The 120,243-nt window shown below is 42.4% G+C and overlaps 1 protein-coding gene across 2 annotated transcripts; it reads left to right on the forward strand.

The window, feature by feature from the left end:
* The first annotated feature begins 26,026 nt into the window (after positions 1-26,026).
* On the forward strand, positions 26,027-88,335 carry SPTLC1 (serine palmitoyltransferase long chain base subunit 1). 2 transcript variants are annotated; one of them, XM_003938196.3, is made up of 15 exons: positions 26,027-26,135; positions 28,877-28,984; positions 29,711-29,805; positions 44,820-44,913; positions 45,717-45,789; positions 53,132-53,264; positions 60,817-60,946; positions 67,393-67,482; positions 69,647-69,754; positions 72,286-72,381; positions 72,723-72,819; positions 73,888-73,942; positions 81,704-81,821; positions 85,307-85,380; positions 86,929-88,335. In XM_003938196.3, the coding sequence occupies exons 1-15, from the start codon at positions 26,079-26,081 to the stop codon at positions 87,020-87,022; spliced, it is 1,422 nt and encodes a 473-aa protein (XP_003938245.1). In that variant the 5' UTR covers positions 26,027-26,078; the 3' UTR covers positions 87,023-88,335. The 2 variants fall into 2 exon arrangements, with proteins under 2 accessions (XP_003938245.1, XP_003938246.1); XM_003938197.4 differs by having other exon boundaries at positions 86,961-88,335.
* Positions 88,336-120,243: the final 31,908 nt, after the last annotated feature.

Here is a 120,243-nt window from a genome sequence, read left to right on the forward strand (position 1 = left end):
CCGCCTCGGCCACCCAAAGTGCTGGGATTACAGGCTTGAGCCACCGAGCCAGGCTGTAAATATTTCTTTTTTTTTTTTTCCCCACCCCCACCTCCAGGCTGTAAATATTTCTTATCAGATTTAAGGTTTGTGTTGTTGGTGAAGAGGGAGACCCAGGCATCTCAGATCAACTTCCCTTTTTCATTCCTAAGACTATAAACTTCCCCTTTTCATTCCTAAGACTGTAAACCAAAGCCCTTTTCATATGTAATTCCTAAGACTGTAAACTGAGACCCTTTTCATATGTAATTCCTAAGACTGCAAACTGAGACCCTTTTCATATGTAATTCCTAAGACTGTAAACTGAGACCCTTTTTATATGTAATTCTTAAGACTGTAAACTGAGACCCTTTTCATATGTAATTCCTAAGACTGTAAACTGAGACCCTTTTCACATGTAATTCCTAAGACTGTAAACTGAGACCCTTTTCATATGTAATTCCTAAGACTGTAGACTGAGACCCTTTTCATATGTAATTCCTAAGACTGTAGACTGAGACCCTTTTCATATGTAATTCCTAAGACTGTAAACTGAGACCCTTTTCATATGTTAAGCCATAAACCTAAGATTCTTCCCCGTGTAACATCTAAAGCATAAACCTATTTGAAGAAGGAACCTTCCTTTGTTAGGCGAGCTTGGATATTAGGCAAATATGCCACCTGGCTTCCAGCCGAATAAACTCTTTCCTCCAATATTCAGTGTCCGAGAAATCTGTTTCCTGCAGCTGCTCCTGCAACATTGGTATTGCTGGGTACAACGAGGCATGTCCAACCCCCACTTCCTGTCATGGCCTGAACAGGTTAGTCTTTCATATTAAAATTCTAGAGTGCCCTGGCTGAGGAGGAAGTCCATTCAGATGGTTGCAGGGCCTTCAAATTTCACTTTTGGTTACACACTCACGGCTGTTGACTCCCTTTCCCAGCTCTGTTTCCCTCCCTCCATTGCATACTGTATGTTGTGCATATTCACCTTTGTGCATTTGTGTCCTAGAATGTCAGCTCCTGGAGGGCAGGAGATTTGACGAGGCCTGGTGAGTCTTCGGGCCCATATCAGGGACGCCAGCCAAGGTCCCTCAGGAGTCAGGCTCTCAGTGGGAAGGGGAACTGGAAAAGGGACACACCATTTCCTGGACACAAGCCCCCTCCAGCAGGAAGGCGGGAGGCATAGGAGAACAAAGGCTGCCTTGGCAGAGGTGAGAGGAAGAGGGACTTCAGGGATGTCAGGGAACAGCCAGTGGCTCCCTCTAGGAGAACTGGACAGCTTCGCCAAGGGCCCGGCAACAATGGGAAATAATGTTCTCCCAACCAAGATGTAAATAAACAAAGGCTCCCTAGGGCCCAGGCAAAGGCTGGCGGTGTCCTCACACAGACACACCCAGGCTCACACCTAACCTGGTGTGTGGTCACTTTGGCAGCTCAGCCTCCCCTTCCTCACTGCTCCCTGGAGAGCTCTGCCTACCCATGTAAGCACTTTCTCCTCCGGGTCTCCTCTCTGCCCCTCACTAGCTGAGGAGCAAAACCATCTCCCCAGCAGGTGATGGCCTGCCAGGTGTATGTGGCTTGGACCACCCGCATGGTGAGTCATATGGCAGCCCCCACACTTTCATGCTGTATGATGGATGTCCAAGGATCTTTGGCCCAGGTCAGGTGTGGTGGCTCGTACCTGTAACCCCAGAACTTTGAGAGGCCGAGGTGGGTGAATCACCTGAGGTCAGGAGTTCAAGGCACCTGTAGTCCCAGCTACTTGGGAGGCTGAGGCAGGAGAATTGCTTGAACCCAGGAGGTGGAGGTTGCAGTGAGCTCAGATCGCGCCGCTGCACTCCAGCCTGGTGCCTGGTGACAGAGCAAGACTCTGTCTCAAAAAACAAGAAGAAGAATAATAAGCAGGAGCAGGAGCAGGAGCAGGAGCAGGAATGGCAAATAAGTGCCTGAAAAGATGCTTAATATCAGCAGATCACTAGGGAAATACGTTTCGAACCATACGTATCGAAACCGCAATGGGATAGCACCTCACTCCCACTGGTACAGTGATTTTTAAAATGGAAGTTGCAAGTACCGTTGAGAATGTGGAGAAATTGGAATGCTTGTGCCTTGTTGGTGGCAATGTAAAATGGTACAGCTGCTATATATATATATATTAAAAAAAAAACACATGGTGATTCTGCAAAAAAACAAACAAAATTGTCAGAGAGAATTACCGTAGGACCCAGCAATTCCACTTACTTACAGGATGTCTAAGTACATCCTTGAAAGAAGTGAAAGCAGAGGCTCGAGCAGATACTTGTATAGCCGTTTTCACAACAGCATTCAAAATAGTCAAAGGGGTAGAAACAACCAGCATATACCAACGGATAAATGGATAAAGAAAATGTGCTACATTCATACAATGGAACAGTATTCAGCCACAAGTGGAATGAATTTCTGATACAACATGGCTGAACCTTGAAAACACTATGCTAAAATGTAACAATCGCTTTTCCCGAACCTGTCTGCTGTCTGCCCTGAGCCCACCGCAGCCCCACACAGCATGGAGCTCCCTGGAGAGCTGTGAGGCGCCAGCAGATCTTTCTCATCTCTCCATGCAAGTGTGCACGCACACACACACACACACACACACACACACACACACTCCATCTGGGCCCTCTTCCCTGAATTTACCCCTCGGCCACACTCATCCATGATTCCACATCGTTGTGTCTCTGGGGGCTTCTCTTTGGAGCGTATTTTCCACGACTGGCAAACATCTGCTCCTTCAAGACACAGCCCACTGTCACCCTCTCTGCGCCATCTTCTGAGTCCTCCAGATGGCACGCTGCCCCTCCCAGGCTCTGGAGTACATCAGAGTTAGCTGCTGAAGTCTGTTCCATCTGCAACATGAACCCCTGAGGGCCGGTCTGTGTCCTGCTGCCCCCAGAAAAGGCTGGTGGGCAGGGAGCTGGGATCTGGAGTCATATGGACCAGGGTTCAGATCTCCACTCACTGCAACTTTCACCTCCTAGGTTCAAGCAATTCTCCTGCCTCAGCCTCCCCAGTAGCTGGGAGCACAGGCATTCGCCACTAAGTCCTGCTAATTTTTGTATTTTCAGTAGAGACAGGGTTTCTCCATGTTAGTCAGGCTGGTCTCGAACTCCCATCCTCAGGTGATCCACCTGCCTCAGCTTCCTAAAGTGCTGGAATTATGGACTTGAGCCACCGCATCCAGCCAGATTAATGTTTTTAAATCAAATTCCTGGTCAGGCTCAGTGACTCACGCCTGTAGTGCCAGCACTTTGGGAGGCTGAGATGGGCAGATCACCAGGTCAGGAGATCGAGACCATCTGGGCTAACATGGTGAAACCCCGTCTCTACTAAAAATACAAAAAAACCTAGCCAGGCGTGGTGGCATGCACCTGCAGTCCCAGCTACTTGGGAGGCTGAGGCAGGAGAGTCATTTGATCCCAGGAAGTGGCGGTGGCAGTGAGGTGAGATTGTGCCATTGCACCCTAGCCTGGGAGACAGAGTCAGACTCCGTCTCAAAAAAAAAAAAAAAAAAAATTCCTTGAGTTTGGCTTGTTATATCTGCAAATACTGTTCTGTCACCTTTTCTTTCTCTGCTCCTCTGAGATTTTCATGATATTTATGGGGCTACACTTCACACTGTCTCACGGGGACAGGATGTCATGCTGCTTTTATTTTCTCTTCAATCTTGTTTTCTCTTTGGTTTCAGATTAAACAAGTTTTATTGATCTATCCTTAAGTTTGCTCTTTGTTTATTCCACCTTCTTCATTCTGCCTTCATGCTGTCTTAGTCCTTTTGGTGTTGCCGCCACAGAACCTGAAGCTAGGTAATTGATCAACAGAAAGGGTTATTTGGCTTACCTCCGGCGGCTGGAAACTCACCTCATGGGAGGAAATAGAAGGGCAAGCAGGCATGTGCAGAGACCAAAGACAGGAAGGAAAACCCATTCCCAAGGTAACGAATCCAGTCCTGCAAGAGAGGACACCGTTCCTCGGATGGCAGTAATCTATTCATTCTGTCCCCATGACCCAAATATCTCCCGCTAGGCCCCATCTGCCAACACTGCCACACTAGGAATTGCGATGAGAGTCTTGGTGGGTACCGCCCACATCCAAACTACAGTAGATTCCTTTAGAACCCTTTAGAAAATGCTTCATTTCAGTTATTGTACTTTTCAGTTCCTGAATCGGAATTTTCTATTTGTTTTTTTCATAACCTCCATCTTTACTGGGGTTTTTTGCTGATTCATTGCTGTAATCCACTCTTTTGGTTATTTAAATATGAGTTTCTTTAGCTTTTTGAACTTATTTGTAATAGCTGCTTTGCTTTGAAGCCTCTGTCTGGTGAATCCAATATCTGGGGACAATCAGACACAATTTCTATTGCATTTTTTTTTTTTTCCTGAGGATGGGTCCTTGTACGTCTTGTAATGTTTTATTGAATACTTGACATTTGAGACAATGTATTGAAGCAACTCTGGATTCCAATTCCCTTTTGCGTACTATTGTTTTTGTTTGGTTTATGAACTCTGTCTCCTCAGCAACGTGTGGCTGCTTTCTCCTTATTTTTGTGTTGAAGCCCTGCTTCCTAGGTTTCGCCACGGTGACTTCACACATCAGCTTTCAGCTGGAGGTTAGTCAGACTACGCTCACAGCCAATTAGGCTTCTACAATGTGCTGATGGATCTGCAATTTGGCAAAGGAGCACCTGCTAACCACAGGCTGCGTTCAAGTCTACACTAGCTTGTAGATTCTACCAGGATCTCTTGCATCTTCTCTGCATATATTCACTTGGCCAGAGATGCATGAGTGGCTTCAGCTTAATCCAATCTTTGTCACACATGTGCTCATCTTCGGCTCAATGCGGCATATGTGAGAGTTTATCAAGCCCCTATTGCTTGATAAACTTCTGCCAGCCCCCTCTGGCAGAAGGGAGCTCCCAGCTCCCAGCCCCCAGAGATGCCTGTTCCTCTCCAGCTGATAGGACCAGCCTGCTGGCAGGGACAAGTGCCTGCCTCAAGGGAGGGATGTGTTATGGCTGCCTTACCCACCTTCCCCCACCCCTCCAATGTCAAAGGGGCCAATTAGCAATTAGAGGAGGCAGGGTGGTGGAGGAGCCAGGCTGTGCATTGGCAGCTTGAGAGAGCGGGGGAGCTGGCATGGGTCCAGCCTCACACAGCTGGTTTCCCCACCCCCTCCAACCGCGAACAGCAGCTTGGTAGCCCCAAGAGATTGCCTGCCAACCTCAGAGGCTGTAAGAGGAGGGGTTTGGGGTGCCAGAGCTTATCTTAATTGGGGCATTCACAGCCTTTAGGCTGGGGTTCCTGGATTCAAGCCTCTGTTTCATTTACTTGCTGTGTGACCTTGAGCAAGGGACTTGACCTCTCTGTGCCAGTTCCTTCTGCTGTCAAAATACAGTGAATAGTGTTTCCTCATCAGGCTAGGTGACTTTAGAGGGATTATAGCTAAAGTGCTGTCATCCAAGTGCAGTGCCTCACTCCTGATATCTCAGCACTTTGGGAGGCCGAGGCAGGAGGTTTGCTTGAGGCCAGGAGTTCGAGACCAGCTTGGCCAACACAGCAAGATCCCATCTCTACAAAAAAATTCTAAAATTAGCCAGGCATGGTGGCATGCACCCATAGTCCCAGTTACTTGAGAGGCTGAGGTGGGAGGATCACTTGAGCCCAGGATTTGTTGACTGCAGTGAGCTATGATCATGCCACTGCACTCCAGCCTGGGTGACACAGAGAAACCCTGTCTCCAGAAAACCCCACAGCAACAACAAAGCAGTGCTTAGCACAGGGCCTGGACATAGTAAGTGCTCAAGTAACCTAAGTGTTACCTTCTCTGAGCTGAGGTGAGAAAGGGCTTTGTTCAAAGCTGGTCCTGGCTGTGTCCTGGGTAGGGGACCCTCGCCAAGAGACTTAGGTGCTTTGAGCCTCAGTTTCCCCATCTGTAAAATGGCATGGCTCAGATTCCACACTCAAACAAAAAAACAGCCAAACAGGAGGCCCAGGACAAAGATGGCGGAGCTCATGATGACAAGTCCAAGCTGGCAGTTTTCCACAATGACCCAACCAGACAGGGACCATAAGCCGCATTTTTCTTTCTTTCTTTCTTTCTTTCTTTTTTTTTTTTTTTTTTTTTGCATTTCAGGTTTTAGGGTACATGTGAAGAAATGCAAGATTGTTGCATAGGTACACACATGGCAGTGTGATTTGCTGCCTTCCTCCCCATCACCTATATCTGGCATTTCTCCCCATGCTATCTTTCCATCTTTCCTTTCTTTTCATTCTTTTCTTTCTTTTAATCTCTTTTTTTTTTTTTTTTTGACACGGAGTCTCACTCTGCCCCCCAGGCTGGAGTGTAGTGGTGTGATCTCAGCTCATTGGAACTTATGCCTCCCAGGTTCAAGCAATTCTCTTGCCTCAGGCTTCCGAGTAGCTAGGACTACTCACATGCCACCATACCTGGCTAATTTTTTGTATTTTAGTAGAGACGGGTTTTCATCATGTTGCCCAGGCTGGTCTCGAACTCCTGAGCAAAGGCAATCTGCCGGCCTCAGCCTCCCAAAGTGCTGGGATTACACAGCCACCTGCCCCCAGCCTTTTTTTTTTTTTTTTTTTTTGAGAGGGAGTTTTGCTCTTTTCACTCAATCTGGGTGCAATGGTGCAATGGTGTGATCTCGGCTTACTACAACCTACGCCTCCTGGGTTCAAGCTATTCTCCTGCCTCAGCCTCCAGGGTAGCTGGGATTACAGCCATGCACCATACACCTGGCTAAGTTTGTATTTTTAGTAGAGATGAAGTTTCTCTGTTTGGTCAGGCTGGCCTCGAACTCCAACCTCAGGTAATCTGCCCACCTCAGTCTCCCAAAGTGCTGGGATTACAGGCGTGAGCCACCTCGCCCAGCCTCCTCCAGGGTTTCGATTACCCCATCATCCCGCTCTCCAGGACCCCTTAGGGCTTTTCCCTATGGAAGTCAGCGATCCCCCCTCCCCTCTGCAGCCCAGAAAGGACACTAAGACAAACAATAACTTATTTATTTTCTAGGCCAGGGGAGGGCTTTGGGATACAATTCTGGGCCCAAGGAGTCAAAAGGGGGCTGAGGGTCACTGTCAGGGGGTCTGCATGAATACAGGGTACAGCAGAGCCAGATACCGGCAGGGGGCCTGAACCAGCTCCGGCACTCTGGGGAAGGGCCCACTGTGTTGGCCCAGCACCACCTGGTTCTCTGGGGTCTTCAAGAACTTCAAGTGCAGGAACCCCTGGCTGCTCCTGGGGGATGAGGGAGAAAGAGCCTCCTGAGCACCCTAGACCACCACCCAGAAAGCCACCCCCCCCCAAAGCCACCTCCCACAGTGCCCAGGGCCTAGTGTTCCTGTGTCACTAAAATCCGGTAAATAGCAGTGCGGTGACTGGTATAGTTGCTTATACCTGTAATCCCAGTGATTTCGGAGGCTGAGGCTGTAGGATCATTCCAGGCCAGGAGTTCGAGACTGGCCTGGGCAACAGAGTGAGACCCCCCATCTCCACAGAAAAACATTTAAAAATTAGGCAGGTGTATTGGCTCATGCCTGTAATCCTAGCACTTTAGGGGCCAAAGCAGCCAGATCACTTGAAGTCAGGAGTTTGAGGCCAGCCTGGCCAACACAGTGAACTCTCATCTTTGCTAAAATATAAAAATTAGGCCAGGTGTGGTGGCTCACACCTATAATCCCAGGACTATTGGAGGCCAAGGCAGGTGGATCACGAGGTCAGGATATCAAGACCATCCTGGCCAACATGATGAAACCACGTTTCTACTAAAATACAAAAAATTAGCCAGGCTTGGTGGCATGTGCCTGTAGTCCCACCTATTTGGGAGGCTGAGGCAGGAGAATTGCTTGAAACCGGGTGTCAAAGGTTGCAGTAAGCCAAGATCACACCACTGTACTCCAGCTGGGTGACAGAGCAAGAAAAACAAATTAGCTGGGCGTGTGGGTGTTTGCCTGTAATCCCAGCTACTCAGGAGGCTGAGATGGGAGAATTGCTTGAACCTGGGAGACAATGGTTGCAGTGAGCTCAGACTGAGCCACTGCCCTCCAGCCTGAGCAGCCGAGCAAAACTCTGCCTTCCTCCCCATCACCTATATCTGGCATTTCTCCCCATGCTATCTTTTCTTCTTTCCTTTCTTTTCATTCTTTCTTTTCTCTCTCTCTTTTTCTTTTAATCTCTTTTTTTTTTTTTTTTGACATGGAGTCTCACTCTGTCTCCCAGGCTGGAGTGTAGTGGTGTAAAAATTTTTTTTTTTAATTAGCCAGGGCCAGGCACGGTGGCTCATACCTCTAGTCACAACACTTTGGGAAGCTGAGGTGGATAAAGTGCTTGAGCCTAGGAGATTGAGACCAGCATGGACTATATAGCAGAACCCTGTCTCTACATAAAATGCAAAAATTAGCCAGGTGTGGTGGTACACATCTGTAATCTGAGCTACTTGTGAGGCTGAGGCAGGAGGATTGCTTGAGCCTGGGAGGCGGAGGCTGCAGTGAGCCATAATTGCGCCACTACACTCCAGCCTAGGTGACCCCATCTCAAAAAATAAAAATAAGGCCAGGTGCCGTGGCTCATGCCTGTAATCCCAGCACTTTAGGAGGTTGAGGAAGGTGGATCACCTGAGGTTAGGAGTTCAAGACCAGCCTGGCCAACATGGTGAAACCCTGTCTCCACTAACAATACAACAATTAGCCGGGCGCGGTGGTGGGCACCTGTGGTCCCAGGTACTCGGGAGGCTGAGCTATAAGAATTCCTTGAACCTGGGAGGCAAAGCCTGCAGTGAACCGATATGGTGCCACTGAACCCCACCTGGGTGACGGAGCGAGACTCCATCTCAAAAAAAAAAAAAAAAAGTAATAATAAGAGGCCAGGTGTGGTGATCCATACCTGCCTATAATTCCAGCACTTTGGGAGGCCGAGATAGGTGGATCTCTTGAGGCCAGGAGTTTGAGACCAGCCTGGCCAACATGGCAAAACCCCATCTCTACTAAAGATACAAAGACTAGCCAGTCTCAATGGGAAGCACCTATTGTCCTCCGTCACCCAGGTTCAAGCAATTCTCCGAAGTAGCAAGGATTACAGGTATGCACCACTACGCCTGACTAATTTTTGTATTTTTAGGAGAGAAGGGGTTTCACCATGTTGGCCAGGCTGATCTTCCACTCCTCATCTGAAGTGAACTGCCCACCTTGGCTTCCCAAAGTGCTGGGATTACAGGTGGGAGCCACTGTGCCCAGACCCAATCTTGTGCTTTTAGATCTTGCCCTCAGACACCAAGCAAAATCTTAGGAGTGGTTTATAATTAGACAGACTTAGAATATTAGGGACAGAAATGCATACAAACAGGGTCTCAACCTAAAATGCTTACAGGCACACCCTAAAATGTTGGCTTCAGATGGACACAAATTGATATACCTCCATTTTTGGACCAGGAGAGTCCAAAGGAATCTTGTGCACCTAGTTCCTCATCTTACCCAAGTCCTGCACCTCCTCTGTGGCTTCCACTCTATCTTCATGTACACGTCCAGTGATGGGGAGCTCATTCTCAGTGGCAACCAGCTAATGGCCTCCCTGGAAGCCCCACCCCTGCTCCTAGAAGTCCCACCCACTGGCTTGGAAGCCCTTCCCATTGGCTGCTGGAGCTACACCCTCCCACTCCTTCTGAATTAATCCAAAAGGGTGACGCAAGCAATCCAGTGACCCTTTGTCCCTGTGAGGCTGAGGTCTGAGAGGCAGAAGAATTGCTTAAACCTGGGAGGCAGAGGTTGCAGTGAGCCAAGATCGTGCCACTGCTCTCCAGCCTGAGCGACAAAGTGAGACTCCCATCTCAAAAATAAAAAACAAAACAAATACACTCTGGGGTCCGTTGGGTCCATGCACAGCTGGTGCATGGGCTTGTGTTGTCTGGGCAAATGAAGAAGGAAAATTCCCTTGAATTTTTCAAGAGGAGCCTGGTTATTGGCTGCACCTGACATTGATCGTCACAGCCTCCTTGGCAACTTCAATCACTTTCACAAGAGCAGTGCTACATCTTGTGTCTCATCCACCTGTCCCTTTCTTTTCTTTTCTTTTTTTCTTTTTTTTTTCTTTTTTTTGAGACGGAGTTTCGCTCTTGTTACCCAGGCTGGAGTGCAATGGCGCGATCTCGGCTCACCGCAACCTCCGCCTCCTGGGTTCAGGCAATTCTCCTGCCTCAGCCTCCTGAGTAGCTGGGATTACAGGCACACACCACCATGCCCAGCTAATTTTTTGTATTTTTAGTAGAGACGGGGTTTCACCTTGTTGACCAGGATGGTCTCGATCTCTCGACCTCGTGATCCACCCGTCTCGGCCTCCCAAAGTGCTGGGATTACAGGCTTGAGCCACCATGCCCGGCCCCTTTCTTTTCTTTTCTTTTCTTTTCTTTTCTTTTCTTTTTTTTTTTGATATGGAGTCTCACTCTGTCACTCAGGCTAGAGTGCAGTGGCATGATCTCAAGTCACTGCAACCTCCACCTCCTGGGTTCAAGCGATTCTCCTGTTTCAGCCTCCCGAGTAACAGGGATTAGTCCACACTACTTTTTTTTTGGATTTTAGTAGATATGGGGTGGAGTGCCACCACGTCCAGCTAATTTTTTTGTGTTTTTAGTAGAATCGGGGTTTCACCACGTTGACCAGGCTAGTCTTGAACTCTTGATCTCAGGTGATCCGCCAGCCTCGGCCTCCGAAAGTGCTGGGATTACAGGAATGAGCCACCACACCTGGTCCCTTTCTTAATGCTTTTCTTTAATGTGCTTATGAAGGGGTCTGCAGTTGAAAGCAAGATATCACAGAAAGAGAAGCACCAGAGCTTGTGCTGAAAATCTGAAATCTGGAAAGAGAATAAGCGCATATGGTGAGCCTGTGCCCCATGGAGAGGCTGAGGCAGGAGGATCGTTTGATCCCAGGAGTTCAGGGGTACAATGAGCTATAATCGTGCCACACTGCACTTCAGCCTGGGAAATGGGGCAAGACCCTGTCTCAAAAAAAAAAAAAAAAAAAAAAAAGAAGGGGCCAGGTACAGTGGCTCACACCTGTCATCCTGATACTTTGAGAGGCCGAGGCAGGTGCATCACCTGAGGCAGGAGTTTGGGACAAACCTGGCCAACATGGAGAAACTCTGTCTCTACTAAAAATATAAAAATCATCCGGTGTGGTGGCAGGAGCCTGTAGTCCCAGCTACTTGGGAGGGAGGCAGAGGTTGCAGTGGGTTGAGATTATGCCACTGTACTCCAGCCTAGGTGACAAGAGCTAGACTGTGTAAAAAAAAAAAGAAAGAAAAGGAAGGAAGGAAGGAGAGAGGAGAAAGGAAAGAAAGAATGAATGAAAGAAAAAGAAGGAAGGAAGTCAGGAAGGAAGTCAGGAAGGCAGAGGGAAAGGGACCCCATCTGATTCTGTTTTGTGTCTAGCTGGGTGTCTGGCACACAGCAGGCTCTGGCACCCAGTAAAGATTAGTTGAAGAAGTGAAATAAGTGGATGAATGAATTGAAGTTCCCCCAGTTCCTCTAATCCAGAGGGGGAAAAAAAAACTTTTGCGTGATATATTGGCTTCTACAAATACATTCAACGGGGGTCTTCCACCTTCAGCTTCCCTACTCACGGCTGTTTCTCCAGGGGCAGGGCTGCGTCCACTCGCTCTGCAGGCTGGGGGCTTCTGGGTGGGGGTATCCGGAGCTCGTTGGCTGAGCCTGCAGTCCTCTCCCACTCTGGACTGTCAAACTGCACTGGAAGGGGGATTTAGAGGAAAGAATGAAGTCTAGCCTCCCTTTTTGGGGTGGAACAGGGGCAAGGCAATGGAATCTCAGTAGGAAGGTGGGGCCACCTAGGGGCAACCTATCAGAGCCAAGGGGCTGGGCTTAAGGCAGGGGCTGGATCTTGCACTTGATGAATCAGCTGGCGCCACCTAGACCAGTAATCTGGCTCAATCAGTTCTGAGATCCCACCCAGGAACAGAAGACAGCAAGAAAATCTCACTTCAACCCCTATGATGCCATGTCCAACTTGATCAATCAGCACTCTCCGCTTTCCTAGCCTCTAACCGTCAAATTATCTTTAAAAACTTAGGCCAGGCACAGTGGCTCACCCCTGTAATAACAGCACTGGGAGGCTAAGGCAGGCAGCTAGGCTGGTCTCGAACCCCTGACCCCCTCCTACGCTGGCTTCGAGACCAGCCTAGCCGGCATAGTGAAACCCTGACTCTACTAAAAATACAAAAATTAGCCGGGCATGGTAGCACATGCCTGTAATCTCAGCTACTCTTGAGGCTGAGGCAGGAGAATCACTTGAACCTGGGAGGCAGAGGTTGCAGTGAGCCAAGATCACAACATTACACGGCAGCCCAGGCAGCAGTGCAAGTCTCCGTCTCAAAAAAAAAAAAAAGAAAAGAAACAACTTAGAGTCCCAAATGCTCAGAAAATCTGATATGAATAATGATAAAACTCCAGTCTTCTGCAAAAATAAAGTAAAAATACAGGTAAATTTATTCTAATAAAGTATATTGTTACAAAGGCTTTTTGAGTTTATGTATAATAGCAGAACAATATTACAAGATAGAACCTTCAAAAACGACTTCATTGCAACGCTCAGTCCCTAAGGAAAAGAGAAACATGTGGAAAAATCAAATGCTTTCTTTTTTTTTTTCTTTTCTTTTCTTTTTTTTTTTGAGACGGAGTTTCGCTCTTTTTACCCAGGCTGGAGTGCAATGGTGCAATCTCGGCTCACTGCAACCTCCGCCTCCTGGGTTCAAACAATTCTCCTGCCTCAGCCTCCTGAGTAGCTGGGATTACAGGCACGCACCACCATGCCCAGCTAATTTTTTGTATTTTTAGTAGAGACGGGGTTTCACCATGTTGACCATGGTCTTGATCTCTTGACCTCGTGATCCACCCGCCTCGGCCTCCCAAAGTGCCGGGATCACAGGCGTGAGCCACCGCGCCCGGCTCAAATGCTTTCTTAATGGCACAGAGGTTATTGTTTTCTTCTCTAATTACAACAGCAAAATCTAGATATCTGTGTATATATACATGCATATGTGTTTTTTAAATTTTATATAGCATGTCATTCTCTATTTTATACAAATTTTATATAGAATGCATTTACAAGACGTGAATTGGAAAATATTAAGCATTAGTAAAGAAAATAATGAATAACTCCTACTGGAATAACTTAGAATTATTGTTTTTATATTTGTCGACAGCTCTAGAACTTTAATATGGACATAGATATAAGTGCCCACCTCCTTAGAATTCCATTTTGATTGTTCTTTTTGTTGTATTTTTTAAATTTTTGTTTGTTTTGAGATGGAGTCTTGCTCTGTCGCCAAGGCTGGAGAGTAGTGGCACAATCTCGGCTCACTGCAACTTCCGCCTCCCGAGTTCAAGTGATTCTCCTGCCTTAGCCTCCTGAGTAGCTGGGATTACAGGCAGCTGCCACCATGCCCAGCTAATTTTTTATTTATTTACTTTTTTAGTAGAGACAATGTTTCACCATGTTGGCCAGGCTGGTGATTTCCCAGTTTGAAAGGTAAAGGTTTCAGCCAGACCAATACATACTTTGCGCTGTCACATTGCCATCTGGTGGCTAAATGTCTTTCTTACACAGTAACCCAAAATAACCATTATATGAAAGATCTTTTTAAAAACTCATGATAACCATTAAAATGATTAGAAATATACAGTTCAGGGCTGGCGCAGTGGCTCAAGCCTGTAATCCCAGCCCTTTGGGAGGCCAAGGCGGGTGGATCAGGAGGTCAGGAGATCGAGACCATCTTGGTCAACAAGGTGAAACCCCGTCTCTACTAAAAATACAAAAATTAGCTGGGCATGGTGGCGCGTGCCTGTAGTCCTAGCTACTTGGGAGGCTGAGGTAGGAGAATGGCTTGAACTCAGGAGGCAGAGGTTGCGGTGAGCGGAGATCGTGCCATTGCACTCCAGCCTGGGTAACAAGAGCGAAACTCCGTCTCAAAAAAAAAAAAAAAGAAAGAAAGGAAAGAAAAGAAATATACAGTTCATAAGCAAAGGCACAACACTATGATATTTACTTGTTTATCACATGTCAAATACATTTAAATATTTTGTGATGTATGAATCTTTACATTCCTGAACCATCTATAAATTTCCATTTCCTAAGGTTAAATTCAGACAGGGTTTTAAAAGACTTTTAACTAGCTAACAAAGAAAAATGTGCAATTTTCGTTTAAGCTGGGGACCAGCTTTCCCAAGACTCAGGGGAGGTCATATGTGTGTTTGTGTTTTAATATGATTTTTCTGTGTATAAAAGTGATATATGTTCATCTTAGAAAATTTAGAAATGACAGAGTTTGATTTTTCTTCTTCCAAATCCTTTGGGAGGATTTCCGGTATTGATGGCAGTGAGGAAGGAATAATTTCAGGACACTGGCTTTCCTCTTCCATAAGACTCCAGCTGGGCAAATGGAACTGGAGGGCCTCAGGCCTATGGCTCCAAAGTACCCTCCTCCCAGGCCCGTACCTGGCTCTGGATAATAAATCCCACTGCAGAACGGAAGAGGCTGCTTCCACATCAGCCAATGGGCCCAGACTCCAGAAACCTGGATCTGTGCAGTACTCAGAAAGGAAAGTACCGAGCACCCAGACCAGAGCTGGCCAAAAGGTCAAATGGGATTGATTCATTCATTCAACAAATATTCACTGAACTCCCGCCAAATGCCAGGCACCGTGTTCAGGATATAGATGACAGGTAATCCCTGCCCTCAGCAGGCTGGGGTGGAGAGCTGTCTTCACAAGTGACTTCATGACAATCACATCCCATCGGAGATAAAGTGAACACTTCTAACAAACCAAAAAGAACAAGAAAAAGAAATGTACACTCCCCGTTTCTTTGTCCAAAGTGGTAAAACTGAGTGATTTATGACCTTCCTATTTGTATGTCTGAGTGCCACAAAGCGTGGCAATTACCCCACACGCCTTTACTCATTCCAGACTAACAGTGCTGAAAACACCATACAGTGGAGATTTTCTCCATGCGTGCTCAGACCTGACTGCTCCATACCCACGGGCGCGTTTGTCTTCTCCAAGTTGAAAGAGGTGGCGCCATCACCAGTATTTTTCTTGGAAGGGCAGGAAGTAAAAATATGGCTAACACTCAAGAAAATATTGTTTATATACATGATAATGAATTAATCTTTTTTTTTTTTTGAGACAGTCTCACTCTGTCACCCAGGTTGGAGTGCAGTGGCGCAATCACAGCTCACTGCGTCCTTGACCTCTGAGATTCAGGCCATCTTCCCCACTCAGTCTCCCGAGTCACTGGGACTACAGGTGCACCATGCCTGGTTACATTTTTTATTTTTTGTAGGGGTGGGGCTCACTGTGTTGCCCAGGCTGCATCTTTATTCTTTTATCCCATCCTCTACCAAGGTCATGTTACTGTAGCAGAAGTGAAATACCACAGACTCGTGTGCCTCAATAGGCAGGGGCTGCCAGGGCTCTTTGTATGGCTGAGCATTTCAAAGCCACCTTGGAAGCTGTTCCACAGGTGACCTCAGGGTCCCTGAGACTGGCTCTTGGAGGTGATCCAGCAGGGTTCTGGTAGCTGAGCTAAACTTTGAGAATGTTTAAATTTTTGCTTTTTTCCCCAAATACACTAGCTAGAAATTGACATCTAATATGATCAAGTAGAAATGATATCTAGGCTGAGTGTAGTGGCTCATACCTTCAATCCCAGTGCTTTGGGAGGCCAACGCAGGAGGCTTGCCTAAGGCCAGGAGTTTGAGACCACCCTTTTTGACGTGACCTTGTTTCAATAAAAAATTTAAAAATTAGCCAGACATGGTGGTACACACACCTCTAGTCCCAGCTACTTGGGAGGCTGAGGCAGGAGGATTGCTTGAGGCCAGGAGTTCAAGGCTACAGTGAGCTATGATCACACCACTGCTCTTCAGAGAGCTATGATTGCATCACCAAGAGAAAGACCCTGTCTCTTAAAAAAAATTAAAATAAGGTCAGTGCGGTGGCTCATGTCTGTAATCCCAGCCCTTTGGGAGGCAGAGGCAGGCAGATCATGCGGTCAGGAGATCGAGATGATCCTGGCTAACATGGTGAAACCCCGTCTCTACTAAAAATACAAAAAATTAGCCAGGCATGGTGGCACATGCCTTTAGTTCCAGCTACTCAGGAGTCTGAGGCAGGAGAATCTCTTAAACCTGGGAGGCAAAGATTGCAGTGAGCCAAGATCACACCACTGCACTTTCCAGCCTGAACAACGGAGCGAGACTGAGTCTCAAAAAAAAAAAAAAAAAAAAAAAACTAAAATAAAAAAAAGATAGCTAAGAAATATGGTTATTTGAGAAAACAGAAGACAAATTTAAAGTAAATATAACCAATATGCCTGGGAAGGAGTACTCCAAGGTGAGGTCTTCATGCCTTTTCTGGCTAAAATGTCACCTGGTCACTAGACTATTTACTTTATATTTCTATTCCCAATCTTTCCTCTGAACTGCAGATCCAAGAATCCAGCTGCCTGTGGAACTTCTCCGTTTGGATATGTAACATCCACTCCCAAACTTGATCCTCGTTTAATCTCCGTACCTTCGAAAATGGTCATTCCATTCACTCAGGGTTCAGGCTAAAGACCTGGGGGCATCCTCGATCCCCCTTTTGCTTTCGTCCTACAACAGCCGATCCTGTCTTCCACTGATGTCTCAGGAATGACGACTTCTCGCCTCACCGTCACCACCACTTGGGCCTACGTCAGGACTATTGCAGTTGCTTCACTCACGCTCTCCTCAAAGCATTTGCATTTGGTCTTCTCTCTTAGATCGCTCTTCCACCAAACGTTCCTAAGTTTCATTCCCTTACTTTAAAAATAATTCTGTTCCCACAATATCTCTGTTTAGAAACCTTCCCTGTCCACTCTCTGCAAGTCTTTATCTTCCTACACACTTTTGTTTCTTCATAGAACTACACGACGTTAACTTAAATACTTAGTTCTTTATCTGTTTATTGTCAACTACCCACTAGAATGTAAGTTCCCAGGAAGTCAAACATGGTTTTATGCATTTCTAAGTCTCCAGTGGCTAAGAGAGTAAGTTCACAATATAAGTGAATGAATGAATGAATGGATGACGTGAAATTAAAGCTGAAATGAAAGTCGAAGTGTCTGCTCCGATGGGGTAAATAGACACAACTAAAGACACAATCAGTGTACTAGAATATTAACATCAGAAATCTTGCCAAAATAAAACATAAAAGGACAAAAATTAAAAATGGTGGAAAAAGTTAATTTATGTAAAAGATAAATATATACCTATATTTAAAGAAAAGGGGATTTTTTTATTGTTATAAAATATAAATACATATAAAGTTTACATTTTTATCATTCTTAAGTGCACAAGTCAGTGGCATTAAGCATCTTTTCATGTGCTTTTTGGCCATCTGTATATCTTCTTTGGAGAAATGTCTATTCAAGTCTTTTGCCCATTTTTGAACTGAGTTGTTTGTTGCTGCTGTTGTTAAGTTGTAGGAGTTGTTTTTGAATATTCTGGATGTTAAGTCCTTATTATGTATAGGATTTGTGAATATTTTCTTCCAGAAACAGGAGGTTTTTTTTTTTTTTAAAGAAATAGCAGGCCGGGCGCGGTGGCTCAAGCCTGTAATCCCAGCACTTTGGGAGGCCGAGGCGGGTGGATCACGAGGTCGAGAGATCGAGACCATCCTGGTCAACATGGTGAAACCCCGTCTCTACTAAAAATACAAAAAACTAGCTGGGCGTGGTGGCGTGTGCCTGTAATCCCAGTTACTTAGGAGACTGAGGCAGGAGAATTGCCTGAACCCAGGAGGCGGAGGTTGTGGTGAGCCGAGATCGCGCCATTGCACTCCAGTCTGGGTAACAAGAGCGAAACTCCGTCTCAAAAAAAAAAAAAAAAAAAAAAAAAAGAAATAACATAAATAATAAGGAAATCGCAAAAAAAAAAAAAAAAACAGAAAAACAAAACTTGAAAAAACTGTTATAGAACTGAAGACACATTTCTTCAGCTTGAATAAAACCAAGTAACCAGCAGAATAAATGAAAAATATTTATCTTTACTACAATAATACCTATGTGTATACTATATATACATAGATAGGTACATGCTATATTGTTACATGCACTTAAAATTTTATACACACGTATAAATAGATCATATCCTCTGACAATATGATTTTTTTCATTAGCACAGTGTCTTTGAGATGTATCCTTATTGATGCATGTAAATGTGGGTAAAAATAAGGTGGATGTATACTTCCCAAATTCTAGAAAATTTTCAAGGTAAATTGGTCAACAGGTCAATCTAACAAAAGGAGGTACAGAACTACAAACGTCACATAAACCAAACTCCAAGATGCAAACATAGACTGGGACAAAGAGAATCACTTAATTATAATAAAAGAAACAATCTTTTGGGGGAAAAGCTGAGATGAAACATACAGCATTTGAAGAAACACCAACATGAGAAATCAAACGTCAAAACACACACACAGGGCCGGGCACAGTGGCTCACACCTGTAATCCTGGCATGAGGAGGGAGCCCGAGGTGGGTGGATCACTTGAGGTCAAGAGTTTGAGACCAGCCTGGCCAACATGAAACCCCATCTCTGCTAAAAATACAAAAATTAGCTCAGCATGGTGGCACACTCCTGTAATCCCAGCTACTGGGGAGGTTGAGGCATGACAACCACTTGAACCCAGGAGGTGGAGGTTGCAGTGAGATGAGATCACACCACTGCACACTGCACTCCAGCCTGGGCGACAGAGTGAGACTCCATCAAAAAAAAAAAAAAAGCACACACAACTCCTTTTTTCAGCAGCCTGAGATAGGTGAAAGCAGCTCACTATTCACTTGACCCAGAACACCCCACAAAAGTATGCAAATCCAGTGGTTCAAATCTTTGTATTCACTTTAGGAACATCCAAGAAACTGCCCAGGCCATCAGGGTATACATGTACAAAAAGCCACCATGTACATGAAAGATGTCACCTTACAGAAGCAATGTGTGCCTCTCCACCATTATCAGGGTGGAGTTAGTCAGTGTGTCCAGGCTATATAGTGTGGCTGGACAGAGGGTTGATGGCCTAAAAAGAGAGCTGAATGTTTGCTGCACATGCTGAACAGTGCAGAGAGTCCTGCTAAACGCAAGGGTTTAGCTGCAGATTCTCTGGTCATCGAGCTTATCCTGGGGAACAAAACCCCCTGAGATGTGCCGCCCAATGTACTTGCAGAGCTCGTGGTGAGGTTACCCCACACATGAGTGTCCCTTGAACAGATCCTTACTGAAAGAGAAAAATTGTTCCCAAACCAGAAGAGGCATTTGCAAGGAATAAAAACAGATCTCAGAAGAGACTGAAGAAACAGAAACTTATGGCAAGGGAAGAAATTCAGCATGAAATAAATGCAAATAGAAGTTAAAAATATATGTATACTGGCCGGGCGCGGTGGCTCAAGCCTGTAATCCCAGCACTTTGGGAGGTCGAGGCGGGTGGATCACGAGGTTGAGAGATCGAGACCATCCTGGTCAACATGGTGAAACCCCGTCTCTACTAAAAATACAAAAAATTAGCTGGACGTGGTGGCGCGTGCCTGTAATCCCAGCTACTCAGGAGGCTGAGGCAGGAGAATTGCCTGAACCCAGGAGGCGGAGGTTGCGGTGAGCCGAGATCGCGCCATTGCACTCCAGCCTGGATAACAAGAGCGAAACTCTGTCTCAAAAAAAAAAAAAAAAAAAAAAAAAATGTATACTCAGATATTACCGAGTAGCTGCAGAAGATTAACACCTGAATGAGAACTAATACTCCTGAAAACAGTTAATAAATCGAATGCTTGGAAACACTGAGATAAGTATAATTGCATCCTCAGAGGACCACGTGAAGTTGTTTTACATGCGTTAAGTTCAGTTTTTCTCCACCCAGTTTTGCTACTGCCCCTCCAATCAGGTCATCATCTCCACCCCTCCACCAAAACTGCTCTCATTGAGGTCATCAGCGATGCCCACATTGCTAAAGCTATGGGCACTTCTCTGTCTACCTCTTGCCCTTTTAGCACTGCTCGACCAGATGGCCACTCCATTGTCCCAGAGTCCTCTCCTGGTTTTCCTCAGACCTTCCCGACATTCCCTGGGGCTCAGGCTTGAGCCTATTCCCTCTCCATTCCTTCCTTAGGTGATCTCAGCTACAGTCTTTCAGTTCACACTGTAACCCAGTGCAGGCCTGGCTGCTCATAGCTTGCACAGCCATTAACAAGGATGAAGTATAGGGGTAGGAAAGTGACTGTATGCAACCTAACGGTGGGAAAGTAGCCAGTTTGCACCTCCAGAAACCTCCTCACACTTTAGATTGGGGAGAGGGGCTTCAAAGCAGGACGTTGGAAAGGGAGGCATGCTGGAGCGGTGCTGAGTGCAAAGTCTGCAGGTCCTGTTGCAGTGGTAGCAGGAGCTGTGGTCCACCTGGGACCCCAGCTGGTATCATCTCAACGTCTCAGGTGTCGCTGGTGGGAATGCACAATGATGCAGCCATTCTGGAAAGGAGTTTGGACATTTTTTTTTTTTTTTTTTTGAGACGGGGTTTCGCTCTTGTTACCCAGGCTGGAGTGCAATGGCACGATCTCGGCTCACTGCAACCTCCGCCTCCTGGGTTCAAGCAATTCTCCTGCCTCAGCCTCCTGAGTAGCTGGGACTACAGGCACACGCCACCATGCCCAGCTAATTTTTGTATTTTTAGTAGAGACGGGGTTTCACCATGTTGACCAGGATGGTCTCGATCTCTTGACCTCGTGATCCACCCGCCTCGGCCTCCCAAAGTGCTGGGATTACAGGCTTGAGCCACCGCGCCCGGCCGAGTTTGGACATTTTTAATAAAACTACCCTGTGACCCACCAATGGCAATCCTGGACGAGTCTTCCAGAAACAATGAAAATTGACGTTCACACAAAAATCTGTACACAAATGTTTATAGCAACTTTTATTCATGAGAGCCTGAGACTGCAAACCACCCATGTGAATAGCTAAACAAACTGTGGTGCACTCATACTATGGAATACCACATAGCTGTCAAAAGCAACAGAGTATTATTCCATGAAACCTCCTGGATGAATCTCTAGGGAATTTTATTCAATGAAGAAAAGTTAATCCCAAAAGGTCTCCTATTGTGTGATTCTATTTACGTAACATTCTAGAAACTCAAAATTATAGAAATGAAGAAGAGGTTAGTGAGTGACAGGGCCCAGGGAATAAGGGCCGGGAGAGGCAGGGAACTGGGTGTAGTGGTAAAAAGACAACATGAGAGAGCCCTGTGGTAAACAAACGATTCTGTGTCTCAACTGTGTCAACGTCAATGTCAATATCCTGGCTGTGATAGTGTATGATAGTTTTGCAGGATGTTAACATCGGGGAAAACTGGATAACGATGACATTGATGATAAAGAGTCCATGAGCTTTTCTGAATTATTTCTTACAACTGCATAGGAATCTACAAATATCTCAGAATAAATATTTTTTAAAGCCATAGTCTATTGGTATGGGTACAAACAAATAGATGAATGGGATCAAATAGAGACTCCACATATAAACCCTATTAGGTTTGTTTCCCCACAAGCAGACCACAAAACAAAGATTTGTGTAAAAGTAATTTATTAGTGAGCATTGCCAAGAAAAAAATGGTAAAAGGAAGGGGAGTTGGGATGAGGAAGGGAAGGTGACTGGAGTGAGTTGAATTGTGGATCTCAAAAAGGTATGTCTATGTCCTAATCTCCATGTGATGGTTAGTTTTAGGTGTCAACTTGACTGGGCTAAGGGATGCTCACATTATTTCCGGGTGTGTCTGTAAGGGCGTTTCCAGAAGAGATTAGCATTTGCATTCATAGACTAAATAAAGCAGACAGCCTTCACCAATGTGGGTGGGTATGATTCAATCTACAGGAAGCTTGAGTAGAACAAAAAAGCAGAGCAAGGTTAAATTTTACTCTATGTAAGCTGGGGCATCCATGTTCTCCTGCCCCTGGACCTTGCTGCTCCTGGTTCTTAAACCTTTGGACAAGGACTGAATTACACTGCTAATGTTCCTGGTTCTCCAATTTGCAGATGGCAGATTGTGGGACTTCTCAACTTCCATAATCATGTGAGCCAATTATTATAATAAATCTCCTCTTATGTAGAGATCTATGTATGTTCTGTTTATCCTGCTTCCCTGGAGAACCCTACTATACCCCAGAATGTGTCAATGTGACCTTATTTGGAGAAAGGGTCCTAACAGATATAATGAAGGATCTCAAGATGAGATCATCCTGAAGTACCCAGGTGGGCCCTAAATTTAGAGAGAAGTGACTTTATAAGAGACACAGAGGGGAGACACATACAGGAAGAGAAGGCCATGAAAAGATTAAGGTAGAAATTGCAGTGATTCTGCCACAAGCCAAGAATTCCTGGAGCCACCAGGACCTGGAAAGGGGAATCAAGATTCTTTCCTCGAGCCTTCAGAAAGAGTGTGGCTCTGTCAACACCATGAAGTTGGACTTCTGATCTCTAGACTTTTGAGAAAAAAATTTTGTCTGTTTTAAGCCATCTAGTGTGTGGCAATTTGTTATGGCAGCACTAGAAAACTAATACAGATTTTGGGTACCAGGAAGTGGGTGCCGCTGTAACAAATACCTCAAATTGTGGAAGTAACTTTGGAACTGAGTCATAAATAGAGGTTGGGTGGTTTTTGAGGTACTTGAGAGAAAAACTATAGACTTTCTTGAAGATTCTTAGTGGAGTTAACGGATTTTAAAGGCAATTCTGATGAGGGGACATAAGGAAGTGAAGAGCATGGTAGAGAATTCTTCCACCATCTTAGAAATGTATACCTCAGCCGGGCGCGGTGGCTCAAGCCTGTAATCCCAGCACTTTGGGAGGCCGAGGCGGGTGGATCACGAGGTCGAGAGATCGAGCCCATTCTGGTCAACATGGTGAAACCCCGTCTCTACTAAAAAAAAAATACAAAAAATTAGCTGGGCATGGTGGCACGTGCCTGTAATCCCAGCTACTCAGGAGGCTGAGGCAGGAGAATTGCCTGAACCCAGGAGGCAGAGGTTGCGGTGAGCTGAGATCGCGCCATTGCACTCCAGCCTGGGTAACAAGAGTGAAACTCCGTCTCAAAAAAAAAAAAAAAAAAAAAAAAGAAATGTATACCTCATCATGAACAGAACATTAGTAGAACTATGGATGTTAAAGTTGGTTTGAGTTGAAGGCTAAGAAGGAAATGAGGGACGTGTTATTGGGAACCGAAGGCAAAGTGACCCTTGTGACACAGTAGCAAAGACCTTGGATGAATTGTGTCCTCTAGTTAGGTGGACAGCAGAATTTCTAGGCAATGATATTTAGCTGAGAAGATTTCTAAGCAAAGTGTTGAAGGTGTGGCCTGGTTTCTTCACGTTGTTTGTAATAAAACACAAAAGGAAAGAAGAAAACTGAGGAAGGAGCTGTCAAGCAAAAAGAAACAACACTTGTTGACTGGGAGTTTCAGATTACAAAAGGTGCTAAAACTGGGAAATTCACTGTTGGGAAAGTGTATCCTGGAGAAAGGGCCAAGGGTATGCCTAGATGATATGGTGCTGAAGAGATCTGCTATATAACTGATAGATCCCTCAATTATCTCACAGATCCAGGGATAGATCCAGTGTTATCCCGGAAAGATCTGTGGGGGTTCTTTTATCTAATGGCATGAATCCTTATGACATACATGGGAGCCTCAAAAGTTCTTGAGAAGGTTGTATCAGAAGAAACACTGTCAGCTTGGCCTGAAAAGACTGAGACAGGACAAAGTGAAAGAGAGGCTGTCAGATATGCCTCTTCCTCAGGCAAGAAGAGGACTGACAGAATCACTCAGGTGTTAGCATGCACGGCCTTTCAAGAAAAAGGAAGAATAACTATAAGGACAGAGTCATGGGTACAGGGGGTAGAGGCTGAAGGTTCAAGAGCAGAGACCTACCAAGCTGCCATGAGCAAAGGGGCTTGTGAAGCCATGGGCCCGAAAGACACAGCTTCAAGCCACGGAAGACTATTGGCAGACCTTGAAACCAAATAAATTTGCCTTGTTGGATTTCTGACTTGCTTGAGACAGATGACACTTTGATTCCTTCTACTTTGTCCCCTTTGCAGTGAAATTGTCTATCATATATATGGCCCGCCTTTGTGTTTTGGAAGCAGATGTCTTGTTTTCTAGTCTCATGAGTTAAGAGATGCAGAGGAATTTTGCCCTTACATAGTTCATACCCATAAGCTCACCTATACTTGATTGTTAGATTATTTACGTGTTAATGTGTGGGACTCTTTGAACTAATTCTTACGGTACTTGGATGAGAGTTAAGACCTTTGGAGATGTTGAGATGGAATGAATGTATTTTGCATATGAGGCCGGTGTGAATTTGGAAGGCCAGAGGTCAGATACTATAGTAGATTAAATGGTGGACCCCAAAAGACATGTCAATATTCGAATCAGGGATTAGAACCTGGGAACATGGCCTATTTGGAAAAAGGTTCTTTGCAGATGTAACTAAGTTAAGTCTCTTGCTGGAAAAGGCAAAAAACTCTCCTCCCCAGAGCCTTCGGAGGAATATAGCCCTGTCAACATCTTAATTCTGTACATCTGACCTTCAGAAATGTGAGAGAATAAATCCCTGTGTTTCAAGGCACCCAGTTTGTAATCATGTGTTACAGCAGCCCTAGGAAACTGTTGCAGAGGACAAGAAAAGTGCAAAATCAAGCAAACCCATGGTGTATTCCTTCCAGTGGTCTACTGCTGCATAGCAATCCCAAAACAGTGGCTTAGAACAATAACAATCGTTTGTTTTGCTGACACATTTGGTTGTCAACTGGGCTTAGCTAGGCATACCTCACTCAGGGTCTCTCAGTGGTGGTAACCGGATGGCTGCTGGAACTAGGGCCACCTTGAAGGTGTCATCCCTCACATGTCTGGTACCTGGTCTAGTAAGACTCAAACAGCCAAGGGCTGGGGCAGCTGGGGACCCTTAGTCATCTCTTCCCCATTCTGTGTGGTTCCCAGATGATCTTTCTATATGGCAGCTGCATTCTCTTATAGAAGCTGCCACAACGATATGCCCAGCCTTATGTTATTAAAAGTAAAGGTATTGGTCGGGAGCGGTGGCTCACGCTTGTAATCCCAGCACTTTGGGAGGCTGAGGTGGGCAGATCACGAGGTCAGAAGATCGAGACCATCCTGAATAACATGATAAAACCCTGTCTCTACTAAACATACTACAAAAAAAAAAAAAAAAAAAAAAAAAAAAAATTAGCCGGGCATGCCTAGTCCCAGCTACTGGGGAGGCTGAAGCAGGAGAATCCCTTGAACCTGGGAGGCGGAGGTTGCAGTGAACTGAGATCGCGCCACTGCATTACAGCCTGGGTAAGAGGGCAAGACTCCATCTCAAAAAAAAAAAAAAAAAAAAAAAGAAAGAAAAAAGTAAGAAAGAAAATAATAATAATAATACAAATACAAAATTAGCCAGGCGATGTGTCACATGCCTGTAATACCAGCTACTCGGGAGGCTGAGGCAGGAGAACAGCTTGAACCTGGGAGGCAGCAGAGGTTGCGGTGAGCGGAGATCGCGCCATTGCACTCCAGCCTGAGCAACAAGAGCGAAACTCCATCTTAAAAAAAAAAAAAAAAAAAAAAAGTAAACGTACTGCAGTCATTTTAACACACTGCACCCAGCTGACAGCCAAGGGCAAGGGTCTACTACCTCCATCCCGAATCCAGCAGGGGGCGTAATGGACATAAGGTAAACAATTCCTGGAGAAACTTTCCTGCATCCCACCCGACCCCGCCCAACCTCCTGTCAATCAGTGCGCAAGTGCGAAGAGGCGGTGCCCAGCGCTCCACCGCCCCGCCCTCCGCAGAGGCGAAGACGTCATTGAGCAGCGACGCGCACTTTTAGGACGCGTTGGTGACCCGCCTTCCGGAAGGAATCCCCAGCGGCTAACTATGGCTACCGCCACGGAGCAGTGGGTGCTGGTGGAGATGGTACAGGCGCTCTACGAGGTGGGTTCTGCGCTATGAGCGGCCCGCGACCACACCTGGGCCTGGGGAGGCTAGGATGGCGTATGTGAATTTATGGCCTGAGACCTCAGCGGGACTGGCTCGGTCAGGCTTGCTGGAAGGAGTGCCGGAATCTTCCAGTCCCAGGAGCTGAGTATAGGGAGGAACGGGCCGGGCTGAGACCGAGGGTCTCGGTTTGAGTTCTTATGCTCCAGGTCCCCTCGAGGCTCGGGAAAGGAACACATGTAAGAGGACGCAGGAGGCAGGTCTACAAAAACCAGTTAGACGTTCGGTAAAACGGTGTGGTGAAAATGAGTGGAAAACCTTCCTCTGGGAAGGTCCTAAGGAAGTCAGTTCCTTGGAACTATGAACAGTTAATTGGGGAATAGAATTGTAATAAATTGGAGTTTGTTTTTGTCGAAAAGGAACCAATTTATTTAGGATTTGTAAATAAATTGCCATTCTTCCATGAGCATCAGTTTTCTGTCTTACAAAGATACAATTATTTTAGTAGATTTTTATTTTTATTTATTAATATATTGAGATGGAGTTTCACTCTTGTTGTCCAAGCTAGAGTACAATGGCGCAATCTCAGCTCACCCCAACCTCCGCCTCCCGGGTTCAAGCGATTCCTGCCTCAGTCTACCGAGTAGCTGGGATTAGAGACATGTGCCACCACGCCTGGCTAATTTTGTATTTTTAGTACAGATAGGGTTTCTTCATGTTGGTCAGATTGGTCTCAAACTCCTGACCTCAGGTGATCCGCTCGCCTCGGCCTCCCAAATTGCTGGGATTACAGGTGTTAGTCACCGAGCCCTGCCGTAAATTTTTAAAGAAAGAACAGTTGAGTTTTTTTTGAAAGGCTAGATATTTCAGATACATAAGATAACATGAAACCAGAATGTCAGTCTCAGTGTTCATTCATTTATGAGATTCCCCGCGCTGCCCCTCAGAGCTCTCCGAATCTTCTCTGAGCTATTCATTAGGAACTTACTATTTTTTTTTTTTTAGACAGGGTTTCACTCTGTTGCCCAGGGTGGAGTGCAGTGTCGGAATCAGCTCACTTCTTCCTTGACCTGCCAGACTCAAGCGATCCTCCCACCTCAGACTCCCCAGTAGTTGGGACTACATACCAGCACACCCAGTTAATTTTTTTTTTTTTTTTTTTTTTTTTTTTTTTTTTTTAAAGAGATGGAGGTCTTACTATGTTGCCCAGGCCGGTCTTGAACTCCTGGCCTCAAGCAGTCCTCCTGCTTCAGCTTCCCCAAATGCTGGAATTACAGGCATAAGCCACCATGCCCAGCTGGAACTGAATTTTTAAAACTTAAATAGCCACATGTAACTAGTGACCGTCCATGTTGGACCACACAGATCTAGATGCTGGGGATAGTGCAGTGAACAAACAGGCAAAAGTCCCTGTGCTTATAGAGCTTACATTTATTTCAAGTGAATTTCACGTACTTTTGATGATTTAATATCACCAAAACTTAATATAACTGTCTATTGGCAGGGGTAATGGTGGTGTTTCCATTGCAAGACATATTGGGAATTTTATCTTGAAACATAGCAGAGGGAGCAGATGTGGCTCTCTCTTATCCTCATATATTAAGTGATGTCCAGTATTAGGTTAGACTGACCTAAAATGAACCACTAAAATTGAATGATCCTTTTTTATATATGATATTTTTAAGAAATGGATTTTCTGTTAAATGTTGTTCCCTTTTTGAAGACTGAAGTAGTGTAACTTCATATTTCAAAATTGTCCAGCGGGGAGACTTGGGAGAACTCCTGTATGTAACATTTCCTGGGGAGGAAAAGAAGTGGTGTTTGTGATTTTTATTAATTCACTGGTTAGATAGTTTCTCGCCGGGCACGGTGGCTCAAGCCTGTAATCCCAGCACTTTGGGAGGCCGAGGCGGGTGGATCACAAGGTCAAGAGATCGAGACCATCTTGGTCAACATGGTGAAACCCCGTCTCTACTAAAAATACAAAAAAAATAGCTGGGCATGGTGGTGCGTGCCTGTAATCCCAGCTACTCAGGAGGCTGAGGCAGGAGAATTGCCTGAACCCAGGAGGCGGAGGTTGCGGTGAGCCGAGATCGCGCCATTGCATTCCAGCCTGGGTAACAAGAGCGAAACTCCGTCTCAAAAAAAAAAAGATAGTTTCTCAACTTTTCTTAGGGTGATTTCTTTGTGGAGTGAGCTCTAACTAGTATCTTGGGCAGATGTTTGCCTGCTAGAATCCATTGAGAAAACTAAAAGCGTATTTTGATTTATTCATGAATGAATTGTATTCAGGGGGATCAGCAAATTTTAAAACTCATCCTAAAGAGAAACTTCTTACTCCCAATTCTTATGCACATTGAATGTAGAATTTGAGTAGTCTTTTGTGGTGCCCTGCAAAAAGAAATAAGCACTGAAATTAAATAATCTGATAGTTGATGTTGTTTTAAATATTGAGATTCTGTGTTATATTTTATTTTTTCAGTTTTTTAGTTTTAATTTTTATTCCCAAAGAAGTTTTAAAAGCCAAAAATATTAGGGGTTTTTCATGTGAAGGAGAAATTACCTGCCATTAGAAATGGGGAAAGGAATAAATAGAAATTAAGGGAGCTTTGAAAGTAAGTAGTAAGAATTAATAGGCTAAAAGTCATGAGGGGCAGTATATGCAGGTGTGGTAAATTTTATGTGCATATTTTAGAAGTGTATGTTTCATTTCTTACTTGTTTTTTACTCACTCTTAGGCTCCTGCTTACCATCTTATTTTGGAAGGGATTCTAATACTCTGGATAATCAGACTTCTTTTCTCTAAGACTTACAAATTACAAGAACGATCTGATCTTACAGTCAAGGTAAGAAATTAAATCTCTGTTTCATTATTGGGTATGGGATTATAGTTGCTTTGTCTTTCCAGAAAGGATTTGTGGTGGCACAATTATGTGTGTTAAAACATTTTCTGTAATGTAAGGAAATCAAGGGGACTGAAATATCAGGGTAGGCAAAATATGGGAAAATCTAGAAATAAAGTCAGTACCCAAATGCAGAACATACTATGGTCTTGGATACTTTGCTAGGAGTAAACAGCAGTCTTGGAAATAGATGGTTAGAGGGAAGCATGAACAGCTACTGGAATTTGAATGTTGATATGAGGGTTGTGTGAGTTGCTGCAGAATAGTACAACTATTTCTGAAGTGTGAGAGAAAGTTTCCCCTGTGGTCTTCTTAAAGGTGAGTCAGAGTAGAAAAGAATTCTACTCACACCTACCTCAGATCAAATTTTGATGTGTTGTGTATGGTAAAGGAAAAAAAATCCAGAGCATAGAAGTAAAATTTTCATGAATTGTCAAGTCATCCACAAAACTACTTGGAAAAGAGCCTCTAGCGAGTGATAAGAAAAGAGGTGAGGGTGGTGCCAAAGACTCACAAGTGATTCTGTTTTTATTCTAGCCACAACTAGACATGATATTTCTAGCAGTGTATTCACTGCGACTTTTCCATTACAACAGACATTTAGATATTGCTGAAGTTGATGTAAAGTGACTGGCGCTGCACTATATTTTAACTCTTTTTCTCCCGTAGGAAAAGGAAGAACTGATTGAAGAGTGGCAACCAGAACCTCTTGTTCCTCCTGTCCCGAAAGACCATCCCGCCCTCAACTACAACATCGTTTCAGGGTAAATTGATTTTGCTACTTGAAGTACTTACTTGTATTGGGTTTCTTGTAGTAACCTGCTGTATATAGTGCTTTATATATAGTATTCTTCTTTTATTTGAAACAAAACGTTTAGAAATTCCTGGGAGTAACAGCTTTAGCTCCTGATTTTAAATTTATTCTAGGGATGATAGAGGAATTTTTTAAAGTCTCCAATTTAAGCATTAATGTTTGCCCTTTTTTCCAAAAAAAAAATATATATATATATATATGAGAGAGAGAGAGAAAATAAATATATATGTATAAATATATATATTTTAAAACTAATGCACGTGTTAATATTTCAAATGGGCCGGGCTTGTTGGCTCAAGCCTGTAATCCCAGCACTTTGGGAGGCTGAGGCGGGTGGATCACGAGGTCAAGAGATCGAGACCATCCTGGTCAACATGGTGAAACCCCATCTCTACTAAAAATACAAAAAATTAGCTGGGCATGGTGGCGCGTGCCTGTAATTCCAGCTACTCAGGAGGCTGAGGCAGGAGAATTGCCTGAACTCAGGAGGCGGAGGTTGCGGTGAGCTGAGATGGCGCCATTGCACTCCAGCCTGGGTAACAAGAGCGAAACTCCGTCTCAAAAAAAAAAAAAAATTTCAAATGGTCAAACACTTGAAAAGCAACAGACTCCTTTTTACTCAGCTGGTGGTTTTCTGATTTTCAATCTGTTGCAGGTTACCTTCATAATTCTAGATACTGTAGTATGCTTAACTCCTATTTTCTGATTCATCAACTATAAATAACACCTGTTGACCCATGCAGTATAAATTACGGAGCTTCCACTCACTTGCACCTCTTCCCTCCTTGCTTTCAGTGTCTCATCTATTTTTTACTTTTTATTCTCTTGGCTATCTTTGCTATATTGTATGTATTTTCATTAAGAAATATTTTAAGAATACAGAAAATTGATATTAGACACCTATATTGCCACCACCCAGAATTAATAGGCATTAACATTTTGCTATTTTCAAACTTATTTTTACAGATAGATACAATATTGCGAATACATCTTAAGAAATCCCTTCTCATCCATCACTTACTCTTGCTTCTCATACACATAACCAACTGTCTTGAAGTTGGTGATGATTGTCTATCCTTTGCTTATGTTTATACTTTTACCATATATGCCTGTTGCTGTGAAAATATTCAGTTTTTATTTTTATTTTATTTATTTATTTATTTTTATTTATTTATTTTTTTTTTGAGACGGAGTTTCGCTCTTGTTACCCAGGCTGGAGTGCAATGACGCGATCTCGGCTCACTGCAACCTCCGCCTCCTGAGTTCAAGCAATTCTCTTGCCTCAGCCTCCTGAGTAGCTGGGATTACAGGCACGCACCACCATGCCCAGCTAATTTTTTGTATTTTTAGTAGAGACGGGGTTTCACCATGTTGACCAGGATGGTCTCGATCTCTCGACCTCATGATCCACCCGCCTCGGCCTCCCAAAGTGCTGGGATTACAGGCTTGAGCCACCGCGCCCAGCTATTTATTTTTTATTTTAAAATGTGATGCAAGATATTTTCCTGAGTATATTCTTAATTTTGATCTTATCAAAGAGGAGCTTTTATTCTTCACTTCTGTATATCTCTTTAGTCTTATAAAAGTTTTACATATTCTGAAATCAAACTTAACAGTCTTCTATAGTTTGGTCTGTTGAGGTCTTAGGGACTCCTTTCCTACCCTAAAGGTCTAATATGATTGTTTTCCATATGATGATCAGTTGTCCCAACATTATAGTTGAATAATCCAGTGTTTACCTACTGCTTGAAAATCTCCCTTCTTTCCTTCTTTGGTATGCCAAATTCCCTTCTAAAGGATCTGTTTCTGGCTTTTATTTTTATTGTTGGGATATATATGTATCTCCATGTACCAGAGACTCATTCATATTAATACCACAGCTTTTTTTTTTTTTTGAGACGGAGTTTCGCTCTTGTTACCCAGGCTGGAGTGCAATGGCGCGATCTCGGCTCACCGCAACCTCCACCTCCTGGGTTCAGGCAATTCTCCTGCCTCAGCCTCCTGAGTAGCTGGGATTACAGGCACGTGCCACCATGCCCAGCTAATTTTTTTGTATTTTTAGTAGAGACGGCGTTTCACCATGTTGACCAGGATGGTCTCAGTCTCTTGACCTCGTGATCCACCCGCCTCGGCCTCCCAAAGTGCTGGGATTGTAGACTTGAGCCACCGCGCCCGGCTATACTGTTTGTTTTATCAGTTTTTATTAATCCGTTAGATAGTTCCTCAATATCTGGTGATTGTTAACATCCCTTCTTTTTTTCCAGTATGCAGAATATTTTTATTGTAATCAAGAACATTACGTAGATTATTTGCAGAAACTATAAGAAAATTGAAGTGTGTTTTGTCGATAGTGATACATTGAGTGTTACTTTCCTTCAACTTAGGCAATATCTGTTTACATCCAGTACTGGGTTGACACAAGAGTAAGTGAATTTACTTAGGTTTTTTTCCCTTTAAATAGCAGCCTTGTTGATATATAATCTATGCACTATAAAATCCACCATTTTGAAGTGTAAGGTTTTTTCCTTTAAACAGCAGCCTTATTGATATATAATCTGTACACCATAAAATCCACGAATTTGAAGTGTAAAATTAAGTGGTTTTTAGTATATTCCCAGAGTTACGCAACCATCACCACCATCTAATTCCAGAACATTTTTATCACCCCGAAAGGAATCCCAAAGCCAGTAGCAGTCACTTCCCATTCCTTCCTCTGCCCAGGCCTTAGCAGCCACATATCTACTTTTTTTTATGGATTTGCATATTCTGGACATTTCACATTAAAAGGAATAAACAGCACTTAGCCTTTGTTTCTGGCTTCTTTCACTTACCATAATATTTTCAGAGCTCATCCACACTGTAGCATGTATCCATACTTCATTTTATCACCAAATAATATTCCAGTATATGGATATACACATTCTGTTTATACGTTAATCAGTTGATGCATAATTGGGTTTTCCCCCCCAAGAGTATATGAAAAAATAAAATATATATGAATAAAAGTGCTATGAAATAATGTATACACATTTTTATGTGGACATACGTTTTAGTTTTTCTTGGATATATACCTAGAAGTAGAATTGCTGGGTTATACGATAACTCTATGTTTAACATTTGAGGAATCCCCAAACAGTTTTCCAAAGTAGTTGCATCATTTTGTATTCCTATTAGCTACATATGAGGTTTACAATTTCTTCACATCCTCAGCAACACTTATTATTTTCTATTTTATTATAGGCATCCTAGTAGGTGGGAAGTGAGATCTTGCTTTAATTTGCATTTCCCAAATAACTAATGCTGTTCAACATGTTTTCGTCTGCTCATTGGCCATTTATATATTTTCTTTGGCGAAATGTCTACTTTAATCACTTGGCTGTTTTAAATTGTGGGTTCTTTTTATCATTAAGATTGTAAAAGTTCTTTATATATTTTGAATAGTCATCCCTTGACAGATACATGATTTGCAGATTTTTTTTTTTCATTCTGTGGGGCTTTATTTTACTTCTCTGATAGTGATCTTTGAAATTCAGAAGTTTTTTATTTTAATGAAGTCCAACTTATGTATTTTTCCTTTTGTTTGTGTTTTTTTTTTTTTTTGTCATTTGTAAAATCTTTGGCTTAATCTAAGGTTATGAAGGTTTACTTCTTGCTGTCTTCTAACAGTTTATAGTTTTTGCCCTTATGTTTAGTCTGTAATTAATTTTGAGTTAATTTTTGGGTATGATGTGAGGCAGAGGCCTATATTCATCTTTCTTGCAGGTGGATGTCAAGTTGTCCTAGCAGCATTTGTTGAAAAGACTGTTTCACTTCTGAGTTGTCATGTTGAAAATCAGTTGACCATAAATGTAAGGATGGTCTATCTATTTTCAAGAATGACAAACTAAAATGCCCATTGAAAGCCCTGTAAAAATGGGCTTGGCTTTTTCTTTAGCTCTATTGAGGTATAATTGCGAAATAAAAGTTATAAATATTCAAGGTGTATAATGTGATGATTTTATATATATATAATATATATATTATATATTATATATATTTTATATATATTATATATATTATATATTATATATATTTATTTTATATATTTATTTTATATATATTATATATATTTTATATATTATATATATTTTATATATATTATATATATTATATATTTTATATATATATTTTTTTGAGATGGAGTTTCGCTCTTGTTACCCATACTGGAGTGCAATGGCGCGATCTCGGCTCACTGCAACCTCCGCCTCCTGGGTTCAGGCAATTCTCCTGCCTCAGCCTCCTGAGTAGCTGGGATTACAGGCACGTGCCACCATGCCCAGCTAATTTTTTGTATTTTTAGTAGAGACAGGGTTTTACCAGGTTGACCAGGATGGTCTCCATCTCTTGACCTCGCGATCCACCCGCCTCGGCCTCCCAAAGTGCTGGGATTACAGGCTTGAGCCACCGCGCCTGGCTATATTATATATTTTACACACACACACACACACACACACACACACACACACTCATTGTGAAATAATGTCCACAATCAAGTTAATTAATATACCCATCACCACGTTTAGTTACCATTTGTGTGTTAGACGAATGAGGATGGAGTGGGCTCTCACACTAGAAAAATCAGACAGGGACCTGTTCATTTATTTGAGGGGACCCCAAACTTAGTATATATAGTTTTTATTCTCTAGGCTTTGTGTTTCCCAGGAGAGGAGTTCTCTAGTCTGTTACTTTGCAGGTAGAAAGCTTCTTTCCACCATTTGGGAGCTGAGTTGAAGGCAGAAGGCCCAGGGTCTTACCATTATTATGTAACTGACACTTAATTTTTGTCTTTAGAATGGCACCCCTGCCTTCACTCGTTCTTAGGACTTCCAGTTTATACACAGCCTTTCCGGAGAGCACATCTCTAGTTTTTCTTCAGGGTGGAGGAGGGGAGTGACTGCCTGTTATTTAGACACTCAGCCAGTCCTTCTGTTGTCAGCCTTTCCCATTTTCCCATGTTTAAAGGAAGCTGGTTTCCCAGTTAGGGAGCATGTTTCAGGCATTGCTGCTCAGCATTTCACTGCCAGCCTAAGCTTGGCTTTCTCTCTGATCTCTTTGACTTACCAGATACAACTTGTCCATATGCTTTCCAGTTTCCAACATTTGGTCACCTCTTCTCTTTGTTCTGGTCTGGGTAGATTTAGACTTTTTAACTTTCTAGGCATTTTGCATGTGCTTTCTGAATGTGTTTTCAGAAGAGATGAAGAGTTGAAGTGGTTTTAATGTTAGCTGATATTAAATGGTATGAAGAAATATCAAAGCAGGGTCAGTAAAGAGAGGTGGAGTTGCTGTACGTATTTCTTGTTCATTTCTTTTGACTGCTACATATTCTGTTGTGTATGGCCACCAAATTTTGCTTCTGCATTTTCCTCATGATAGACACTTAACCCACCCCCCATTTCCCACTGCTACAAAGAATCCTGTGTCTAATATTCCCTAATGAACCTTAATATTCCATTGAATTTCTCTGGGGTTATAGAACCAGGAATGGGATACCGGTATATGCCTACCTAATTTTCCTGTAGGACTTTGCTATGTCATGTACGGTCCCCTGAGTTAGTATATGGGAATTCAAGTTTTCCCTACATCTCTGTTTAGCCATACTGTTTTCTTTGGGTTTTTCTTATTATTTGAGCCTTTGAGCATTATTTCATCTACTTTTTAGCTGCCGGAGTTTTTCACTTATGTGAATGCCTCTTCAAATCTTTTACTTGTTTTTCTACTTAATTCCCAGCCTTTCTTTTGATTAGCAAAGGTTCTGTATACCCCGTAGATTTTAATCCTTAGTTTTTGTCTTAGTACCCTGTTACATTGATTCTAAGACACATACTGTTTTTTCCTAGTTTAAAATCTCTGAAGTGGGGATGAATCTTAAAGCTGCCCAGAGTCACTGATGAGTCATTGTCAGCCAGGAAGGTAGTTTGTGACATGGTTGTCACTGCCTATGTGTCAGTGAACCTGGTGGTGGCGGGCTTACTGTCAGCACTCCAGTTGAGGTGTATACCCTACTGGTCAACATGGCAACTAATGGCCAGAGAAATGGCCAGACCTGCAGAGCAGAGGCTCACTGAGGCTGTGATGACAAAGGCTTTGAAGATCTCTTTGTTAGACTTCTTGTTGCCTTGGGTAGTATCTGCTTACTTTCTAGAAATGTGATTAGATTAGAGAGATGATAAAACTATTTGATTAGTTCAATGGAAAAGTTCCAGCATCAGAACTTGAGACTGGGTGACAGTTAACATGTCAGATAATCTCAGAAATGATAGGGGAGCTGCTCATACGAAATGCCAAGATACTGCCTAGAGCAAGGAGAATACGGTGTGAAAACCTGGGGAATCAGTGACCTAAAGGAGAGGGACAAAACTTGGCTAAAGAAGTTACAGGACTATCTTGACTGATTTATCTTGCATTTTCCTTTTCATAAGTACAAACATAGTGTAACAGAAATCTATGTCTAAGAAGGTGTAATAGACCTTTTCATTAAGCATAAACTAAAAAGCTGTACATGACAAGAAAATATTACTGTATTGTAATTGACACAGTTTCTCTTCCTTAGTGATAGATAAAATACAATTGATGACATCTTAGATTCAGTGAAATACAAAAAACCTCTTCTCTATCACCCATCTGTTAACTTTGTCTTTGGTATCTTTCGTTGAACCAAATTTCTTAACTTTGACTTGGTCAAATGCATCCATCTTGGCCTTATGGTATGTGTGGTTGGAGACTTGGTTAAGAAATCATTTCCTACCCTGAGGTGCCAAAGACTTTCTTCCACATTTGGTTATCTTTTCTAAAATAACTTTAGGTTTTTACTATATCTGGAATTCACTGTGTACCTGGCTGTTCAACTTTACCCATAGAGAAAAATTCGTGTGAATCCTAGTGGTTTGTGGGGTAACTGCTGTCATTTTCCAGATATTCATATGTACACAGTTCTATTGAGTTCTAGATGCTTTCATTGGTCTCTGCCTGTTTGCTCCAGTACTAAACCTCTTGTTAACAGGGGTTTGTAATATTTGCTTTCTTCTGGTGAAGCACCACCTCTCTATTTCTAAATTCAGTTAGCCATTCCTGAACTTGTATCTGCCTATGTAATTATTGAAGTTTATAGAGCTCTGTTAGAAATCCTGGTGTAATTTTAATTGTGATTGTATTGAGTTTATAGTTTATTTTGGCAAAATGTAGTATCTTTAAAATATTGAGCCATCCCTTCATCTGACCATTGTATATCTTATCATTTATTACTGTCTTTATATTTTTCTTGATATTTTAAATACTTTGTATTTTGTTACCTCTATTAGTATTGAATCCAATAGTTTGATTTCATTTTTTATGTAAGATGATTGTATCACCTGCAGATAAAAATGTGACTCTTCAGACGTGTATGTGTGCATGCACACACACACTTGTTTGTTTATACACATTTTTGGACTTAGTTTTACTGGTATGGCCTTCAGTAATATGCTGAATAGTAAAAAGATACCAAGCATCCTTGTTTTGTTCATATTCTTAAAAGTAATGTCTCTGTTGTTTCCCAGTAAATATCTGTTGGTTTTAGGTATTATAGTTTTATCAATTTGAGACCATTCCCCTCTGATTTGAGTTTTATAAATAGATGTTGAACTTTACCAAATGTCATTTCTGCATCTAAGATCATTGCATGACTTTTCTTTGTCATGTTGTATTTTGTGAAATTCTTGCTTGTTATTTAACTTCTTTTTTTTTTTTTTTTTTTTGAGACGGAGTTTCGCTCTTGTTACCCAGGCTGGAGTGCAATGGCACGATCTCGGCTCACCGCAACCTCCGCCTCCTGGGTTCAGGCAATTCTCCTGCCTCAGCCTCCTGAGTAGCTGGAATTACAGGCACGTGCCACCATGCCCAGCTAATTTTTTTGTATTTTTAGTAGAGACGGGGTTTCACCATGTTGACCAGGATGGTCTCGATCTCTTGACCTCGTGATCCACCCGCCTCAGCCTCCCAAAGTGCTGGGATTACAGGCTTGAGCCACCGCGCCCGGCCTATTTAACTTCTATTAATATGTTTCTTAGGTGTACTCTTCCTTTTCTGACTTAGCTGAACACTTAATTTACATTTTTTTTTTTTGAGACGGAGTTTCGCTCTTGTTACCCAGGATGGAGTGCAATGGCACGATCTTGGCTCACTGCAACCTCCACCTCCTGGGTTCAGGCAATTCTCCTGCCTCAGCCTCCTGAGTAGCTGGGATTATAGGCACGTGCCACCATGCCCAGCTAATTTTTTTGTATTTTTAGTAGAGACGGGGTTTCACCATGTTGACCAGGATGGTCTCGATCTCTTGACCTCGTGATCCACCCGCCTCGGCCTCCCAAAGTGCTGGGATTACAGGCTTGAGCCACCGAGCCCGACCTTAATTTACATTTTTAATGTTTTCTAGTACTGATTCACAATCTCTTTCCAAAACCCTGAGTGTAATTCAGAATTCAGGCTTTAAAAAAGGTTTTGAAAGATAATGAAGTACATATTTCTTATTACAGGACCACTCTCATGCGGTCTGGGCAGGATCCCCAGAATAGTTTCATTCCATAGAATAAATACAGTACTAAAGAGTTTCATATCTGTTTAGGACAGCTTTTGCTACTGAATGAACTTGCTGCAAACTTTCAAAATTGTGTGTGAGGGATAATGAACTTTTCTGTGTTTAAGCCTATAAATTCCCTGCTAAGCACTATTCCACCTGTAGACTATACTTGTTTGTTTTGTTTGTTTTTTTGAGATGGAGTCTCGCCCTGTCACCAGGCTGGAGTGCAGTGGTGAGATCTCAGCTCACTGCAAACTCTGCCCCTGGGTTTAAGCGATTCTCCAGCTTCAGCCTCCCAAGTAGCTGGGACTACAGGTTTGCACCGTCACACTCAGCCAATTTTTTTTTTTTTTGTTTTTTTTTTTTTAGTAGAGTTAGGGTTTCTCATGTTGGCTAGGATGGTCTCGATCTCCTGACCTTGTAATTCACCTGCCTCAGCCTCCCAAAGTGCTGGGATTACAGGCGTGAGCCACCGCACCCAGCCTATAGGCTATACTTCTTATGTGTGTTATTCAGACCTAAATATTTTCTAATTTTCATTTTAGTTTTTTCCTTTGACTAAAGCATAATGTTTTCCTTGAGTTTTCTTCTTCTCAGCAATTTATAATCTATTGCTGTGTAATTAGAAAACATGTTCTGGATGATAGCTTTTCTGAACGATTCTTCTGCTCTTGTCGACACTTGCTTTATGTCTTATTTATTGTAAATTTTGCAAATGTTCCATGGCTTTATCACAGAAATTTATATTATATGTTTCTTGTATTCAAGGTGTCTTGTGTTCATTACATCAAGCATTTTAATTATTATTCAGTTAGTTGATGGTCTTAGCCATATCTGTCTGATATATAAATGAATGCGAAAGAGACAGTAGATAACAGTTTTACCCACCATGTGGATTCATTCTTTTCTGTTTTATTTTTAAATTGTTTAAGTTTGAAGGTATGTTAGTAGGTATATGTGGGTTCAGCATTTTTACATCTATGTTCCTTATTTCCAACGATAAATGTGTTTTACCTTAAAGTTCCTTTGTCTGATAGCAGTGTAGCTACACCAGCTTTCATTTAGTTGTTATTTGATTGATAGACTCTGTTTTCAGTTTTACTGTCATTATGTGTAGTTGTTTCTTTTGTACATAATTGAATTTTAAAAATAATCCTAGTATTTTTTAACTGAGGTGTTTAGTCTGTTTACGTTTATTTCGATTACTAAGTCATTTGTGTAATAAACAGTAATATCTGCTGAAATATGAGGTGATTCACAATTTTCCCAGTAACATTTAAAACAGTTTTTTGGCCAATTTGAATATGTAAACTTAAAGGGATATAAGAAATAGGCAAAAATAATGTTATTTGATTTATTAGTTTAATTGCACATATATATTTAAAATGTCATTGTGCAAATAATAAATTCAAAAATACTGCTCTTTACTCCATGCAGTAGTTTTATTCTAATTCTTTATAGGCATCTTGGAGACCATATTTATCATTAGAAGCATTGAACAATTTATGTTTGCAGTCTGTCAGTTTCACTTCTGTCTGATACATAACTTTTTGAATCTGTGTATGTTGCTATCCCTCAAAATTTTACCCAAGTCTCACTCAGTATTTGTGATTCTACACTTGACCCCTTATAGGGTTGCTTTTTGTTACCGTCTTTAAAAGGTGTGCTTACTGGTTGTGTAGAGCTTCATTTTGAAATCCCACTCCTAGGAATATGTATTATGTATGGGAAATCTGTACAATATCTGTGTCAAGTTATTTTACCTTTTTTTTTTTTTAAAAAAAATGATTCCTTCAAAACATCGAAATGTAGCATTGTTAGAGATCATTTTTGTAATTATTTATTAGTGGGTACAGCTGTATATCTTAGGAAACCCAAACTTACATGGCTTAAGCAACGTAGAAGTTTATTTGTCTTCACAAGTGTGCAGCGAGGTACTGCCACAGATGATCAGGGACCCAGGTTACCATCCTGGTGCTCTGCCCTTGAGGTGTGTGACTTCCATTCATAAGTCACCTTAAGGGAGGATGGCAGGCAGATGGACAGAAAAGAGGCTCCTTCTGGCCCAGTCAGCTTGGTGGAGGCAACGTTGGCCACACCTGGTTTCAGGAGCAGCTGACAGATCCAGTCTTTTGTTCCAGGGCAGTGTAAAACAGGAGACTACATGTTGGGTTGGCAACTGTTGGTGCCTTGCACTAACAGTGGAGTGTAATTACAGAAGTGCCCAGTGATAGGAGAGACTGAAACGTCAGCTGCATGGTACTCTCTGTTACCTCAAGGGTTATAACTAGGAAAAAATGTGTTGTAGATGCTATTTCTTTTAACATTTTTTCTAAATACCAGGTTTTTACCTTTTTTTTTGAGACAGAGTCTTACTGGAGTGCAGTGGTGTAATCTCACTGCAGTGTTTACCTCCCAGGCTCAAGTGATCCTTCCACCTCAGCTTCCCAAGTAGTTGGAACTACAGGGCTATGCTACCGTGTCTGACTAACTTTTCTACTTTTTTTGTAGAGATGGGGTTTCACCATGTTGCCCAAGCTAGCCTCAGGTGATCCGCCCACCTCAGCCTCCTGAAGTGCTGTGATTACAGGCCACTACTCCTGGCCTTATATTTTTCAATTTTTTTTCTTTGCATTTTTTCTGCTTGATGAGGTTTTCTTGATTAGACTTCCCTTATTCTTTTCTTCCCCTCGTGCTTAACATAAGTATTTCCTGTCCCCGCCCCGTCTTTTTTTTTTTTTTTTGAGACAGTCTCACTCTATTGCCCAGGCTGGAGTGCAGTGGCATCATCTCGGCTCACTGCAGCATCCGTCTCCTAGGTTCAAGCAATTCTCCTGCCTCCAGAGTAGCTGGGGTTATAGGCATGCACCACCACGCCTGGCTAGTATTTTTTGTATTTTTAGTAGAGACATGGTTTCACCATGTTGGCCAGGCTGGCTCCAGACCTCAAGTGATCCACCCGCCTTGGCCTCCCAAAGTGATGGGATTACAGGTGTGAGCCACTGAGCCCCAAATGTGAATTAATCTTCCTCTGCTCCATACTTAGCAGTACAGGGACTTACTAGACTCCTTCTACTTAAGTCGTTCCTCATCCCACGCCCCGTTTCTTGATGTCCTGGTCTGATAGTTGACTTCTACTTATTTTATACCCTCCAGGATTATTATTTTTAAGAATCACCTTCTTTACCTATTTACCAGTTTCTTATTGCTGATCTTTAGGTATTTATTTTTTTATCCACACAGCTTCTTTGGGCTTAAAACTACTCTTTCTAAACTATATTCGCTATTAGCTCGTTATGTGGAGATTCAGAGAAGGTAATCTGTATCTCCTAATGAGAAATGTTCTTATTTTACCTCCTTGGATGACAGTCAGTGGATAACAAGTTCTAAGTGGATAGTTATTTTCCCTGTAGCCCTTGGAGAATTTCTGCATCATGGCCTGGCCTCTGTTCTAGGGAGACTAGTGTCAGTCTAATTGTCATTCATCTTACGTTTTTTTCAACTGGCTTTCACAATTCTTTTTATCTGTAAAATTCTACAGTTTTACTGTCATGCATCTTGTAATTAATTCATATTTATCCTCCTTGGGATTCATTTTTGTACTTCAGTCTGTGAATTCCTGTCTTCTATGAATTCTGGGAATTGTTTTAGCTGTTATCTGTTCAAACGTCGTCTCTCACTTTTTTCCTCCAGTTTTTCCCTGTAGAACTAACGTTCAGTGTACTTGTGACCTTATATCCTCCATGTTCAGTATGTACTCTTTCATATTTTTATATCTCTTGTTAATCTCAGCTCTGTTTTTCATTTTTCTGTTGTGTCTGATGGGGTATTTAATGTATCTTTTGGATTTCTAATTTTATTGGCTCTTAGATTTTATTTCTGGAACTTATGTTTGACTATTTAGCATGTCCTTGGTTTTGTTTGTTTTTGAGGCAGAATTTTGCTCTTGTTGTCCAGGCTGGAGTGCAATGGTGCAATCTTGACTCACTGCAACTTCTGCCTCCTGGGTCAAGCAATTCTGCTTCAGCTTCCAGAGTAGCTGGAGTTACAGGCATGCAGCATCATGCCCAGCTAATTTTTTTGTATTGTTAGTAGAAATGAGGTTTCACTATGTTGTCAGGCTGGTCTTGAACTCCTGACCTCAGGTAATCTGCCTGTCTTGTCCTCCCAAAGTGCTGGGTTTACAGGCATGAGCCACTGCACCCGGCCCAGCCTGTCCTTTTCTCAGTAGCTTTTTAACCTTTCCTTATATTTATACTTTTGGTCTTCAGCACTTCCTAGAGTCCAGCATCTTTGTATTCTTGTGCGGTGGCCCTTCTGTATGATTCTCCTGCTGACTCTTACTCGTGGTCAGGTTGTGGTTTTTGACTGGTAAAGTTGTTTTCTCTCTTTTGAATTCTCTCAGGTCTTGACTGTGGAGATGACTTTCTGGTTGGTTTTACTTGCTTCTGCAGCATACCCTGTAAGATTTTAGGTTCCAGAATTCCTGTATCAAGTGCCTGTTATGACTTACTCCTGCTAGCCTGCATGGGGCACAGGTCTGAGACTTCTATATCTCAGTGGAAACTTATTTCCCTGAGAAGTAGGTTCTCTCTCTGCTTTAGTGTTGAAGAAACTGAGGATCACGGAGGTCAGTGATGTCCCTAAGCTTCTGGAGTCATCAGTAGCTGTAATGCAGGCAGGATCTGTCTGACAGACTCTACAACCCATGTTCTTTTCACGGAGTCTTCTTGCCTTTTGTATGAGTTAGTCAGCTTTCATAAATTTACTTCAAGTTGTCATTCTTTTCTTTTCCTGGTTTCCCAGCATGTGTTTTCTCATGGATGACTAATGCTGTTAAAAGGTATCGATGAGAATAGTGTTTCTCCATCTTTTCTGGCTGCAGTGCATTTTGTAGAGCAACCCCGTGCGTGGACCAATACAGATTCATAGTTCCTTCATTCACCTTGTGCCGTGGTTCTGATACTTTCCTTTCTTTTACTGTTTCCTCTGGTTAAAATAGGCTGATTTGTGACTAACTTGGTCTCCCAGCTTTTTAACAGTTTGCAACCCATAATTTGAGCCCATGATTTTGAAGCGTGTCTCATGGCTGGAGTATAGATCAGCAGAGGACTTAACACAAGTATGCTGAGGAGCACATTCCCCTGTCCCAGCTGGGCTCACATTTGGCTCCGGTGTAGCTGCCACCCACATTCTCCCCACTCCGCAGGAGTGTGAGGATTCCTCTTTTTTTTTTTTTTTTTTTTTTTTTTTTGAGACGGAGTTTCGCTCTTGTTACCCAGGCTGGAGTGCAATGGCGCGATCTCGGCTCACCGCAACCTCCGCCTCCTGGGCTCAGGCAATTCTCCTGCCTCAGCCTCCTGAGTAGCTGGGATTACAGGCACACGCCACCATGCCCAGCTAATTTTTTGTATCTTTAGTAGAGACGGGGTTTCACCATGTTGACCAGGATGGTCTCGATCTCTCGACCTCGTGATCCACCCGCCTCGGCCTCCCAAAGTGCTGGGATTACAGGCTTGAGCCACCGCGCCCGGCCCGAGGATTCCTCTTAAACAGCATTCCAGCATTAACTTTAGACGTTGGGAATATATCCCACTTATTCTTTAGTGGCTTCCTGTAGATGGCATTTCTTTTTAAGTCACTTAACTGTACAAGATCATAACTCACTCTGCCTGTTCTTACCTTTGATCTTATTTAATATTTTCTTCCTCTTTAGTTTATTCCAGATTTTTCTGAGATACTTTATTTAGCAACTTCATTCTTAGGCAAGTTTTAAAACCAAAGCATTTAAGATTTGCCATTCATTCACCTTGGAATTCGAACTTATTTTTCTTTTTTCTTTTAGTAGTACAGATAGTTTATTAAAAATAAAATTTGTGGGCCGGGCGCGGTGGCTCAAGCCTGTAATCCCAGCACTATGGGAGGCCGAGGCGGGTGGATCACAAGGTCAAGAGATCGAGACCATCCTGGTCAACATGGTGAAACCCCGTCTCTACTAAAAATACAAAACATTAGCTGGGCATGGTGGTGCATGCCTGTAATCCCAGCAACTCAGGAGGCTGAGGCAGGAGAATTGCCTGAACCCAGGAGGCGGAGGTTGCAGTGAGCCGAGATCACGCCATTGCACTCCAGCCTGGGTAACAAGAGCGAAACTCCATCTCAAAAAAAATAAAATAAAATAAAATTTGTGGAAAAATATTTTAGTGTACCATGCTCTGATACTACTTTTTAAAGACAAGAAATCAAAGACCAATATGCATATAGGGTAGGATGACAACACCATGTTGTTGTGCCTGCCACCAAGGTAATATGATAGCATGTAACATGAATGTGTAATTGACATGTACCAATCTTTTTCTCTTCCCTAGCCCTCCAAGCCACAAAATTGTGGTGAATGGAAAAGAATGTATAAACTTTGCCTCATTTAATTTTCTTGGATTGTTGGATAATCCTAGGGTTAAGGTGAGTAGCACATAATGCTGAAGTGGACAGATAACATTATGATTTAAGAAAGTGGACATAAAAGACAAATGCAGGCCAGGTGTGGTGGATCACTTGAGGTCAGGTGTTCAAGACCAGCCTAGCCAACATGGTGAAACCCCATCTCTACCAAAAATTACAAAAACTAGCTGGGCATGGTGGTACACACCTGTAGTCCCGGCTACTGGGGAGGCTGAGGTGGGAGAATCTCTTGAACCTGGGAGGCAGAGGTTACAGTGAGCCAAGATGGTGCCACTGCACTCTAGCCTGGGCAACAGAGCAAGACTCTGTCTCAAAAAAAAAAAAAAAAAAAAAAATCAGAGTATTGGAAAGGGCTCTGCAAGTTTTTCCCATTACTTTTTGTCTGACAGAGTTGTGAGCTGGACCTAGACAGAGGGAGACAAGAGTGTCTTTTGAGGCTCAGTGTTGAGCAACAACCACAGATCTGAACAGGCCAGACCTGGGGAATAGTTGGAGAAGGGTTTAGGAAATTGCTGTCTCTCCTATTGGGTTTGTGGGCCAACAAGCATTTTCCAAGAAAGACTTAGGCCCTCAAATGCAGAAAAGTTAACCAGTTTTGAGAATCAGGCTAATATAACTTTTCCATATTTTAAATCATACCTCTGTCTTTACATCTGTCTTGTCTTTATATTCTGTTAGAGTTGTCATAGTTCTAACAACACAGTAGAGGAAGAAGGAACTACGTGGGTTAAAGAATAGGAAATGTTCGTTTTGAACTCCTAAAAGATAAATGATTAAAGTGTAATTCTTTAACTTCAATCAAGGCAGCAGCTTTAGCATCTCTAAAGAAGTATGGCGTGGGGACTTGTGGACCCAGAGGATTTTATGGCACATTTGGTAAGTTTCTGTTGTGTGTGTGTGTGTTTTTTTTTTCAAACGACTGCTTTCAATAGTTAAGATTCTATTTTAGGCCCAGCACAGTGGCTCACACCTACAATCTCAGCACTTTGGGAGGCCGAGGCGGGCAGATCACCTGAGGTCAGGAGTTGAAAACCAGCTTGGCCAACATGGTGAAACCCTGCCTCTACTAAAAGTATAAAAATTAGCCAGGCATGATGGCAGATGCCTGAAATCCCAGCTACTTGGGAGGCTAAGGCAGGAGAATGGCTTGAACTCTGAAGGCAGAGGTTGTAGTGAGCCAAGATTGCGCCACTGCACTCCAGCCTGGGCGGCAGAGTGAGACACCATCTCAGGGGAAAAAAAAAATTAATTAATTAATTAATTAATTAAAAATTGTTCAAAGGAATTTATTGCTGAAAATAACATTTTGGCTTACAAAATGTCGAAATGTGGGGAAGGTAAAACAAGGGAAATATCTTTTGACTTCCATCCTCATTTCCATTTCTGAATCTTTCTGCTTTAACAGTTAAGTTTTTTACTTTTGTTTTTTTTTTTTATGTAAGGGAGCACCTTACTTTACTCCTTAGTTGGTTTGGTGGTTACATTAGTTGTCTTGGAAACAAGTCATGAGAATAAGTGTCCAAGAATCCTACAGCTGGAAGAGATCTTTAAAATTAGAAACTGGCCTGGGTTAGTGCCTCACGCCTGTAATCCCAGCATTTTGGGAGGCCGAGAAGGGAGGATTGCTTGAGCCTAGGCATTTGAGACTAGCCTGGGCAACACAGTGAGACCCCGTGTTTACAAAAAGATTAAAAAATTAGCTGGACACTAGCATGCACCTATAATCCCAGCTACAAAGGAGGCTGAGGCAAGAGGATCACTTGATCCCTGGAGGCTGAGGCTGCAGTGAGCCATGGTCACACCACTGCAGTTCAGCCTGGATGACAGAGTGAGACCATCTGAAAAAAAAAAAAAAGGAAGAATAGAAACCTAGTATCCTGATTCCCATTCTTGATGGCAAGTTCAAAGAAATGAGCTCATATCAGATTCTGTCATTTTCCTCTAGTCTAATGCAAATGGTTTGTTTGCTTGGTTTTTAATTGGTAGGGAATTATTTTCTTGCCAGGTAAACTAAAAGAGTTATGTTTTATGGGGTTGTTGACTGTAATCTGATAAAGGCTTTCTTTCTGTGACTGTTTGCTGAGGTAAAGGAATTGTTTTCTTAAAAGCCTATCTTTCTAATGGGTTTTACTGACATGCGTGACTTGGCGCCTGCTTGAGTCTTGATCTGAAAGACAGGTGAGAGACTTATTGCCAAGTCCAATGTGATAGTTTCAAATCTTCGAGACAAGTTTTCTCAAAGCTGTGAAATACATTGTTAAAATAGCCCAGTCACCTTTCCTTTTGGATCACCTGCATAATAGCGTGCTAGATGCTTCCAAACATGAGGTCTTTAGATTAGTGGGTTTTAAATTAATTTTCTTGATTGGGTAATTCAATGCGTAATAGAAACTTCAAAAAGTATACAGAGATAGACATGGGAAATCTCCTAACCTCAGGTTCTGTTTTCCCCACTGCCATCCTACCCCTTTAAAAAGACAAGCTACTATCAGTAGTTTCTTGTTAATTCTTCCAGAGACCTTTTTCCCCCGCGCATATGTGAACCACTTCCGCACATGTATTTTTCCCCCATTCTTAGAAAAACGCTAGCGTACCATACACATTGTTTTGTACTTTGCTGTTGACGTGAGTGTTTTAAATTTAAACTGGATTTGATCTTTCTGATGTTTAAATGGGCTGCCAGCGGCAGTATGATGAAGGCAATTGTGGGTTTGATCCTCTGAAAGCCGCATTATTAGTCACTGAGTCAGCTTTATCCTAAGGTGAAGGTTCAGACAGACTGTGGCTTCTGGACAAAGGTTGCAAGATAATTTGCAGTGGGATTGTTTTCAAACAAGACACCAAATCTACAACTTAAAGTAATGTGTAGTGTTTTCTGAGTGCATTGTCCTTCAGATAACCAGGGTTTTATTCATTCTTAACAGTTGCCCATCTTTACTTGTCATCTTTTTTCCTTTCTTTAAATATATATATAGCCCATATTTTTACTTTTTTGATTTCTGACAGGATTTTTTTCTATGTCCTTTTTCATTCTGGAAGCAATAACTTGAATTATTATAGTTTTATTAAAATACCTTGAAATTTTAGCATTAGATACAATCAGAGAAGCTACTTGAAGTCATCTAAGGCTAAATTTTATATCTAAAATACCCTATATAATTAAATTATTCTCAGTGTGAAGGGGATGTTTGCCTTTTGCACCAAACAATAATGCAGACATGAAGCCCTGTTTCTCTTGTTTGCAGTTGCTTATGTATTATTGAAGAGTTTAATTCGAGGTATACAATCACTTTCCCTGGACTCCCACATGATTGCTTTTAATATTGTCTTCCCCGACCCCCAAAGTATCACATTCTAGTTTCAAAACACCCCTTGTAGCTTTCTTCTCAACTGTTGAAATAGTGAATGTGAATCACTTGTAAGAGTGTTTCTTTATTAAACATTCTCTCTTGTTTACGATTTCATGGTGACATTTATGTTAAATGACTAATTCAGAAAAAGTAAATGGATCAATGATTGAGTTAAGATTCATCTAGTTTTTTAAGGCTAAACAGTCCCCTACCTCCTAGAGGCCTGACAGGTAGAAAACGAAACAAGTTATTAGAACAGTTTCCTTAGGACTGTGGACTAGGTTTTTCCCACCCACTGATGCATGTTTTAGAACTGAGCCATTGGTTTTATTGAGTTATGGAGCCTTCCTTTCCTCTAAGGCCAGTGGGACCCCAGGGTACTTAGGATATTGTCTGTTGGTGAACTTTTTGTTTGTTTCTTTCTTTCTTTTGTTTTTAGTACGTTTAGGTCTTATTCACCTGTGAGTTATTTTTGGTCTGTTTTGCATATGTAATGACTCATTGTCTTAAACTAGGTCACAAACAATTGGGTGGCAAGGTTTCATTATGAAAGATAATAGCATTTATTTGTGTTCCAGAGCCAGTCTAAACAGTTGTTCAGTTCAGTAGTTTATAAAAATATTTGGCTTCTTTGTTTTAGAACAGTCAACTGATCCATGACTACCTGTTCCAGTAAGAAGAACATTTCGTCATAAAATTCCTAGATCTGCCACTTCTTACTAGTCATGGGATCATGGTTTTCTCAGGTGTAGGTAGGAACAGTCATTGCTTGTACAGCTTTAGAACAATTTGGTAAGGATCACATAAGATACTGCATGTGAAAACATGAAAAACATTTGGCCCTATATGTTTTAGTGAGTACCTAAGGGCTATCATTTATACTCTTAAGAAGAAAACTTGTCCATGTCTCTAGGGATTTTTTTTTTTTTTTTTTTTTGAGACAGAGTTTCGCTCTTGTTACCCAGGCTGGAGTGCAATGGCGCGATCTCGGCTCACCACAACCTCCGCCTCCTAGGTTCAGGCAATTCTCCTGCCTCAGCCTCCTGAGTAGCTGGGATTACAGGCAAGCGCCACCATGCCCAGCTACTTTTTTGTGTTTTTAGTAGAGACGGGGTTTCACCATGTTGACCAGGATGGTCTCGATCTCTCGACCTCGTGATCCACCCGCCTCGGCCTCCCAAAGTGCTGGGATTACAGGCTTGAGCCACCGCGCCCGGCCCTGGGATTTTTTTTTTTTAAGGACAGTATGTATGCAAAAATATGAAGGCCTTAAGAGAAAACATAGTTTGTTTCTAAACTGTCCTGAACTCAGGTATTTTATGGTGTTTTCTCTGGAACACAACCAGGAAGGCCATAATCTCTCCTCCTCGTGAGAAGCTGAACAAGTGGCTCTTATTAGAAGATAGTCTTAACTATTCAGAATTCAGCTTAATTAGAAGACTGCCTAAAGTATGACCAGGCTTTTACTTTTAAAATAAAACCTTTTATTCTACAAATGTTGATATAAATTAAACAAACTCTTAAATAGCATATTGCTTGTTCCAGGCAGTGTTCTAAGTGTCTTATCAGCATTTAACTCATGCGGTCTTCCTATTAACCCTTGAGGAAGGTAGGACTGTTACCCCTGTTTGACAGAGGAAGGCACCAAAGCTGCCCAGGGCTGAACCCCCAGGCCTACCTACAGTCTGAACTCTGTGATGTCCGAGGTAGTGAGGCCTCCTGTCCCTGAGGCTCTGGTGAGGGAGCCAGACAGGCAGATAAACAAGTGCAAGAAAGTGCTGAGGGCTGTGAGGTGTGCTAAGGGCTGTGAGGTGTGCGGAGGCATTCTAGGATGCTCCCACTTCTTTGCCGTGTTTATTGCTAACAGTGAATTGGAGTACATAGTGCTTTAGTTTTATTCCATGCAAGTCTACATTTCCAGTTAGCGAAATGGATCATACACACAGTAGATATGGACATCAAAAGTCGAAGAAAAGTGAGTGCCCATGTAGTATTCCTGCTTGCTGCCTCCCGCTCCCTAGGACTGAGGGTTTCTTCATCGCACAAAGACTCATCAAGAGAAACAAGTTCTGCAGTTATCCATATTTACCTGTCACAAAACCTGTTTTGCAAGGCTGACATCAGCTAAAACCCAGCGTCTCTTGATAGAAGTAAAAGACTTGTCTTTTTGAGCTTTCAAGACTATGCTAGAACCAATAAGTCATTGATTTATTATTGAGAGACTACTCTTCGCACTTTATGGCAACTGTATATAAACAGTTATGAGTATACCTAATGATGGGAAAGATTTGTAACATGCTAATTTTCATCAACTAGGTAACACATTCTAAAGTCCTGAAACAGGGTCACACACAGTTTTGCAGTCTCATTATCATCAACAAAAAGAGTCATTTAGAGCTGAGAAGTCTACAGAATGACTTAAAATTCCTTTTGTGTTTAGCAAAAATAGTTTGTATACATAGCATGTTTTCTTTTTGAAATGGAGATACCAAATGAAAGTAAACCACTGTGGCCTGGGTTGTCCTTCTGGCTGAATTGTGAAGGTTTGCGGCAGATATTTTCAATTAGAAACACCATTATAATTTGAAGGAGGCCTCCTACCTGGGAATGTGAGAAGTGGCAAAGTGATGGCGCTCAGAGAATGGTAATGAGGATGAGAAGGAAGACGTACCCGAGAGTAACCCATGCTCGGCTCCTTGGCTGCTTGGCTGCTTTCCTCTTTCTTGCTAGATTTTGCCTGAAACCTGTTCTGATAGCATCTCTCCTTGAGGGTGGCTGTTACACAAGGGATCACAACCTTGAATTTCATGTGATTGTAATGTCGGAGATCTGAGACTTGAAGATCAACTGGGACATGTTCTTCTAAACTCTGTGTGTTGTCGTAAAGTCCCACATTTAATATTGGTATAGTGAAAAGTGTCCATTTTGTAAAATAACTATAACTAATTGGTTAATGGAAATCAAATGGTATTGACTGTGTTTATATATATATATATATATATATATATATATTTTTTTTTTTTTTTTTGAGACGGAGTTTCGCTCCTGTTACCCAGGCTGGAGTGCAATGGCGCGATCTCGGCTCACCACAACCTCCGCCTCCTGGGTTCAGGCAATTCTCCTGCCTCAGCCTCCTGAGTAGCTGGGATTACAGGCACGTGCCACCATGCCCAGCGAATTTTTTGTATTTTTAGTAGAGACGGGGTTTCACTATGTTGACCAGGATGGTCTCGATCTCTCGACCTCGTGATCCACCCGCCTCGGCCTCCCAAAGTGCTGGGATTACAGGCTTGAGCCACCGCGCCCGGCCGTGTTTATATGTATTTTAATGTACAAATAAGAAGCATGCCTCATATTTTATCACTATTTGATAGGAATGGAATTAATGTTTTAACAGTTCTGTAATGTTCTTTAGGAAGTCTGTAAATAAACTGCCTCCTGCCGCCAGGCCGTCAGCTCTCTATACTGCCCCTAGCTCAGGATTGCCCAGACCGCCTGCCGTTGCCCATGCTTGGGTTCTCATCAGTAGATGCACCACGGCTCCCTCATCCTGGGTCTCAAACTCCAACTGTGTAGCCTTTGATTTCCCTCCTTTCTCACATAGCTCTCTAAAGCTGGAGGGCCTGGCCGCTTCTAGCTCTCCCCACACAGGGCCTGTTGTGAAACTCTGTTATCTAGTCCTCCAGGCTTGGGTCCTGCCATAGTTAAAAGAGCTAAAGGAATTTTAAAAAATTCCTTTCCCTGCTTGATAATGTCTCATTTTAAGACCACTTAAGTTTTAAGATGCTAAGCTAGCCAGTGGCCTCTTTATTTTAAGCGTCACTGGTCCTCCACCCCAGGGTGTGAAGCTTCTGGATTCAGTCTGAGAGGTGAAAGGCTGTAACAAGGAACCATGATTTAAGAGGAAAATAAAACATGTCCGTCTAATAATTATAATGTATCCTCATTATGTCAACATTCTCTTTACGGTGCTTCTCTAAAACGACTACATTTCCTTTTGTACTGTAAGTTTGAAATCTTCATTGCACTTATAAGAAATTCAGAGCCGGGCGCGGTGGCTCAAGCCTGTAATCCCAGCACTTTGGGAGGCTGAGGCGGGTGGATCACGAGGTCGAGAGATCGAGACCATCCTGGTCAACATGGTGAAACCCCGTCTCTACTAAAAATACAAAAAATTAGCTGGGCATAGTGGCGCCTGCCTGTAATCCCAGCTACTCAGGAGGCTGAGGCAGGAGAATTGCCTGAGCCCAGGAGGCGGAGGTTGCGGTGAGCCGAGATCGCGCCATTGCACTCCAGCCTGGGTAACAAGAGTGAAACTCCGTCTCAAAAAAAAAAAAAAAAAAAAGAAATTCAGACAGAAACCCAGCCCCAGAAAATGATGAGAGGTGCCACTACTAAGTGCTGACACAGATTGTTAGAGAAGTGGTCACTGGAGTGCTAGTAAGTGTCACTGTCTTGACGCAAAGTATACAGGGTTCTTTTTGCTGAAATGCAAACAGACATTAGTAAGTTAACATCAGACACTGGTGAGGCCTCAGTGGTTTTGGTTGAGGACAGTTAAAGCAGGGAAACTTGGTAGGCCTTGAAGTCTTACAGTAGAGTGATATCAAAGCATAACTCAAAGTTGGAGCTGCCCCAGTAGCACATTTTGCAGATAGATGAGTAGCTGATTTAGTTCATGTATTTTAGAAGTAGTGTGGGCCTAGAATTATTTTTATAGATCTTATATAATTTATCATTTAAAAACAATTCCATTTTGGCCATCAGGTGAAAGTATTGATAATTATACCGCTTGTGTTCTTTTATTCTTTAGTAGCGAGAAAGAATTATAAGACAATTTAACCATTTTACTTTTTTAACTGAAATAGATGTTCATTTGGATTTGGAAGACCGCCTGGCAAAATTTATGAAGGCAGAAGAAGCCATTATATACTCGTATGGATTTGCCACCATAGCCAGTGCTATTCCTGCTTACTCTAAGAGAGGGGACATTGTATTTGTGTAAGTAACCTTTACCTAGTTTTCTAATAGCAGTTTCTTTGAAATAATACTGATTGTCTTAGAGAAATACTTCAATAGAAGTTATCTATATAAAATAATATTGTTTTTTGTTGTTTTTCAAGAAGTAGTCACCTCACCAAAAGTTTCAAAATTTGTGAAACCTTCACTTAGAAGATGCTTAAAGGTGTCTGTAGTCATTTATCTGCCGTGATAATTATTTATCAATGTCCAGATGAGGACAGCTGTCTGCCTTTGTGTAGCTCTGGGGCTGTATGGTATCCTAGTCCGTGATCACTTAGACCGCCTGGCAAAGTCTCTCCATGTCTCATCACTCACTCACCCCGTCTCCTGTTCTCAGCTGGTCTTGCTTCCTGGCTTATTAAGATAGAGGACCCATAGCTTAGACACTTCCTTGACTACCTGCAAGTGGATCTTCACACTCGCATGTGTGTTGTGAATGCCTGTTACTGTGGTTTACTGTGAAGGGCAAGGACAGAGGGCAGCCAAGCAAGGGCTGGCAGGGCTCAGGCTGCTGATTAAACAGGCAGAAGCTTCTGCTGCACCAAGCCAAACCCCTGTCGTCCTTGGAGTGGGCTAGAATTTGGGTCTCAAATTTACTTTTATTTCCTTGTTTCCAACACCATAGCCAGAGTAATCTTTTAAAAATGTAAATCCTATCGTGTCACACTTCATTTAATACAATATGGAGCTTCTGTTCCTAAAATGAAGATGCAAGTCCTTTATATGATCTTGTGAGCTCTGTACCACTTTTCAGGCTCATTTTGTACCATTTTCCCCGAGGTGTTTAAGCTATAGCCTTGCCAGTCTTGTACGCTAGTGTCCCCTCACTTCAAGGTCCTTGCAAATGCTCATAACTGACTAGACACTGTTGCTCCTCTCCTCTCCTCTGTAATTCCTTCTCATCCTACACATAGGTCACCTCTGCAGGGAAGGCTTCCCACACCTCTCAGCAGGTCAAGACTTGCCCTGCTGCATGTGGACAAAATCTTACAGCCAGAGAGAATTTATTATCCTTGTTTATCCTATTATCTCACAGTAGCACCCAAACTGCCTGTCAAGGTCATCCTGCTTCTCAAGCCTCCCTCCCTTGCACAGACACACACACACACACACACACACACACACACACACACACACTCTGCCCTACTCACTTGCTTCGTACTTACTATACTTTTGTAGAACTTGTAACAGTTTGTAATTTTATATCTGTGTAGTTATTTGCTTCTGTTTCTTGCTGGAGGCCCATTACTTAGAATGGTATATATCGCTTAGTAATGGTCAATAAACACTAGTTCAGTAAATGAATGAAAGGAAGCCGGAGCTCACAGTAGGGGTCCAGGTGCCTGTATGGTAGAGCCTGGCCTCCCTGGAACCCTGCACTGGCCTCTTACTTACCACTCACTGTTGGAACTCTTGCTTGTGCAGCAGCAGAACTTACTATCACACTTACTGCAGAACTGACTCTACCTGGGGTTTCTGGGGGTACATGTGACCCATTCCTCACCATAGCCCTGCAACAGGCTGGGAGCACTACAGCGAATGTCCTGGGTCTAAGTTATATACTAAGATGACCATAAAAATGAACATTTTTATTAATTTCTGGCACATAGTTTAAAAAATAATCTGAAAAGACTCATCACAAACTGGAGTGCCATCGACTTAAAGTGTTTCTAGGTTTTTAGTAAAAGCAGAGTGAGAGACAGCTGTAGTGTCATTCACTGTCACTTTAAACACAAGCACCCCACTATAAATTCTTTTTGAGTTTACGTCCAGAAAAAGTATATGGTTACTGGTGAACTCGTATGCTTCATTTCATAAATACTACATTGTCTTTTAACTGTTAGGAAATATAGACTAAATTCACTTCCATGTATTATGCCCAGTGTCTTAAAACTTTAGTTTCCAGTAAGTTGCTGACCTGTTTAGTGTGCTACATAATTTTAAATATTATATTCTACCTGAAATGTGTCTGAGTGTAGGAGTACTAGAGGTAAACGTGGAGTTTGGTAAATTGGTTTTGATAAATTTGTCAGGCATAGACACTGTCTACTGCTTCATTTCCTTCCTTTCAGTAAACAGTGTTAGTCCTTTGTGCTTTGCTAATAGTGGGTCTCAGTACAGTGGTCGTTCATGGACTTAAGTCTGTCCTATCACTCCGCTAAGTCTCTGTTCATGTTACTTGACAGATCTTTTTAAAATTAAACTTTTTTTTTTTTTTTTTTTTTTTTTTTGAGACGGAGTTTCACTCTTGTTACCCAGGCTGGAGTGCAATGGCGCAATCTCGGCTCACCGCAACCTCCGCCTCCTGGGCTCAGGCAATTCTCCTGCCTCAGCCTCCTGAGTAGCTGGGATTACAGGCACGCGCCACCATGCCCAGCTAATTTTTTGCACTTTTAGTAGAGACGGGGTTTCACCATGTTGACCAGGATGGTCTCGATCTCTCGACCTCGTGATCCACCCGCCTCGGCCTCCCAAAGTGCTGGGATTACAGGCTTGAGCCACCGCGCCCGGCCTTAAAATTAAACTTTTTACGTTCAGATAATTGTAGATTCAAAAGCACTTGAAAGAAATAATACAGAAATCCTGTGTACTTTTTACTAAGTCTCTTTTAGTGGGGACCTCTTGCAAGACAAACAGTTTAAAGGCCAGGATACTGACTTCATAATTGTCAGGGTACAGAACATTTCTGTCACCACAAGGATCCTTCATGTTGCTACATCCACATTCCTCCCACCTGCCCACTCCTGCCTACTCCTTAACCCCTGGCAACCACTAATCTGTTCTCTATTTCTATAATTTTGTCATTCTAGGAGTATTATATAGGTGGAGTCATCCAGTAGGCAACACTTTGGGGTTGGCTTTTTCATTCAGTGTAATTCTCTGATGATTTATCCAAGTTGTTGCTTGTATCCAGAGTTGGTTCCTTTTGATTGTTAACTATTACTCCATGGCATGAAGGTACCACCATTTATTGAACCAGTTACCTATTAAAGACATCTGGGTTGTTTCCAGGTTTGTGCTAATTAAAAAAAAAAAAAAAAAAAAAAAAAATGCTGCTCTAAACATTCACGTACATTCATGCTATGTGAACATAAGTTTTTATTTCTATGGTATATGTGCCAAGGAATGCAGTTGCTAGGTTTATAGTATTGCATATTTAGATTTTTCAGGAACTGCCAAACTATTTTCCATAGTGTCTATACCATTTTACATTCCCATCAGCAATATGTGAGTGATCAAGTTTCTCCACGTCCTCAGAAGCATTTGGTGTTGTCGCTGCTTTTTCAGCCAGTCTGATAGATGGGTAGAGAAATTTATATTTTTCTGATGGATAACGATGTTGAACATCCATTTATATTCATATTTGCCATCTCTTCAGTGAAATGTCTTTTCATGCCTTTTGTTCATTTTCTAGTTGTATGATTTGTTTTTATACTAATGAGTTTTGAGAATTCTTTATACATTCTAGATCATAGTTCTTTACCAGATATGTGGTTTGCAAATACAAATTTTGATGTCCACGTATTCATTGCTAATATATAGAAATGAAATGGATTTTTTGTGTGCTGATCTTATATCCTGCAACCTTGCCAAAATCACTTAATTAGCTCTAGAACTGTTTCTCTAGATTGCTTAGGATTTTCCATGCAGACAGTTGCCATGTCATCTGTAAATAGTTTTATTTTCTGATCTATATACTTTTTATTTCCTTTATTGCCTTATTGCACTGGCAAGAACATCCAGGACTGTGTTAAGAGTAGTAAGAGAAGACTTTCTTGCCCTGTTTCTGATCTTAGAAATCTAAGCGTTTAATCTTTCATGAATAAGTGTATTGTTAGGTGCAGATTTCTTATAGATATTCTTTATTACATCCACTTTCCTGCACCCCATCCTTTTTTTCTGAGCATTTTCATTGTAAATCAGTGTTGAATTTGGTTGACTACTTTTTCTGTGTTGTTGGTACAGTCGTGATTTTTCTTTTATTGTCAATGTGTAAAATTTTTCTTTTTTTTTTTTTGAGATGGAGTTTCGCTCTTGTTACCCAGGCTGGAGTGCAATGGCGCGATCTCGGCTCACCGCAACCTCCGCCTCCTGGGTTCAGGCAATTCTCCTGTCTCAGCCTCCTGAGTAGCTGGGATTACCGGCACGTGCCACCATGCCCAGCTAATTTTTAGTATTTTTAGTAGAGACGGGGTTTCAACCATGTTGACCAGGATGGTCTTGATCTCTTGACCTCGTGATCCACCCGCCTCGGCCTCCCAAAGTGCTGGGATTACAGGCGTGAGCCACCGTGCCCGGCCTAAAATTTTCTTTTTTAGTCTGTTAATAACATTGATTTATTTTCAAATATTGAACCAGCCTTGTATACCTGGAATAAACACCACTCACTTGGTTATGGTATGTCTGTGTGTGTGTGTGTGTGTGTGTGTGTGTGTGTGTGTGTACATACATATATAGCTAAATTCTATTTGCCAATCTTTTGTTAAGGATTTCGAATCTGTGTTCATGAGGGAGACTGTCCTATAGTATACTTTTTTTTTTTTGAGACAGAGTTTCGCTCTTGTTACCCAGTTTGGAGTGCAATGGTGCAATCTCAGCTCACCGCAACCTCCGCCTCCTGGGTTCAGGCAATTCTCCTGCCTCAGCCTCCTGAATAGCTGGGATTACAGGCACGTGCCACCATGCCCAGCTAATTTTTTTGTATTTTTAGTAGAGACGGGGTTTCACCATGTTGACCAGGATGGTCTCGATCTCTTGACCTTGTGATCCACCCGCCTTGGCCTCCCAAAGTGCTGGGATTACAGGCGTGAGCCACCACGCCTGGCCAGGTATACTTTTCTTGATACTTACTTTGGTTTTGGTAGCAGAATAACACTTTATTGAATCAGTTGGGAAGTGTTCTGTCTTCTATTTTGTGGAGCTATTTTTATAGAATTATTATTATTATTTTTTTTTTTTGAGACGGAGTTTCGCTCTTGTTGCCCAGGCTGGAGTGCAATGGCGCGATCTCGGCTCACCGCAACCTCCGCCTCCTGGGTTCAGGCAATTCTCCTGCCTCAGCCTCCTGAGTAGCTGGGATTACAGGCATGCACCACCACGCCCAGCTAATTTTTTTCTAATTTTAGTAGAGACGGGGTTTCACCATGTTGACCAGGATGGTCTCGATCTCTTGACCTCGTGATCCACCCGCCTCGGCCTCCCAAGGTGCTGGGATTACAGGCTTGAGCCACCGCGCCCGGCCCAGAATTATTTTTAATTATTTAGTTGTTCGGTAGAATTCTTTCATTAAACCATCTGAGCCTGGAGATTCCTTTTTTGCAAGTATGTTAATTCCAAATTCAGTTTCCTTAGTATTTATCAGGCTATTCAAATTGTGTTATATTGAATGAATTGAGGTAGTTCATGTTTTTCAAGGAATTGGTCCATTTCATAAGTTGTCAGATATATATGTGTGGTCCCATTCATGGTATTTCCTTATTATTCTGATGTCTATAGAGTTTACAATGATATACTCTGTTTCACTCTTGGTGTTGATAATTTGTGCTTTTTCTCCTTTTTTCTTTGTTAGTCTTGTTAGAGGTTTGTCCGTTTTATTGATCTTTTTAAGGATTGCTCTTTGTTTCGTTGGTTTTTCTCTATTGTATTTTTATTATCAGTTCTGTTATTTATTATTTCCTGCCTTTTCCTGCCTTCTGCTTATTTGTGGTTTGTTTTGTTCTTTTTCTTGATTTTGAGGTAGGAGCTTAAATGATTAATTTGAAACTTTTTCTCTTTTCTTGTATGTTCCTTTAGCGCAACTACTTTAGTTGTGTCTCACAGATTTTGATGTGTTGTGTTTTCATTTGTATTTAATTCATTTTTGTTTTGTTTTAAAAGGTGGGGTCTCACTATTTTGCCCTAGTTGGCCGTGAACTTCTGGGCTCAATGGATTCTTTTGCTTCAGCCTCTTGGGCAGTTGGGGCTACAGCCACACACCCCTGTGTCCAGCTTAACCTTTCCCTTTGACCTATGGATTATTTAGAAGTGTATTGTTTACTTTTTAGGTGTTCGGAGACTTTACGTTTGTTGTAGTTTGGTTTATGGCTAATACTGTAGTCTTATTTTAGAATATGTTACATGGGCACTTAAAAAATGTGTATTCTGCTGCTATTCAGTGGAGTGTTCTATAAATGTCTGTTAAATTTTTTTGGTTGATGGTGTTTTTGAGTTCTTCTATCTTGCTGATTTTCTGTCTAGTTCCTCGTGGTGTCAGTTGTTGAGAGGGATAATGACGTTTCCAGCTACGATTGTGGGTTTGTCTGTTTGTTTTGTCAGTTTTATCAGCTGTTGCATCTCAAGTTTTTTAGCTTTTTTATTTAGTGCATATCTAGGTATCTTTGTGTCTTCCATTTCATCACTGAGGCTTTTTATTTCATTTGCTTCAGGTGTCTTCATGATAGCTCATTAAAATATTTTTATCGTGGCTGCTCTAAAATTATTGTAAAATAATCTTGACGTCTCTGTCATCTCACTATTGGCATTTGTTGTTTCATTCTACTTGATATCTTCTGGTTCTTGATATAAGGGATATTTGATGGAAACCTAGATACTTTCATATTACGCTGTTGTAGTCCGTGTCTAGTTTAAGCCATCTCTTTTATCTGGCTTTCTCTGACATGGTTCAAACAAGGGATTGGGAGACTGCTGCCTCATTACTCTTCCAGGAGGAGGGACAATCCAGGGGCCCTACTCAGCCTCCATTGACACTACTGGGGGCTTCTTTGTTGCTGCTGGGTGTTGGTGATAGTTCTGACTCTCCACTTGCGCTCCTCTGACACTGCCCAGGAGGAGATGGAGAGGGTACCCACTACTGCCAGGCACAGGTGGAAGTTAGGGCTCTCTGTGTTCTTTGCTGACACCACAATGGGGGTGGTGGGAGTCCACTTGTTACCAACTGATAGGAATAACAGGCTCAGCCTCCCACTTGGCCTTCCCTGACTAGGAGGTGCGTCGCCTTGTTATGGCCTCTTGAGGATCAAAGTCTAGCTTCCCTGCTCAGCCTTTGCTGACGTGGATCGGCTTTGATACCGCCCATTTTTTCATGTGCTGTTTAGCTACAATAGAATAGTTAGTATCTAAAAGTTTCTATCTAGCTGAGCTGCCAGTATTACTTTTCAGGATAAAATAATGCAGAGTAATGTGTCAGTCAAATCAGATGCCACTGATGGTGAGGCATACCAGTATTTTATGTTTCTTAGAAAAGTATGTGAATAAACTGGTAAGTCATCCATAGTAAGATGCATGCTGATTTTGGAGATGTTAATATATAACCAGAGTGTGCTTCTTGGAATAAATATGGTAGTTATGTGAAAAGGACTCGTGAAATGAAGAGCAAACAGTGACATGTAAATATTCAAACATGTTTTATTTATTTGCTATGCTCATGTTAACAATCAGCGATTGCTCAGCTTTAAAAAAAAAAAAAGCATTTCTTTTGAGAGTGTTGACAAGACCCTTTAAACCCAATTTGGTGGGTCTCTCTTCCTTGCAGAGATAGAGCTGCTTGCTTTGCTATTCAGAAAGGATTACAGGCATCACGTAGTGATATTAAGTTATTTAAGCATAATGACGTGGCTGACCTCGAGCGACTACTGAAAGAACAAGAGATCGAAGATCAAAAGGTATGATTCTTTTGAAGAAAATGATACAGTTCTTTTGTACTTTCTAACCAGCTAAATTATATATGAAATGGTAATTTGTCATGAAAACTTGCCTGCTGATCACATTTGGATATTATGAAGGGTGTTCCTGCTTATTAGATATACTTCTTGTTGGAGAGCCAAGTCTGATTGTAATTGCCTTGTCATTGCCGTAATTATATATAGGAAATTGGGGGGAGGTAATCCAAGCAGCTTTCTAAGAGATCAGAAGAGGGTGAAAAACAGCACACGCTTGGTGAGGCAGGGAGATGTCCACTCTCAGCCAGGCATAATGACACCAAAACTTACTAGGGCTTTAATTACATGTACTTAGTGATTTCAGAATAGGCCTATTCATACCAGAATAAATCATGTATCAATTACACAAGGAAAGAATGGCAGCAAGCTTATTATATTAATGTATGAACAAAGTGAAGCCCTTTCTCCCTATACCACCTGTATCCTGCTCTGAGCAGCTGCTGCCTGTGAAATGACTGCCCCTAGCATGGTCTCCTTCCAGCTTGCAGCCCTGTTTTCAGTTCTTTCCTCCCAAGAACCTACATAACCCCAGGTGATGGTGGTTTGGAAGTAGCTTCTTGGTGTTCTGATTAGAGAGTGGAACAGAGGAAGTGTGTTAAAGCATTACCGTTAAAATTATAATTTATTTTCCCCTGAAAACACAGGTAAGTAAAGTAATTCAGATCTGTGGTTCTGAGCAGGGCACCGTGAGGTGTGTCTTCATTTCAGACACACTTCAAAGTAGACTTTGCCAGTGCAACTCATTCATAACTAGAATAAATGATAAATATGCTCATCATATGTCTTAATTCTGTGTTTTCAATTTTCCAAATATTTACATTGTTCGTTTAGGATTCTGTCATCTTTGTTTAGGTGTCAGTCTAAGTGCAGCACTAAATGAATATACACATTGTCGTGATGAATATGCATGATCTTGCCATTTTATGCTAAATCTGCTATAGGCTAATGTTTCACATTTACACAATTTAGAAAAATCTGTAGGGAAAATCTTAAAACTGAGCCCATTCCACTGATTAATTTTTTTCTACAAATTATAAAAAGATGTTACTTAGGATGATTCAGTAATGGAATGCTAGTCTGCATTCAGTCATAGAACTGCAGTCTGCTGCCATTTGTTTTGCCAAGTTAGTATTGTATAAATTTGAAAAACGTCAGATTCAAGATTTGTATGTGCTTATTTTTCTACAAGATCTGTAAGCTGGCCAGGCACAGTGGCTCACACCTGTAATCCCAACACTTTAGGAGGCTGAGGCAGGTGAATCAGGAAGTCAGGAGTTTGAGACAAGCCTGGTCAACATGGTGAAACCCTGTCTCTACTAAAAATGCAAAAAAATTAGCTGGACATGGTGGCGGGTGCCAGTAATCTCAGCTACTCGGGAGGCTGAGGCAGGAGAATTGCTTGAACCCAGGAGTCAGAGGTTGCGGTGAGCTGAGATCATGCCACTGCACTTCAGCCTGGGCAGCAGTGCGATACTCCATTTTAAAAGTAAAAATAGAGAGATCCAAGATGGCTGATCGCTAGCAGTTCGAGATTGTAGCTCCCAGTGAAAGCGCAAAGAATGAGAGGACGCCACACCTTCACATGAATTCTTGTTGCTCACGCACCAGGAGATTCCCAGCGGAAGAGCCCCACGGGTCGCCAGCGCGACTCTTGTGACCAGCGAGGCGGTTTTGCCGGCCCCTCGGAGTGTCGGTTCTTGGTGCAGAGTCAGAAAAGCACCGTCAACCTTAATGCCGCTGATTTAGTCGGTGCAGTGGGTTGCTCAGATTTCGGCGCTGAGAATCAGTAAGTTGGACGTCCACTCAGAAACCCAATTACAAAGATGGTAAATGCAAAGATCACAGATGGATAAATTTATAACGAAGGGAAGAAAACAGCCAAAAAAGGCTGAGAATACCCAAGATCAGAATGCCTCTCCCTCAGCAGGGGATCACAGTTCCTCATCAGCAACGGAACAAGGCTTGATGGAGAATGAGTGTGTTCCAATTACAGAAGCAGGCTTCAAAATGTGGATAATGAGAAACTTCTGTGAATTAAAAGAACTTGTTCTAACTCAATCTAAAGAAACAAAGAACTTTTAAAAAAAGGTTTGACGAAATGTTAACAAGAATACACAATTTAGAGAGGAATATAAGTGAATTGATGGAGCTGAAAAACACAATACGAGAACTACATGAAGTATGCACAAGTTTTAACAGCCGAATTGATCAAGCAGAAGAAAGGATATCAGAGGTCGAAGACCAACTCAATGAAATAAAACAAGAAGACAAGATTAGAGAAAAAAGGATACAAAGGAACAAGCAAAGTCTCCAAGAAATATGGGACTATGTGAAAAGACCTAATCTACGCTTGATAGTTGTACCTGAATGTGACGAAGAGAATGAATCCAAGCTGGAAAATACGCTTCAGGATATTATTCAGGAAAATTTTCCCAACCTAGTAAGGCAGGATAATATTCAAGTCCAGGTAATACAGAGAACACCACAAAGATATTCCTCAAGAAGAGCAACTCCAAGGCATATAATCGTCAGATTCACCAGGGTTGAAATGAAGGAGAAAATACTAAGGGCAGCCAGAGAGAAAGGTCAGGTTACCCACAAAGGGAAGCCCATCAGACTTACAGCAGATCTCTCAGCAGAAACCCTACAAGCCAGAAGAGAGTGGGGACCAATATTCAACATCCTTAAAGAAAAGAACTTTCAACCCAGAATTTCACATCTAGCCAAACTAAGCTTCATAAGTGAAGTAAAAATAAAGTTTTTTGTGAACAAGCAAGCACTCAGAGATTTCATCACCACCAGGCCTGCTTTACAAGAGCTTCTGAAAGAACCACTACACATAGAAAGGAACAAACAGTATCAGCCTTTCTAAAAAAATACCAAGAAGAGCATCAATATAATGAAGAATTTACATCAACTAATGGGCAAAATAGCTAGCTAATATTAAATGGCAGTATTAAACTCACATATATCATTATTAATTCTAAATTTAAATTGACTAAATCCCCCAATCCAAAGACAGACAGGCAATTTGAATAAAAAACTAAAACCCATCAGTATGCTGCATCCAGACCCATCTCACATTCAAGGATACACAAAGACTCAAAACAAGGGATGGAGAAGGATTTACCAACCAACCAGAGGGCTAAAATAAATAAATAAAAAGCAGAAGTTACAATTAAGCAACAAAGATCAAAAGAAGCAAAGAAGGACATTATATAATGATAAAAGGATCAATGCAACAACAAGAAGAGCTAAAGATTCTAAATATATATGCACCCGATACAGGAATACGCAGACATACAAGACTTATAAAGAGACTTAGACTCCCACACAATAATAGTGGGAGACTTCAACATTAATATTAGACAGATCAATGAGACAGAAAATTAACAATGATATCCAGGACTTGAACTAGATCTAGAACAAGTAAATGTAATTAACATTTATAGAACTCTCCACTTTAAATACACAAAATATACACTCTTATCAGTACCACATCATATCAACTTAGAAGTTTAAATGAAAATAAATAAATAAATAAAAATAAAAAATAAAAGTAAAAATAAAAAAAATCTGTAAACCATGGAATTTTTTTTTAGTGAGCAACAATAGGAAATAAAATTAAGTATCTTGAAATTTATTTCTACTTTATAATTTTTACGTTTTTACTAATTAATTTAAATTTTCCTTGCCAAGAGCAGGCTTTCTAAGTAACTTTACATTTTGGTTTTTGGTTTTTAGAAATACTTATTTTCGATTTTATTTTCACATAAATAATCTAACCATTAACACTTTGAATGTTTTCTTTGTCTATTTCCCAAGTGCTGTGGTTCGTATATTGTTTCTTATCCCTTTTCCTACAGGGTACTCTTGTGTCATATTAATTATTCTTAAAGAATGGTCAGTGGATTTGAACAGTACTTCATAAAAGAAATATACATAACTATGAACAAGTGAAAAATAGCCTGGCCTCACTAAGAATTAAGGAAATTAGGCAAGGAGTTTTGCCTGGCACATTTTTAATGGTAATAGTCAATGCCAACACAGGTGTGGTAAGACAAAGAGTGTTCCTATGACACTGGAAAGAGTTTAAATTGGCACTGCCTTTCTAGAAGGTAGAAGGGCAGAAACATCCCAGGATCTTAGTCTTTCCGTGCCCTTTGACCCATTCCTGTGATGTTGTTTGAAAAAAGTTATCAGAAATGATGTCACATGCTGAAGGATATTCATATTGTGATATGAAAAAAAATGAGGGGAACAACTAAATCCAACATGAGGGAAATAGTTCAGTAGTTCATGGTATACCCACAGATAGAACGTCCCCGTTAAAATCGTGTAATCCTAAGTAATCTAGAAATACTCACAGCAAATGGTTTTTAAAAATCAAGTCCTAAAACTACAGTAAAATCCTGATTTTGAACAAAGTAATTTATATGCTTATACAAGAAAGATAAAAATTATCATCATGTAGTATGACTAGCTAATTTTTAAAATTCTTTTTGTACTTTTTCATCTCCCAAGAATCCTATATTGCATATTTTTAAATCTAAGACAAATGTTTTTCCTTAAAAAAGACAGGCAGAGGTATAGCATGCCCTGTGTAGCAATTAGGGTGGCATCTCTTCATCAGTCACTCCTAACATATTGCTAGCTCCCCAGCTTCACTTGTGAGTTGACGGAGTGAAGATGATTGAGCAAAATCAGTCATGTATACTTTTATATTCCTCTACAAACTTTTTTTTTTAGTGCTACTGCTGTGGGTTGTAAAATACCCCTTCAAGCATTACTTATGATACTTTCTTTTTTTTTTTTTTTTTTTTAAGAGACGGAGTTTCGGTCTTGTTACCCAGTCTGGAGTGCAATGGCGCGATCTCGGCTCACCGCAACCTCCGCCTCCTGGGTTCAAGCAGTTCTCCTGCCTCAGCCTCCTGAGTAGCTGGGATTACAGGCACGCACCACCATGCCCAGCTAATTTTTTTGTATTTTTGGTAGAGACGGGGTTTCACCTTGTTGACCAGGATGGTCTCGATCTCTTGACCTTGTGATCCACCCACCTCGGCCTCCCAAAGTGCTGGGATGACAGGCTTGAGCCACCGCGCCCGGCTACTTATGATACTTTCTAATTCTGATCATTTCTAATTGTCCATTGGAGCAGAATCTTAGAGGAGAGAAACCTCTGAGTAAGAAGATAATGACAGACTCTGTCTGTGGATCTCAGTGTTTTTGCAGTCCTGCACACCTGAAGAATGTACAGTTTCATACATGTACAGAGATTTATTAATGCCTTGCTGTGAGTGGAGTGTGTAGAGGTGTCTGTTGTTTGAAAAGGAGACCTCATCTAGGCACAGTGGCTCACGCCTGTAATCCCAGCACTTTGGGAGGTCGAGGTGGGTGGATCACATCAGGAGTTCAAGACCAGCCTCGGCAAGATGGTGAAACCCCATCTCTACTGAAAATACAAAAATTAGCTGGGCATGGTGGTGGGCTCCTGTAATCTCAGCTACCCTGGAGACCGAGGCAGAGAATTGCTTGAACCCAGGAGGCAGAGGTTGCAGTAAACCGAGATCATGCCACTGCACTCCAGCCTGGGCAACAGAGCCAGACTTCTTCCCCCCACTCAAAAAAAAAAAAAAAGGTGTGGGGGAGACCTCTTCACTCCATTGCCTGGGAACATCACCGGACAAGGTCATAGTCAGATTTTACTTGACCTGATAATAGTTCAATGGGGAGAGAGCAAGGAACAGTGTTACCTCCTGTTTTGGGGAGGTGACAGGAAAACAGGATTTGAGTTTTTTGACTTTTTGTTATGGAAAAATGCTGTCATATAAGAAGGAAACACAGGGGTATAGTGAAGCCCCCCCTCTACCCTTCTACGATCAGTAATACTGATGCATTACATCATTCTTGTACCATGTGCTCCTCACCCCATCTTCGTGATGATGATCTGCATCATAGTTGTTTTGGGTAAATTTACAGACGTTGAATTATATGAATACAGCCATACAGTTTTGACCAGTGGTTATACCGATGTAACCCAGTAATCTTGGGGATGTAAAACATTCCCATATCCTTAGAAAGTTCCCCTAGGCCTCTTCCCAGTCATGCTAGGGTTGGAGGGTTTTTTTGTGTTTTAATATTCTCAGAGTGCCTAATTAGTTTGTGTGTGTGTGAGGTCACCTAGCTAATGCTGTGAACTGAAAACATGTCTAAGAGAAGATAGCACTTGTTCGTCTCAAAATAACCAATCACAAACATTGAGCTTTAAATTCATTCCAAATATTTTTTTAGTAATACACATTGGAAGGTAAAAGTGCTAGGGAATATGTAATAGATCTTGTCTTTAGAGTTACTGACAATTTAAGATGTCTGCTTTTTCTCTTTTAAAGAATCCTCGCAAGGCTCGTGTAACTCGGCGTTTCATTGTAGTAGAAGGATTGTATATGAATACTGGAACTATTTGTCCTCTTCCAGAATTGGTAAGCAACCATGTTTAGCCATAATTTTAATATTTGGACTGTTTGACAGATGTGTCCTTTGTTTATGACCACTTTTAGTATATAGTGTCTGCGGTGCTTTGCACAGTAGGCATCATAAGCATATTTTGCTCAGATCAGGGAAAAAGAACAACACTGAATGCCAGGGCTGGCCTTCAAAGAGTAATCAAGACTGCTCTGTTGCCCAGGCTGGAGTGCAGTGATGTGAACACAGCTCACTGTAGCCTTGCCCTCCTGGACTCAAGTGTTCCTCCACCTTAGCTTTCTGAGTTAGCTGGGACTACAGGCACATGCCACCACACTCAGCTAATTTTTTCCTTTTTTGTCAAGTCAGGGTAAAAAAAAAAAAACAAAAAGAAAAAATTTTTTTTTTTTTTTTTTTTTTGAGACAGAGTTTCGCTCTTGTTACCCAGGCTGGAGTGCAATGGCGCGATCTCGGCTCACCGCAACCTCCACCTCCTGGGTTCAAGCAATTCTCCTGCCTCAGCCTCCTGAGTAGCTGGGACTACAGGCACGCGCCACCATGCCCAGCTAATGTTTTGTATTTTTAGTAGAGACGGGGTTTCACCATGTTGACCAGGATGGTCTCGATCTCTTGACCTCGTGATCCACCCGCCTCGGCCTCCCAAAGTGCTGGGATTACAGGCTTGAGCCACCGCGCCCGGCCTTAGAAAAAATGTTTATCCAGAAAGTTCCCTCATGCCTCCTTATAATTAGTACCTGTTGGCCCCAGATAGCCATTAATCTACTTTCTATTCTTGTAGATTAGTTTTACCTTTTGTAAAATTGCATGTAAATGAAAGCATATGATATATATCTTGTAACACTTAGTTTTTTTTGTTTGTTTTTTTGTTTTGTTTTTTTGTTTTTTTTTTTGAGACGGAGTTTCACTCTTGTTACCCAGGCTGGAGTGCAATGGCGCGATCTCGGCTCACCACAACCTCCGCCTCCTGGGTTCAGGCAATTCTCCTGCCTCAGCCTCCTGAGTAGCTGGGATTACAGGCACGTGCCACCATGCCCAGTTAATTTTTTGTATTTTTAGTGGAGACGGGGTTTCACCATGTTGACCAGGATGGTCTCAATCTCTTGACCTCGTGATCCACCCACCTCAGCCTCCCAAAGTGCTGGGATTACAGGCTTGAGCCACCGCGCCCGGCTTTTTTTTTGTTTTTTTTTTTTTTAAGGCAAGAGTTTTGCTCTTGTTTCCCAGGCTGGAGTGCAGTGGCACAATCTCAGCTCACCGCATCCTCCGCCTCCCAGGTTGAAGCGATTCTTCTGCCTCAGCCTCCTGAGTAGCTGGAATTACAGGCACGCACCACCGTGATCCTACCACTGCACTTCATTTCAGCCTGGGTCGCAGAGCGAGACTCTGTCTAAAAAAAAAAAAAAAAAATCAGTATTGTGCTGTCTCTGTTAAGTTGAATCATTTTAGACCATTTAAAGTACAATTGATTCTCATCATTCACCCAACTTAAATTCTGTGAAGTTGCCATGAACACTGGAATAGGAAATACTAAACTATTGCTGCTAGGGCAGATAATAAGGTTAGGTTTCTCTGAGCCTCTGGTTACAACATTTTCATCAACCAGTTGACAAAAAACTTGCTTTGTGTGTGTTTTTATTTAAAGGTGTCTTATTTAATGTCTGCTGATTCATTGCACTTTAACTCATGCCTAAACAAAGCTTCTCTAACACACAGATTTTCTCCATGAGGGACGTTACAGCCTTCTTGGATGTAGGAATAGTAGACAGCACTTTAGCATGACACTTGGAGGCCACTGTAAATAGCAAAATCACCAACAAAAAACACAAAAGTACAAAAAAATGGCAATAAATTGGCCATGAAAGGATACTTGTTCACAGTATCAGAGCTGAAACAGTTGCCTGTTCGCCCTTACCTGGGAAAACACGTGTCAGCTAATTCAAATTCTTCACTGCCCTGCACATGCGCATGCCTGTGATGACAGGAAAAAAAAGTATTGATTTGGAGGTTGCAAATAAATTTTAATAAGTAGATGAATTTGCACATATAGAATTCACAAGTATTGAGGGACAGCTATACACACTTTTAACCTTAATTTTTTTCTTTGCAATGTGTTCTTTATGATGCTGATCATTAGTATTTTGACCTTTATGTAACACTTAGGTTAAGTTAAAATACAAATACAAAGCAAGAATCTTCCTGGAGGAAAGCCTTTCATTTGGAGTCCTAGGAGAGCATGGCCGAGGAGTCACTGAACACTATGGAATCAATGTAAGTTCCCCTTTTTAGGAACGTTTTCCCTCTTATAGGAAACATGTAATGGCATTCTGCTAGGCATACATTTTTATAGGCACAAGACAGTGTTTCTCATCAGTTTGGAGGGTCATGAAACTTTGGTGTCTGTCACCTCACTGAGCCCAGGATGGGTCTAGTTAGCCAGACCAGGGGAACCCATCTTCCTTCTGAACTTATAAACTCAGAGTGGGTAGTGATGGTTTGTGCTGTGTTTGCATAGTTGCATTTGAATTGGCTTTTAGTGTCTCTTCTCTACAAATGGTTAAATTTTGCCTTCCAATTATTTCTTAAAATTATTAAGAATTTCCTAACTAGTCTTTTCAAAAGTATTTATGAAGGCAGGGAAAAGATATTGTTTCTAACATTTAAAAATCTGTATTTCTATATAATGAGTTTATGGGAGATAGATACACTTATACTTGCTGGGTGGGGCTGGGCATGTGCGTGTGTGTATGTGTGTGTCAAAAACACCACTGGCATGCATTCAGCAAAACCTCTTAAAGTCCCAAACAGTCAGAGTGAGGTGTCATGCTTCCTTTTCTGAGGGAAACTAACCCAGACTGCCTGTAGTGCCTAGTGGGTTTTGCTCCTGGAGCCTCAGGGCAGAGGAAGTCAGCCAGTCTTGAACAACTGTCTTACCAACCACCACGGGAAGAGTTACAGGAAGCTTTTTCTCCAAAACATGTGCATAAGAGCTGTACAACCTATGTTACAGAGTTGAACTATAAAGTGTAAAATTGCCTTAGATGATCTACATCCCACTACCATATAGTCCCGGAGAAGAATGTAGAGCAGAGTGAATATCAGGTTAGATGGAAGCACCTCCTCTAAGGCAGACTGACATTCAGCAGTTACATGCACCAAGGAGGTAAATGGAATAAATGGAAAGATAAATGGAAATGTACTTCAAGTAAATTTAGCAGCACACTACAGCCTTTTTTAAGGCATGACAATTTTTATGAAGGAAAAGACTTGAACATCACTGTTGTAGTTTTCTGAATGCTTCCAGCAGTTGTCACTGAGGAAATATGAGTGCCTGGGAACAGAGAGCAGAATGTATGGGCTTTATTTGGATCCTGATTCAAACAAATGCTGTTAAAAAAAAAACATTGGTGAGACAATCGGAGATATTTGAACACTGAATATGTGAATATATTTAACATCAAATTTACATTTGACATTTAAAAATTGTTAACGTCTTAAGTGTGATACTAGTTTTGTGACTATGTTTTTGAAAGTGTTTTTATCTTTTAGCAATACACAGTGAAATGTTCTCAGATGAAACCCCATGAAGTCTGGGATTCACTACAAAGAAATGATGAGAGTCATAGGGGATGTAGATGAAGCAAGGTTGTCCTTGAGTTGACAATGTTTGAATCTGGGTGATGGAGATTCTTTGTTCTGTTCTATTTTGTTCAGGCTTGAAATTTTTCATAATGAAAGGTTTTAAAATGTTTTTAAAAAGAGCAGGAGTGCAGAGTTTCTCTGTTGGATCTGTGAAACACTTAGGAAAACACTAGGTGTGTTCTGATAGTGCATTAACATGGCCATCAGTAAGTAATGATTGAATGCCTACTGTGTGCCCAGAATGGAACTTGGTGCTGAGGGTTGGAGATGAGAACACAAAGGAGTTCTGAGCAGTCAGAAAGATGTAGGACTCAAAGCCCATTAGGTCATGAGAGCACATTAGGTTCTTCTGCTATCCAGTTGGTCAAAGATTCCATTGCCATGACATTTGGATAAACTGATTTATGAAATGCCAAAAGGCAAATTGAATACAAGAATAAAGTACTCAAGGCTGGGTGAGGCGGCTCACTCCTGTAATCTCAGCACTTTGGGAGGCCAGAGTGGATGGGTCACGAGCTCAAAAGATATATCAAAACCATCCTGGCTAACATGGTGAAACCCCTACTCTACTAAAAATACAAAAACTTAGCCAGATGTGGTGGCACATGCCTGTAGTCCCAGCTACTTGGGAAGCTGAGGCAGGAGAATCGCCTGAACCCGGGAGGCAGAGGTTGCAGTGAGCTGAGATTGCAGCACTGCACTCCTGCCTGATGACACAGCAAGACTCCATCAAAAAAAAAAAAAAAAAGTGCTCAAAACTTCAGCAGACTTATTTTTATTTATCTCAAGTCCATCACATGGGGAAGGCCAGGTAGACCACTGTTTTAGCAAGGAAATAATTTTATTTTGTACCTCTGACTACTTTTAATATCAAAGAGCTTTGGGTTTTATCTTATAATTTGTCTGTCTTTGCTGTGAGTTAATTTGCCATGTATAATGAAATGGTAAAAATGTATAAAATGAGAGTTTCAGAAATGGGCCATGAAACTACAGTTCATTCAGCAATAGATGTTGCATGGTTTATTTTTTATTTTCACGTAGATGGGTAGTTTGAATCCAGATGTTAACAGTTTAATGCTGTTAAAGTTTGTCTCTAGGCTTCAAGTTGGCCTTTTTTTCTTTTAACTGTGGCATAACTGTTACTCCTCCTTTTCTGGCAGATTGATGATATTGATTTTATCAGTGCCAACATGGAGAATGCACTTGCTTCTATTGGAGGTTTCTGCTGTGGCAGGTCTTTTGTAATTGACCATCAGGTGGGTCCTTTTTAAAAAAAGGAGCTAAAACTGAAACTAATTGCTCCATTGGTCACCTCAAAATGTAACTACAAAATTTTACTTAGTTTATCACACAGTTTTTATTTAAATGTCAATTTTTAAGGAATCACTCAAAATATTTCTATTTAGAAATGATCTCTCATTTAGCAAAAAGTCTTGTTTCTGTTACACGTATAACATTTATTTATGTCTGCATCTTACCCCCTCACCACATGTACACACTGTTCAGTAGTTGTTCTAGAGAACTGATGCCTTTCAAATGTTTACCTAGAAAGGACAACGAATGTGTATATGTCTTCAATTCATTTGTTTCTTCTCAGCGACTTTCCGGCCAGGGATACTGCTTTTCAGCTTCATTACCTCCCCTGTTAGCGGCTGCAGCAATTGAGGCCCTCAACATCATGGAAGAGAATCCAGGTATAACCCTTAAAAAACCCAAGAATCAAAGAAATTCCAGGTTGCATTAGTTGTCTTACTGGTTTACTTACTGGAGAAATTATTTGCCAGACAAAACTCTGGCTTGGAATTACATGATCTGGCATTCGTAGGAAGAATGGCAGTGAAGTTGTTCCTGCCCAAGGGACTTGGGGTCAGAGCTTTTCTACTGTGCCTGGAGCCAGAGCCAGAGCCAAACCAAGGCTGGCTCAGATAAGTGGCTGGAGATGCTGGGAGGAGGAGGGGCTCTCAGCCAGTTCTGGCCCTAAACATTCCATAAGCCAGTCCTTATTTAGTTAATAGTTTTTGTCAGCTGAAGCATGCTGCTTTTTTATCTATGTAATTTTATAAATATTGTGAGTTTTCACCTTTAGTCTTTGAATCATCAGTTGGTACTAGGGCCACACCTGGTTTACCAGCAAAGAATTTACTCAGTGGGAAAAATTAAAAGTCAACTAAGAATTTGAAATGTGGCCTTTGGCTATGACAGTGCCACCTTTCCAAAGCTTAAAACAGAAAGAGAGCAGTAGGCCCTACCTGGTACAGTATTTCTGAAAATGTGTGTCTCTGTGCTCATTCATGTGCTTGCTTCTCAGATGGTTTGGCACTTTCCTACCTTCTGATCAGATACATTAGTTTTGGGATTTTCCTTCAATGGAAGGGAGATATCAAGAAAAGATTGTAAAAATTACTACAGTTGATTTTTCGCCAAATTGTTTAGGATAAAGAAATAAGCAGTAAATTTGTACCCTTTGATTCTTAGCCAGATTATCTCAAGGATCTTGATGAGAACAAGAGGCATTGATTGCTCTTGAAAGCATCATTCCAGGTTTGTTGAAAGTGGGATTAGTGAGGTGAGAAAAGGGCTGGTTAGCGCGTACCAGAGAACCCTGGGCCCTCAGGAGAGTATGAATTCCTGGCTCTGCTAGTATGTAGAAGGATATGTAGCATTTTAGATTAATGAACTTGATCTGGGTCTTCAAAAATATTTTTAGGTTAGTACTATTACACGTTCCAGATAGACTCTCAAATGTATTTTTTTTCATCCAGGTATTTTTGCAGTGTTAAAGGAAAAGTGCAGACAAATTCATAAAGCTTTGCAAGGGTGAGTTTTATATATTTTTAACCAACATAAAGTTTATCTGCACCACTCTTAAACAACTAATGAAAACTTTTAAATTTATAGGCTTAGGTCGGTTTGACCAAATTGCAACTAAGAAACCAAAAACTTAGTAGTTCACTCACATTGGTTTATTTGTATAAAACCAGACCATCTGTTTTAAAGAATCATGACTTTGTTTTTCTGAAAATGAAACAACTCAGTAAAATATTATAGCAGTACGGAAGATAGAAAGAGGAAAATAACAACCCAACATCCTACCACTGGAAATAACCATTTTTATTTTTTATTGAAGCATCTCTCTGTGTCTGCACACATATGAGGATGCCATTATATATTACATAATCAGGTGACTGTGTTCATACCATCTATGACTGTGCTACTTTTTAGTAAATTACTAAGTTTTAACACAAGAAAAAGAAGTGAAATTTTATGAGTGTTTCTTTCTTTTTTTTTTTTTTAATCTTTTTAAAAACTACACAAGAATCACTTTTTAAGATTCCTCTGTAGTTAAAAAAAAGATCGAGTTAAAAAAAAGATATCAGTGATATCTCCAGGTACATTTCTGGTCTTATAGAAAGTGATCTCACGTTGCTCAACGTGTTTCTTTTTGCCTTTCCTAAGGTGAAACATGCTTTCTTGGTCATGAAAGTCCTATATCTATCTGTTCCAGATACAGAAACTGGAGACTTTACTAAAAGAAAAGGACAGTTGATAAATGAGTACATCACAGCTGTTCCAGATAAAGAAGGGACAGAGACAATTAAAGTTCTGGGTGTGTCTGTGTGATAGTAACAGCAGTTCTTGCATGATTTATGGTAGAGAGATGTATTTGTATTGCTTCCAGTTCCATTGGTTTGTGAAATATTAATATGCCAACACAGCCTAGCATACTGGAGTCACTGGAAATTCATCATTGCCAGCCTCAGATGCCCTTCACTCTGTGGTGTTAACCTGCTTTTTTCTAAGTCCAATCCTCCACTTTCCCCAGCTCTGTCACACTTTTTCTTTCCATAATTCCTAACCCTGTCTTCACTCCCCCTCACTTTCAGCTAACAGCCTGGCCTCATGCTGTCACTTGGAACTTGTCATATTTCTTGACACATCTGCACACCTATGGGTATCTGAACTATTCTTCCCCCTGTAGGCCAATAAATGTTCCTTCAACTACCATAGGCCCTTCTTTTTTAAGGACTGAGCGCCTTTGCTTGTCCCTGCTGCTTTGGCATCAGGCTGTCCCTTCCTTGCATCATTTGATTAGCAGTCATGTCCACTTTAAGTTTCTCTTGTCTGTCACCCAACATTTCCCTCTACAACTCCCCATGTCTTTGCTCCTCTCTGTAGCTATCTTCTCCATGTCTTCATTTACACTGGAAGCTCTGAGACCTGGTTTCTACTACTGCACTTCACCTGGACTGTTTTTACGGAGGTCTCCACTGACTGCTGAATCCAGTGGACCATCTTCAGAGCACATCTTCTTGATGTCCCCATAGTTTTCAGCACAGATGACCACTCTTTCCTTCTTTGGACTCTACTACATTGCACACCTGGATTTCCTCTTGTATCTTTGAATGGCCTCATCTCGGTCTCTTGAAGGCTTACTTTCAGCACCTTGCTCGTCAAGACTTTGTCTGTGGTTCTCTTTTCTTCTTATTATCTCTTGAAGAATTGCCTTCTTCCACACCTGGAGCTGCACATCATTTCATAACACCTGTATGTAGACAGCTTCTCGCTTCATATCTCCACCCTGGACCACTGCAGCTCCAGGTCTCACACCCAGTTGCCTACTGAGTATCCACAGTTGGAAGACTCCATGGCACCTCATACTAAACACGCATTCAAAAGGGCCGCAGGAGCAAATCGTCCTGGTATCTAAATGGTTACAGAGAAGAGCAAACAAAACAGCAAAGAGGCCAATATGACAGGAGGGAAGGAGTGGGGAATCCAGTGGAGGATGAGGGCTGTGTCATGAGCCATCCACACACAAGGAAGTTTTGAGCCATAATGAGAGCATTGGCACACAGAGGAAGCCTTGGCATGGTTTTGAGCAAAAAAGTGACACAGCCTGTCTGATAACCTAGCAAAATTACTTTCGCGTGGTGTGAAAAAAATACATTAAAAAGCAATAAGAACAGAAGCAGAGACCAGTTAGCAGATTGACCCAGGCGAAAGGTGACGGTGACTCTGACCATGGTGGGAGCCGTGAGAAGTGTCTGGATTCTGGATATCTTCTTTGGGGAGAGCACACTCTACCTAGCCAAAGTTCATATGCATGGTGAGTGAGAAAGAAAAGACTCCAGGTGGAACTTAACGAGTTTTGGGAAGAATAAGTAGGTGGAATCGCTAGTGAGCGAGGAGGACAGAACTGTGGAGAAATACTTGCTGGGGAAGGTCAGCAGTGCTTACGTTTAGCCCGAAGTGCCCGTCAGACATGGAGGGCGGAGCAGCAGCTTGTTATACAAGCCTGCAGTGTGAGGGAGAGTACTGAGCTAGAGATAAATTTTGGGATCTTAGGGAATAGATACTAATTGAACTATTTCAATGTGAAGAGGCCAGAAACTAGCCAAGACTAGTTCAAGAAAGAGTGGCCAGTGAGGAAGAGGAAGACCAGAAGAGCCTAGAGTCCCGGAAGCTAGGGAAGAAATTGCTTATGTAGGAGGTCAGCCTGTGACATGCCGCTGCTGACAGGCCAGACCAGGTAACAGAACACTGATCCTTTGAGTTTGTCGTGTAGAGGTATTGTGACTTGCTGAGCAGTTTCAGGGGAGTGTGAGATAAAATGCCTGCTTGAAGGAGGTTCCAGACAGTTGGACACAGCTTAGATGACTGTTTTGAGGAGTTTTTCTCTAAAGAGGAACTGAGAAACAAGATGGTGGCTGTAGATTGGTCAAGAGAAGAGTATTTCCATTTAAAATGACTGAGGTCAGTTTCTGAATAACATCTGGCTAAGTATAAACATCCTTTCTCCTACTGGTTGGCAGTACTGTCTCTGTTATATACCAGGTTCCTATTTGTACCTAGATCTATTTTTGAACTATCTCTTCCATTCCATTGGTATATTTGCTCATTCCTCAGACTCTTGATTTTTATCTGTTTTTATCACTGTTTTAGAATACACGTGTAACTAGTGTCTGGTTTTATCACTGTTTTGGAATACAGGTTCCTCCAAAGTTATTGCTAGAATCGTAATTGGAATTGCATTAAATTTTCTGATGAATGTGGGGGGAATTGTCATCCATGAACATGAGCTCTCTATTTGAATCTTTCTTTGTGTCCTTTAATGGAATTCATATAAAGCCCTTGTACCTTTATGTAACCTTTAAAGGGGATTTTCAGACATCCTACAGATTTTGTTGCTCTTAAAGAGTGGAGTTGTCTTTTCTCTTATAGTTTCTACTTGATTATTGCTGATTCATTAGAATATTATTGTTTTCTCTAATCTGACCTTATGTCCAGGAGTCTTTCTAAACTCTTATTTCCAGTAGCTTGTTTCATTCTGTTATGATGATGTGCGTAGAAGTCCTGTTATCTGCAATAATGGTGTTCTCTCTTTCCTTCCTAATGTTTTTATATCTTAGTTCTTTTTCCTATTGTATTGCTTTGGTCTGGGTCCCTAATGCTGTATTGAACAGTGGCAATAATAGCAAACATTATTTTCTTATTCCCAGTTATAGAAGCACTTAGTCATTAAGTATAAAACATCATGCAGCCAGGCACAGCAAGTAACTCATGCCTGTAATCCCACCACTTTGGGAAACTGAGGCAGGCAGATCACCTGAGGTCGGGAGTTCAAGAACAGCCTGACCAACGTGGAGAAACCCCATCTCTACTAAAAATGCAAAATTGTCCAGGCATGGTGACACATGCCTATAATCCCAGCTACTCAGGAGGCTGAGGTGGGAGAATCGCTTTAACCCATGAGGTGGAGATTGCAGTGGGCCCAGATTGTGCCATTACACTCCAGTCTGGGCAAAAAGGGCAAAACTCTGTCTCAAAATAATAATAATAATAATAATAATAATAATAATAATGCGATGGGGTTTTGGTGAGAAACCTTTATCAAATTATTCCTAGTTTTGTTTTGTGTTTTTGTAAGAAACAGGATTGCACTGTGTTGCCCAGGCTGGAGTGCAAGTGGCCATTCACAGGTGTAGTCAACACACTACATCCTCAAACTCCTGGACTCAAGCAATCCTGCCTTTACCTCCCAACTAGTTGGGACTACAGCCATGTACCACTGCACCTGGCTAAATTATTCCTAAATTTGAAGACCTATTTTTAAAATCATAAGTAGATGTTAAATTTTATCCACTTTTTTTTTTTTGACGTCTATTAAGGTCAAATTTATAAATCATGAATTTGTCTTATAGCTGAATTGAAATATTTTCTGATGTTAAACCATCCTTGCATTCTTGAGGAAACCCTTCATTACAATATCTTTTTCTACACTGTTAGATTTATTTAGCTAATATTTTAATTTGACTTTTAGTATCTGTGTTTATAATTTAAATGCATCTATAACCTTATACCAACTTTAAGTAACATAGGAGTCAGTAGTAGGGTAGCTTCAGTAGATGATTTGGCTATTTTCCTCTTTTTCTGCTTCATGGATCCACTAGGTAAGACCAGGCTTGTTTCTTCAAAAGTTGAGTAGGCCTCACACTTTAAGGCCTCCTAGGCTTGGAGGCTTTGGTTTGGGGATAGTTGGTGATTATCTCATATATCTATATTGTTTAAACTTTTTATTTGTGTAAGTTTTGTTTTGTGTGTTTTCATCATGTTGTTTTCTTCCTTATTTTTATGCACTGTTTCATTGCATTGTGTTCTTATTCTTCGTCAGCTTCTTACATTTAGCTTTTGGTTTTATTTCTTATTTTCCAATAAATGTATTAAATATAAATATTTTCAGAGGTAGTATCTTCAATGTTTAGTTCTGAGTAATTTTTTTGTTTAATTTTTCTCGGATTGTTCACTTCTCTCATCTCTGAGATTGAGTTTGGGAAAGGAATTCAACGTCCTATGCTGGTTTACCTCTTTTTTCGTTGTAATAGAGATAGTTATTGGTGTCTGGTTCTCCCTATAGACTGTAAGCACACAATGGAGACCGTGGCTACCTTAGTGATTGCTATATCCCTGGGAGCTAGCCCAGTGCTCGTTTATCCATTGGGATACGATGTTTGGCAAAGTTTCTCTTTAAAGAGTAGTGTAATAGACTGTGAAACACAGCTTCTAAGTTTCTGAACTCAAGCTACAACTGTGTCCGTTGGTTTTAATTAAACTCATCTGACATTCAGCCATCTAGGCAACCAGAGATAGGGCATTTTGTTCTATTCCTTCTCTCACCAGCATGTGAGATGAGACCATTTGATCAGAAAGCACAGGCTAGATTTGGACCTCAAGTGCTTTATATTTCTTGAGGAAAATCGAGTCCATTCGATTAATATGAAATGCTATTTGGAAAGCTATATATATATATATATATATTTTTTTTTTTTCCCTTTTTGCCCAGGCTGGAGTGCAGTGGTATGATCTCAGCTCACTGTAACCTCTGCCTCCCGGGCTCAAGCAATTCTACCTCAGCCTCCTGAGTAGCTGGGATTACAGGCACCCACCACCACATCTGACTAATTTTTGCATTTTTAGTAGAGACAGGGTTTCACTATCTTGGCCAGGCTGGTCTCAAACTTCTGACCTCAGGTGATCCACCTGCCTCAGCCTCCCAAAGTGCTGGGATTACAGGTGTGAGCCACTGCACCTGGATGAAAGCAATTTTTTAATACTCTGAGAATACATGACCACCCAAAAAAAATACTTGATGTATGCATTTAACATGATCAGAATTCACACAGGAAATGGGTTTTGAAAGCATATTGCTTAGTTTCTATATTAGTAAAAGAACTAATCTAGAAGGTTCCCCCACGTTCCACATGCCCAAGATTGCATGATTTAGACCTACTATGAGAGATCTTTTATGATGTATTATATTTAAAGAAAGGAGATACAGATTAATAATATTCAAAGGGTGATTGGAAGGCCAAGTCAGATTAGTTTCCAGAATTCACATTATTATAACACACAGTAGTCATTCTGTAAAGGCTTGTCAAGTCCTAAACTGGGAAGATTCAGTTGTGCTACCTAGTGCTTTTACGGTCATTTCATTCTGAGGAAAAATAAATCATTTTAAGTGAAACAAACTAAATGAAAGGAATCTAAAATGTTTAGCCCAGTTTCAGATAGGCATATATCACATTTATGTCCTAGGAAGTAGATCAAAAATCAAATAATATTTGTTACTATAGGATAAAATAGACTTTAAATGAACCTGACCAGATACTAATAATACGGCATAGCATTTCATGACATTTGTAGTAAAATACTGGATTAAATTTAATTTAAAAATACGAGCCGGGCGTGGTGGCTCAAGCCTGTAATCCCAGCACTTTGGGAGGCCGAGGCGGGTGGATCACGAGGTCGAGAGTTCGAGACCGTCCTGGTCAACATGGTGAAACCCCGTCTCTACTAAAAATACAAAAAATCAGCTGGGCATGGTGGCGTGTGCCTGTAATCCCAGCTACTCAGGAGGCTGAGGCAGGAGAATTGCCTGAACCCAGGAGGCGGAGGTTGCGGTGAGCCGAGGACGCGCCATTGCACTCCAGCCTGGGTAACGAGCGAAACTCCGTCTCAAAAAAAAAAAAAAAAAAAAAAAAAAAAAAATACAAGATTTGACCCCTAAAGACTTGTCTTTCTCCCCGAGAAACTGCAGATTTTGTGCTGTTAATCCTGAATAAAAAGAAAATAATTTTAATTCAAGTAAAATCTAAAACCTAACATGCAAATAAGGACATTTTTCTATCTAAACATATTGCCATTAGTCAAAATATAATGTATGTTTGTTTTCTATTGGGTATGTTTTGTTTTGTTTTTGTTTTGAGATAGGGTTTTGCTCTGTCAGCCAAGCAGGTGTACAGTGGCACAATCTCAGCTCACAGCAACCTTGACCTCCTGAGTTCAAATGATCCTCCGACCTGAGCCTCCCAAGTAGCTCTACTGCAAGCCACCACACCCAGCCAATTTTTTTGGTTTTTTTTGGTTTGTTTGTAGAGATGGGGTATAATGTTGTTAATATCAGAAATCATTCCTGTAATTTATGAGACAAAATAAAAACTAAAGACATAGATAATAAGCAAGGAAGCATAACATTTAGTGTAATGAGTAGCCTGTGAAGGATCCATATAGGATAATAATAGCGAATGATGGAGCACAGCCTTCCCTAAAGTCAGTAATGAAGAAGGCCCCACCAGGAGGCCATACTGGAGCTGGGCCCCAGCGTGCACAGCCGGCACAGGGAAGAACGAGCAGTGGGGGCACAGTGGGGGTGAGGGAGTATGACATAGCAAGGGGATGACAGACCAAGGTGGGCCCAGAGGGCCTGTAAGGAGGGGCGTCCAGGCCGGTAGTCGGGTGCACAGACTCCCTGGTGGGATGCTGGGCCATGAGACCCGGTCCTGTGGTCCTGCGCTTACAGAAGCCACATCCCAGGCAAACTTTTTTAGATAAGGAAGAGCTGCCCCGAGTGCCTCATTTTCCATTGTCAGAATTGGAATTCCACCACATGATGCTTCCTGTCAGTTGCAATGTTCTGTCCGTTCACTGTGCCTGGACGTTGTAGACTTATAACGTTATTTCTTCGTAAGTAATCTTTGAGCCTGGAAGGGACTTACAGGTGTGTGTGTTTCCTTTCTTCAGCATTTCTGGACTGAAAGTGGTGGGGGAGTCCTCTTCTCCAGCCTTTCACCTACAACTGGAAGAGAGCACTGGGTCTCGTGAGCAAGATGTCAGACTGCTTCAGGAAATTGTAGATCAAGTAAGTATCCAGTTTCTTAAGGAAATCTCTCCACACCACTTCTGCCCTCTCCGCAAGCAATGTTTTAATGTTATTTTTAAGGAAAGTCTCTGCCCTGATAGAGAGGGTAGAAAGGAAGATGCTGGTGACCCGCTCTTGACATTGAATCCTAATCCTCCAGCTCCTTCCCAGCTTCTGGCCACAGTAACAGACCGCAATAGGTGGCTCCCTCCAAAGTTACTCTGTTTTGTACCATTTTGCATTTAAATATACTTGGCCTCTCCTCTGAAAAATAAGCCTTCCAGAAAACTCACTTGCTCACCATTTTACAAAGCCAGGCTTTCCTGTGTGTATTTGGGGCAGGCATTGTGTGTGGGCATCACACACACTCCTGGACGGCTAGCTGTCCCTGCAGCACAGCTCAGGGACAGTCTACTCGCAGTCACCCTGAAGTCAGGATGCTTTTGTAAACGGAAAGGAAGGCCACTTTTTATTACATGCCTAATTTGGGAGGTTTATTTAAATTTATCTTCCAAAAGTCATTTTGCTACTAATTATCTAAGAACCACGTGACCAGGGAAAACTGCTTGCCCTTTTTCATCTGATAGCACTGCCCATCCTAAACGCTTCCTGCCCTAGGCACATGGGTTTGCGGTGGTGTAGGGCCAACAGAAGTTTCTTTAAAAGAGGGGGAAGAGCAGCAGAGTGACCTGGGCAGGAAGGACTCAGGAGGGCAGTGGGTGCCGCCCTCCCCCTCCCCCCACCCGCCCCGCACCCTTTCCAAGCCCCGGGATGCTGGACTGCTGCTTTCAGAGGAATCTGGGCTTTTATGTGGGCTGCTGCTGCTTTTAGAAGAATCTGATATATACTTAATAGGTATTTGGGAATGAAAATGGGCGGGATTCTGCTTTCTTGTCCAGAGGCTGTAGCTGTGAGCGATGCTACTAGCTCCCTGGGGTCATAATGGCAGCTACCACCCGTCGTGAGCCTTTCCGAGACCAGGCCCTGTCCTGAGCCTCATCTGCCTGTACAGCCTCTCAGGCAGGCTCTTCTAGGCCACGTGGCTGTGCAGTATACAGACTGGGTGTTCAGGCAGCCTCTGTTGCATAGCTGGCTTCAGCTGTCCTATGTCCCACAATGTTTGAGCCACATAATCTGGAATAACAGATTTGTGGAGAACTTCACACAACTTGTGCCCTTCTAGAGTTAATTACATTAAAAAATAATGATTAAAAAAACAAGCCCAGGATCTGAGCTTCCTACGGAAACGTGTCAGATTATGAATGATCAACCTGGAGCTACGTGGCTTTCAAGATGAGGAAATGCAACTGATGTTTTCTCAGGCACAGCTCTGTGGATAGGAAGAAAGCCTCTCTACAGGGAAAAACCTTCCACTGCCTGCTTCACTACCTCATTGTTTGTATTGTAAAGTTCCTTAAATACATACAAACACAAAACTAAGTATGACATCTTTGTGATTTGAGTTCTCATACAAATGGAAAACCAAAAATATATAAATTAAATAAAGCTAAATGGACAATAATGAATGTTCATTTCATTACCTTCATGAGGCAGGTGAATTTGTTTTTTTAAATGGAGTTGCCCCATCGGGACAGCTGAGAGCCATGTTCTCCGAGCAGGTTCATGAGCTGCATGTGTGGGTGTTGGATCTGAGTGATGGCGCCGCCGTTGTCCCTCGAGTGTCTCCTCAATGTACATCAGGACAGTTGTCCACACATGCTTCATGTTGAGAGACACTCATTTCCTTCAGATGCCAGTGTATCCATTGCATAGTAAACCCACCTCTGTTCTCTTTTCATTAGCTAAGCAACAGCTAAAGTCTTACTACAGCTTTGTACCAAAGAGAGATGCAGAGGAGGACTTGCGAACGAAGCAACTCGGTATTAAAATACTGTGCTTACAGGGATTAGCCATGTAACGAAAGAGGAAATGAAAAGTCTGTGGACAGCTCACAGATCCCAAACTCCCGTCTGTGGGCCTGGTTTGATACTGGCTGTCTAAAGGATTCCTCTTGAGGGTTGAGTGAGAAGAGAACAGTCTGGGGTGGGGAACAGAATACTATCTAGAAACTTCATTGACAGAAAAAAAGAGAGAGATCTTATCGCTTCTGTGCATCATCACAGCTTCCATTTTTAAAATCTTCCAAACCTTTGTCCCACTCCCCGCTTCTCTTCAGTATTTGAAAGAGAGAAAAGAACCATGCCGCCTGCCGTAACTCTTATTTAAGCTTTGTAGATCTGAGAGGCTTTGCTAAGTTTATGTTGAGTTGCTCAACAGGACACTGTTTTTACAAACTGAGCTATTGTTTATAGTGTCTCTTAACCAGCCAGCGCTCGAAACAGAGCCAATCCAGATGGTTGCAGGAGTTCACTTTTCCAAGTACACTTCCAGAGCCTAGAGTCAGTGAGAGGCTGTTGTGAATGCGTGGTGTGGGTTTTCTATCTCTTCCTCACAGCCTACGACGTGACCCTTTTGAGGCAGATGCTTTTACTGTCAGGCACATGGAATAATCGTTCTTCCCTTTACACTGCCCTTTGCTCTGTTGGTTTTTTTTTTATGTAACTCACATACCATAAAATTCACCCTATTGAGTGTGTGTGTGTGTGTGTGTGTGTGTGTGTGTGTGTGTTTTAATAGAGCCGGGGTTTCACCATCTTGGCCAGGCTGGTCTTGAACTCCTGACCTCGTGATCCACCCACTTTGGCCTCCCAAAGTGCTGGGATTACAAGCATGAGCCACTGCACCTGGCCCTGAAGTATATTGTTAAGTGGCTTTCAGCATCATACATTCAGCAGGTTGTGCAACCATTACTGTGTCTCATTCCAAAACATTTTCATCACTCCAGAAAGAAACCCCTGTAGCATATTACTTTGCTCTGATGTTTATGCTTTCTGTATTTTAGTAGAGATTGTTTTAATTTTTTCTTAAGGTTAATATATAGTAAAGCTGTGTAGAACTTTGTTAACACCAGACTCTACAGTGCCCAGCAGCACCATGCCCAGCTGCCATACACGGACGTCATTTATGCTAATATCTGAAGTGCAGTGATTTTTCTCTGGTGCAGTCCTACTGGTGGTGGTACTGTTAAGTCCACCTGCAGTACTTTGCTCGCACCACGTCCTTGCGTGCTCACTCTGCTTTGTCTAAATGGTAGCCACTAGCTATCTATGACTGTTTAAATTTAAGTGGAAATAAAAAAAGGTGCAAATGTGACCTCTCAGTAGCATCAGTCGCATCTCTATGTGTTCAGCAGGCACACGGCTCATGGTGACTGCTGGGCACTACAGAACAGAAGTGTTTGTCACTGCAGAAAGTTCTGTGGACAGTGCTGCCAAGGTGGTGCTGTGGTATTTTGGTGGTGTCTTACAGCAATTATAATCAGAAAATGAATTAAAGCTACTGTTGCAGGATTTCCGCATTCCCCACTTGAACTACTGCCGTGTCTGAAGTCCAGGTTGCAGATGTCTTCCTTTTTTTTCCTGCAGTGCATGAACAAAAATATTGCATTAACCCAGGCGCGCTACTTGGAGAAAGAAGAGAAGTGCCTCCCTCCTCCCAGGTCAGTTAATATTAAAATATGACCTTATTTTTTTTCCCTGCTCTTAGCTCTATGAAATACATTATCTTTTGTAAAATTTTGAAAGACTATTATAGGCTAAGGAAGATTATCTGTCATTAAAATATAGTACATCACCTGTTTAATGCTTTTAAACAAAAAGTTTTTACATTTTAACTGAAAGCCCCCTAGAACTCACTGAGTACCCTCTCAGTTCACTCAAAGGAATGTCTGGGAGCCCAATGATGAACTTTGGCAAACCTGAGTTTCCATCAGCTCATTCCTACCACATCTGGAACGTGGCACATGCTGTACCAGGAGTTCCTGCCACAAGGACCGTCCTGTAGGGAGGATTGGCAGTGTGGGGAAGGGGTGGGCATGCGCCTCTGCTGCTCCCTCAGTCAGCACACACTCCTTCATATTCAGGAAAAACCGAGCAACAGTGGGGAAAATCTACAGCTTCAAGAAAAAACACATCTGGTGTTTTTTTTAGTAAAGGAAAAGACTAATGTCTTCTAAGGAGACTGGATTCTGTTCACAAAGCGTGTACAGTGTAGGCCAAGGAGGTGGCCATCCCACCACGGCACTGAGCCAGGCAGTCACAGCAGGCGGCATGGACGTGGCCAGTTCTGCCCCGGAACAATGCTCAGGCTTTTGAGAGCAGGTGATGTCTACACCATGCCTGGAGAAATGTGTGTGTCGGGCATCCTGTGGTCATCATGGCTTTCTATCACATGAGGTGGTGTGTGCTTTGCTCAGGGTTTTCAGTGGCTTGGAGACCTCCAAGTTCATCTGGGAGTACAGAGCGCAAGCTGCAGAAGAGTTGGAGAGAAAGGTCCTGAGGCCAGGTGCCAAGTCAGGGAGGCTGCAGGAGAGCCCCCTGGGGAGTTTGAATGCTCTGCCAGCCTGGAGTGCCAGATCAGATTTGTAAAATCACTCTGGTAGCAGCTCAAAGCACCTTAAAGATTCAGCCCATCTCAGCCAGGCGCGGTGGCCCACACCTGTAATCCCAACCGTTTGGGAGGCCAATGTAGGCAGAACACTTGAACCCAGGAGTACCAAGACCAGCCTGGGCAACATGGTGAAACCCCATCTCTACAAAAATTACCCAGCCGTGGTAGTGTACACCTGTGGTCCCAGGTACTCGGGAGGCTGAGGTGAGAGAATCACCTGGTTCCAGGAGATCAAGGCTGCAGTGAGCTGAGAACACTCTTTTGCACTCCAGCGTGGGCTGCCCCCGTCATTTTTCATTGCACTCACCCGAAGGTATAATCCTATATCCTACGTTTACTTGTTAGTAAGACTACAAGTGCATGAGGGTGGGAGCCATGCTGGTTTTGTGCCCTCAGGACTCCCTGCTGCAGCGACCCACCTGCCCCAGTAGTGAGAACGCGACTATGGGCAGCAAGTACATCCATAGGCAGGCTGAGTGCCAGGAGAGCTTTGTTTACAAAAACAGGAGGCGGATTTGGCTCTCGGGCCACAGATGGGTGACTGAGTGCAGGTCCCCACCTCACAAAGATAATTCTTTGTGTCCATTACTGTCCTCAGCATTCGGGTTGTGGTCACAGTGGAACAAACAGAGGAAGAACTGGAGAGAGCTGCGTCCACCATCAAGGAGGTGGCCCAGGCCGTCCTGCTCTAGGCCGAGTCTCAAGGCTGCGGCCTCCTGCCACACAGCACGCAGACAGGACTCAGCACTCCCGCTGGCCAGGGAGGGGCCTGAAGGAGAGCAAGAACATGTGGATCTTTTATAGGATTGTTACCAAATGGTGCCAGTGTGGACCAATTGTGTGAACATGAGAAGGATGCTTATTTTTTTTAAAAGAGAACACATCTAAAAGCCCAGGAACTGATTTTTTTAAAGAGGAAAACTAATGACAGTATATAACTGATAATTAAATTGTGCATTTAGTACTATTTAAATGTTTTATTATACTAGTATTTTGTATTCTTTTGTTGCGGTTTAAAACTGGAGCTTCAGTTTCTCTGCTCTCCCTTCTAATAGTAAGGATTCAGTAAGCACTCCTCAACTCCTTAGTATTTCATAGAAAAATGACTGTAGTTTTAAAGCTTAGAAGAAAACTTCAACATATGTGGTACAAATTTATGATCTAATTAAACCACGTATTTTCCAGTCTTTGTCATGTGAATCTAAATGGTGGCTAAAAGGAACACTTTTTCTGTGGTTATTATAAACTTAGCATTGTATTTGAATCCTAGAGCTTTTATACACACTAAATATTGACGTCACACCATTTCCAATGTCAGCATCCCTAACCAGAGAATATTCATTATACTTCCTAAGTGAGCAGTAATTTAACTCAGAAGCTATTTTATTTTAATATAATTGACCTCTCTTTACATTTCTGATGTGTTCACCTCTAATCTGTTTTAGGAAGAGGGTTGGTTATTATGGTGATCCCAGAATATAAATCATATTCTTTATATTTAAGAGTATCTCAAACGTATTCCTTTTTTGTATGGTGGGTTTGCCTAGGGACATGTAACTACAGGCCTTTTCTAAGCTAAGGAAAAAGAGAATTTTTCTTTTCCACTTACAAATTTCAGGTCTCTACAGAAGATGTGAAAGCACTAAAAATACCATTTCTAAGCTGTACTTTGCCTGGTTTTTCTTTAGCAAACCAGGTTACATGGCGTAAAGGTTTGTTATATGTGCCACAAGATAGCATATAAATATTATGCCATCATTCCTTCTCTTGTTAAAGGTAGAATAAAATTGTCATTTTTATAATCTATACTCCATAGTACTCAAATGGTCTTCAACATCTTTTTAAATAACGTGTTTTTTGAATGTTCAGTTTCTATTTTGCTTGAGGTATTTTGTACGTATGTGCCTTGTGATTGCTGCTGCTTTAAAGGATAAAGTACTCTTTGGGGGGGTGAGTCTGTTTTGTTTTGTTTTATTTTTTAATTAAATAAACCTACATTCCTGATTATTAGTCTATTTGCATATGTAACATATTCAACAGGATAGTCTCTTGATTTTAACTTTTCTGCCCAGCTGGGGTAGTATTCTTTGTGTGTTGTTTTGTCTTGTTAGAGAAAATAACAACTACATTTCTTAGTTCCTTTTTTCACATCCAACCAAAGAAGATGGTAGTATCTGAAGTCTCTTAGGTTCCTGCTAGCCTCGTAGGACTACGAAAATATGGCCATTATTTTCATAAACAATAACTTTTCAGCTTCTTTTATAATACTTTCTAAGTCAAAATAGCAACATCCAAATAATGTTTGTAGGCCAGGAGCTGTGGCTCACACCTGTAATCCCAGCACTTTGTTTAGTCTGAAGTGGGTGGATCACCTGAGGTCAGGAGTTCGACACCAGTCTAGCCAACATGGCCAAACTCTGTCTCTACTAAAAATTTTTACAAAAATTATCTGGGCATGGTGGCACACGCCTGTAATCCCAGCTACTTGGGAGGCTAGGGCAGAATTGCTTGAACCTGGGGCGGGGTGGAGGTTGCAGTGAGCCAAGATCTCACCACTTCATTCCAGCCTCGGCGAAAGAGCAAGACTTAAATAAAAACAATGTTTGTAATAAACTTTTCGAAAATATGATCAGAAGTTTCTGGGAAAGATGGTGGATCAGGCACATTATTTCAGTCCTTAAAACACACCAACATTTTAAACAAAAAGAACCCAAAGTAATATTTTTTATGTTAAAATTGCAGTGACCACAGTCCAATAATATACACCACAAAGAAATGTCTACTAGAAACAGTAACATTTGGATCAACCTGAAGCAGTATGCTGAGAAAGTACAGTCCTCTTAAATCTGGAGCAAATTACACATTTCTCTTTTACAGAGTGAGAAGTTTCCAAAGTGCACGTCTACCAGTGATCTTGTGTTTTAAAAGGCAGTGGCTTGGGGGTGAGCAGTGTAGAGACCATTTGGACCCCATTTTCACTTAGCAGGATTGTCCACAGGGAAGAAGAGAACCACACAACCTTTTATTATCTATGACTAAATTCTAACTCAGGAAAAGTGGGGCTTTGGAGCAGGTTGGAACAGAAAATGCACCAGTATTTCTTCAAATTCAGAACTTCACTAATTGTACCGTGTGTACTTTTTTTATATGCCACTAAAAGAAAATTCTTTCTGTATTAGGCTATCAGCTGTAAGGTGTCTTCCAATATTAGAGATACTACAATGTGCGTGGAGAAGGTGTATCTTTATGAAATAATAGTCATCTGATGTGTGGGCCTCATGCCATCTTTCCTTGTGGACATAAAACCTTAGTCCCAGAAAACAGATGTCCAACATCTAAATCTGAATATCTCCATTCATCTTTCCAAAACACTGTCATTGTGATGACATCAAATAAAAACATTTGTTAACATACGCCTACAGTATGGGTTAAGCTATGGAGGACGCATGAACTTCATTTCCTTATGAAGTTGGAAATGCCTGGTGAAGAGGAGTAGTAGGAAGCTTAAGAATGATGGAACATGGATAAAATAACTCATCTTGACAGCAACATTTTCGAGATTTGAAGGAAAAAGGAAATGTGATTGAAGAATTTTATATCCACAAAGCAGTCTTTCAAATAACAAGGTTATAGAAAAACAATTTAAAATTAGAATTTAATGCTTCTTTTTGAGCCCTTCCTGAGGAATCCACTAGGGGAAAGCATCTAACTAACAAATGCAAGACCAGACATGGTGGTTCACACCTGTAATCCCAGCATTTTGGAAGGCCAAGGCAGGAGGACTGCTTAAGATCAGGAGTTTGAAACCAGCTTGGGGAACATAGCGAGACCTAATCTCTACAAAAAATTAACCAGATGTGGTGGTGTGCACCTGTAGTCCTAAATACTTGAGAGGCTGAGGCAGGAGGATCATGTGAGCCCAGGAGGTCAAGGCAGCCATGAGCTGTGATTCCAGCCTATGTGACAGAGTGAGACCCTGTGTGAAAGAATAAAGCAAAATAATCTGTCATGAGATTCAAATTTTTAAAAAGTAATAATGTATATAAATTATACCTTGCAAATTAACTTAAGGACAGAGAACCAAATATCTCATGTTCTCACTTATAATTAGGAGCTAACCATTGCATACTCATCGAATGAAGATGGGAACAATAGATACTGACTGTCAGGAGGGAAGGAGGTGGGGTAAGGGTTGCAAAACTATTATGTACTATGCTCGGCACCTAGGTGAAGAGATCATTTGTACCTCAAACCTTAGCATCATACAATATGCCAAGCTAACAAACCTGCACATGTAGCCCTAAATCTAAAAGTTGAAAAAAAGAAAGTATAATAATTTGCTCATTATTATGTAAAGAAGGTACAGTACAGAAATATTTAGACTGATAAAGGGAAAGTATGAAAAAGAGGGATTAAGTATACATTGTAAGAAGTTTTATTATAAAGATAACTAGTAGAGGCCAGGTGCAGTGGCTCACGCCTGTCATCCCAGCACTTTGGACGGCAAGGTGGGCAGATCACATCAGGAATTCAAGACCAGCCTGGCCAACATGGTGAAACCCTGTCTCTACTAAAAATACAAAAATTAGCTGGGCATGGTGGTGGTAGCCTGTAATCCCAGCTACTCAGGAGGCTAAGGCAGGAGAATCGTTTGAACCTGGAGATGGAGGTTGCAGTGAGCTGAGATTGCACCATTGCACTCCAGCCTGGGCGACAGGGTGAGGCTCCATTACAAAAAGAAAATGGAAAAAAAAAAAAAAAATAGTAGAATGCAAACGTAAAACTTCCTAAATTCGAAAAAAGCAAAATTAGACCTTATACGGGGAAAAATAACAAATAAAATGCAATACATGAAGAAAATACAACCAAGTATCAAAACTGCACCGTACTTGCTGAATTTGTAAAATTTAAAAAATACAACAAAATAGCATGAGTTGAGACCAAGCATATTAATCATACAGTGAATGTGCATCCCCTTAAAGTCTTTTGTTTTTTGAGACAGGGTCTCACTCTGTTGCTCAGGCTGGAGTCCAGTGGCGCAATCACAGCTCATTGCAGCCTCAAATTCCTGGGCTTAAATGGTTCTCCTGCCTCAGCCTCCTGAGTAGCTGGGACTACAGGTATGTGCCACGATGCGTGGCTAATTTTTTAAAATGTTTTTGTAGGGACAAGGTTTCCCTCTGTTGTCCAGGCTGATCTCAAACTCCTGGCCTCAGTCTGCCCGCCTTGGTCTCCCAAAATGTTATGATTACATGCATGAGCCACCACACCTGGCCCGTGCACTTTATTCCTACTCCAAGAAAAAATTTTCAAATTGGTTTGCAAATCAAAACACAAACTCTGCTGTCTACGAAAGACAAGAAAAGCTAAACATAAAAATAGTGACAAAAAGGCAGGGCGCAGTGGCTCACACCTGTAATCCCAGCATTTTGGGAGGCTGAGGCAGGAGGATCACAAGATCAGGAGATCAAGACCATCCTGGCCAACATGGTGAAACCCTGTCTCTACTAAAATCAAAAAAATTAGCCAGGCATGGTGGCGCACAGTTGTAGTCCTAGCTACTCGGGAGGCTGAGGCAGGAGTATTGCCTGAATCCGGGAGGCAGAGGTTGTACTGACACTGTACTCCAGCCTGGCGACAAACTGACAAACCTTTAACTAGACTAACCAAGAAAATAACAGCAAAGACATAAATTACCAAAATTAGGACCTAAAAAGGCAACATCACTATCAACCCTACAGAAACTAGAAAACTTAAATGATGTGAATATATTCCAAGAAAGACATATATTATCAAACTCTGGAATAAAAAGAAAATCTGCCAGGGTGGTGGCTCACGCCTTTCATCTCAGCACTTTGGGAGGCTAAGGTGGCTGGATCTCTTGAGATCAGGAATTCAAGACCAGCCTGGGTAACATGGTGAAACCCTGTCTCTACAAAAAATACAGAAATTAGCCGGACTCCATGACATGCACTTGTGGTCCCAGCATTCCAGAGGCTGAGGCAGCAGAATCACTTTTGAGCCTAAGGGGCAGAGGTTGTAGTGAGCTGAGATGGTGCTATTGCACTTCAGCCTGGACAACAGGATTGAAACCCTGTCTCAAAAATAAATAAATAAATAAATAAATAAATAAATAAAAAGAATAAATAGAAAATCTGGCCGGGCGCGGTGGCTCAAGCCTGTAATCCCAGCACTTTGGGAGGCCGAGGCGGGTGGATCACGAGGTCGAGAGTTCGAGACCATCCTGGTCGACATGGTGAAACCCCGTCTCTACTAAAAATACAAAAAATCAGCTGGGCAGGGTGGCGTGTGCCTGTAATCCCAGCTACTCAGGAGGCTGAGGCAGGAGAATTGCCTGAACCCAGCAGGTGGAGGTTGCGGTGAGCCGAGATCGCGCCATTGCACTCCAGCCTGGGTAACAAGAGCGAAACTCCGTCTCAAAAAGAAAAAAAAAAAAAGAAAATCTGATAGACTATCACAACTAAATAAATGGTAAAATATTTTCACAAAAATAAAAATTTAAATAAAAATAAAAAAAGTAAGTCAGCTTTTTGGCTAGGATGCTGAAACCCCTTATGTACTAAAAATACAAAAAATTAGCTGGGCGTGGTGGCAGGCACCTGTAATCCCAGCTGCTCTGGAGGCTGAGGCAGAGAATTGCTTCATCTCAAAAAAATAATAATAATAATAAATTAAGATTGGCCAGGCACGATGGCTCACGCCTGTAATTGTAGCACTTTGGAAGGCCAAGGTGGGTGAATCATTTGAGGTCAGGAGTTCGAAACCAGCCTGGCCAATATGGTAAAACCCAGTCTCTACTAAAAATACAAAAAAAAAAAAAAAAAAAAAAAATTAACCAGGCCTGGTAGTGGGCACCTGTAATCCCAGCTCCTTGGAAGACTGAGGCAGGAGAATCCCTTGAACCCGAGAGGCGGAGGTTGCAGTGAGCCAAGATTTTGCCACTGCACTCCAGCCTGGGTAACAAACCGAGACTCCGTCTCAAAAAAAAATACAACAAGCAAACAAACAAAAAGAATTAAGATTTAAATAAGTGGAGACCCATTCCATGGACTAGAACATATCCAAAATTAATCTATAGTTTCCATGCAGTGCCCAACAAAATTCTGGCAAATTTTTACACAGAAATTGATAAGCTGAACCCAAAATGTATGTAAAAATATAATACAAGGCCCTACAGTAGCCAATGCAATTTTTAAAAAGAACAAAGTTGGAGGATTTACATTATCTGATTATAGAACTTACCATAATACTGCATTAGCAAAACAGTGTGTTTGACTGATACAAGGATGCGTCCATGGAACAGAATTGAGAGTCTGGAAGTCAATAAATCCTTATATTTATGGCCAGTTAACTTTCAACAAAGTGCCAAGACAATTCAGTAAGGAAACAATAGTCTTTTTAACAAACATTACTGGGAGAACTTGTTATTGTAGTAGGTAAAATAAAGGCCACCAGAAGAATCAAGTCCTAATCTGTGGAACTTGTTATCTCTGGAAAAAAGGGAATCTGTGCAGGTGTGATGGTTAAGGGTTTTGATATGAGCTTACCCTGAATTACAGTGAGAAACTAAAGCCCTATTGTTATAAGCCACCAGTTGGCACTAATTTGTTACGGAGGCCATAGGAAACTAATACACAATCTATTTGAAAACAAAAAACTTAGACCTACTTTGTGTGTATATAAATTAACTCAAATTGGCCATAGACCTCAATGTAAGAGCTAAAACTATAAAGCTTCTAGGAGAAAATCTTTTAAATCTTGAGTTAAGCGAAAAGTGCTTATATATAAAACACCAAAAGCGTGAGATAGAAAAGAAAAAAATCGATTTCTTTAACATTTAAAACTTTTTTTTTTTTTTGGAGATGGAGTTTCGCTCTTGTTACCCAGGCTGGAGTGCAATGGCGCGATCTCGGCTCACCGCAACCTCCGCCTCCTGGGTTCAGGCAATTCTCCTGCCTCAGCCTCCCAAGTAGCTGGGATTACAGGCACGTGCCACCATGCCCAGCTAATTTTTTGTATTTTTAGTAGAGACGGGGTTTCACCATGTTGACCAGGATGGTCTCGATCTCTTGACCTCGTGATCCACCCGCCTCGGCCTCCCAAAGTGCTGGGATTACAGGCTTGAGCCACCGCGCCTGGCAATTTAAAACTTTTGATCTTCCAAAAACCCGTGAAAGATATGATCATGAGCCACAGACTGTGAGAAAATATTTGCAAATTATATACCTATAAAGGATGTGTATCTAACTATAAAGAACACTTACAACTTGGTAATAAGAAATTTAAAAACCCGATTTGTAAATGGTTGAGAGAGTTGGTATTTCAACATGAGAGCCCTGGAAATGGTAATAAGCACATGAAAGAGTTATTAACACTATTAGGCCTCAGAAAAAATGCAAGTTAAAACTATGAAGCAACGTATACACTCACTAGAATAGTCAAAAAGGAAATACCACATATTGGTGAGATATGGAGAAAGAGAAACTTCACATTCCGCTGGTAGAAATGTAAAATAGTGTGATCACTTTGGAAAGCAATATGGCAGTTTCTTCAAAAAGTAGACAAATGTATCACGTGCTGTAGTCTAAATGTTTGTGCTCCCCTGAAATTTGTATGTTGAAACCCATTCCCTAAGGTGATATTATTAAAGCGTGGGGCTTTGGAGAGGTGATTAGATCATGAGGGTGAATCCCTTATGAATGGAATCAATGCCCTTAAAAAAAAAAAAGCCCAAGGAAGTCTGGCAGCCCTTTCAACTATGTGAGGACAAAGGAGAAGGCAGCATCTATTAGAAAGTGAGACCTCATCAGACACCGAATTGGCTGGCACCTTGATCTTGGACTTTCCAGCCTTCAAAACGGTGAGAAATAAAGATTTTGTTTATAAGCCACCCAGTCTACAGTATTTGTTATAGCAGCCCAAACAGACTAAGACAATATAGCCTAGCAGTTCCACTCCTAAGAGAAACAAAAGCATATATTTATGCAAAAACTTGTAAACAAATGCTAATAGCATTATTTATGATGGCAAAAAATTGGAATCTATCCAAATGCCTAATGTGTTAGTCTGTTCTCACACTGCTATGAAGAAATACCCCAGACTGGGTAATTTATAAAGAAAACAAGTTTAGTTGACTCACAGTTCAGCATGGCTGGCGAGACCTCAGGAAATTTACAATCCTGGTAGAAGGGGAAGCAAACATGTCCTTCACATGGTGGCAGGAAGAAGTGCCAATCAAAGGAGTAAAAAGTACCTTATAAAATCATCAGATCTCATGAGAACTCACTCACTATTATGAGAACAGCAGCATGATTCAGTTACCTCCCACTGGGTCCCTCCCACAACATGTGGGGATTAGAGGAACTACAAGATGAGATTTGGGTCCGGACATGGCCAAACCATATCACCTGTCAACTTGTGAATGCATAAAAAAAGTGTAGTATGTCCAGACAATGGAATACAATTCAGCAATAAAAAGAAATGAGCCGGGCGCGGTGGCTCAAGCCTGTAATCCCAGCACTTTGGGAGGCCGAGGCGGGTGGATCACGAGGTCAAGAGATCGAGACCAACCTGGTCAACATGGTGAAACCCCGTCTCTACTAAAAATACAAATACTTAGCTGGGCATAGTGGCGCGTGCCTGTAATCCCAGCTACTCAGGAGGCTGAGGCAGGAGAATTGCCTGAACCCAGGAGGCGGAGGCTGCGGTGAGCCGAGATCGCGCCATTGCACTCCAGCCTGGGTAACAAGAGCGAAACTCCATCTCAAAAAAAAAAAAAAAAAGAAAGAAATGAACTATTGACAAAATATTTCAACATGGATGAATCTCAAAAAATATTGTAACTGAAAGAAACCAGATGCAATAGACCACACAGTGTATGATTCTATATATATTGAATGTCCAGAAAAAGTAAATTGAGTCCAGACACAGTGGCTCATGCCTGTAATGCCAGAGCTTTGGGAAGCCGAGGTGGGTGGATCACCTGAGTTTAGGAGTTCGAGACCAGCCTGACCAACATGGAGAAAGCTTGTCTCTACTAAAAATACAAAATTAGCCGGGCATGGTGGTGCATGCCTGTAATCCCAGCTACTTGGGAGGCTGAGGCAGGAGAATCGCTTGAACCCAGGGGAGGCGAAGGTTGCAGTGAGCCAAGATCGTGCCATTGCACTCCAGCCTGGGCAACAAGAGCAAAACTCCATTTCAAAAAAAAAAAAAAAAAAAAAGAGACAGAAGACAGATTTTGTGGTTGGCCACAGCTAGCAGTGAGAATGGGATTGACTGAAATCCAGCTGGCTGAATCTTTCTGGGGAGATAGAGATGTAAAACTGACCGTGGTGATGGTTCTACAACTCTGTTAATATACTACAGACCATTGAGTCAAGTGCAAGCACCAGCCTTGGACAGTAAACAGGGGCATTAATGAATTGACTTTCTTCTGTCATTATAGCAAAGAGTTTCTTACCTGGGCTGCCCCTAACAAACATTTAGAAAGAAGTCTGTGATGTGGGACATGTGGCATGTCTATGCACTGGAGCAGGATGCCACACTGAGAGCAAGGAGGCAGCGTGAAGCAAATCTTACAGTGGAGAGCTCTATCCCCATCTAGTCCGAGCCACAAGTCTGAGGACACGATTCTCACTGAACACATCCTCACCTACAAAGTAGGGGTTTGCACTGGAGGACTGTATTTTTCTCTCCCAGTCTAGTCCTAGCCACGAGTCTGAGGACACGATTCTCGCTGAACACATCCTCACCTACAAAATATGGGTTTGCACTGGAGGAGTGTATTTTTCAGGGCTATCGAGGCTTCATCTTCTCATAGCGTTTTCCTCTGGCGTTTTCCTCTGGCCAGCTTGGGAAACTCCTCTTGGCTCCCAAGACAGCTCAGTCACTGAGAAATTACTGCACATACCTTTCTCTAGCAAAGTGCAAAACCGCTTTTGTTCTTGTTCACACTAACCAGTTAGTTTTTGTTTTTGTTTTCACAGATGGCTAACGTTGTCACCCAGGCTGAAGTACATAGTGCGTTCATAGCTCACCACAGCTTTGAACTCCCACCTCAATCCTCCCACCTCAGCCTCCCAAGTAGGCATGTACCACCACATCTTGGTAACTTTTTTTTTTTTTGAGACGGAGTTTCGCTCTTGTTACCCAGGCTGGAGTACAATGGCACCATCTCCGCTCACCGCAACCTCCGCCTCCTGGGTTCAGGCAATTCTCCTGCCTCAGCCTCCTGAGTAGCTGGGATTACAGACACGCACCACCATACTCAGCTAATTTTTTGTATTTTTAGTAGAGATGGGGTTTTACCATGTTGACCAGGATGGTCTCGATCTCTTGACCTCGTGATCCACCCACCCCAGCCTCCCAAAGTGCTGGGATTACCGGCTTGAGCCACCGTGCCTGGCCCAACTTTTTAATTTTTTTAGAGAGACGGAGTCCTGCTATGTTGTCCAGGCTGGTCTTGAACTCCTAGTCTCAAGTGATTCTCCTGTCTGGGTCTCCCAAAGCGCTGGGATTACTGGTGTGAGCCATGGTGCCAGTGTTCTGTTTTGACCAAAGTGTGCAAACCAAAGCTTCAAGCATTGCATTTCAATCCTGGAACTCTTGTTACTTATCCTCACAGTGTCTCTGTTCCCCAAAACCCAATACTATCCCTCCCCTGATTAATGGCTTTGAACCGATTTCTTCACAGCTGCGTTTCCTGCTGTTCATCCTCTAGGGCAGGCCGGGCGCGGTGGCTCAAGCCTGTAATCCCAGCACTTTGGGAGGCCGAGGCGGGTGGATCACGAGGTCAAGTGATCGAGACCATCCTGGTCAACATGGTGAAACCCTGTCTCTACTAAAGATACAAAAAAAAAAATTAGCTGGGCATGGTGGTGCGTGCCTGTAATCCCAGCTACTCAGGAGGCTGAGGCAGGAGAATTGCCTGAACCCAGGAGGTGGAGGTTGCAGTGAGCCGAGATCGTGCCATTGCACTCCAGCCTGGGTAGCAAGAGCGAAACTCCGTCTCAAAAAAAAAAAAAAAAACACACACACATGCATGCTCTAGGGCAGTGGTCCCCAACTTTTTGACCCAGAGGTGGTGTGTTGTGGGGAGTTGAGGGTTTTAGGATGAAACTGTTCCATGTCAGGTCATCAGGCATTAGATTCTCATAAGGAGGGCTCAACGTAGAGCCCCACATGCATAGTTCAGAATAGCATCCGCGCTCCTTTGAGAATCTAATGACAGGAGGCAGAGCTCAGGCGGTAATGCTGGCTGGCCATCACTCACCACCTGCTGTGCGGCCCAGTTCCTAACAGATTAGGGACTGGTACCAACCAGTTCATGGCCTGGTGGTTAAGGACTCCTGCTTTAGAGAAAGGAATTTTCTATCCCTATTAATTGATATGCACAGCTTTAGAGCCAGCTTCCTGGATGTTACACTGAGAAATCCAGATATCCTGGCGGAAAATTTCTCATTGACCTCTGCACCTCCCACGCTGCTAAAGAAAGTTAACAAGTGAAAGAGAACTCTTTTCAAATCACTGACAGCATCCCAGCACAGAGACCCTGCCGCCGGAAATGAGAGAGTTGGGAGGCTGGTGTCTGTGGGCTTTCCCAACCCTTCCAGGTGACAAAGAGTCCTACCTGCAGCTTAGCCTTTCCTCAGCCCACAAGCTCAGAGCGAATAAAGTGAGTGTGAGGCTGCCCTCCACACACACAAGCCTGGGGGCCCTCCCCAGGAAGAAGTCCCCTGTCCCCTTGGAACAGGGTCACATGGGAGAGTCCTGGTAAGGTTTCTGAGTGGGCACTGGGTTGGAACAGGACTGAGCATCAGTGTGCGTCTCAGCCTCCTGTCTCCACGGCCTCCAGATCTTTGTAAGATACAGGGTTTTTTGTTGTTGTTATTGTTTTGTTTTGTTTTGTTTTTGAGACAGAGACTTGCTCTGTTACCCAGGCTGGAGTGCAATGGCATGATCTCAGTCACTGCAACCTCTGCCTCCCAGGTTCAAGTAATTCTCCTGCCTCAGCCTCCCGAGTAGCTGGGATTACAGGTGCCCACCACCATGCCCAGCTAATTTCTGTATTTTTAGTAGAGATGGGATTGCACCATGTTGGTCAGGCTGCTTTCGAACTCCTGACCTCATGATCCACCTGCCTCGGCCTCCCAAAGTTCTGGGGTTACAGGTGTGAGCCGCTGCACCCGGCTTGAAGATACAGTTTTAATGGCTGTCACATTGACCTTTTCAAAACTCCTGATTTCTTTTGTTCAAGTGAAGATAAAACCTTTGTTTTGCCCTGTTGCAGATGCCCACAATCTCTGCCTGGAGCTAAGCAAGACCAGGGTCAGTAACTGTGCACTGTCCATTGTTTCTCTTTACCCAGTTCTCTAGCCAGACTTTTGTTCCTCTGTCTGACTCTCTATGCCTATTGGAGGTTTCTGGCCTCTCTGGCATCCAGTTTGGGGTCATATGGGAGATAAAAAGAAAAACCAGGGAACTCACCCCATGTTGTCATTTCTGACGTTTTAAGGCCTCTAACCTATCTACCTTCTTTCAAGCACTCAGAATTATTGATCATTGTCTGTTGAATGATTTCCAGGGCATTTTGTTATTTTCAGAGAGGTTAGAGGGGAAGAGGAGAAAAAAGTAAATCTATACTTTTTTTTTCCCTTTTTTTTCAGATGGAGTTCTCACTCTGTTGCTCAGGCTGGAATGCAGTAGTGCGATCTTGGCTCACTACAACCTCTGCCTCTGGATTTGAGCAATTCTCATTGCCTCAGTCTCCCAAGTAGCTGGGATTACAGGTGTGTGCCACCATGCCCTGCCAATTTTTGTATTTTTAGCAAAGACAGAGTTTCATAATGTTGGCTAGGCTGATCTGGAACTCCTGACCACAAATGATCCGCCCATCTCAGCCTCCAAAAGTGCTGGGATTACAGGAGTGAAGCACCACACCCAGCCATCTATCTATACTTTCTTGTTTTTAAACTAGAAGTGTCATTTAAGATTTTACAGGGCTGGGCGCGGTGGCTCAAGCCTGTAATCCCAGCACTTTGGGAGGCCGAGGCGGGTGGATCACGAGGTCAAGAGATCGAGACCATCCTGGTCAACATGGTGAAACCCCGTCTCTACTAAAAATACAAAAAAAAAGAAGCTGGACATGGTGGCGCTTGCCTGTAATCCCAGCTATTCAGGAGGCTGAGGCAGGAGAATTGCTTGAATCCAGGAGGCGGAGGTTGCGGTGAGCCGAGATCGTGCCATTGCACTCCAGCCTGGGTAACAAGAGCGAAACTCCGTCTCAGAAAAAAAAAAAAAAAAAAAAAAAAAGATTTTACAAATACAAATGGGAATGAACCATTAAGTTCCATAGTGGCAGGAGTCATTGCTGGGCCATGGTACAGAGTGGACATTCTATAATGATTTGTTGAATGAATGAATGAACAAAGCTTTCATACTTCAATTCCTGTATTCTTAAGCCATTTGTAAGACAGAAACTCATATCCCTGAATTCTTGGGCAAATACCTATCAGGGCTTTAAGCCTGCATCTTTCTGAGAAAATATCATGTTGATTGCTAATCTGAAGAGTTTACTATTTTCCAAAAGCTGATGATACTACTATCTACTTATACCTATCCATCCATCCATCCATCCATCCATCCATCCATCCACTCAGCTATCCATCTCTTCATTCATCTATCCATTAGTCTGTCTGTCCATTCATCTGTTTATCCATCTGTCTGTCTGATGTCTCTATTTATTTATTTATTTATTAATTTTTATTTATTTATTTATTTTTTTTTGAGACGGAGTTTTGCCCTTGTGACCCAGGCTGGAGTGCAATGGCGCGATCACGGCTCACCACAACCTCCGCCTCCTGGGCTCAGGCAATTCTCCTGCCTCAGCCTCCTGAGTAGCTGGGATTGCAGGCACATGCCACCATGCCCAGCTAATTTTTTGCACTTTTAGTAGAGATGGGGTTTCACCATGTTGACCAGGATGGTCTCGATCTCTCGACCTCGTGATCCACCCGCCTCGGCCTCCCAAAGTGCTGGGATTACAGGCTTGAGCCACCGCGCCCGGCTCATCTCTATTTATTTATCTGATCACCCTGAGGTCTCCTTTTCTCTTCTCCAAAAAGAATATTTGCTATTCAGTATCCAGTTATACTGAGCATAATAAGTTAAGACTGGAAACAAGCTTCTTAGCTGGAATCTTTCTCCAGAAAAAATGCAAGCATTTAACTTATCGAAATGACAGATTTTTTTAGATTTTACTCTTAATAGTGCTGGATCAACATGACAGGATGTCAGATTTTTTTAAAGACTTAAATGTCTTGATTTCTACTAAATTTCCTTCATCTCACACTCCCTTTTCCCATAAATTTTGTGATGATTCTCAGATGTGGCTTTTAAAATGAAAGCATCTTAACTGTGCAGTAAATAACTCTAGAGTAAGAGACCAACTACATGGGGATGCGTTTCACAAAGGATCACACCCGCTAGGTTCTGTTTCTTACGTCTACATTTTACTCCCCAATAGATACCCAACTTTTTGTATTCAAGAGATGAAATGCATACGGAATTCATTAAGAAATCAGGCTTTGGTGGGACAGCTTTGATTTGACACTTTTGAAATACAATCCAGGTCATGGCAGTGAGTGGTGCAGAGCTCTTTTTTGGCAACAGCATCTGGACTTTATTATTTTAAATCAGGTTGTGGGGTGCTGGTATCCACTCCTCTATGAAACTGCTACTGCAGCAGGCCTGTATCCTGAGATGATTTGGGAAATTAATATTGGTTCTAAATATGTACAAATAAATTATATATATATTTTTGATTTTGTTGTTTTGTACCTCATTTTATAAATCTTTAGAATTTCGAGGTAACAACTTTTTATGGTTTATCTATAATGGTGGTCTTCATGCCACACGTAAATCAAATCTATGTCATTTTACTAGTATGTGATTTCTTCCCTCAGAAGCATAAGTGACACTGAATAGGTTTTATGAATATTTGTTAAATGAATGGAAAATTACTCCAAAATAACCTATCATTAAAAACATGTGAGTGGGCCAGTTGCTGTGGCTCACGCCTATGGGAGGTTGAGATGGATGGATCATTTGAAGTTAGGAGTTCAAAACCAGCCTGGCCAACATGGTGAAACCTGGTTTCTACTACAAATACAAAAATTAGCTGGGTGTGGTGGGCACCTGTAATACCAGCTACTCAGGAAGCCGATGTGGGAGAATTACTTGAGCCTGGAAGGTGGAGGTTGCAGTGAGCAGAGATCATGCCATTGCACTCCAGCCTGGGTGACAAGCTAGACTCCATGTCTAAAAAAAGAAAAAAGAAAAAAAAATGTGAGTGTAGTTTGGGAGGTGAATTAAATTAGGTGGATTTTTGGCTACCTGCACACTTCACTCCCTTTTATTTCCAGTGGTCAAGAGTTCAAAACAAAACCATCATTTTCATTCCATTCCTAACTGAAGTTAAATAAAACAGGGTAAAATTGGGTTCAACCTCAGTTTTCAGCAGCTGATATGTACTATTTTCTGATTTCAGGGATGTTTATTTTTCAGGATTAGAGTGTGGTTAAAAAAAAAAGAAAAAAAAACACTTTCACATCTAAAAAATTTATCAGCTGTCTCTATTCCTTCTTTTTTTTTTTTTTTTTGAGACGGAGTTTCGCTCTTGTTACCCAGGCTGGAGTGCAATGGCGCGATCTCGGCTCACCGCAACCTCCGCCTCCTGGGTTCAGGCAATTCTCCTGCCTCAGCCTCCTGAGTAGCTGGGATTACAGGCACGAGCCACCATGCCCAGCTACTTTTTTGTATTTTTAGTAGAGGAGGGGTTTCACCATGTTGACCAGGATGGTCTCGATCTGTCGACCTCGTGATCCACCCGCCTCGGCCTCCCAAAGTGCTGGGATTACAGGCTTGAGCCACCGTGCCCGGCATTTCTTGAAACTATTAACACAAGACTAGCTCTTAACGCTTCTTAACAAAAAGATGTAACCTGAGCAGCTTACTTTATAGGGCACAGAATAAGTGTAGATAACACAAGACTAGCTCTTACACTCACTTAACAAAAAGACATAGCCAGAAGCTTACCTCATAAGGCACAGAGTAAGTGTAGATTTAACAGATTTGTTACTGAACTGTTTCTTATCTATCTAAACAATATCTTAATGTCTAGTTCAAGGTTGTTCTTTTAAAAGTATCTATTTTAACAGATTCCCATTCTTTCAAGGTTTTTCATGAAATGCCTCCACTTCGGCTAGATTTTCCAGCCAAGTCTGTCTGCAAGGAAATGAAGCTTAATTCCACCCAAAACACCAGAGAGAACTGATAATCCTAAACTTCCAGAGAGGAGAAAAACTTCCTCTACTGCAACAGATACTGCAGATAGTCTGCCAAACAGCCATCTCCCCTTTCCTGCCTGTTAACAGAAGCCAGGTTTGGAGGCCTGTAGTGTGGCCTTCCCAAGGGAGGAATCATGATTGCGCAGGCACAGGGACCCCCTGGACGGCTATTGACCTGTGCGCTACAGCATAGTCCTGACCAAGGAAATTCAGGGAGACATCTGCTGGGAATGGTATAATTTTACTGCTCTTCTCCTTGTGACTCAGGCGGTGATGTTTGGAGCTGGCACAGTCATCTTACCTCCTTGAAGCGTGACATCATCAACATGCTGAGGATGGAGGAACAGAGAGCTGAAAGGAGCCTGGGCCCTGGTAAGCAGAGTGAGATGCCAGTTCAGCCTTGGGAGAGCTTACTTGCAGTTCTCCTACTAAGGAAGTAATCAAAGTACCTCCACTATTCTTAGACAGAGGTTATGTTCTGAAGGGAGTCACTCCAAACAATGCCACTTTGGCGTAAGAATTATTTTGAGCTGAAGGCAACTGAAAAGGAGCAGACTTAAGAAAAGCTCTCCTGCCGGGCTCAGTGGCTCAAGCCTGTAATCCCAGCACTTTGGGAGGCCGAGGCAGGCAGGATCACTTGAGCTCAGGAGTTCGAGACCAGCCTGGCCAACATACCAAGACCCGATATCTACAAAAGACACAAAAAATTTGTCAGGCGTGGTAGTGCATGCCCACAGTCTCAGCTTCTCGAGAGGCTGAGGTAAGACAGTTGCTCAAATTCAGGAGGAGGAGGTTGCAGTAAACCAAGATTGCACCACTGCACTCCACTCTGGGTGACAGAGTAAAACCCTGTCCCTGTCTCAAAAAAAAAAAAAAAAAAAGAATGATAATAATGACTAACATTTAATGAGCCCTGCAATTTATCAGGTACTTACTTATTTAACTCAAAAACCAGTAATATTATTATTCCTATTGTCATCGTTCTTATCACTCATATGCAATATAGCTATAAATAGGACAATTCATAAAAATGCCTGCAGAAATTCCTGAATGAATATAAAACTTTTTATGAACAATAAATATAATCATTAAGTCCAGATAAAGTTTTATTGCGGGCAAGACTCACCGATGGATGCCAATATTGGTGGAGAAAAGTGAGAGGAGAAACAGGATATTTGCATTGTCTTGAAATAATTCCCTCATTAATAATCACTCTGTGCAAGTGGAGGGATCCAGCATGCGCCACTTCCACTGGTTGATGGGGGTTAACATCACCAAAAAGAAGACATGCTGAATGATGAAGCCCTATAAGGATGCATTGCACTGAGGGCACAGCATTATTTATGCAGTATTCTTGCTAAAAATGTATAGGCTTGGCAGGCACAGTGGCTCACACCTGTAATCCCAGCATATTAGGAGCCAGGGGTGGGCAAATCATGAGGTCAGGAGCACGAGACCAGCCTGGCCAACATGGTGAAATCCTGTCTCTACTAAAAATACAAAAAATTAGCTGGGTGTAATGGTGTGCGCCTGTAATCCCATCTACTCGGGATGCTGAAGCAGGAGAATCGCTTGAACCCAGGAGGCGGAGGTTGCAGTAAGCTGAGATCGCACCACTGCACTGCAGCCCTGGCAACAGAGTGAGACTCCATCTCAAAAAAAAAAAAAAAGTATAGCCTCAATCCGATCATGAGAGAACATCAGATGGACCCAGACCAACAGACATTCCACAGCAGTAATTGACCAGTATCTGTGGAAGTGTGTTTGGGTCATGAAAAACAAGACTGAGAGACAGACCCAGATTGGAGGAGACTAATAAACTACAACAACTAAATGCAAGGGGGCTCCTGGGTGGGATCCTGGAAAAGAAAAGGGGTATTAGTGGGGAAACTGACTAAATTCAAATAAGATCTGTAGTTTATTTGGCATCATGTCGCTGCTAATTTCCTGGGTTTGATCATTTTGCCCTGGCCATGAAAGATGTGAACATTGGGAATGCTGGATGAGGGAGGACATATAAGAATTGTCCTGGCCAGTTGTGGTGGCTCACACCTGTAAACCCAGCACTTCGGGAGGCTGAGGTGGGCGGATCACAAGGTTAGGAGATCGAGACCATCCTGACCAAAATGGTGAAACCCCATCTCTACTTAAAAAAAAAAAAAAAAAAAAGAACTTGCTATCCTATCTGTAAAGTTTTCTGTAAGTCCAATATTATTTCAAAATAAAAAAAATATAAAGGAAAGAAGCAATAGCTACAAGCAGGATGTTTCCTTCCCACTTGAGCCCCAAGTCGATTACATGTTCCCCCAGAGAGTTGCTCTCCAGTTATTGCCACCAATTTGTGATCTGGCTTCTTCTCACAAGGGAAACAGTTGTAGCCCCCAGGAGAACCATGGTAGGGGTTGATTGATGTGTAAATTAAGTTTTAGGCAAAATAGGAAAATGCTGGTTATTAATGATAATTGGTAGAGATTGATTGATTTGTAAATTAAGTTCTTGGCAAAATAGGAAAGTGCTGGTTATAAATAATAAAAGAACTGGTCTTGTTTATCAACAGCTGGCCTATGATAAGCAGAAGCTTAAATTCAGGGATTTTCAAAGACACATAGGCAAGCTGACCAAAATGTGTTCAGCACTGAAAATGCATGGCATCACAGGGCTCTCAGGCTTGTGGAGAGGTTGTGGGGGCATCAGAAAATAACACTCCTCTCTTCTCCGCCTGAGTTCTGAACCAATTCACAATACAGTCAGCTAGAGAGCAACATGGCGGTTTACTAGTGTTAAACCTCACTGGGGTAAAGGGTTTTTCCTCTGCTTTCCAGTGAGTTTTTTTCTAATCTTACCCCCGCTTCACCCAATCATAGGCACATGTGAGTAACCACAGCTCCTGAAGTGACAGAACACAATGACTTTGTCTTAGATAGCCTGTTACTTCCCCAAATCGTGAAAGAGCCAGAAACCCTCCGCTTCTCCTCTCTAGGCACCCACCAAAAGAATCCCGTCCTCCCGGCTGGGCTCAGTGGTTTACGCCTATAATCCCAGCACTTTGGGAGGCCGAGGCGGGTGGATCACGAGGTCAAGAGATCGAGACCATCGTGGTCAACAAGGTGAAACCCCCCCATCTCTACTAAAAATACAAAAATTAGCTGGGCATGGTGGTGCGCGCCTGTAGTTCCAGCTACTTGGGTGTCTGAGGCAGGAGAATTGCTTGAACCCAGGAGGTGGAGGTTGCGGTGAGCCGAGATCGCGCCATTGCACTCCAGCCTGGGTAACAAGAGCGAAACTCCGTCTCAAAAAAAAAAAAAAAAAAAAAAAAAAAATCCTGTCTTCCCTTCCACTGGCTGGAGTGAAGGGGAAGTGAGAATTTCTTATTCATAGGTGAGGGGTTCAGAACGTGCTGCTCCAAAATAGGCACTTTGACATCAGCATTAATTGGAGTTGACAGCAACTGAGAAGATGGAGATACAAGAAAAGCTCTCTGCCCTCCCCCTATTTGCCTAAAAGCAGGACAGAAATTGGCAAAGATATCTGCCTTCTCTCTGCTAGGAAGGACAGAAGCTAATCACCAGAGACAATTCTAGATGCTTATGAGCAGACAACAAAGCTTACTAACCGCCCTTACCTTCCACTCTACTCATAGATGATTTCCTTCCCACAGTCTGCTGTACCTGGAAGCTCAAAGGCCTTTTCCTTTATCTCATCACTTCTTTACAAATGTATTGTTCTTTGATAAGGATACAAGCCCACGTTTTCACCACCCCTTTGAGTTACTCATCTCTGAGTGCTCTGGTGTGTGTGCAGTGCACATGCTGATAAACTTGTTTGTTTTTCTCTTGTTAATCTGTCTTCTGTCAGTCTAATTTACAGGGTCTCCGCCAATGAACCCAAGATAGGTGGAGAGAAGAGAGAATTTTCCTCTCCTACATGGGCTAAGCTCAGAATGCTGGGAAAAGAGGGAAAATACTTTTCCTATAGTCCGTACCTAAAAATCTAGCAAAAGTACATGAATTAAGGTTTCCAGGGCCTGGGAGCTGGGTGTGGTAGTGAATGGGGCGTTAACGTTTTATGGGGACAAAGATTCCATTTTGCAAGATTGCAGGAGGTCTTGGAGCCAGGCACAGTGGCTCACGCTTATCCCAGGAGTTGAAGACTAGCCTGGGCAACATGGTGAAACCCATCTCTATAAAATACAAAAAGCAGGTGAGGGGCATGGTGTTTTGGGGATGGATGGTGGTGATGATAGCACAACAATATGTTTTCTTTTTTTTTTTTTTTTTTTGAGACGGAGTTTCGCTCTTGTTACCCAGGCTGGAGTGCAATGGCGCGATCTTGGCTCATCGCAACCTCCGCCTCCTGGGCTCAGGCAATTCTCCTGCCTCAGCCTCCTGATTGGCTGGGATTACAGGCACGCGCCACCATGCCCAGCTAATTTTTTGTATTTTTAGTAGAGACGGGGTTTCACTATATTGACCAGGATGGTCTCGATCTCTTGACCTCGTGATCCACCCGCCTCGGCCTCCCAAAGTGCTGGGATTACAGGCTTGAGCCACCGCGCTCGGCCATTATTTTTTCTTAATTTTAAATTTTTTATTTTTAGAGACAAGGTGTTGTTCTATTGCCCAGGCTCGAGTGCAGTGGTATAATCACAGCTCACTGTAACCTCAAACCCCTGGACTCAAGAGATCTTCCTGCTTCAGCCTCTCCAAGCTGGGGACTACGTGTGTGTCACCATGCCAGGTTAATTATTTTTTTGACTTATTTGCAGAGACAGGGTTTTGCCGTCTTGCCCATTAGTCTTCAACTCCTAGGCTCAAATGATCCTCCTGTCTTGGCCTCCCAAAGTGCTCACATTACAGGTGTGAGCCACTGTAATATGCACAACAATATGAATGTTCTTGAGACCACTGAGCCGTATGCTTGAAAATGGTTATAGCCGGGCGCGGTGGCTCAAGCCTGTAATCCCAGCACTTTGGGAGGCCGAGGCGGGTGGATCACGAGGTCAAGAGATCGAGACCATCCTGGTCAACATGGTGAAACCCCGTCTCTACTAAAAATACAAAAAATTAGCTGGGCATGGTGGCGCGTGCCTGTAATCCCAGCTACTCAGGAGGCTGAGGCAGGAGAATTGCCTGAACCCGGGAGGCGGAGGTTGCGGTGAGCCGAGATCGTGTCATTGCACTCCAGCCTGGGTAACAAGAGCGAAACTCCGTCTCAAAAAAAAAAAAAAAAAAAAAAAAAAAAGAAAATGGTTATAATGGAAAATTTTATATAATATGTAGTTTCTCACAATTTAATTTTTGTTTTTTGAGATGGAATCTTGCTCTGTTGCCCAGGATGGAGCTCAGTCTTGCTCAGCAGTAGCTCAGTCTTGATCTTGGATCACTGCCACCTCTGCCTCCCAGGTTCAAGTGATTTTCCTGCCTCAGCCTTCTGAGTAGCTGGGATTACAGGCACCCACCACCACACCTAGATGATTTTTGTATGTTTAATAGAGATGCGGTTTTACCATGTTGGCCAGGCTGGTCTCGAACTCCCAACCTCAGGTGATCCACCCACCTCAGCCTCCCATAGTGCTGGGATTACAGGTGTGAGCCACCACGCCTGGCACAATTTAAGTTTTAATTAAGAAATGAAAGGAGGCTGGGCGCAGTGGCCCATGGCTGTAATTCCAGCACTTTGGGAGGCTGAGGCAGGCGGATCACAAGGTCAGGAGTTCAAGACCAGCCTGGTCAACATGGTGAAACCCCAGCTCTACTAAAATTACAAATTATCTGGGCATGGTGGCATGTCCCTGTAGTCCCAGCTACTAGGGAGGCTGAGACACAAGAATGGCTTGAACCTGGGAGGCAGAGGTTACGGTGAGCTGAGTGCTCTCTGCACTCCAGCCTGTGTGACAGAGCAAGACTCTGTCCTCGCCCCCCCAAAAAAAAGAAAAAAAAGAGAAGAAAAGAAATAGCACATTAATTGATAGTATGGTTGCAAATCCATTATGGCTATACCATGTCAATACTATTTGGAAACCAAATCAAATCGCATCACTAAATCTAGGTTTATGTACACTCTGGTGAAGAAGTAGAAAATGGTTTCAGAAACTTTCTTTTAGTTAGTCTCTCTTCAAGGACTACAAGATAGGAAAGAGAAGAAAATATTCTTATAAATGTTCCTACTTGCTTCAAGAGTAAGTGAGAGGATGGTTTGGGTTTCTTAATCATGAATAAGGGAAGAAGCTCATTCATGGAACTTAGCAAAGAGGAAGTCAGTGGAGATAGAAGATTGCAAGGAAACAATTCATGACATTGTTGTCTTCTGAGTCAAAGGAACATCAGTAGACTCAGAGAAGTGAATGGGCATTGGCCAAGATTGTGGTGGTTAGAGTGAAAAGGCACAATGTATCCTCCCCACAGGTGGCCATGTTTTCTGCCCAAGATTTCATCTTTGTTCCTTGGATATGAAGTGTCTCTAAGATGGCTCCAGATGGGACCTGAACCTGTGACCTCCCCACATAAAGACATGTGTGACACCCATTACACCATCTGGGGCTCATAAAACCACATGCTCTGTCTTTCCTGGCTCTCAAGCTGTTCAAAAGCTGAAGGGCAATATTTGGGACCGCTCTGGTTTATTCGTGGACTTTAATTCAAAACACATTTCCACAAAGAGAGGCAGAACAAAGCACAATAGCACTAAAGTTCAATTTACATTCTCAGTCAGTGAAACAAAATGGAAATAGAAAACAGTTGTGGGAGAGTCGTTTATAACCAAACTACAGCTCCAAAAGCGCCTTTCCTATAATGTCATAAAGTAAAAGACATTTTAGAAACTGCCAGCAAACACTTAAGTGACCAAAAAAGGAAAGGTGAAGGCTTTCTATTAAAAAAAAATTAGTAAAGCGCTGATGATGTCGTCGAATCTCTCTCTCCTAATTTGGCAGATGCAAGGTTATTTCCATATTTTCTGATTCCAAATACTTTCCTTCCGTTGACAGTTGTTTGGAGGCTGCCAGTCACTGGGAAGTCAGTGCTGTCATGGAAATCCCTGCACGAAACACCCAGGTTTCCTTCGGTTTGGCAAGACATTCCCAGATGACCACAGAGCTTGTCTGACATCACATCTCCGTGATTTCCAGGTACAAATTTGCAGTAGTAAGTTATGTCTGGCTTGCTCTGCAAAAATATATACCAAGTGCTAGCAGATGGATACAATTGCAGCCACTATGTCAGCGACATGGGTAAGAAAGTGTGCAGAGCACGTGCCGTGCCTTCGTGATTAGAAACGCTGCAGAGTCGCAGTGATAAATAAAGGGGCTCCCTGACTTAAATTTCAAACTTGATCTCACACAGTTAATCAGCAGCAGAACTAGAAGAAGATGTGCGATTCCAAGTCTTGCCCATTTTCTACAAGGCTGAAAAATGGAAATTCTTCTGGTAACACGTACAAAACCCTCATCCTGGTGGCCACAGGAAAGAAACAGCTCTGCGGGGGGCGCCAGGCTGGCTGCATCCCCGGGTCTGTGCTTGCGCTGTTTTCTTCTCTTCCAACGGATGAAGTCAGAGTTTCCCTAAAGGAGCTCTGAGTCCCCAGGCCAGGTCTTCTTTGCCCACTTAGAGTTTCTTCGGCTGGTCTTTCTCACGTTATAACTACTTCTCTGCAGGCATGCTTCTACTGCCCGGCCGACAGCTTTCTAAGGATGTGGACTAGTCTTTATTCATCTTTGCCTCCTGGATTTTTGCTCAGTGCTGGTGTGTAGTCAGTGGATTGTTAGATTTTTTTTTTTTTTGAATGAATCGGTGCTCTATCCATACTAAATTCAATGATGTTTCAAATTAAATTTTTTTCAACTTTTTGTTTTACGTTAATTTTTGTAGAGATACCTGCCAAGGAAACCTACTTCGACTACATTTAGATTTTCTAGGAAATGGTTGGAGGCAAAACTTGTCAGCTCCCAACAAGCTAACCCAATTCATAATCCTCAAATTCCTTTCTTGCACTGAGAAGACGTTAGGATAGTGAAATCCTGGCTTCCTGGGCTCCCTTGCAGCTCAGTGTGTCATGTGATTCAGGCATGGCCAAAGATACATCAGTGAGAGTCCTTTGGGAGGCTTCTTGACAAGGAAAGGGGTGACTAGGGCCTCCCTGTGGCCCTTCTCTTCCATTGAAGGTTGCTGCAGCCACCAGCAGCCACAAGGCAGCAAATATGAATCTGAAATCCATCCCGTCAAGGACAAAGGAGCAAGAAGATGGAAAGGATCAGCGTTCCTGAAGGCATTGTAGAGTACCTGAACCTCTGGTAACAACTGCTGCCTCTAGACTTCTTGCTATACATGAAAAATATCCCCTTCATTATGTAAACCACTTTTAGGCAGGAGGAAGCCTGACGTCTTTGAATGCTTCCAGTTCAAAAAAAAAATTATGGAGCAATTGCTCTGAGCAAGCACTGTGCTAGTTAGAAGGGAAATACACAGCTTGACTAGGACTAAGCAAGAATGAAGATGCCTTTTAGAACTTAGAGGAAACCCTGCTTGAGAGTATTATCGCATTCCCAAGTCTTTCTCTCTCTCTCTCTCTCTCTCTCTCTCTCTCTCTCTCTCTATATATATATATATATATATATATATATATATATATATATATATTCTGCTATGACATACCAACATAAAACTGTGTAAAGTGGCCCCTTGAACAACACGGGTTTGAACTGCATGGATTCACTCAGACAAGGATTTCCTTCCATCTCTGCCACCCCTGAGACAGCAAGACCAACCCCTCCTCTTCCTCCTCCCCTCCTCAGCCTATTCAGTGTGAAGACGAGGAGGAAGAACTTTACGATGGTCTGCTTCCACTTAATGCGTAGCAAATATGTTTTCTCTTCCTCATGATTTTCTTTTCTTTTCTTTTCTTTTTTTCTTTTTTTGAGACAGAGTCTCACTCTTTTGCCTAGAATGGAGTGCAGTGGCACAATCGGCTCACTGCAACCTTTGCCTCCGAGGTTCAAGAAATTCTCCAGCTTCAGCCTCCCGAGTAGCTGGGATTACAGGCATGCGCCACCACGCCTGTCTAATTTTTTTGTATTTTTAGTAGAGATGGGGGTTTCACCATCTTGGCCAGGCTGGTGATCTGTCCTTGTGAACTTCTGACCCTGTGATCTGTCCACCTCAGTCTCCAAAAGTGCTGGGATTATAGGCATGAGCCACTGTGCCTGGGCCTCCTCATGATTTTCTTAACATTTTCTTTTCTCTGGCTTACTCTATTAGAACACAGTGTATAACACATATAACATACAGAACATGTGTTAATTGCTGCTTATGTTATCAGTAAGCCTTCCAGTCAAAAGTACTATTCAGGGTTTAGTTTGGGGGAAGTCAAATGTTATTTTGGATTTTTGACTGTACAAACGAGTGGGTCTCAGCACTCCTAACTCCAACGTTGCTCAAAGGTCAACTGTATATGTATTTTCTGAATGATGATTTTAGAAAGATTATAGCTTTCATGATAATTTACCCCTGGGTACTTCCTCCTATACTTCCAAAAAATGAGGAATTTTTCCTCTATAACCAATATCATACTTCACAAAGTTAATAATTCCCAAAGATAATCTAGTGCTCAATCCATATTCAAATATTCCCAATAATCTAACTCCAAATGTTCCGTTTGATTTTGTTAAAAACCAGGATCCAATCGCTGCGTTATGCTTTAATCTACATTAGCCCCTCCCACCCCCTTAATGATTTTGGCTTGTCAAAGAGATCAGGATAGTTAGCATGAAAAGTATGTGACTTTAAGGATTTTGTCAAATTGTTTCCTTCTGATGTCCTTTCACCTGTTCCTCTTTTCCTGTATTATGTGTCAGCTGGAGGTTAGGTTAAAGGTTTAGAGAGATGTAACTTAAAAATATTTTTACCACCGGGCGCGGTGGCTCAAGCCTGTAATCCTAGCACTTTGGGAGGCCGAGGCGGGTGGATCATGAGGTCAAGAGATCGAGACCAACCTGGTCAACATGGTGAAACCCCGTCTCTACTAAAAATACAAAAGATTAGCTGGGCATGGTGGCGCGTGCCTGTAATCCCAGCTACTCAGGAGGCTGAGGCAGGAGAATTGCTTGAACCCAGGAGGCGGAGGTTGCGGTGAGCCGAGATCGTGCCACTGCACTCCAGCCTGGGTGACAAGAGCAAAACTCCGTCTCAAAAAAAAAAAATTTTTTTAAACAAGAACATGGCAGAGATCCATGTGTGTCCTTCCTTCCTTCCTTCCTTCCTCCCTCCCTCCCTCTCTTTCTTTCTCTCTCTCTCTCTCTCTCTCTCTCTCTTTCTTTCAAGACAGAGCCCCAAACTGTCACCTGGGCTGGAGTGCAGTGGCGCAATCTGGACTCACTGCAACCTCCGCCTCCCGGGTTCACACAATTCTCCTGCCTCCGCCTCCCGAGTAGCTAGGATTACAGGCACACACCACCACACCTGGCTAATTTTTTGTATTTTTAGTAGAGACAGGGTTACTATGTTGGCGAGGCTGGTCTTGAACTCCCGACCTCATGATCCACCCACCTCAGCCTCCCAAAGTGCTGGGATTACAGGTGTGAGCCACTGCGCCCAGCTCCATGTGTGTATTTCTTACGGCGTCTGCTCATCACGTGGAGTTGTGTGAAGCCTCACACATCCAAGCGGAGTTGAGCTTCTTGGCCACTGATCTTGTGCCTCTGCTCTCTATCCACAAATGCTCATGACTCCCTAGCACACTATCCCTGGGCCTGGTCTGATAGGACCAGTCATGGTCCCACGCCTCCACGTCTGTTTGTGCTGTGTCCTGTACAGAGATAATGTTCCTCCTGTAGGCATGATCTACAGTCACAGACACAGCAGACAAGGCTGTTGTGATAATAAAAGATAATAAAAGAGATACCCTAAGGGATCTGCTGTATCCTGGACATACACTTCCTTATCTCCATTGTGGAATAGTAGTCCAGTTTCCCTTGGTAATCAAGATCGACCACCCCGGCCAACACTCACTCTTTTTTTTTTTTTTTTTTTTTTTTTTTGAGACGGAGTTTCGCTCTTGTTCCCCAGGCTGGAGTGCAATGGCGCGATCTCGGCTCACCGCAACCTCCGCCCCCTGGGCTCAGGCAATTCTCCTGCCTCAGCCTCCTGAGTAGCTGGGATTACAGGCACGCGCCACCACGCCCAGCTAATTTTTTGTATTTTTAGTAGAGACGGGGTTTCACCATGTTGACCGGGATGGTCTCGATCTCTCGACCTCGTGATCCACCCGCCTCGGCCTCCCAAAGTGCTGGGATTACAGGCTTGAGCCACCGCGCCCGGCCAACACTCACTCTTTTTGCAGCATATTGATTCAGAGTCATGAGGAATCCAAAGTGGTCAGGTTACAGTCAACTTCCAGTTCAACGGAGCCATTGTTTTTGTCTTCCCACTGAAACTAGGACTTCTGGGCCAGTGGAGCATAAAGTCACAGGACCAGGAAGCAAAACTTTTGCTAGTGGGTCACTAAGGGTGATGGTGAGTGGTGCCTCTCCCATTTCCAAACCTTTGTTTCTGGACCTATAAATCCTGGCTATGGGAGAAACAGCACCACAGATTTAGATGCTGACTTGGGGCATATTCAGCCTCCTGGAAAACCTTGCCGCAGCCCTGAAAGGTACTGCTACCTAACTGGCACTGTAACTGAGCCTTCAAAAGGCCATTTCACTCTCCTAGCAAAATTGCTGCTTTAGGATGATAGCGAATATAGTAAAAACCAGTGAATTCTATGAGCATGGACCTATTGCCACACTTCTTTCACTGTGAAGTGAGTTTCTTGATCAGAAGCGAGGCAGTGCAGTTGACGGTAGGTAAGGCTCCACAAATGGTAGTTTTGGCAGAAGCATTGTGAGCAGCGAAGGCAAATTTGTATCCAGAGTAAGCGTCTAAATCCTGTAAGGACAAAACTCTGTCCCTTCTATGATGGGAGTGGTCCAATGTAATCAATCTGGCTCCAGATAGTTGGCTGATCCCCCTGAGTGAACATATGGGGGGAGCTCAGTGTTGCTCCCTGCTCCTGGTAGATTAGGCACTCAGTGGAGGCTGAACTCAGGACTTCCACTCCATGCTGCTGAGCCCATGCACAGTCCCCATCCCTGCCACCATGGCCACTTTGTTCACAAGCCCATTGGGCCATGACAGAGTGTCTGGGGAAGAGACTGACTGATATCCACAGAATGGATCACCTATTCAATCAATTATTAAAGTCCTTTCTGCTGAGGTCACCCTTTGCTATGCATTCACACGAAACACAAATATCTTTATGTTCTTTGCCCAGAGAGGTCTATGCGCATAGAGCTTCCCAGAATTTTCATGTCATCAATTTTCTAATCATGTGCCTTCCAAGCATCTGATCATCCAGCCAAACCATTGGCTACAGCCCACGAATCAGTCGATAATTGCACATCCTGCCATTGCTTCTTCCAAGCAAAGTGGACAACCAGGTAAACTGCTCCAAGTTTGGCTCACTAGGAGGATTTCTCTTCATCATTGTCCTTCAGGGCTGTCCTGGAAAGGGGCTGCAGTGCTGTGGCTGTCCACTTCAGAGTGAGGGCTGCATACCATGCAGAACCCCGTGTAGTCCAGGACTGAGCCTTTTCTTCCTCTGACAAAGATTGTCAGGAACTTACTTGTGAGACCATCAGCACAGGCTAGGAGAGAGAAAGCAGTAGCAAGGCCACTTCATGTGATGTGCTTGTGCCGTCAGGGCCTACTTGGTTCTGATCATATATATTCCACTTCTATCTGATGGTGGAGTGCTGCTGTGCACATTCACTTCATGGGTTGGTGAGTCAAATACCACTCAGTTTATGAAGGGCAGTGCAGGTGGCTTGGTAACCTGGCCCATGCTTGAGTGTTCAGCCTCTAAGACCCAGTAAGAGGTTGAGAGCTGTTTTTCTTTCTTTCTTTCTTTTTTTTTTTTTTTTTGAGACGGAGTTTCGCTCTTGTTACCCAGGCTGGAGTGCAATGGCGCGATCTCGGCTCACCACAACCTCCGCCTCCTGGGTTCAGGCAATTCTCCTGCCTCAGCCTCCTGAGTAGCTGGGATTACAGACACGCGCCACCATGCCCAGCTAATTTTTTGTATTTTTAGTACAGACGGGGTTTCACCATGTTGACCGGGATGGTCTCGATCTCTTGACCTCGTGATCCACCTGCCTTGGCCTCCCAAAGTGCTGGGATTACAGGCTTGAGCCACCGTGCCTGGCGAGAGCTGTTTTTCAAAAGGAGGATGGTTATCTATTGAGGAGGCAGGGCTTTCCTCTAAAATCTAAAGATCTGTGCTGTCATTCACCTATACCAGCCTGGCAAGGGTTCCAACAACATCCCTCTCTACCACTGGCATTTCAAATACCATTGAATCTGCAGAGTCATATACCAAGCAGCAAAGCAACTTGTGCAGCAGCCTTGATCCGTTGCAGAGCCTTCTCCCATTGTGGGCTTCATGCAAAACTAGTAGATGCTCTGGTCACTTGGTAAATGGACTGGCGTAACACACCCAAATGAATATGTTGCCTCCAAAATTCAAAGGGGCCCATTAGGCACCATGCCTCTTTCTTAGTTATAGGAGAGGCCAGATGCAACAGCTTACTCTTCATATGAATATTTTTTATTTTTATTTTTATTTATTTTTTTGAGACAGAGTCCCTCTCTGTTGCTCAGGCTGGAGTGCAGTGGCACAAGCTTGGTTCACTGTAACCTCTGCCTCCCAGGTTCAAGCAATTCTCCTGCCTGAGCCTCCTGAGTAGCTAGGACTACAGGCTCCTGCCACCATGCCAGGCTAATATTTTGTATTTTTAGTAGAGATGGGATTTTGCTGTGTTAGCCAGGATGGTCTCGATCTCCTCACCTCATGATCCATCCACCTCGGCCTCCCAAAGTGCTGGGATTACAGGCATGAGCCACCACACCTGGCCCATATGAATATCTAAAAATCCATTATCACTAGACCCCTAGGAATTTCACTGACACAGAAAGCCACTGAAATTTTTAAAAAAATCATTTCCCATTCTCTGACATGCATATGTCTTACCAGTAAGTCTAGCTACATATCAGGTACCAAGGTTTATGCTAATTTCTTCAGGCAATGAAACTACATCTGCTATTGTTGTCACCACCTGATTAAGTTCATGATAATCCATCCACTGTCGTTCTCCAAGATCCTTCTGTCTCTGACAGTCCAAACAGGTGAGCTGAATGGGTTTATGGTGCATCCTTAATTCCTTGATGGTGACACTTATCGCTGCAACCTCTCCAGAAACGTGGTGCTGCTTTTGGCTATTTTCCTAGTCAAAGTAGTTCTAGTGGTTTCTAACTTGGACATTCCGACCATAATAGCCCTTACTCCACTCTACTGGTCAGGGTCAAATGTGGGGATCCAACCAGCTGCTGAGTACATCAATTCCAGCGGTACATCCTGAAACTAGGAAATCACGTCAGGGTGAATTCAGGGATCTGTGGGCCTTGGGGAGTGAATGATTATTGTGAGATTTTCTTTTAAGGGACACAAATTGTTTTTGTTTTTGTTTTTTTGTGACAGGGTCTCATGCTGTTGCCTAGACTGGAGTGCCGTGGCACAATCTCGGCTCGTTGCGACCTCTGCCTCCCAGGTGCAAGCGATTCTCCTGCCTCCGCCTCCCAAGTAGCTGGGATGACAGGCACGCACCGCCACACCCAGCTAATTTTTCATATTTTTAGTAGACACAGGATTTCACTATGTTGGCCAGGCTGGTCTCAAACTCCTGACCTCATGATCCACCTGTCTCAGCCTCCCAAAGTGCTGGGATTATAGGTGTGAGCCACCTCACCTGGCCTAGATTTCACCTTTTCATAAACACACAACTGCAGTGAATTATGGCCCACTCTAATCACCTCATCTTAATTTGATTAACTCTATAAAGAGCTTGTGTTTAAACAAGGCCACATGCTGAGGCACTGGGAATTAGGACTTCAATATATGAATTTTTTGACGGAACACAATTCAACCCATAACACTTTGCCATCATTTATGAATCACTTCCACTTTCCTCCCACAAATTTTAACTTTCTATAATTTTATTCATCCTTTCTACCTAGAGTGGACATTTGGAATTTGTTTGCCCAATAAATGCTCCTCATCCCTAATGGTTACTAATATCCTTTTGGAGAATCACTTCCCTATTGTGTGCTGGCAAAGGCTCATTCGAATACACCACATGATACTCTTGAAGTCATAGCAGATGATTCTCCCCATGGCCAATGCCAGCACAGCTGCAGAGAGAGAGGCCTTTGCACTAAGTTCATCCAAATTACTGCTGTCTCCTGGAGCTTGAAACATGAGGGCAGGAACATAGATTGGAAGTTATTGGTTGTAGCAGGCTCATCTCATCAGACTGACCCCATTCTAGAACTCAAGCAGTGATTGATTCCTATTGCAGGCCCTACTGAAGCCCACTGGTTTCCAGTGATTTCCAAGTCTGGTCCTCAGGGTTCCTGTTGATTCCTTGATATTTCCCCATACAAATTCCTTTTAACTTAAGGAAACCTGAGTTTCCACTCCTTCCAAAAAATGAAACCTAATTAAAACATAAATTAGTACCATTAGAGGGGTAAATGTATATGGCAGGTTAAAACTGGCCACAAATTCACTGTTTCTCCCATGGATGAGGGATCTCTTTCCTTCCCCTTGGACCTCGGATGGCCTGTAACTGCTTTGACCATCAGAATGTAACACATGTGAAGCTCTGTTCATTTCAGGCTTAGCCTTTTAGACCAGTGGCTGTTAGCTTGCTTTTGGAGCCATGAGCAGCCATGTAATGAGTTTGACCACCCTAAGATGATCATGCTGTGATAAGCCCAAGCTATGTGGAAAACTCCCTGGAGAGTAAGACTCTGTGTGAGAAGAGAGAAAGGCCAAGAGCCCCAAGACATGTGAGTAAAGAAGCCATCTGGAAATGAAATGCACCAGTCCCAGCTACGCTTGTTGACCCGATGTGGCTCCAAGACAGATCACCCAGCTGAGCTCTTCCCAAATTCCTGACCTACAAACTCATAGGCAAAATCAAATGATTGTTTTAAATCCACTGTTTTGAGGTAGGTAGTTACATAGCAATAGTTAACGAGAAAAAATAAGCAGATCCTCAGGAAAATACAAGGATGGTATGGTACAGAAGACCATGACACTCTCACCCATATGTGGGTGGGAGAACAGAATAGCTGATGCTGATGACATTCTGTGGCAAAACCCGCATTTCTAGTATAAAACTCACTTGGTCATGGTATATTATCCTTTTTATGTCTGTAGAATTTAGTCTGCTAAAATATCGCTTAGGGTATTTTGCATCTAGTTCATTGTGGATATTGATCTACTGTTTTGTTTTCTTGTAATGTCTGCCTTGTTTTGGTATTAAGGTAATCCTGGCCTCATAAATTGAGCTAAGAAATATTTCCTCTTTTTCAATTTTATGGAAGACTATACATAGAATTGTTATTTCTTCCTCAAACATTTTGTAGAATTCACCAGTGAAGCCATCTGGGTCT

This window comes from Saimiri boliviensis, chromosome 2 (genome assembly GCF_048565385.1).
Source record: "Saimiri boliviensis isolate mSaiBol1 chromosome 2, mSaiBol1.pri, whole genome shotgun sequence".
Lineage (NCBI taxonomy): Eukaryota > Metazoa > Chordata > Mammalia > Primates > Cebidae > Saimiri > Saimiri boliviensis.

Bases quoted from the DNA above. Each gene is read 5' to 3' on its own strand.
- SPTLC1 (XM_003938197.4), top strand. From the start codon at position 26,079: ATGGCTACCGCCACGGAGCAGTGGGTGCTGGTGGAGATGGTACAGGCG. The intron at 44,914-45,716 runs GTGAGTAGCACA...ACTTCAATCAAG, and splicing joins TGGATAATCCTAGGGTTAAG to GCAGCAGCTTTAGCATCTCT. The intron at 72,382-72,722 runs GTGGGTCCTTTT...GTTTCTTCTCAG, and splicing joins CTTTTGTAATTGACCATCAG to CGACTTTCCGGCCAGGGATA.